This window comes from Mustelus asterias, unplaced genomic scaffold (genome assembly GCF_964213995.1).
Source record: "Mustelus asterias unplaced genomic scaffold, sMusAst1.hap1.1 HAP1_SCAFFOLD_900, whole genome shotgun sequence".
Lineage (NCBI taxonomy): Eukaryota > Metazoa > Chordata > Chondrichthyes > Carcharhiniformes > Triakidae > Mustelus > Mustelus asterias.
In genome coordinates, this window is record NW_027590846.1 from 313 (window position 1) to 144,491 (window position 144,179).

At 42.2% G+C, this 144,179-nt stretch overlaps 1 protein-coding gene and 1 long non-coding RNA gene across 3 annotated transcripts; one reads left to right on the forward strand and one right to left on the reverse strand.

Annotated features, from left to right (window-relative positions):
* Nucleotides 1-4,983: 4,983 nt before the first annotated feature.
* Nucleotides 4,984-71,998, reverse strand: LOC144487586 (uncharacterized). 2 transcript variants are annotated; one of them, XR_013496436.1, is made up of 4 exons: nt 71,836-71,998; nt 20,984-21,057; nt 6,070-6,109; nt 5,006-5,110 (listed from the first exon to the last, which is right to left on the reverse strand). It is a non-coding gene; the product is annotated as an uncharacterized LOC144487586 (long non-coding RNA). The 2 variants fall into 2 exon arrangements; XR_013496435.1 differs by lacking the exon at nt 6,070-6,109 and having other exon boundaries at nt 4,984-5,110.
* Nucleotides 71,999-72,290: 292 nt separating this feature from the next.
* Nucleotides 72,291-93,862, forward strand: mrpl53 (mitochondrial ribosomal protein L53). Its single transcript, XM_078205671.1, has 3 exons — nt 72,291-72,434; nt 87,601-87,713; nt 91,493-93,862. The coding sequence occupies exons 1-3, from the start codon at nt 72,343-72,345 to the stop codon at nt 91,618-91,620; spliced, it is 333 nt and encodes a 110-aa protein (XP_078061797.1). The 5' UTR covers nt 72,291-72,342; the 3' UTR covers nt 91,621-93,862.
* The last annotated feature ends 50,317 nt before the right edge of the window (nt 93,863-144,179 follow it).

A 144,179-nucleotide genomic window follows, 5' to 3' on the forward strand; every position in this document is an offset into this window, starting at 1 on the left:
GATGGGTAGTTATGCTGAAAGAGTTAACATATTTCTTTTATATTTTGAAATTTATTATACTTTAAAAGTTATTTCATGCAAGAATATAGGAATTTAGAAATGTACAGTATTTGAACAAAATATGTTTTAATTTTTGTCAAATGGGAAAGATCTTACTGAACACGACTAAAGCGTTTACATTGATTGTAATGGGAAATTCTGATTTACTAAATTATTTTCTTTAAGGTGCCACTTTTCAAGAATGCAACTACAACTTTAAGTGACTTACTGTAATCCACCACAAAATCATAGCCATTACCAAAATTCCCTCTCTTTGAATGAAAATGAGATACAGTGCACCAGTTAAAATATACTTTACCAAGGAGGCTAGTGATTATATAGAATACCTTGTGCAATGGACTGCTGACTGTACTCAGACACCATGCTCAGTATTATCCTCTGGGACCTAAAGAGGTTTCTTGTTCAAGTCACTTCTCTTTAATTAGTCAAACTGTGTCCACCAAGTGGTGCCCTTTTAGCTGTCAATATATTGATAAACCAGAGTTTCTTTGACAACAGAATGGTGGTGATTAATTTACCAATACAGATGATTAATAATCCCGTGGTTCCAATTTTCAGCTTTGCATTCTTTTGGCTGCATTTTTTAATGATTGGATGAGTTTTGTTGTTTTAGCGCAATGACTTTAAAATCTTTATGAGGGGAGCTGACAATATTAACAATACTGATGCACTCCCAGGGACCACATGTTAATTTCTGAAAGACCATCAGTTTCCCAAAGGAAAACGGTGACAGTCTGAATCATCGACTTACTTTGTTAGTTTGTAACACAATCTCTGTAAAACCTGATAACTTTTAAAAAGAAATGCAAGCTTTCAGTTAATAGCTGTAGCAGACTACAGCTATTTCTTTGTAGGAAATTTTTTTAATGCAATATAACACAATACCCACTCATTTTTAGCTCAACCAAAAATGCACACTTCACAGATCTACTTAACATTGACATTTATGTAGACATTGAATTTTCCCAGAATCAATCCAAAGTGATCCTTAGTACCTGAGGGTTTATTCCTGTTCTGTCTGTAACTTGCAATCTGTTTCATGGCCAGGTTCTCTTTTCCCAGAGACTTTCATTGTGGCCCAACGTGGACAACTCTCCCAGCCTCATTTTAACTCCCCCCAAAATTTGATCTTTTCCACCCAAGTTCCTGTGTGGCAAACCATAGCCAAAGAGATCGCTTTGGCTTCAGGCTGCTCTCTCTCTCTCCTGGATCCAGGCAGATGAAAAAACATTTTGTGATATTCAATGATATTCCAGAAAAGTTTATAACCTTATCTTTACAATGGCTTTCTCTGCATCCTTCCCCTTGGCAAAGTGAATGACAATGGCCTTGTATCCAGGTGAAAATGTTAATCATTCTTGAGAGTCCAACCCTCGCTCTCATCTTGAAACTTAGCAGGCAGTTTAAAGCACAACTCTTTACAAGCTGATATCCAACACCTTTTGGACCTTTGGAGACTCTTAGCCTCCATCATTAACACACAATTATCTCCAAACATAAATACCTTTCAGCTTTTTCCCCAGTAAGACAATTTAAATCTTCCTTTGACAATCAAACCATCCACGCTTAGATTTCAGAACAGGTCACATGGCCCACTTCATTTTACATTAAATTTAATGATACGATTCCAAAATCTTACAAACCTCATAACTGTAACAGTTTGCAACAGAAATAATGCTCTCAAGCCAAATACAGAAAATATCAAATTTGATGGCAGATTTCATGATCTCTCTGTGGTCCAGGTCTCCTGGTTGAAAATATACGCTTTAAGTTTTAAGGTATCATTGTACTAATTCTTCTTCAGGATTTATAATGAGAAAAATATATACAAAAAGCAGTCTCCTTCAGGATTCCAAATCTTCTAATTCATTTCATACAAAATGTTGTTTTCGAGTCTGCATAGAACAATACACATAACAGGATATATATCTTCACCAGCAGTAACCTGTGCAATGAGATCCCATTCTATGAAGACCACAGTGACCATAATTATTGGTCAGAGATTGAACACAAAGGGGGGCAGTTTTTCCGTCCCACCTGTCACAGGAATCGGGACGGGCCGGAGGGCAGATCATGCAAAGGTCCGTTAACCTCGGGCGGCATTTTCTGGTTTTAGGGCGAGCACGGCCAGAAAATCCCATCCCTTAAAATCTTTCAATTCTGCACCCGTTAACTGACCGCTGTCCTGAACAGATGGGCCAACATGACGCACAGTTATGAACTGCTAATTTTTTTTTCTCTCGGCATACAAGAGTTTGAATATACCACAGCCATATAATTCCCCCCCCCCCCCCCCCCCCCCCCCCCCCCCCAACCCCAACACACAGTCACTACTTAGTCTCAAACCACACAAAGGACTCTTTGTAATTTGCAAAGATCCATTTTTAAGTCGGGTGTACAGATGTGTTGCACATTAATAACTGTAATCAGACAAACACATCACACAATTCTTAGGCAGAAAAACCACAACATGTCGTTTCACCCAACACACAAATTAATCAGTTGGTTTTATTTGGACATCAATATCCAGATGACTATTCAGTACCATCACTTTTCTATCTACCTGTTTGGTAAACATTGACCATGAAACCCTTATATGCAGTATGAATGAATATAATTGCCGGACTTTTACCACCCCGTCCGCCACAGGAACCGGAGCAGGTGAGGGATGGACCATGGAAAGGTCCGTTGACCTCTGGCGGGATTTTACAGTTTCAGGACGAGCAAGGCTGTAAAATCCCACCCGATGCCTCTGGCTCATCCAGCTGCATAATAACATTAAACAAATAGGATTATAGAATGTAATGAACTGAAACTAATGAGATTTTCTATACCATAATTGTCATTGAAGGAAGCAAGCTGTTTCCCTCGAGATTCCTTGGAACAGTTCAAACAGTCAACTGAAGCACAGTATAGCAGTTTTCAACCATCACTGCACAAGGATTCTCTCAAGTAATATGTTTGCATACTGGCTATGAACTGTCTCTTCCCCACTCCATGAATTTCTAAATACAGTATTTGCTTAATCATTTTCCAAGCAACTGCACATGCAAGAGTTGGAAAACAAAAGGTCTTTTGGATAGACAGTAATTATGATACACTTTTAAGCTTTTTCGTAAAGATTCAAGCAGTAATTAGCGATTGCTCATTATCAGATTTAAGTGCCTTTGACTTCTTCATGAACTCTTCTTTCCACACAAGTAAATTTCTGAACCTTCCACAGACCATTAAGAAAACATTCCCAATTATCGCAAAATGAAGAGAGAGTCAGTTTTGATAAATGCCAAATACAGCGAATGCTGGAATCTGAAAAAAACCCAGAAAAAAAAAAGCAGGAAAATCTCAACGCTCCTGCCTGGTGATTGTATCCTTCGTCGTCCAATACTTCCCCGGAGTGGAGAAGCTACGACATCTTCTCCGGAGCCTTCAACATGTCATTGATGAAGACAAACGTCTCGCCAAGGCCATCCCCACACCCCCACTCTTGCCTTCAAACAACCGCACAACCTCAAACAGACCATTGTCCGCAGCAAATTACCCAGCCTTCAGGAGAACAGTGACCACGACACCACACAACCCTGCCACAGCAACCTCTGCAAGACGTGCCGGATCATCGACACGGATGCCATCATCTCACGTGTAAACACCATCCACCAGGTACATGGTACATACTCTTGCAACTCGACCAACGTTGTTTACCTGATACGCTGCAGGAAAGGATGTCCCGAGGCATGGTACATTGGGGAAACCATGCAGACGCTACGACAATGGATGAATAGACACCGCTCGACAATCACCAGGCATGAGTGTTCTCTTTCTGTTGGGGAACACTTCAGCGGTCATGGGCATTCAACCTCTGATCTTCGGGTAAGCGTTCTCTAAGCGTTCTCCAAGCGTTCTTCACGACACACGACAACGCAGAATCGCTGAGCCGAAACTGATAGCCAAGTTCCGTACACATGAGGACGGCCTCAACCGGGATCTTGGGTTCATGTCACACTATCTGTAACCCCCACGACTTGCCTGGGCTTGCAAAATCTCACGAACTGTCCTAGCTGGAGACAATACACATCTCTTTAACCTGTGCTTAACCCTATCTCCACTCACATTGTCTTTTGACTTTAAGACTTGATTACCTGTAAAGACTCGCATTCCAACTATTATCTTGTAAATTGAGTTTGTGTCTATATATACCCTGTTTGTGAACACAAGTCCTCACTCACCTGAAGGAGTGACACTCCGAAAGCTTGTGCTACCAAATAAACCTGTTGCACTTTAACCTGGTGTTGTGAGACTTCTTACTGTAAGTCAAGGCTGACAGAGTACAAAAACTCCCAGCAACTTAGCGAACTGATCTTCCAAACAACATTGCCCACATGTGGCTAGCACGTATATGATACAGTGTTTCAACTTGTACATTGTTTCCTCCATGTGGGAAACGCCCAAATGAATTTAACTCCAGCTTCAACATCGATTCTTGTGGGAACCCTTGATTCACTTAAAGTTATTTCAGTTAAAGTCATGATTTTCAAGAATGCAACCAAAACTTGTAAGTGAAGACTTGCTGTGCAGCATAGGAATATAAACCGGACAAATTTAATTGCATTTACAAAATCAAGTTAAATAAAGTCCAATTTCTCCTCCAGCATCCCCCCACCCCCCAACCTAACACAACGTAGGCATCATCTGAAAATTTCATTTTAAGTTTTTATTGTAATTGAAATGTGTCATGAGTTTTATTTTTCTTCAGAGTTGATAGTTTGAAGAAGCTGTCAAGTACCAAGTCTATATAGCTTACTGGCAACTAATGAGCAAGTTTGAAATAAAATCTAAAGCAACAAAAAACGTTTTTGCTTTAAAATCGGTTTCTCCACAATCCAGGAATACTACCGCATGGTCTGCATAAATTAAGGATGTATACTGTACCAGGATCAGGCTTCAGTCACTGGGAATCCACGAAAATAGAATTCTGGTCGCTCTCACTGCATTGACACTGAAGTCTGATTGGGGTCGAGTGAGTACCAGAGGAAAATAAATTAACAGTCACATCCTGCAAGAGCAGAAACAATGACAACAGTAAACAAAAGCATGACACAAAAGAAAAGATTGACGGAGAACGAATAAGAAATGATTAGGTAAAGTAGGCTTTTGATCTTGCCAGTCCATGATCCTAATCCATCCACAAAATAGTATTAATTCAACTGTCCACTCTGGTAATTGTTGCACACTTACTGCGCCAGTTTCAAATTCTGACTGGCAAAGTTTCTTGGGATGACAGGAACATTTTGGGAACCACCCAAAGAGATTGCAGTGTTTTTCCCAGTCTTGTTCTTTATTTTCTCACATGGTTGGATTGTATAGACAATGGTTGACAAGTTGATGGGAAAATAATGGCAAGTTCATAACTTACTAGCAATTTGTGGTGAGGAAGAGATATGCCATCAGTCGCAATTGCCAGGAATTTGCACATTCTACTGTCAATCTCGAAGAATGGAAGCTCACTGTCAATTTCCTCACGAGGCTCAATAAATTGCTAGATTTTAGCATAAATACACATTAATTTTGTCATAGCTACGGTGGCTGCTTTTCCTCCTCACAAGGCCCGATTAATCATTTACGGTCTTGATTTGAAATTCATCCATGGGAGCGCCAGGAGGGCGCAATTGAAGCTGTGGCGTTTCACTCCTACGGGTAATAAGTTGTTCCCAGAGGCTTATTTAAATAGAAATGTTATTTTTATTTATGTCTTTCCTTTTTGTCCACTCTCAATCCATGTTCCTTTCCCCCTGCATTCTTCTTTCTTTATCTAACTTGACACATATTCACCCAATTACCCTCTCTACTTGTTTTTTCATTTGCCAACCTTAAATATCATTGGATAAGCCATTGGACCAGATATACGAGGTTCCATATGCACTGTTAATATCACCCTGCCATAATTCACATTTCCAGCAATTCTTGGCACAAAAGTACATTGGAAGTGGGTAGCAAAAAATGTAATCACCCTACTAAAGAGATTTATTACTCCAGCAATTTCTGGGCTATTGATCTGGTGTGAAAACAAAATAAAAATACATGAACCATTGCTTATAGGAGTAGAGAGAAGAATATAATGGGGAGTAGGGTTGGAATCAAAGAGTGAAAATAAACTTGTGATAACCAAGAAAAACCAAGATCTTATTTATTTACTCTTTCCATTTGATTCTGAAGGAGATAGAAAATAGAATGCAAAACATAAGCATATTTGAACATTTATGGTAAATGAGTCAACAATCCCATTATTGGTCTGCAAGCCCCAAACAATCCTTTCAGACAAAAATGATTATTTGTACCTTTTCCAATTTAGTATACTGTAACCACTGAAGTCTCCTCAGACCAACCACAGTTTCAGTCACTATCTTGTGGAACATCTCTGTTCAGTTCCCAAGTGTGACTCAGAGCTTCAAATCATGTGTCATTCTCTGCCCCACTCCCATCTCTCTGTCCTTGGTTGCCTACACTGTTCCAATGAAACTCAAGCTCGAGGAACAGCACCTAATCTTTTGATTAGACACCTTATAACCTTCTGGACTCAAAGTAAATTCAACAATTCCGGTTTTTTTTATTATTCATTCGTGGGACATGGGTGCTGCTGGCTGGTCAGCATTTGGTGCCCATCCTTTGTTGCCCTTGAGAAGGTGGTGGTGAGCTGCTTTCTTAAATCGCTGGGTTGACCCGCATTAGCAGTTACAACTCTGCTTCCACTGCTTTTTGAGGAAGTGTTCCACAGACTCGCACCTTTTGCAGAAGAGAGTTCCACAGACACTCTACCCTCAGAAATAATTTCTCCTTGTCTGTCTTAAATGGGCAGCACCTTATTTTTAAACAGTGATCCTTAGTTCATTCATTCTCCCAAAAGAAGAAACATTCTTTCCACATCAACCCTGTCAAGACAGGATCTCATGTTTCAATCAAGTCACTTCTTACTCTTTTAAACTCCAGCAGAGACGAGCTTAGCCTGTCCAACCTTTTGTCATAAGATAACCCACCCATTCCAGGGGAATCCACTAAATGGGGATGCAGTTTATAATATTCATATAATCCTTGCAGTGCAGAAGGAGGCCATTCGGCCATCGAGTCTGCACCAACTCGCCAAAGAACATTTTACACATGCCCTCCCCCCCTGCCCTAACCTCTTAACTCCACGCATTTACCATGGCTAGCCCTCCCCTCTGCCCATCCCATAACCCCACACATTTAAGGTTGCTAATCCACCTAACCTACACATCCTTGGACATTAAGGGGCAATGCTTCATTCCACTGCCTAACCCACCATCAAATTAGTTTAATCCGTCATTAGCTAATCTCCTGAAAAAGCACTTGTACCATTCCTGTTGAAGCACATCCTATCTGTCCTGCAAAGATCTCTAACCGCCTCAGAACTGGTTCCAATCAAGTCCCTAGGATTCTGAAATTCTTCTTCCTACACCATTTCTCCAGTCACAATATTTTACAATCTCATCTCATTGCTCTTATACTCACTAGCATGTAGCAATAGGATTAATCCAAAGATTAGTGCCTTTGAGATCCCCTCTTTCTCCCAGCCTTGAAATGGTTTGTGGAACTTCAACTCTTTTCCTACCCATATCATTAGTTCCAATCTGGACTACGACTTTTGGTTATTCCTTTCCGCCACATAATATTCTGCATTCATTCAGCAATTCTGGCAGTAACACAACATGCCACTGCACTGAACTCAAAACCTTGTGGATACAACCATTTTCACAACTTGTAGATTTGGAGCTGAATCATGGAACATTTCAAATACTGCAAGCATATTTTTCTCACAATATATGGCAGAATTTGTAGAATGCAATACAGTTATCCATTGTGTGTTAAGCTTGGCACAGTTCCTATATATTTGCATTTAAGGGTAGGCAGTGATGTTTTGGTATTATCACTGTCCTAGTAATCCAGGGTAATGCTCTGGGGATAACAGCAAATGGTGAAATTTGAAATCAATAAAAATCTGGAATTAAAGTCTGATGATGACCACGAAACCGTTATCTACTGTCATTAAAAAAATTATCCATTTGGTTCACTCAATGTCCTTTGGGGAAGGAAATCAGCCACTCTTACCCGGTCTGGCCGACATTTGACTCCACACTCAGCAATATGGTTGACACTTAACTGGCCGCCTCAGTTCAAGTGCAATTAGGGATGTGCGATAAATGCTGGCCTAGCTAGCGACACACATCCCATAAATTAATTTTTAAAATGTGCTACTCCAGGTACACCCATGCTACAGATGTAAACAGTCTTTAAAGAAATCCAGTTATTGACAGAAACCCTTAATATTAATCAATCTGCTCATCTGCAAGCTTCCTTCCCTAATGGGCAATTAGATTCTGATTCACCTGTTCTCACCACAAATTAAATTTTAAACCTTTAACGGAAGTAGCTTAATTTAAGAAAGAAAGTAATGGCTTTTTGTGGTTTAATGACCCTATCTTTGCAAATCAATGCAACGTGTCTTAGCTGTGAGCTAAAAACAGATCTGCCACTTAAAACTTTTCTTTCAAAAGGCAACATGAAAGATGTAGGTGCAGATAATTGCAAAACAAAATGGTGTGACTACCCATGTAGGACGGGGATGTGGTAAAGAACAAAATTTTTGTAGGAGGGGATCCTTCACAAATTGTCATTTTCTAGGAGAATGTACCATATGTCACAGAACACCACCACAGTTATTTTATCAAATTACATTGCGTGCTATAGAAATAGGCTCTTTATCTTGAAATGGCTTTGTTTATTTTCTGGCTTTTCAATCCAGCTAACAGTCATACCCAATAAATCTCATAAATGACACACATATTTAAGGCATTCTTTTGTGAAATTGTGATTTATTTGTGGCTTCAATTGACTGATACAGCCTTATGGTTCTGATATCCACGCTTAATCACATAACTCTGCTAAGGTATGGCAAAATAAAGGAAACCATGAAATATGGCTTCATATTTAGATTTATTTTACTGTGGATCAAAAAGAATTGAGGTAAACAGAAAAGACGCATAAGTATGAATATTTTACATAGGCAGCCATTTTGAATTCAAACCAAAATTTGAATATGCACAAACAAATGTCCACATAAATTTATTTTAATCATTTGATAGGATTTGACTCTAGAAATAACAGCAGAGCTATTTTGTTTCCTTTAACCAGGATGCTGCCTGGTTTGGAGGGTAGGTCTTATGAGGAAAGGTTGCTAATATTTGGAGATGCCTGTACAACAAAAGATTAAAGTGCTAAGATATACAAATGGTTAAATTGTGGATCGAAATGTAAAAGGCATTAAAGATATATTTTTAAACTGAATGGAGGATATTAACTATTTGATAATTCATAAATAAATTACTCTATTCAAATTGGAGGAAAAGAAAACTTGATCTATGGTCACCAAGTTTAATACAATTATCAATAAGGGACAATTTCCTGGAATCCAAAATTGGGATAAAATTAGTGAACTTTAAAATGAGATGGATTAATCAAACCCAATCAGCATGAATATCATTAGGGAAAATAATTTTTGAAGAAATGTTCAATTAGATACAAGAGAAGTTTATTTATTAGTGTAACAAGTAGGCTTACATTAACACTGCAATGAAGTTACTGTGAATGAAGCAGATGTAGCATATATGAATTTTTGGAAAGCATATAAAGCTTCAAGAAGGGAGTTTGTTCCAAATTTCAGATTTATGGTATGAAAAAAATGTAACTGTATGGATACAAAGGTCTAAAAACAGAAAATGCCAGAAACACTCAGCAGGTTAAGCAGCATCTGGGGAGAGATGCAGTGTTAATGGGTGCAATTTTACCAACTTCCAGCTGGCTAGACTGGGGGAAAGAGGATTGGTAAAATGATGATGAGCCACTGAGGGATGGCTCCGCTTGCAGTCTCAGTGCCAGGAGATTTCCCAGTGGTGGGAATAGTGGCGGCTCAGCTGCCAAATAAATGGAGACGAGCAGCCAATCTGAATGATTAATGGCCTAATTAAGTGTGATTTTTGCCAGTGGCAGATTGGCCCTTTGCCACATCAGAGGGGAGGTGATGGCCGAGTGGCTAATCGACTATTAATCCAGAAACCAGATAATGTTCTGGGGACCTGGGTTCGAATCCCGCCACGGAAGATGGTGGAATTTGAATTCAATAAAAAATATCTGGAATTAAGAATCTACTGATGACCATGAAAACCATTGTCGATTGTCAGAAAAACCCATCTGGTTCACTAATGCCCTTTAGGGAAGGAAATCTGCCGTCCTTATCTGGTCTGGCCTATATGCAACTCCAGAGCCACAGCAATTTGGTTGACTCTCAACTGCCCTCTGAAATAGCCTAGCAAGCCACTCAGTTGTAACAGTCACTACAAAGTCTCAGCAAAGAAATGAAACTAGACGGATCACCTGACATTAACCTAGGCACTGGAAAAGAATGGCAAAACAAACAGCCCTGTCGACCCTGCAAAGTCCTCCTTACTAACATCTGGGGGCTAGTGCCAAAATTGGGAGAGCTGTCTCACAGACGAGTCAAGCAACAGCCTGACAGTCATTCTCATCGAATCATACCTTACAGATAACACCCCAGACACCACCATTACCATCCCTGGATATGTCCTGTCCCACCGACAGGACAGACTGAGCAGAGTGGTGGCACAGTGATATACAGTCAGGAGGCAGTTGCCTTGGGAGTACTTAACATCGACTCTCATAGCTTCAGGTGAAACATGGGCAAGGAAACCCCTTACGGGTTACAACGTACCGTCCTCCTTTGGCTGATGAATCAGTATTCCTCCATGTTGAACAACACTTGGAGGGAATACGGAGGGTGGCAAGAGCACAAAATGTACTGTGGACGGGGGATTTCAATGTCCACCACCAAGAGTGGCTTGGCAGCAGCGCTACTGATCAAGCTAGTCGGGTCCTAAAGGATATAACTGCTAGACTGAGTCTGCAGCAGGTGGTGAAGGAACCACCAAGAGGAAATAACATGTGACCTCATCCTTACCAATCTGCCGGCTACTGATGCATCTGTCCATGACAGTATCGGTAAGAGTGACCACTGCACAATCCTTGTGGAGACGAAGTCCAGCCTTCACATTGAGAATAACCTCCATCATGTTGTGTGGCACTGTCACCATGCTAAATGGGACAGACTTTGAACAGATCTAGCAACTCAAGACTGGGCATCCATGAGGCACTGTAGGCCATCAACAGCAGCAGAATTTTACTCCAGCACAATCTGCAACCTCATGGCCTGGCATATCTCCCACTCAACCATTACCATCAAGCCAGGGATCAACCCTGGTTCAATGGAGAGAGTAGAAGGGCATGCCAGGAGCAGCATCAGGTATTCATAAAAATGAGGTGTCAATCTGGTGAAGCTACCAAACAGGATTACTTGCATGCCAAATGGCAAAAACAGCAAGTGATAGAGCTAAGCGATTCCCCAACCAATGGATCAGATCTAAGCGCTGCAGTCCTTCCACATCCAGTCGAGAAAGGTGGTGGACAATTAAGCAACTCACTGGAGGAACAGGTTTCACAAATATCCCCATCCTCAATGATGGAGGAGCCCAGCACATTAGTGCGAAAGATAATGCTGAAGTATTCGCAGCAATCTTCAGCCAGAAGTGCCGAGTGGATGATACATCTCAGCCTCCTCCAGTGGTCTCCAGCATCTCAGATGCCAGTCTCCAGCCAATTTGATTCACTCCAAGTGATATCAAGAAACGGTTGGAGGCACTGGATACTGCAAAGGAAATGGGCCCTGATAATATTCTGGCAATAGTACTGAAGACTTGAGCCCCAGAACTTGCTGCTCCCCTAGCCAAGCTCTTCCAGCACTGTTACAACATTGGCATCTACTCGACAATGTGGAAAATTGCCCAGGTATGTCCTGTACACAACAAGCAGGACAAATCCAACCCGGCCAATTACCGCCCAGTCTACTCTCGATCATCAGTAAGGTGATGGAAGGGGTCATCAACAGTGCTATCAAGCAGCACAAGCTCAGCAATAACCTGCTCAGTGACGCTCAGTTTGGGTTTCGCTAGGGTCACTTAGCTTCTGACCTCATTACAACCTTGGTTCAAACATGGACAAAAGAGCTGAATTCCAGAGGCGAGGTGAGAGTGACAGCCCTTGACTTCAAGGCCGCATTCAACCAAGTGTGGCATCAAGGAGTCCTGGCGAAACTGGAATCAATGGGTATCGGAGGCAAACTCTCCGCTGGTTGGAGTCATACCTGGTACATAGGGAGATGGTTGTGGTTGTGGAGGGTCAGTCATCTCAGCTCCAGGATATCTCTGCAGGAGTCTCTCAGGGTAGTGTCCTAGGCCCAATAATCTTCAGCTGCTTCATCAATGACCTTCCCTCCGTCATAAGGTCAGAAGTGGGGATGTTCGCCGATGATTGCACAATGTTCAGCACCATTCATGACTCCTCAGATACTGAAACAGTCCATGCTCAAATGCAACACGATCTGGACAATATCCAGGCTTGGGCTGACACGTGGCAAGTAACGGTTGTGCAACGACCATCACCAATAAGAGACACTCTAGCCACCGCCCCTTGACATTCAATGATGTAACCATCACTGAATCCCTCACTGTCAACATCCTTGGGGTTACCATTGGCCAGAAACTCAACTGGACTCGCCACAAACAGTGGCTACAAGAGCAGGTCAGAGGCTAGGAATACTGCGGTGAGTAACTCACCTCCTGACTCCCTAAAGCCTATCCACCATCTACAAAGCACAAGTCAGAAGTGTGATGGAATACTCCCCACTTGCCTGGATGGGTGCAGCTCCAACAACATTCAAGAAGCGTGACATCATCCAGGACAAAGCAGCCTGCTTGATTAACACCACATCTATAAACATTTAATCCCTCCACCACCGATGCTCAGGAGCAGCAGTGTGTACTATCTACAAGATGCACTGCAGCAATTCACCAAAGATCCTTAGACAGCATCTTCCAAATCCATGACCACTTCCATCTAGCAGGACAAGGGCAGCAGATAAATGGGAATACCACCACCTGCAAGTCCCCCTCCAACCCACTCACCATCCTGACTTGGAAATATATCACCATTCTTTCTCAGTCACTGGATCAAAATCCTGGAATTTCCTCCTTAACGGCATTGTGGGTCAACCCACAGAACATGGACTGCAGCAATTCAAGAAAGCAGCTCACCAGCATCTTCTCAAGGCAACTAGGGATGGGCAATAAATGCTGACCAGCCATGTCCCACAAATGAATTTTTTAAAAATCAGCAGGCTGCCACCTGCATGGGTGCAGCAGCAGCAGTCCCTCCCCAACCAGCATCTACCGATGATTTGGACTTGAGAACTGAAACACAATATTGAAATGTGCTGAGACGTTCAAGATACATGTCTCAAGTTCAGGTTTAACTCAGTTGTATCACTCTCAACTGCATCAGAAGGTTGTGGGTGAAAACTTCACTTCAAAAATTTGAGCTCATACAACACTGAAATTACAATGACCATACTTGAAAAAAACTTAATTAGTTGTAAAACACCTTGGCATCCCCTAAGTTTGTGCAGGATGCTTTATAATTACAAGCCTTTCTTTTCTTTAATCGAGGCTGATTACAGTTCAGCTCACTGATGGAGTCCCATCTTTCAGATGAGACATTAAACATTGGCTAGCTTTCTCATTTCAGATTGACATAAAAAGGATCCCATAGCAGAAGTCAAAGAAGAGCTGAAAAGTTTCCTTGGTGGCTTGACCAGCAATTATTTCTGAAGCTTTATCAATAAGCTACTTAACTTGTCATTTATCTTATTGCGCCTTATGGAACTTTTCCGCCCACAAATTAGCTGCTGCATTTCCCCACATCAGTATTTAAAAATACTTCACTGCTTGTAAACCACTTTCAAATATGCTGAGACACGATATAGATGCAAGTCATCTCGCTTACACTTGGACTTACGCCACTAGAGCATAGAAAAGCAAGGGAAGATTTAATAGAGATTTCTAAAACTTCAACATTTTTAAGGCGATTATTTCCTCTGATTATAGTGTCAGTTACAAGTGTGAGATATGATGTGGAGATGCCGGCGTTGGACTGGGTGGACTGAGCGTGAGATATTATGAGATGTTCTGTTTTAAATGTCTCCTTTAATTTTAGGGTAACAGCGTGTCCTGGATAGGGGGCCAAAGGTGAGATCACACAAATTCTTCCCGGAGATATGCCCATGTAATCTGTAACTGAAACCAATAGAAAAATTAAGTTTTCACACCTTGACACAAAAGAGAGGCAGGTGGTTTTCTGGCTGACAAGGAGTCTTCCACATAACTTACAAAAAGACAGGCATAACTTTCAAGTAGAATCCCTACAGTGTAGAAAGAGGCCATTCGGCCCATCGAGCCTGCATCGACAGCAATCCCACCCAGGCCCTATCCCCGTAAACCCACATATTTACTCTGCTAATCCCCCTGACACTAAGGGGCAATTTAGCCTGGCCAATCAACCTAACCCGCACATCTTTGGACTGTGGGAGGAAACTGGAGCACCCGGAGGAAACCCACGCAGACACGGGAAGAACATGCAAACACCGCTCAGAAAGTCATCCGAGGCCGGAATTGAACCCAAGTCCCTGGCGCTGTGAGGCAGCAGTGCTAGCCACTGCGCCACCATACCATTCAGTACACTGGAAGACTTATTCTGCTGTAACAGGGAGAAGGGAGGCTACTGAAAAAGCTGGAACTTAATCTTCAAGGCTTCATATCTACTGGGAGCATAGCATAAAGTAAACATGTATTGGAAAGTAATTTAGTTGCATCAGTTAATGGAGAGGTGCCTTTCCTTTAGTTTGGTATATTAATTGCTTGTTAAGTTGTGTTTAGAGTCAGAGTCTTACAATACAGGAGAGGTCCTTTGGCCCATCAAATCTGCCCCGACAAAACTACATTAAATCTATACTAATGCCACTTTCCAACACTTGGCCCATAGCCTTGAATGTTATGACATTTCAAGTGCCCATCCATGTACTTTCTGAAAGTTGTGAGGTTTCTTGCTGCTATTATCCTCCGAGGCAGTGCATTCTGGACTCCCACCACCCTCCTGCCCCTCACCTTAAAATTATGCCCCTTCATTATTGACCCCAAGGGGAACAGTGGCTTCCTATCCATCCTGTCCATACCCCTCAATCTTATACATCTCAATCAGGTCCCCCCTCAGTCTTTTCTGCTCCAAGAAAACATGGCTATGTTTGGTTTACTTTTCCTTTGGCTCATCTGTGACAATAGAACTCTTAAAATGTGAAATATTGTCCTGTGGTTCTCTCTGTTGCTCGCTGCATAATTCATTTTAAGTTATCCATCTCTACAGGGATTGTAACATAAGGATTAATTTAAAAATTGACGCCAAGGGCAGAATTTTTTTCAGGCAAAGGGAGGTGGGTGTGGTGCACGCACGGTGTTACTTACATCCCCTGAAATTTTTGATGGGTCAAGATCCTAACATCATCCCACCCTCTTCAGCATTTCTGCAGGGTGGGATTAAAGGTGGAGGGGGAATCCTTGAATCTGTCCGGTGAGTTAAGTTGTTACTTCAGTTGCCAATTAAGAACAGTTTTAACCCTCAATTCAGGGTTTAGCAGCCAGGGCACCTTTCTCCCCCCAGACTGTCAGCAATGTGACAGGGCCATCGAGGAGAGTGCTCAGTGATAAGAACTTCTTCAGACAGACAGGCTGGGAGGCCTTTAATCAGTGAAACGCAAGAATGCAGCCATGACAATTGAGAGGCTGCTGTTTAAAGCACTTCTCATCACATTAATACAGAATAGAACAACAAATGCATGGAAACCTCAAAAGTAAAGCACAGAAGGCCATTCAGCCCATCATGTCTACACCGGCCATACAGTCACGTTTCCAAATATTGTATTGTCTGCAAATATTGAAATTGTGCCCTATATACCAAGGTCTGCATAATTAATCTATATCCGGAAAAGCAACACTGACCCCTGAGGAACACTATAAACCTTCCTCCAGCCTGAAAAATGTCTATTAACCACTGCTCACTGTTTCCTGTCACTCATCCAATTTTGTATCCATGTTATTGCTGCCCATTTTAATCCACAAATTCTAACTTTGCTCACACATCTGTTGTTCAGCACTGTATTAAATGCCTTTTAGTTGTCCATGTACACAATATCAACTCCCTCATCAATCCTCTCCATTACCTCTTCAAAAAGCTCCAGAAAATTAGTTAAACATGATATTCCCTTAAGAAAGCCATGTTGGCTTTCCTTAATTAACATTCATTTGTCTGCATGACTATGAATTTTGTCCTGAATTATTGTTTCTGGAAGTTTCCCCACTGATGAAATTAAACTGACAGGTCTTTCCTTATACCTTCTTTTGAACAACTGCATAATGTTTGCCATTCTCCAGTCCTCTGGCACCATACCAGAGTATCCTTGAATGCATCTTATTCTGTCCCGATGACTCTTCAACTTTTAAGTACCGACAGCCTATCCAATACCTTTTCCTTATCAATTTTAAACCCTTCTAGTGACTGAATTTCCTCCTCTTTTACCATGACCTGGGTATAATTGTCTTCCTTGTTAAAGACAGATGCAAAGTGTTTATTCAATAGTTCAGCCAAGTGTCCCCTGCCTCCATATGTAAATCCTGTGTTTTGTCCCTAATCAGTTCTCCTCCTCATTTTACCATAATGCATATGTGCATCCTTATACAATGGCACAGGCAGCCAGTCTTCAAACTATCCAGTGATCTACGATGCTCAAATTTCAAATAAGGTGCCATTGTCTACTTTACCTCCAATTATTATTAATGTAATCAGAGTTAATGAACTTAATGCTTGATAAGCTGTGGGTTGTCTAATGGAAAAGTACCAAAAGAACCCATTAGCTAAGAATGACAAAATGAAACATTTGTGCCTCTGTTAGATTATCTTTTAGTTCCATCACTATTGACAATATACGCACAAGATCACAATCAATTATTGCTCACTGCTTTCTACAAACTGGATGGAATTCTCTCATCAGTCTGGTTATTATTGGCACCTTGTTATGTACAGTCTGATTGATATCTGTACTGGTATAATACATCCAAACTAGCCGATATTGCAAATTATTGAACACAGATCATCCATAATACATGATGGTTTCCCTGCCACTAGCTGCTATACAGAAAATGTGCTGAGGTTTTTTGTCCTTCTGCATCAAATAGCAATATTCAATTATCAATCACCTAATGACTACTGTTAATGTCAAAGCACACTTTTACAATTCAGTTGCAGACTGATCGCCAAATGCTAATTTTGTAGCTACTCTTTTAATTATTTCTTCTTTTATTATTGCGACCATTTGAAAAGTAGCTCTAGGAACAAATCAGATTTTAATTGTGTATTGATCAGCAGCTTAACTTAAAGTTCACAACCAATGAAATTAAGTTAGAACTAGACTAAATAGGATACTGGCTGGCTGCATTTACAGTATAAAATGAAACATACCATTTGTCTTTATATGAAACCTTTGGTAGGATTCATTTAGAATAATGTGCCCAATTTCAATCTACTCAAGTGAAAGATGATGAGAGCCTCTGGAAAAGGTTTAGAGTAGGGTGACAAATTGCTTTGTTTACAGCACCTTAATCCATATAGGATTACAAGACCGAGGTTGTTTATTTTAGAACCATACAAGCTGCCAGATGTAGTAGTAGAGGCGACTACAATTTTGTCTTTTAAAAAGCATTTAGACAGTTACATGGGTAAAATGGGTATAGAAGGATATGGGCCAAACGCGGGCAATTGGGACTAGCTTAGTGGTTTAAAAAAAAGAGTGGCATGACCAAGTTGGGCCAAAGGGCCTGTTTCCATGCTGTAAACGTCTGTGATTATATAGACTCAGGGCGATTTGATTGAAATTTATGAAATAATGAAGGAGTAAGATTATATCCATATTCACAAATTATTTCAATTAAATTAGTTGGGGAGGACCAATGCATTGTAATATGTTACACAAGGTTAGAACACATTAAATATTAGGCATCCTTCTCTTTTCAGAGAATTGTTGAACTTTGGAGTCGGTCATTAAATCGTGTGGTAAGAGTTTATTTGCTAGACCCATTCCTGCCTGCAGCACAGATATACAAGAGATAGGTGCCAAGTAATACAAGTTATGATCAAAGCAATCATAGAATCGTAGAACCATACAGCGCAGAAGAGGCCCTTTGGCCCATCGAGTCTGCACCGACACATTAGAAAACCTGAACTCCCACCTAATCCCATCTGCCAGCACTTGGCCCGTAGCCCTGAATGTTATGTGCCAAGTGTTCATCCAGATACTTTTTAAAAGGATGTAAAGCAATCTCCTTACTTAGTTTCAATTACGAGGGGAACTTGAGAGGAATTTCCATTGTCAAGATAAATGAACCAACACAATTATCCCAAAGTATAATTTCAATAGTAACATCTGAAAAGAATCACAATGGACCTACAATAATGATCTTTTAACAATTCTGTAGCAGCTACTGAGTCATTGAACATATAAAATGCCCGAAAGTTGGTTAATCCAACTGTGGAGTACTCAAAGATAGGAAGTAATAAGTTATCAGAAGAGAACCTATCAACTTACCAATCAGACTGCACAAATTCTAATGAACTCAGTATTGTGCAGTATATTTTTGTGCTGACAGCTGGGTGGGGGGGGGGGGGGGGGGGGGGGGGGTGGAGTTGCACAGTGAGTGACCCCCAAACATACATAGCTAGAGGCAACTAAGAACATGACAAAAAAAACTCTATCCTTGACAAATATTAGACTCAAGCAAGGAAGAAATTTCACAGCTTCAGGAAGAATGCAAAAGGTAAGGCACATATGCTGCTGTATAGTGGCAGCGCAGAACACAAACATATAATGGAAGGTAAGGAAAGTTTTGTGCATAAATCAGCTATATTCAGAGAAATATTAGCAAGAGTTTAGTGAGAAATGTATTTGAAGTGAAAATGATAGGTATTACAAATTGCATTATACATGCCATGTTGAGGAGAGAATGCACAGCAGGAAGCACGTTTAATCGGCCTAATCAGCCATCACTGCTGTCATGAAAGACAAAGCTTGTACATAACAGAAAAGAATAATGTGAAACAGGTGATGGATCCTGAAAATATTATAAGCCACTGGAGTCACTACAGGCAAATTATTGTCTGTTTGAGAGGAAAAGCTTAAAGGCCATAGCATGCCACTCACATTCTGGCTGCATGATGTGTTACATTAACACACCCTAACACAATCTTCTAAAAAATCCATTCTCAGGATGTGGGCTTTGCTGTCTAGATTTGTTGCCATTCCCTGGTTGCTCAGATGTGGAGCTTTTTGAATTACTGTAGGCCATGTGGCACTTTAGGTATGGAGTTCCAGAAATTTGACTCTGACAATAAAGGAGTAGCGATATAGGTCCAAGGATTTGTGCAACTTAGAGGAAAACTTTAAGGTAATAAGTGCTGCCTTGTACCAGTTTTTCCAGATGGTTTGAGGGCTGTTGTCAAGGAAGTTGTTTTGACTTGTGACAGTACATCCTGTAGGTAGTACACAATATGAGCAAACTACACTGGTGGTGATGGTGGATGTGATACCAATCAAGCAGGCTGCTTTGCGCTGGATGATTTTGCACTTCTGGAGCATTGTTGAAGCTGCACCAGCCAAGTCGAGAGAGTATCCCATCACACTCCTGATTTGTGCCTTACAAGTGATAGTGGATATTTGGCGAGATAGGAGGTAAGCCGCTTGTGACACAACGTACAGTCTTTAACCTGCTCTGGTAACTGCACATTAGTATATTATTCACAAAAAGCAGACCAAATCCAAATATACCAATTATCACCCTTATCAGCAGAAAAGTGACAACAGGAAACAATAAAAACTGCACATGACTCACCTCTGACACTACTGTACTTCTGGAGTTTACTGACTCCAAGTCTAAAGCATAATATCTTTACTGTGCAGCTGTAGAGTGCTGCACATTATTCTCATTAATGACCCAAATTAGTTATTTTTAAAAAGTCCTTCTTCCAGGCACTTTTCATAAATGTCAATTTTCAAAGAAATGTTCAGAACTAAACTGTTCTAAACAGATAAATACCCTTTAGCATTTGCTACCTACATTTTATTTTTATAAACTCTTGCTTTTTTTAAAAAAGTAAATATATAATTATAAAAGTCAAAAATTTCTGCACCATAGTTGATACAAAGGAAAATATTAAAAAAGGAAGCAATTAGAAGGTGACACTGGGCTTTTTTGTATTTTCTTCAACAGCTTCAATGTATTTAGTGGCCATGACTTCTGCATAGATAACAACAGTTTCATCTGCTCAACAGCGTTCGTTATAACCACCAGTCCAAACAAAAAGAGATCAGATAAAAGGTAAAATGAATCCCACAGCTTCTCACGTTTTAGCTGTCGGACATGGATCCTAATCAATTTCAATGTTTGAATATTTGCTGTTCACCTCAAGCGAAAATATTATTTCAAGAAAATTAACAAATTTAAAATTGAATGAGCACTCAACCAAAATTTTGGTCATTAATGACTAGAAAGAGTAGTTAAAATTGCATCTAGCCCAGGATTGTGTAATTGAAGTATATTGTTATTTTGATGCAAATGTGTGCACATACATTTTCAAAATATAAAGTAAAAAGAGTGTAAGGAAATCCACGTCTCATTCCTCAGTAATAGGACTGATGGGTAAAATAAATTAAAACGCCAATTCTTGTATCAGAGTCAAAAGAGTTGGTAAAATAATTTTGTCATGCAGCCTAAATTGTAATCTTGCTCTACATTACCAAATAATAGAGAGTACAAAATGGCAATATAATTTTATATTATATAATAAGACTTACCTCGTGTTTCTGTTAACAGTACGGTAGCAATAGTCTTTCCCCCTGATGCAAAGCCATGCCTTCCTGTTCACCCTCTGCAGGTTTAAAAGATACCACAATGATTCATCTCCTCTATCCCCAACACTATCAGTTTAAATGGTTTTACAGCTGCAGGTTTCAATCAGCAGGAGCTGAACAAACACTAGCCTTACTTGAAAGGATTGGATCAATTGCACTGGATTTTCTGACAGCCCAAAATTGCCTTGCCTGATGTTCATCCACTGACAGCTTTAATAATTGCAACTCAAATATGTTGCTGAAATGCCAATAGAGCAGCACGGCAATGAATCAAAGACAAGCAGCTGCCCTTCTCAATTTTCATCAATGAATGAATGATTAAATTTGTATTTATAGAGGGCATAATATATAGCAAATAAATCATGTTTCTAAGCAATAACAGAATTAATAATGCATGCATGTGTGCACTCATACAGACGTATATTCTAATAATCTATAATTTAGCTCTTTAAAACACCAAATGAACATGCAATTATCAAATGTTATAACTCAGACACCGACTCGACAAATCTGTGTGGGTTTTTCTTCCATGAGACACCAAGTTTAAGCTCACTTTTCTTGATCCCAGGATCCTTTAATGTACCTCTTTTAAAAAAGATCATGTAGTTGCTTAAAAATGATAGGAACTCAGCATCAAAAATATGGGGGGGGGGGGCGTGGTTTCCACCTTATATACACTATTGTTCACAGCATTACCCACAGCCACATGTGGCTAATTGAAGTTTGAGCTAAAAATAATGAGTAATGAACATCATTGTAGGGAGTATGATCTCAAATACCCATACACACACTGCAGGTATTTTGATTTTTTTTCTTTGTTTGTCAGTAAAATGGCAAGATGAAAAACAGTGTGCAAGTGTTTTTTGATCATTGTGCAAGCTTTACTTTCTTGATCACACTTACATGTATAGATGAGGGCAGTGCTGGTGATGTAGTCTACATGGACTTCAGTAAGGTTTTTGATAAGACTGATCAAGAAGGTAAGAGCCCATGGGATCAGGGCAATTTGGCAAATTGGATCCAAAGTTACCGCTTGGATTGTTGCTGGGTCCCTTGCTGTTTGCAGTGTACATTAATGATCTAGATTTGAATTGGGGGATATGATCAGTAAGTCCGCAGATGACATGAAAATTGATGGTATGGTATAGCGAAGAGGAAAGCCTTAGATTACAGGATGATATAGACAGACTGGTCAGATGGACAGAATAGTGGCAAATGGAATTTAACCCTGAAAAGTGTGAAGTGATGCATTTTGGGAGGACTAACATGGCAATTTCAAACAAAATTGTAATATTTGTATTTTTGGTAAGATTAATATTGTATAGTACAAGTGTACAGGAAACAGGAGCACAAATACATGTGCACGGAATAGCAGAGCTAAGGTTTACTGAGCTCTTGATCTCAGCGATGTAGAGCCCACAAAGGAAGGAAAGAGAAAAAAACTAAAGACAGAATAATTGCTAGACATCTATCATGCACAGGGTTTAAAGTAAATTCCTCAGGAGTGGTGGTTGGAAACATGTTCTGCTGGTGTGAGAACTGCAGGAATATCAGTCCACCAGGCCAGATAAAAGGAAAGGGTGGTTTAAAAAAAAATAAGAGCATAACATTTCAACAAATGGCAATATATTCAACTTTGGATCTCTTACTGTGCTTAGTCTGCTTTTACATGAACGTAGGTCAGGAGGCACACTCCATGCTCCTTCTAGCTCCACATTCAGGAGAGTATACTATAAAGTCATACATTGTTTCTGCAATCTAACAGACTGAACTGAATTTTCTGTACGCAACTGGTGCTGGACACCTCGGTGCAAACAAATTTTGCAGAGGAGTTCCCAATCAGGAATCAGTACTCGCATTAACATAGAACATAGAACATTACAGCACAGAACAGGCCCTTCGGCCCACGATGTTGTGCCGACCTTCATCTGAAACCAAGATCAAGCTATCCCACTCCCTACCATCCTGGTGTGCTCCATGTGCCTATCCAATAACCGCTTAAATGTTCCTAAAGTGTCTGACTCCACTATCACTGCAGGCAGTCCATTCCACACCCCAACCACTCTCTGCGTGAAGAACCTACCTCTGATATCCTTCCTATATCTCCCACCATGAACCCTATAGTTATGCCCCCTTGTAATAGCTCCATCCACCCGAGGAAATAGTCTTTGAACGTTCACTCGATCTATCCCCTTCATCATTTTATAAACCTCTATTAAGTCTCCCCTCAATCTCCTCCGCTCCAGAGAGAACAGCCCCAGCTCCCTCAACCTTTCCTCATAAGACCGACACTCCAAACCAGGCAGCATCCTGGTAAATCTCCTCTGCACTCTTTCCAGCGCTTCCACATCCTTCTTATAGTGAGGTGACCAGAACTGCACGCAATATTCCAAATGCGGTCTCACCAAGGTCCTGTACAGTTGCAGCATAACCCCACGGCTCTTAAACTCCAACCCCCTGTTAATAAAAGCTAACACACTATATGCCTTCTTCACAGCTCTATCCACTTGAGTGGCAACCTTTAGAGATCTGTGGATATGGACCCCAAGATCTCTCTGTTCCTCCACAGTCTTCAGAACCCTACCTTTGACCCTGTAATCCACATTTAAATTAGTCCTACCAAAATGAATCACCTCACATTTATCAGGGTTAAACTCCATTTGCCATTTTTCAGCCCAGCTTTGCATCCTATCTATGTCTCTTCGCAGCCTACAACAGCCCTCCACCTCATCCACTACTCCACCAATCTTGGTGTCATCAGCAAATTTACTGATCCACCCTTCAGCCCCCTCCTCTAAGTCATTAATAAAAATCACAAAGAGCAGAGGACCAAGCACCGATCCCTGCGGCACTCCGCTAGCAACCTGCCTCCAGTCCGAAAATTTTCCATCCACCACCACCCTCTGTCTTCGATCAGATAGCCAGTTACCTATCCAATCGGCCAACTTTCCCTCTATCCCACACCTCCTTACTTTCATCATAAGCCGACCATGGGGGACCTTATCAAACGCCTTACTAAAATCCATGTATATGACATCAACCGCCCTACCTTCATCAACACACCTAGTTACCTCCTCAGAAAATTCTATCAAATTTGTGAGGCACGATTTGCCCTTCACAAATCCATGCTGACTATCCCGGATTAATCCGCATCTTTCTAAATGGTCGTAAATCCCATCCCTAAGGACCTTTTCCATCAATTTACCAACCACCGAAGTCAGACTAACCGGTCTATAATTACCAAGGTCATTTCTATTCCCTTTCTTAAACAGAGGAACAACATTTGCCACTCTCCAGTCCTCTGGCACCATCCCCGTGGACAGCGAGGACCCAAAGATCAAAGCCAAAGGCTCTGCAATCTCATCCCTCGCCTCCCAAAGAATCCTAGGATACATTTCATCAGGCCCAGGGGACTTATCGACCTTCAGTTTATTCAAAACTGCCAATACATCCTCCCTCCGAACATCTATTTCCTCCAGCCTATTAGCCTGTAACACCTTCTCTTCCTGAAAAACATGGCCCCTCTCCTTGGTGAACACTGAAGAAAAGTATTCATTCATCACCTCGCCTATCTCTACTGATTCCATACACAAGTTCCCACCACTGTCCTTGACCGGCCCTAACCTCACCCTGGTCATTCTTTTATTCCTCACATAAGAGTAAAAAGAGTAACAAGTACAAAGAGACTAATACCTGTTTTGTGCATCGACACACATGATTTTTTTTGGTCTTTTCCAGGAGTGTGGTGGGCAGCCTGTAAGAAGCTTTTGTTTCCTGCTTGTTATGTTAGCCAATTATTTAGCACATCAATGTCAAGATCCAGGTTTTTACTCAAAGATTGGAATAAAACAAACGATTCAAACTGTAAATCTTTTCTCAATTTAGTACCATCATATTTACACTTCATTGTTATTTTGCTTGGTGGATTCCACAGTTACCAGTTTGGTTCAATTATTTGTTTAACAAAATTGCAGCCAAAATAGAGACAAAGGCTCATTTTAACTCCTACTTCACCAGATGTGAACACAGCATGCACAGAGTTCAAATCATGCCAGCATGAAAGTAAAGCTAGAATGCAAAAGAATGGAGAATAGCAAAGGAAAGAAGTCACTGGAGAGAGTAGTTTATACACCCACTAATAGTGGCTACACTGTGCTATGGAATCCCTACAGTGCAGGAGGTCTTTCAGCCCATTGAATCTGTGCCGACTCTCCATCTTACTCATGTCCTATTCCCGTAACCCCAGATAATAACCACACTAATTCCCCTAACCTATAAATCTTTGGACACTAAGGGACAAGTGACCACAGCCAATCCACCTAACTTGCACATCTTTGGACTGTGGGAGGAAACCGGAGCACCTGGAGGAAACCCACGCACACATGGGGAGAATGTGCATACTCCACACAGTCACCCAAGACCAAAGTGAACCTGGGCCTCTGGCACTGTGAGGCAGCAGTGCTAACCACTATGCTACCATGCCGCCCAAGTACAGAGTATACATCACAAAATAATGAGGATTTGAGAGAGAGGAACTTGAATAATCATGGGTGATTTTAGTCTTCATATAGACTTTACAAATCAAATTGGTAAAGGTAGCCTTAAGGAGAAATCTATAGCAGGTATTCAGGGCAGTTTTTTAGATTAGTATGATCTGAAACAAATCAAGGAACATGCTTTCTACACATGATAATGAGTAATGAGACAGAACTAATTAATTATCTCATTGTAAAAGATACCCTAGGCAAAAGTGATCAAATCATGATAAAATTTGACATTCAGTTTGAAGGTGAGAAACTTGGATCCGAAACTAATGTCTTAAACTTAAATAAAGACAATTCCAAAGGTATGAAGACAAAATTGACTAAAGTGGACTCGGAAAATAGGTTATAACACAAGACAACAGAGAAGCAGTAGCAGATATCTAAGGAGATATTTCCAAACTCTCAACAAAGTTATATTCTATCAAGGAAGAAAGACTCAACGGTAAGGATGCACCATCATTTAAGAATGAGATCAAGGAATATAAAAGCAGATAGTAAGAGCTTTTACAAGTATATAAAAAGGAAGAGAGTAGTTAAAGTAAAAGTTGGTCCCTTAGAGGATAAGACTAGGGAATTAACAATGGTAAACAAAGAAATTACAGACACTTCCAACAAATATTTTATATTTGTCATCACTGTCGAAGATACAAGAAGCATCCCACGAATAATAGAAGAAAATCAAGGGGCAAAAGGAAGGGGGGGGGGGGGGAAACTTAAAACAATTACCATTCTGGGAGAAAAGAAACTTTAGTTTGCCTAGTACTAAAAGCTGACAAATCCCTTGGAACTGAGATCCTGCATCCTTGAGTCTTAAAATAAATGACTGCTGAGGTGCATTAATTGTAGTCTTCCAAAATTCCCTTGATCATGGCAAGGTCCAGCAGATTGGCAAACTGTAAATGTAACACTCATTGTCAAGAAAGGAGGGAGGCAGAAAGCAGAAATCTATAGGTTAGGTAGCCAAATATCCATCATTGGGAAAATGCTGGAATCCATTATTGAGGAAGTAGTAGCAGCACATGGAGAAAATCATAATGCAATCAAGCAGAATCAACACGTATATATGAAAGGGAAATAGTGTTTGACAAATTTATTAGAGTTATTTGAGGATAAGCTGGATGGATAAAGGGGAACCAATAGATCAAATTTATTTGGATTTTCAAAAGGTTACTACTATGAGAAGAGAGCTTATGGTGTTGAGGTAATATATTCACATGGATAGGGGATTGGTTAACTAACAGGAAACAGAGTCAAGATAAATAGATCATTTCAGGTTGACAAATTATAACTAGCAGGTTGTCACAGCGATCGGTGCTGGGGCCTCAACTATTTATGATTTATATCAATTACGTGGATGAAGGGATCAAGTGTATTGCAGGCAAATTTGCTGATGGCACCACAAAAAATAGGAAGCGAGCTACAAGGAGGGTGCAAACTATATGTGAAGGAGTAGGCACAATTTTAACAGAGGGGGTATAATGTGAGGTCGTTCACTTTGGTAGGAAGAATAGAAGGACAGAATGTTATTTAAATGGAGAGACTGCAGAATATTGTAGTACAGAGGGATTCAGGTGTCTTCATATATGAATCACAAAAAGTTAGCACGTAGATACAGCAAGTAATTAAGAAGGCAGACGGAATGTTGGCCTTTATTGCAAGGGAGATGAAGTAGAAAGTAGGAAAGTAGGAAAGTCTTTTGACAACTACGGAGGGGATTAATGAGAGCACAACTAGAGTGCTATTTACAGGAGGGATATACTTGCTTTGGAGGAAGTTCAGAGAAGGTTCACTAGGCTGATTCCTGGAATTAAGGGGCTATCTTATGACGTAGGGTTGAGATTTAGAAGAATAAGAGGTAATCTTATTAAAACACAAGAGTCTGAGGGGGTCTTGACAGGGTAAATGTTGAGAAAAGGTTTCCCTTCATGAAGAAAATCTAGAAAAAAGGAATGCAATTTCAAAATAAGAATGTCCCATTTCAGGCAGAGATGAAGAGGAATTTCTTCCCTCAGAGTGTCATTAGATCGTTGAAACGCACTACCCCAGAGAGATCAGACCAGACTGGGTCATTGAATATATTCAAGGCCAAGTTAGATTTTTGATCTACAAGGAAGTCAATGGTGATGAGTGTAGGTGAAGACAGAAAAGTGGAGTTATGGCAGATGAGTGACATCCGCCATGTTCCTATTTCTAATGTTCCTCTGTTCTTATGTAATTCAGACTCAAGGGATCGTAATCTCAATGCCTGCCTCCACCATGTTTTACTGACTCCTTGTACAGAACTCCTGTATTGAAAGGATCAACACGAGCTATCCTATGGCGTTAGGATACCAGCAATGCTATGATAATTCATGGAGTTGCAATTTATCATTCTTGAACCTCAACTGTGAGTCACAGCTGACCCCAGTTCAGTCTGACCTAATGCTAAGCACGAGTTTTCCAGCAGAATACATTGACACAGCACATGTTGCTCAGTTTTTATCATAGAACAACAATCCCAATTGTAGTGATCTTGCTGAGATGAGCTAATTCAGACACACATCTGGGATACCTGTGATCTGCCCGGTTTCAGTACCACATGTTGTGGTGCATTTATCCAGACATTCAATTTATTAGAATATACAAAATTAACATTTTTCTTGTTATTTCAACATAAAACAGACTTGCCAGACTTACTCAGAATGGATCTGAAGTATCCGGAATGTCCACTATTATATGATTTGTTAACGATCCCATACCATATAAATTGCATCAGTTGAAGTGAAGGTTGCGCAGCAAGGTACGGCTGTCTGATCAAAGATAATGCTTCTTTTCCAGGTCAATCTAACCTCAGTTTGCCTTTTATGCCAAATAGAAATTAGCTCATGTAAAGCCAGAGCTTTATTGAAGAGCAGCCCAATTACTTCCAAGATGTGGCAGAGATATAATCAATCAAAATCTAAAGTCCAAAAAAGAATGAGGTGATATGAGTGGTGGAAGGTGTTTGGGTCAAAGACTGGTTTTATAAATGGTGTTAAAAGGCAGAGATGGAGATATAAGTAGAGGCCTTAAATTGTGGTTTTGGAGGTTGGATCGGCATTTGCTTAAAGCATTGTAGCAGAGCAAAGAGAGGGTGGGTGCATATGTGGCCAGAGTCAGAGCGATGGAAAATTTGATGGGCGATGGGTTGCAGGGCTGGAGGAGGTTACAGAGATAAATGGAAGATAGGCAAGAGGAATTCAACATGAGGGAAGAAGAGATGAACTGAAGGCTGTGGGCTCCAAGACATTGGGGTCAATGGAAACTTTCAGAAGCTTGAGGATAGGGGCTCAAAGTGATTACTTGGAACTATTGATTCGCAAGGTGATAAATGTATGCATGACACACACCCACCCAAACCCACCCCCACCCCGACACACACACCCCAACAAGACTTCTGCCAGTGCCGCACTTAGGTACAGAGGTTGTGGGATAATAATCTAGGGCGATTTACCTATTAGTTCTTCTTGCATCGATATGAATAGGAATCAGTGTTAGAGAAAGCTGAATATGCATATACACTAGGAAAACACTAAGAATACGCAGCCACACCCTTTATGGTACCACTGCTCTGACAAATGAATTTTATGAAGCTTTTATATATTTTTGTAAATTCACATATCATATGAAGCAATTGTATGATTATGAAGTGTAAATAATCATACAATTGTACAGCATAGGCTATTTGACCCATAGTTGGTCTCACCTCTTCAAGGTTCCTTTCTGAAAGTTACTACTGAACCTACAACAATGGCATCTGATGATAATAATATGATATTTATTCAAGAAACACATTTTTAGCCCGAAGGCTGAATTGCAGTGTAAGTTGCATAAAAAATGGAGGCAATGTTAGCTCATCCAGCATTGGATAATGGACACAAGTAGCCTGACACAAGGGCAGTGGATGGGTCGAAGGAGGTGGTGAGATAGAGTTCAGTGTTATCAGTGTAGATGTGGAACCTAAAAAACAAAAACAAATAGGAAGGGCCACAGCTAGATCTTTCAGTGCCTCCAGAGCTTAGTTGGATTAGGAGGAAAAGCTGTCAGAGATTATTTTGATTGGACCAGGCAAGTGCAGTCCCATTCAACTGGATTTGAATTTAGTCATGAGCTCAGGCTCACAATGGCAAGCTGTGAAACTATCTTCAATAAATCTGATCATTTATAATTTGGCACTAGAACAAAACTAGCCAAGAAAACTGCTGCATTGTTCTGAAAATCCCACAAGTTCATGTCCTTCATTCAAAGGAACTTGACACAGCTATCTGTTTTCGTTTAAATATTATTCAAGTGCCACTCAACATGGATTATTGTTAGTTCCCTCAAGATAATACTTGTTAGAATGTAACCAGTAACAACTTGTATTGGATGTAATGTGACCAATGGGATCAAGATGTAAGGGTCAGCTGACCCAGTAAACTATGGAACCAATTACAAGTGATGTAACAGTCAGCTGACCAGCTGACTCACTATAAATAAGGAACTATGTAGAATTGTGGGTAGTTTGGAGTGGCCCAGGGTGAGGCCCCAAGTTTGGAGTAATGATGTTTCTTTATTAAACCCTTTCTTTGATTTATAAGTTGGAGTAAGTTTTGTTGTATTTTCATTAGCTGCATTTTGAAGAGTTTCTTCTGGAGAAACATTGGTAGCAGAGGAAAACCCAGCGTAATTTGGTGTTTGTTTTTGAAGAAGTGTTACAACCAGTGGGATGTAAGCAAACCGGTGGGATTGGATTGTCCCGCTGTCTTTTCTGATGCTGGGCCATATTGGCAATGGAAGGCAGAGGTGGAAATGTGAACCCTTGTCACCACAATACCAAACAAAAGCAAGGTATGGCATTAGCTTTGTCGCTTCCAATTAGGAGCAAGAAGCAAAGTATCTTCTGATTGGACAGCAGATGCCCTAAATAAAGGAAGACTACAGCTCCTGATACAATACTTCATAAGTTTTACCAGAAAGATGAGTTCTTGGAGAATTATGAAGGATGGGTGATGTTCGACAGGATTAGGGGAGACACCCAGTCCATGGAAGAGTACATCATGGACTTTGATAGGGGTTGTAACAGGCTAGTGAAACTTAATTTGGAGATTCCAGATGCAGTATTGGCCTTTTAAGTTGTTGGACTGTGCACGTCTGTCGCATATGGATACTCTTTTAAGAATGACTGGAATACAATTAAGGGAAACAAAGCCCCTCTTTGATCAAATGGCAGCATCATTAAAATTTTTCAGAAACAATCCTTCCCCACCACCTTTGGTCAACACAGACTGGAATGCCATAGCACCTAGAACAGAGGAGTCAATGGTGACTCAACCGTGTGCCGAACCAAATGGTATACTGAGGCCTTTTAAACAGAGACAGTTACTTAATAACGGACCTAGTGTCAAACCGTTATAACCGATTTGAAAATGGGGAAAGATGAATATGGGATACTGATAAAAGACATTTTAAATCAAAGGAATGCTAGAGGGATTGTGAATAGCTGTTTCCAATGTGATTTCCACATACCACTACATTGTAAACCGTCCAAAAGGAAGAAATCGGGTCTTTGAAACCACATGTGACACAGAATATGTGGAAACCGACAGTGACGAGGATAAGGACCAGGAAGGCATTGTTTTGGTGGCAGAAAAGTTGAGTCCCATAATGAGCATCCTGATAGACTCATTCAACTGTGCTGTTTTAGATAGTGGATGCACATCCACTGTCTGTGGCCAAGATTGGCTAGATTGTTGTTTAGGGTCTCTTGATCATAAAGACCGAAAGTAAGTAAAAACAGTTAACACTTTAACATCCTCAAAGACTGTTACTTCCCTGTAAGATTGCAGGAATCGGGTTATTTATAACTACAGGTGTAGTTTCCAGTGATATACCTTTGTTGTTAAGCAGGTCTGCAATGAAGAAAGCTCAGATGACCATTGATTTGAAACAGGATAAAGCTATGGTATTTGGGGAAAACTGGACCTACGTTTTACAAGATCTGGCCATTATTGTCTTCCTTTTTTAAGTGAACTGAAATGATCAGACCAAAGGATTCACGAGGCATTAGTGTCGCTAACAGACAACAGCATGATGGACAAAAAATATTATTCTGAAACTCCAAGCAGTTTGGTCATCCAGTACCACAGAGCACTGCTGCAGGTGTACTAGACAAAGGATATAATCTCAAAACAAATATCAGCCCAGTGTGAAATTTGCATCAAATATAGAAGGATGGTTTCCACCCCTCCCCCCCCACCACCCCACCCCACCCCACCCCACCCATGAATCTACCACTAACACGAGTTCAATGTAGTGGCGATGGATCTAAAGATATGGGACAAGGACAAAGGCATCTATCTATTGCACTTTGTGGACATGGTCACCCAGTTTAGCATATCCATGGTGATTTATAGCAACGATAAAAAGCCTATATAGATAAAATTATGGCCCACAGGATTGGGGGCACCGTCTAAATTTTTGATGGACAATGGGGGCGAATTTGCAAATGAGTTAAGATATGTGCAAAAATTTAAATATTGTAATAATGCACACTGCAGCAGAGCCCATTCAGCAATGGCCTCTGAAAGGAATCATGTGGTTATTGATGACATGTTGCATAAAATTTTGGCTGATCAACCAGGCTGTAAATTGCAGGCTGCATTAGCATAGGCAGTGCATGTGAAAAATTTGTTACAAATGGTGGGGGGCAATAGTTCATACCAGTTGGTATACAGGAGGAATCCAAAGTTGCTGTCAGTATTAACAGATGCTTCCCCCAGCGCTAGAAGGGACAAGCATTAGCTCCATGTTTTCTACACACTTAAACGCTATGCATGCAGGAAGAAAGGCCTTCATTAAGGCTGGGGTTTCAGAATGGATAAGAAGGGCCCTAAGGCGTCGCATGAGACCATCAGGGGTATACTTTGAGAAAGGGGATAGGATCTACTATAAAAGAGGGCAAAAGGGCCCAGGAAAGTGATAGGAACAGATGGCAAGGTAGTTATAGTACAACATGGTAACCAGTGTGAGCCCACTCTTAAGAGTAGTGGCACTTGGGTATGAATTTGGAGTATCTGGGCAAGGTGCAGAAGGCACGTACCCTGAGTTATGAGGAGCAGTCAACAATAGAGGAGAGGGAATCTGATGATCAACTAAGTACCAGTGAAGCAGGGGATGAAGCTGCTATGTCAAAGAGTTCAGCTACCCAAAGTAGGCACAGTGGTATCATACATAACCGAAGGGTCAAGTGAGCGGAGTGAGGCCACTATATAATCGGGAAAGGCCTCTGGAAAGTACAAACACTGGCTCAACATACAAGTGAGGGTAAGAAGCCAAAGCTATAGATTGGGGGGGAAAATGGGATGGACAGATGGAAACAAAAAAAGAGACTGGCGTCCTGAGGATGATACCTGATACGCTGCAAGAAAGGATGTCCCGAGGCATGGTACATTGGGGAAACTATGCAGACGCTGCGACAACGGATGAATGAACACCGCTCGACAATCACCAGGCAAGACTGTTCTCTTCCTGTTGGGGAGCACTTCAGCGGTCACGGGTATTCGGCCTCTGATATTCGGGTAAGCGTTCTCCAAGGCGGCCTTCCTGACACACGACGGCGCAGAGTCGCTGAGCAGAAACTGATAGCCACGTTCCGCACACACGAGGACAGCCTCAACCGGGATATTGGGTTCATGTCACACTATCTGTAACCCTCAGAGTTTCACTGGCTGTCTTGTCTGGAGACAATACACATCTTTTTAGCCTGTCTTGATGCTCTCTCCACTCACATTGTTTTGTTTCTTAAAGACTTGATTAGTTGTAAGTATTCGCATTCCAACCATTATTCATGTAAATTGAGTCTGTGTCTTTATATGCTCTGTTTGTGAACAGAATTCCCACTCACCTGAAGAAGGGGCTTGCAGCTCCGAAAGCTTGTGTGGCTTTTGCTACCAAATAAACCTGTTGGACTTAAGCTTCGTCCTGAGGATGAGACAGTAAGCATTTGTGAACCCAGGAAAAAGTCATGAATCTGTGACCAAAGGTGTGTCAGAGAACAGTGGTCTGGGAGTAGCAGCCCTGACAGAAACAGACATGGCCGTAGAGGCCACAGCTTAACAAGGAAGGCTAGGAATCAAACCAATGATAGGAATAGGAGCAGAAGCCCCCATAAGGAAGTATTGATAGCTGCAAACAAAATGGAGCTTGGAAATGAGAGGCCAAACAAAGGGAGCTGGACAGTTGGAAGGAGTTTAAGGTGTACACCAAGATACCAGATGAAGGGCAGCCCGCTTTGTCCCATAGGTGGGTTTGCACAGAGTTTTGCAAGATGGAACGTATAAAGCTAAAGCCAGATTAGTAGCCCGTGGGTATGAGGAACAGTTAGAAGGGAGAGACATTAGGGTTGATTCACCCACAGCAAGGAAAGTGACACTTTTTTTTTGCTGTCCTAGCACCTCATAATTGGATGTGTAATCAATTGATAAAGCAGCATTTCTGCAGGGCGAAACATTTCAAATGTTTTTTTTTAGGCCACCCAAAGAAACAGGTAATACACAGGGATATTTGTGGAAATTGAACAAATGTGTATATGGGCTAAGTGATGCATCAAGGGTTTGGTATTTTTCTGTACAATCTGTATTAAAGAGTGGCTGTATCCAGTTAAAAGCAAATCCAGCAATGTTTTATTGGAAGGCTAAAGGAAAATTAGCTGGAATTTTTATAATGCATATGGATTTTCTATGGGGTGACATAGAATTTGAAAAGGATAATTGAGAAGATGAAAACACAACTTAAAGTAGGGAGTCAAGCAGCTGGTGCTTTGATATCTTGGTCTTGATATCCAACAAAGTACCTCTGGTGTAACGCTGAGTCAACAGGGATATCTAAACAGTTCTGATCCCATTCCCCATCATCAGAGAGGGGTCAATGGAAAAAGAGGAATGGGCCAACAAGAGTTATTGAGGAGTATGATAGGACAACTAAATTGGCTATGCACATAGACAAGACCAGACGGGAGCTATAATGTCCTAGAGCTCAGTAATATGTTGAAGCACGCCACAGTCAGATTTTGCAGGCTAATAAAACATTAAAGTTAAAATTTAGTGTAATTAAATTCCCAGCACTAGGAGAACCAGAATATGAAATTGGTTGTGTTCAGAGATGCTTCACATGCCAATCTACCAGATGGGCATTCAAGTGGTGCTGGATTCATAATATTCCTGGTAGGAAAATGTTGCCCCTAGGCCTGGGAAGCAAAGAAAATAAGCAGGGCAGTCAAAAGCACATTGGCGGCTGAAACCCTGGTGTTGGATATGGGGATACATTTGTCAGACACATTAACAGAATTTTTTTATGGGCACATCAGGTAAGAAAGTACCAACTGAGTGTCATGTGGACAATGTTCACTCAACAAAAAGTGTAGCGGAAAAATTAATTGATTTTGCCAGCATTAAGCAAATGCTGGAAAACCAGGAAGTTTCCCAACTTAGCTGTAGATTAGCACTGACCCAGTTATCCAACTGTTTTACAAAAAGGGGTGCATGTACTAGAAAGGTATTGAGAATACTGGAGGATGGTTGCCTTAAATTTAAGAAAATTAAAGGGAATTTGTTAGAATGTAACCAGTGACAACTTTGTATCGGATGTAATGTGACCAATGGGAAAAGATGTAAGGGTCAGCTGATCCAGTAAAGCATGGAACCAATTGGTGATGTAATAGTCAGCTGACTCCTTATAAATAACTATGTAGAATTGTGGGTAACTTGGAGTGGCCCAGAGCGAAGCCCCAATTTGAGTGATGTTTCTTTATTAAACCCTTTCTTTAATAAGTTGGAGTAAGTTTTGTTGTATTTTCATTAGCAGTATTTGAGTTCCTTCTGAAGGAGCAATACATTCTGCCTTACAACCACTGTCCATTTCCCCAAAAATTAGTATTTGTCCTAGAACGTAATGACTATTTAACAGCAGAGCATGATGATGGCAACTGGGGTGAAACTGGCAGAATTTGGAACACCGGATGCCACCCCTACTGATATGGCATGGAAGGGAGCAGGAGCAAGGTATCACTGACTTTCTTCATGTATAACCTTGGAATGTGTACAGGAACGGTTAGAAACAACAGATTCAAATGTTATCTTAAATTTATATCCACCAGCCCAACACTGTCCTCTTCTCCTCCACCAGATGGTGTAAAAAGCATGATCCTAAACCCCTCTTCACCTCCTGTCTCTATCTGCTGAAAGAACATTCGAGTAACTTGATAACTAGGTAGAGCAGGGGTTCTCAACCTTCTGTCATAGCACACCTCTAGACTGTTAAAGTTTGAGACACACCACCTATTTTCTCTGAACTGTCCTCTAAAATTTAAAAATTAGAGGAGAAAGCTGAAGTGCAGGACAGAAGCCTCAGCATAATGTCGTGTCCAGGCATTAGCCAAACATAACTATAGACACAAGTTATTGGCATGGATTCAATGTTGTGGTTTTCAGAACTGCTGACTCTCAGCGCCAGGGACCTGGGTTCAATTCTGGCCTCGGTGACTGTCTGTGTGGAGTGTGCACATTCACCCTATGTCTGCGTGGGTTTCCTCAGTGCTTCAGTTTCCTCTCTCCGCCCAAAGATGTATGGGTTACGTGGATTTGAAATGCTAGATTGCCCCTTAATGTCCCAAGATGTGTAGGTTAGATGGATTAGCCATGATAAATGTGAGGTTACGGGGATAGGGCAGGGAAGATAGCCTCGGTAAGATACTCTTCTCTGTCAGATAGTCAGTGCAGACCCGATGGGCTGAATGGCCTCCTTCTGCACTGTCAGGATATATAGGATATGCCATTTTTACCTGTCTCTCTCCTCCCAGGGTTTTTGTGCCCTTTTGAGTTTTTGCTTGTACGGGCACAAAACCTTTTGCCTTCAACTCCAATTCCCATTGGTCAGGCCCATGTGTATAACCAATGTAAAAAATGTAAACCACGTGACTCTTTCCAGGCTGACCACTGATCCGAAGATGGCTAGTTTTAGTTTAATTACATTAATTTATCATTTTGAATCTATTTTCACAGCACACTGGTTGGGCACCACTGATGTAGATTTGATCAATTATTTGAAAGGTTTAAATCGAGTATGCAAATAACTGCATTGTGGTCATTCTAAATTAAGACTTGCGTGGATCTGATAGGTTTAACACAAGAGCTAATTAGATGAGCTCAGGGCAGCACAGTGGGTAACACTGCTGCCTCAGTGCCAGGGACCAAGGTTTGATTCCTGGCTTTGGTCACTGTTTGTGTGGAGTTTGCACATTCTCCGTGTCTGTATTCCCTCCAGGTGCTCCGGTTCCCTTCCACAGTCCAAAGATGTGTGGGTTGGGTGGATTGGCCATGCTAAATTGCCCCTTCATGTCAGGGGGACTAGCTAGGGTAAATGCATAGGGTTATTGGGATAGGGCCTGGGTGGGATTGAGGTTGGTGCAGACTTGATGGGCCGAATGGCCTCCTTCTGCACTGTAGGATTCTATGATAGATGCTCAAGATAATTAATATTTAAAAATCCTAAGAGCTTATTAATAAAGTTCACTTTTACTAATAGTAAAATTGAACATTTCTTCTAATGCCAAAGGTAAATATGTAAATAAGTGAAATTGATTTTGTTGACCAGTAAGTAGAAAAATTGAAGCACAAAACATTATACAATTTGCGTTCTGAGGACTTATTTCTTCAAACGATAGTCAGCCATCACACATCACCACAAACTGGAGCTGAGCCATTTGTCCAAAAAAATGCAGCAATCTACAGCTTTAAAAAATGCTACATGTTCTTTGGGCAGCAGTTGATGTGACCAGCTCCTGCCTTGTATAATACTCCAGTAAAGGACAGCATTTGATGTGATTGGAACTATTCACTCACATCCAGGGTAAACAAGAACAAAAAGCTGGATCTACAGGGAGACTCCAGGACGTTTTAAAGGGACAGATGCAACCCCAATCCACAAGTCATGCCTCCGTTTTTCACAGATCCCATTTTTGCCATCAAGGGAAAGGGGGCAGGACATGACTCATGAGGGAAACACAAATTCATCAGGGCCATTTGAACTGAGTTCAAACAGATCCTGTTTTCCCTGTAGCAAGAGCCTAATGACACAATGTGGCAGCCACAAACTCATGGGGAGATGTAACTGCTCATGAAGGGCGGATAGGTACATAGAAATGTCAAATTTAAATTTCTAACCCTTTAGAAAGTTGAAAAAGTCTACCTGTTTGAGTTGAAAATAATCTGATTTAGCAATTACAATTGCTGTTTGTTGACATTACTCCAAGGGCTATCATTATTGCTTTCCACTACTAATAATTAGCCCAGCAGGGGATTTGTAAATTCATAGTTTGATTGCCGTGTCAAAGGATTTGTTGTTTTTGTGGGGTTACGAATACAAGTTTATTTGTTTGGATAAGGGATTAAGTACTTGGAGCTTTTAAAATTTTGAATAGGAGCATTTCCCATAGATCTTTGTTTTATTTAATCTGTATATGGTTCCTGAGGTCTGCCTATGGTGGATACCGCAGCATGGAGGGTGTAATCGTGGGTAGGATCATAAGTTTAATTGGCATGGAGGCTAGAAAGGGTTGAGAGGTGGGTTTGAGGCACTAGTTGATGCGGATGATGCATGGAGAATGGGGGGTTGGCACGAAGGGTTAAGGGCTTAATAGTTAACTCTCTGGGACATTTGTCCTGGTTGTTTTGTTGAGATGGGCTCTTTGAACAGCCCATCTTGGCATTCAGCAGCCCCTCCAGCTACCGCTGATCTACATTTGGGGTGGTGGGCCTAAATTCATCCAGCAACTTACTGTCTACTGCCCTCTGAGTAAAAAGTATAAGTGTGTTAAACCAGGAAAGCTTTCTAACAGAACATATAACATTACAGCGCAGTACAGGCCCTTTGGCCCTCAATGTTGCGCTGACCAGTGAAACCAATCTAAAGCCCATCTAACCTACACTATTCCAATATCATCCATATGTTTATCCAATGACCATTTAAATGCCCTTAATGTTGGTGAGTCCACTACTGCTGCAGGCAGGGCATTCCACACCCTTACTACTAATTGCTGTTTGCTCATTTCTAATCAAGCTATTTGCCTAGAGTGAAAATGTGGACAATGGTTTCTAGAAGACTTATGATAGAAGTCTTAGTTTTGATGTCTTTTCTACCTCCTTCATCCTTCTGAAGATCTATCATTCTTGGTTTTAGACTCATCACAAAGATGCAATGGTCATTGGTCTCTCTATGAACTGGACTGCACCAGGGGCCTTCAACTGAATATTTATCAAATGCACAACAGTTGCATGTATCAAATGATAAACACACCCAAAACCAAATTGTTCATGTGGTAATCAGACCCAGCTCTGATTATTTGAGTCTTAATTTTGTAGCATAAAACAATATTCCCAAAAATTATAATGAATAATGATGCAGTATACATGAATGAGTTAGCATGATAATAGCAGAAGCATAAGAATATTCAGTTTTAAGAGGAGAGAGATTTGGAGTACAAGAATAAAATCTGTTAAAAATACTTTATATATGAATGAACAAACATTTACATAAGCTGCCTTAATATCTTCAGGACGCCCCAAGGCACCTCCAACATTGAGATGCAAAAGTACTTTTGGTTGTATAAGTAACTGAGCAGCAAATTTATACAAAATAAGATCACACAATACAGATAAATAACCAGTTAACATGGTTTTAGTGATGTTGGATCAAGGACAAATGGCCAGTAAACTGAAGAAATTGCCAGCTCTTTTTGAATGGTGCTGTGGAATCTCCTTTTCTATCCACAAGGACAAGCAGATGGGGCCTTGGTTTAATATCTCATCCAAGGGAAAAAACATTCCCTCAGAATTACACTGAAGTGGCAGCCTAAATTATGTACCATGTTCCCAGATTGTAACTTAAACCCACAGCTTTCTGATTTAGAGGTGAGACACTCGCATTGTACACAAGCCTTCATTTGGATAAACATGGGTAACATTGTTATGGTTTATGTAAATAGGTGCAATAAGGGTACTGTCTTCAAATTACACAAATAATGTCATCTAATAATAAGTGGATGTGAACATTTGTAACAAACGTTGGCCAGTGAACTGGAGAAATCCTCAGCTTTTTTTGAACAGTGCTGTGGAATTTCATTTTCTGCCAATGAGATTATGCCTGATCCTCTATTCCAATACCATGTTCTGACACTATCCCTTGATGTTTTTAATATGTAGAAATCTATTTATCTCACTCCTGAACACTTCAATGAATGAGCCTCCACGGCCGTCTGGGGCAGAGAATACCAACTGTTCACCACCCTCGAGTGAAGAAATTCTTCTTTGGCTCCATCCCAATGGGCTAGCTCTTATTCTAAGGCTTTGTTCCCGAGTTCTAGACTCCTCCAGCTAGGGAAAACATCCTTCCTCTATCTACCCTGTCCAGCCCTGAAAGAATTTCGTAATGTGATCACTCATTTTTCTAAACTCGAGAATAAATGCCTGGTCTACTTACTTGTTTCTCATGGGGACAATCCCTCCATCCCAGCAATTAGTTTGGTGAATCTCTGTCACACCTTCTATAGCAAGTATATCTTTCCTTGAGTAAAGAAACCAAAACTCCATACAACACTCCAGGTGTGGTCACCAACACTCTACTTAATTGCAGTAAGACATATTTATTCCTATACTCAATTCCTCTTGTAATAAAGGTTAACATACAATTTGCCACCTTAATTGCTTGCTGTACCTGCATATTAGCTTTCAGTGACTCATGAACAAGGACACACGAGTCCCTTTGAAGTTCACTACTTTCCAGTCTCTCTCCACTTAAGAAATATTCTGTTTTTCCTTCTAAAGTGGATAACCCCTCATTTCTCTTATATTCCATCTGCCAAATTTAGCCTCTCCAGGACCCTTGAAGCACCTTTGCCACCTCCTTGCAACTCTCTCCTAGTTTTGCATCACCTGCAAATTTAGAAATGTTACACTTAATTCCCACATCCAAATCATTGATATAGATCGTGAATAACTGGGGTTCATGCACTGATCCATGTGGTACCCCACTAGTCACAGCCTGCCAACCTGAAAGTGACCCATTTATTCCTACTGTTTTGTCTGTTAACCTGTTTTCAATCCATGCCAGTATATTACTTATTATCCCATGTGCTCTAATTTTGTTTATTAACCTCTTGTGAGACTTAATGAAAAGCTTTCTGAAAATCTAAATACATCACATTGACCAGTTCCCCCATTGTCTATTCTGCTTGTTACATCCTCAAAAAAAACTACAGCAGATTTGTTAAACACGTTTCCCCCTTCCTAAATCCATCTCGACCCTGGGTAATCCCACCATTGTTTTCAAAGTGTCAGGTTATCACATCCTTTATTATAGACTCTAGTATTTTCCATATGACAAGCTAACAGGTCCATGGTTTCCCATTTTCTCTCTCATAGTGGGGTTACATTTGCCACCTCTGAATCTGCAGGAACCATTCCAGAGATTTTGAAAGATGACTGCCAAGGAAGTGCATTTGATCATGCAGGATGATTTTGGGACCACTTCCCAATGTCATTGTGCACCTGGACAATTTTGAAGTCGGCAGGTGCATGCACAACTTGTCAGTGAGCACCTATCCAAAGCCATTAAAAGGGCCAACTGACAGCAGTTTTACGCTGCCCATGTGATTATCACGTCACGTGGACAAAACAGGTGGGCACCCATTACATTTTTTTTCCATTTCTTCCAAGGGCAGAAAGGTCCCTGGAGCAACAGCAGTTTCTCTGTGATAGAGTTTGCAGCTGTGTGAGGATAGAGCTTAGCTTGAGTTTCCTAGTTATTGATTAGCATTTGAAACATGACTTTCAGCATTTCAGGATTTACCTGGATGGCTTTCCAGAGGATTGGAGGACAGTGTTCCACCATTTGCAAGGCATGCATTCTCTGCATCTACTACAGTAGGGAAGGACTACTCTGCTGGTGGAACCTCCTCTGAAGAGGGAAAGAGGCAGGAGAGCAGAGACCCGTAAGAGGAAAGGCATGGGCTTGTGGCATTTCTTTGTTATGACAGGTCCTGAAATTGCCAACTGTCTGGTGGATCACCCCATGCCATGAGCACTGAAGGCCTCAACTTCTATGCCTTTAGTTCATTTCAGGATTCAGTGGGGGAATCTGTGTGGCATCTGTCAGTTGCGCACAGGTGTCATGCTAGTGACAAATGCCATCTTCAGACACACAACTATCAGACAGACAAGGGCAACCAGGAGGAGACAGTACAAGAGTTTGTGGTGATGGCTGAGTTTACCAGCAACCAGGGTTCTATAGACAGCATGAATGTGGCCATATGGACAGCAGCAGGAGAGCCAGAAGCTTACCACTCAATGTGCAGTTTGACTTCAAGGCGGACAATAGGAACATTCAGTGGCAGGGATGCATTGATCCAGCCAAACTTCAGCTAGGCATCAAAGCATAGAGGCCAACTCAATCCAATAGCAGTGTCTCATTTGCAATAAAACTTTCCTTTAGAGCCCAACACAAATGGCCCTCAATTTACAAGCCTGTGCAATATCTAGTCAACGTTCAAAGCACAGAGCCAACATAGTCCATTGAATTGAAGGAAATGTTTATTTAACTTCATATTAACATAAAAATGCAAGTGTACCAAACAGAAACCTCAAAGTAATAAACAGTCACCTGTGATACACCCATGTTGTGTTCAGGATGTCTTCAACTTGCATCTGTGGATGCTGCATCTTGGTGACACTCCTTCCACCCTTTGCTGGCAATGGCACTGGAGGCAGCCTGCTGACTTTGCTGCTGTGGTAGCTGTGATGACCTTGGCAGTTGTCCTCTGGCCAGTGGAGCCTGAGTTGGCTCCAGCTGGGAAGGAGCATTTAGGCTCATCGCTGGACACTCCTCAGTCATCATGGCATCGACAGATGCAGCAGCCACTGGCAGGGGGTGTGGAGGAGCTGCTGCCCTCATCCATAGTGCCCTTAGAGCCACAGAGATGACAGGCAGCTCTTACTCCAGCATGAGATGCGTTTGCACCTCCCTGCTCACCACTGTCTTCTGACAGGGGCAATAGAATAGCCTCATTAGGATTCCATCTTCCTGGAGGTCCATTCCAGATGTCCCCTCCACAGACATTTAATGTGCCATTTCACTGTGGCATACCCACCCTGCCAATATACTGGACTATTTGTGCTGGCAGTCTTCAATGCCAGTGGGATTAAACATTTGGATCCCTGAGCACCCAGGGGAACAGACACCTGACTACATCTCTCCGCACAGGTCCATGCCATCACCACACTTACCCTTGCCTACTGCAGAAAATCATTGGACTTTTTGTGGCATGAAGTCAGGTGCGGAGCACAAGGTCATGCCACTGACCGGGCGGCTACCTCAGTCCAAGCCACCTTAGTCAGGTGGGGTAGACTTCTCTAGTCCCTAGGCATCAGAATGCTGCTCCTGGCACTGACCTCCTGCACTAGGACAGGTAGGCACTCATTCATCAGAGAAAAGGGCTGACACCTACCCACCTGACTTGCCCTCCCACCTTCCAAGGTCTCCTGGCATTGATGACATTGCTCAACAGTAGTATAGTTATTGGTCTTAAGCCACAGTGCCCTCAACCTCCCTTGCAATTCCTGGTAGCATTTAGGGAGCTGTCTCCTCTGGTTTTAATCCCCCTACTGTGTCCTCATTGGATCCAGTGCCCAATGTGTTCCTGCCCTCGTGCACACAGACTCAACTGGCAGATATGTTACACCCTGGGTGCGCCTCAATTGGCCACCCAGTATAACATCACATTAACAATGCATTCTCAGGCAAGAATAGGATTCACATCTGCTCCCACCCACGACGACGCGCACCCCAAGGATAAAATTTAGGCCAAAATATTTGTTTAGTTTCTCTGCCATTCCCTTATTCCCCATAATAAATTTTCCTGACACTGCTTTATGGACCCACATTTGTTTCTGTTAGTCTTTTCCTTTTTGCACACGTATAGAAGCTTATACAGTCACTCAGTGCAAAACTTAAAGGAACTAAACCAGAAACGTTTAATAAAGAAACAGCAAGTCAATTGGCAGATGTGGCGAGAACACAAATAACATTTTGGGTGTAACCTATAATCATAACACAAAATAAATGAAAAAGAAACAAGCATTTAAATAGAATCACAATGCATATGAAAAGAAACATCAGTGGAATGATAAAATCTGCTTCTAAGAAAATAATATAGTGCAAATGATCTTAATAGCAGACAATGAAGAAAAAAATCCAAGAGAAACAAGGATTATGTGAATAAAACTGAGGCAGTGGCATATAATCAAATGAGAAGCTAGGGTCTGATACCCCAAGGTATAGGGGAGGCTCTGCTGCCAAAGCACTCTAACAAGTCTCTACCCCACACATCAAGCTCCCTCTGACAGACCCATCCCACACAGTTCAAAAATACAAAGATTAAGCTGTGCCAGATCACTTCTGAAAACCTAAGTATTCTGGCCATGAATCAGCATTAGCAAATGCCAGAGAGTTGCCTTCCAGAATAACCTTCAAAATATGCCTCTGTGATGAGTGTAGGTATGATGGAAGACCAGAAGAATAGGGAGAGTTAAGTAAATGCATTTAATCAGAAGCTTACCCACTCCTTCAGTCATCTACCCACGCTTCTGCTGATGCAAGTTATTTTCCTGTGCTGAAACAGTTCCTCCCAACCCGTTGTCAGCATATCTCTTTTTTTAAAAAAAAGGATGTCAATTATTTTTAACTTTTTATATGGATAGGAACACTTGCTCTTTGAATACGCATCTCTCTGTTTGATTCTATTACTTGCACTCCATTTGAAGACCAAGGGTTAAACTGACAGAACACGGAATATTATGTTGATTAGGTAGTTTTACATTTATCCCTCTTGGATTTAATTTCAAAACGGTTGTTCCTGGTTAGATCGCTATTTGAATATAGAGTTCTGCAGTTACAATAGGCTGATATATTGTGAAGTACTGTAAACAGTTGAGCACATATTCCCAGTTGCACATTAACCACAGGAACTTAGTGGTGAGCATGCATGTTTCTACTTATAGACATTTAGTCTTAAAAGGACATAAATACCAACATTTATTTTTTCAACTGAAATGAAAAACTGAGTTAAGTATTACAAAATCTTCCCATTGCGAGAAAATGTGGGCTTTTCTGTTCCCGTCATACTGGCAGTGACAGAAATTCAGCATGGTTTTTATGGTATTATATCTCGAGTACACAGTTGCTCCTTGATGCAATAGCTTTGGTACTTTAGTTTTGTCTGGCTCTTAAATACGGCCCAGCTACAGAACTTCATGGAGATAGGTTTTCCACTCCGAGGCAAGACAAGTCAGCAAATTTACCCAAAAACAAAACATTTTCTGTGCATCACCATAGTGAATGGTAAAGTGACTAAAGCACTCATCGCTACTGGTAAAACTTTCCAGGTCCAATTGATTGGCAGAAGTTTCTTTGTTCTCGGTAAATATGCTGAAGTTAATGATCAGGTGATTCTGGGTCCTTCGATCAACATAGCTAAAGCCCGTTCAACATCTTATGTTCTGTATTGTTTCTTTTATCTGGGACACACATGTTCCCACTTCACCCTCATGTTCAGCAGATTTCCACCAGCTGCTTAGCGAATTGCATTTCACAGGGTATGTTGAGCAAACTTGTTTTCTAAGCTTTGCATTCTCAAATGCCCGCATCAAGTTTACCCTTATTCAGCCTTGGTGACCATTTAAATTAAATTGCTATGGACATTCGCAACATAGTGTCTTTATAGGCCTAATAAACATATGACCACTCTTGTGTCACATGTAAAGATAAAGGCCCGTCAACAATCATTACAAAAGGCCTTTAACAGCATGACAGGCTTTAAAAAATGGTCAATATTGATATACTAGCTAGACTTATTATTAGAATGAGAAGGGACTAGGATTTCACTTTTTTTTGTTGCTTATAATGACAATGGTCCGTAACACCCAAGGTCTGGGGTATTGTAACTTGCGGGTACCTCAGAAATACACTGGGGAACCTTTCCCCAAAATCCCCAGGTAAGGATTGCACAGCAATTGCCCAGAAACTGATAGAAGTCTACAAGATTATGAGGGGCATGGATAGGCAGAAACTTTTTCCCAGGGTCGAAGAGTCAATTACTAGGGGGCACAGGTTTAAGATGCAAGGGGCAAGATTTAAAGGAGATGTACGAGGCAGATTTTTTACACAGGGTGGTGGGTGCCTAGAACTTGTTGCCAGGGGAGGTAGTGGAAGCGGATTCAGTAGTGACTTTTAAGGGGCGTCTTGACAAATACATGAATAGGATGGGAATAGAGGGATATGGTCCCCAGAAGGGTAGGGGGTTTTAGTTAGGTCAGGCAGCATGGTCGGTGCAGACTTGAAGGGCCGAAGGGACTGTTCCTGTGCTGTAATTTTCTTTGTTCAAACTTCATTTAGGCAATTGCCCTGAAATTAACCATGCAAAAGTACTGTATAAATCGCAAACTTCAGGTGAATCCAACTGTCTTGCATGAATAGTTACCCAAGAAAAGTTAGAAAAATTAAAACAACTTCTAACTCCTGAATAACTATAGCACTGACCGCCACCAATGGAACTCATCCCATTACCTGACTGCACCACCCCCCCGACTCACCCATGGGACTCCGACTACCACCTACTCTCCCCCTATCCATCCATATCCAAAACGTACTCCCCTGACCCCTGATGTAATGATGCACACTACAGACTGTCAGGGACAAAGAGGGCATTTATTAATGAGGAAAGACTATATAGAGGCCAGCAGCCACTGGCTGCTCCAGTCCCTACATGTCTACCACAAGCCTTCTACCCAACGTAGGACACCACCCCCCCGGGATGGTTACCCACTCAGTCCCCATTGGCCCCTCAAGCCACATGTCACGTTTCTGCTGTGTTGTCCTTAAAGGGACAATCACCATACCTGGTCGCCTGATCCCAAGTACCTGACAACCCTCTCACCACCTCCCCGATTCCCCTTCACCCCTACCTCCACCCTCCAGTTCTGATCGCTTAACCTACCTCACCTCCACCTGACACCAGTGCTAATCACCTGACAATTCCCACCCATTCTATCTCCCAACTCCTCTTCCCCCAATTCCCCTACAACCTCCAGCCCCAGTCCCCATCACCTGACACACACGATCGCCCAACACCCCAACTCCATGCCCATCACCCGCACCCCTGCCAATCACGTGACCCCCCTGCACCCCAAATCTCCCAACTCCCCACCCCAAAATCTTCTGATTTTTTCCCCCCCGATGTCCTGACACATCCACCCCTCCCACAGACCTGATTTCAGAGGCTGGAACTGTAAACATGTCTGCTTTATGACAGCTTGTGCTATAAAAAAGGGGCCATGGTTTCCTCACCTTCAACTCTGCTGCTATTCACACAAGGCCTCAGGAACCCACTGCACTAGACAGTTCTCACTCAGCCTGAGTCGGAAAGGCCAGGTGAAAATCAAGGTCAGAAATTAGGAACAGTCATTCCATGGGAGTTTAGAGCTTACAAATGAGATAAGTGGATATGATGGTATATGGATCTAGCAAATGATTGAGCATAATATCAAAAACAAAATCAACTTCTCAAATTTTGTTGTGCATTTTCATTTCAAACTGTGGTAGCTATAAACCCCATGCTATATCTCCCTTGAAACGAAATACAAGTCATGGTTGAAATAAAATTATTTAATATATTTTAAATAGTTCTTGTTTGAAGTTTAAAAGAAAATGGAATGGAGATGCATGAAGTCATAAATAAACTTTAAGCAGAAAGGGGAAAATTGAAGAAGGTTAACGCATTGCGAACAATCACTGAGGGCCTTAACTTTTCCTTGTAAGCCACCAGTTTGTTCTGCCAGTTTATTCCAAGCAGATCACTGGCAGTTTAAAGCTGTGTGGAGACACAAAGCAGAAAGTAATCTCATGCAAACAGTGCCCAGTGCATAAAAGGAGCTAACTCAGTCGAATAAAATGAACACAGTAGCTGCTTTGTGACTTTTCTAAGTGAATGGACTAGTAATAAAATATACAACACATGCAAAACAGAACTCCAAGGCTTTTACACAAACGGGTTTCAACAATAACTCCGATAGGCTAACTGCAATACATAGATGTGGAGAGAAACTACACAAAGATTAAATAAGATCAAGGTTTAAAGAGGTCACAGCTGCTACAGAATATATGTTTTTAGATCAATGAATATCTTCAAGTATGAGAGCTGAAGATGTATTGCTTTCATTAGAAACTTCTACACAAGCTGTTGAATCGCAAAGGACAGATTTATAAATGGCCGGAAAGTGGTTAAAAGGCAATAATTCAATCAAGAAGATTGAGTGTTTGCAGTTTGCATAATCCGAATCCCAAAATAAAATTTTCTTTATCCAACTTCCTGGTGCAGTTGGTTCTCTATTTATCATTGGCTTAAAGGGCTGCTATCTCTTCTGTGAAGTGTACTATCGATTCGGTCATGTTTACAGCCTGGGCCAAAGTTTTCAGTCTATGGTTCACAAGCCTTGTTGATCTGTACAGATGCCAATTTATGGTTCAATGTGAATGCATTGATGTCTCAGTTCCTATTAGCTGTGGGTTAGAAATGGGTAATTGGTCACTTCTAGCTATATTGACACTTTGCTGTTTCCCAGTGATAAATGGAATTCCAAATACAAGAGAACCCACTGCACCAGGAAGTTGGATAAAGAAAATAATTTTATTTTGGGATTCTGATCACGTGAACTGCAAACACTCAATCTGCTTCATTGAATTATTGCCTTTTAACCACTTTCCGGGCATATAAGAATCTGTCCTTTGCGATTCAACAGCTTGTGTAGAAGTTTCTAATAAAAGCAATACACAGCGGCATGGTAGCAGTGGTTACCACTGCTGCCTCACAGCTCCAGAGACCCGGGTTCGATTCCGGCCTTGGGTCACTGTGCGGAGTTTGCACATTCTCCCCGTGTCTGTGTGGGTTTCCTCCAGGTGCTCCGGTTTCCCCCCTCAGTCCAAAGATGTGCAGGTTAGGTGCATTGGCCATGCTAAATTGCCCCAAAGTGTCAGGGGGGGCTAGCTAGGGTAAATGTGGTGTTACAGGGATAGGGCCTGGGTGGGATTGTGGTCAGTGCAGACTTGATGGGCCGAATGGTCTCCTTCTGCACTGTAGGGATTCTAGGATCTTCAGCCATCATACTTGGAAGATGTGCATTGATCTAAAAGCATGTATTATGTATCTTTTGTGAACTCTTTCAAAGAATGATCTCATTGTCATGTGTATTGAAACTGAACACCTCTAAATCATGGAAATTGAGAATCAAACCACTGTCATGCATTGAACAATTACTTGTATAGTTTATAATAGGTGATAATGATATGCATTGATTTGAGGAGCAAATTTCATTGCTTATTCAGCAAAAAGTAATGAAAAGTAAGTTCTCAGATACTCACTATTGTTGGACTATTCAATTACAAGTGGCACAGTGGTTAGCATAGCTGCCTCAGTGGCAGGGTTCAATTCCAGCCTTGGGTGACTTGTGTGGCGTTTGCACATTCTCCCGGTGTCTGTGTGGGTTTCCTCCAGGTGCTCCAGTTTCCTCCTACAGTCCAAATATGTGCTAAATGTCTCTTAGTGTCTTAAAATGTGTAGGTTAGGTGGACTTGTCATGGTAAATACATGGGGGGGGGCGCTGGAATTTTATAGTTCTACGGAATTCTAAGTGAATTTGCAACATTTTTCATCGTAAATGGCAAGTATACAAATTAATTGTACACCAAGCAGTTTACTTCAATGCCAAAGTATGTAATGTCATGTTTGCTATTGACAGAAGGTTTTTGGTTTAGGTTCACGTTTTCTGCTGCTGCTTCAGAAAGAGAAATTGCCCCACCTCCCCAATGTTTTAGAAACACTTCTCTCCAATTTTCACTTTTAGTTATTCTTAGTTCAACCTGGTTTTCATTTCTACCTCCAAACTATTTAAAATACCCCTCTTATTCCAATCTCCTTTTACAAATTTATTCTCTTCCTCCCCATCACCTCTGATATTGAGACTAATATAAGACGCACAAGGTCAGTGGTAGTAAACTAACTGGAACAGTTTATTCACACACCTTTACCCTAGCACAGTCAGCATTAGATTGGCCAGGCAAGCTCCACCCAAGGTGAGGTGGAGTGCTGGGTCACCCGACCCATTCCCTTAAAGGGGCATGAATCCAACATACATTACCAGTAACACTGTCCTTCCACCCCCAGCTTCTCATACTCCTGCAAGGGCAACATTCAGATGCTGCCCCTTTCCTTCTTCCCTTCAATACCATTCATTTCCTATTCCCTCTATTACTATCTAATTATTCCCTCCTTAGTGACAACCATTTATTCCCCCCCCCCACCCATCCATAACATTTCAATCAATTCCCCCCCTTTCTTTTTGCCATCTATTTACCTTCTTTTTGCAAATTCCCTCTCCTTGTAAACCATTCCCCCCCCCGCCCCCACCTCAGTCTACCACTTACTCAGACAACCCCTTGTTCACTCCAATCCAAGTCCAATGGCTTATTCAACATAGGTTATCCATCTTTCCTTTAAGTTTTTTAAAAAACAGTTGACAACAAATATTAAAATTCATTTTTAAGTTTATCCTTGTAATTCAGAAAGGCCTTATTCCTCCATTCAGTGCACTCCTGGTGCTCATGGCTGGGACTGTCATCTGTGAATATTCTAGGCAGGAAACCTACTTAATAGTACCAATCTCAAGGTAGACAGGCAGCAACCTTGGCTATTAGTGCAGGTGGCACGCTGAAAGAAGCAGGGTCTGTCTAGTGTATGACTCGGATGGAACCAAACTAAAGATTGGGGAGCAAAAAAAAAGGGATCCAGTAGCACAGAGTTGTTCCAGCAAATGCTGACCAGGCTCCTAGGATACTGACTGTCAGGAGAAAAGGAATTATTTCAAGAGATACCTAATGAATCAGATCTCTCTGCGATGACACAAGAACCTAGACAAGGAGGACATAAAAATCAGCCAAACAACTTCACGTAGTTCTGTAATTTATTAAACTATCAAACGCTTCATGTTCAATACTGGCTTGCCCCTCACCATTGTCTTTACAGGGAATTGTCAATTTAGCTGCTTTTTAGGAGAGGATTTAGGGTAAATATATGAATTTCTGTATTGGTAAATGCAGTTCAATGTAGAGATGCAAAATGGTAAGTTTATGAATGTGTGAAAAGTATGGAGAGGATTCAGAAATGGAGGTCTCAGACCACTAGGTGAACAGAGGGCAAATATGATGGTTCATTTATGCAAAAAGTTACTTAAAATGAATATTGCTGCAATAACCACTTGAAGAAATTACAGAACATAATTTAAAAGGGATGCGATAGGTATTTGAAAAAGAACAAAGGATTGACAAATGGATGACTTCAGTTAAAGAGCTAACATCAGATACACCAGCTGAATAGCTCCATCTATTACCATGGGGGCAATTTTCCCATCCTGCCTGCATGGGAATTCATAGTGGGCCGGAGGCAGACCATGCAAAGGTCCATTGACCTCGGGCAGGATTTTCTGGTTTTGGGCTAAAAATCCCACCCAAATTTTTCCAATTGTAGGATGACCAAAACACACTTATTCCTCACATTCATTTCAATTAGCATCTCCATTATTACTAGTTTGTGTGGGCTAACCATGCAACATTCATATATCAGACAGTGGCAACAATTTAGAGGTGCACATTCATAACTGCAATCAAGTGAACATATTTGAGCAACCTGTTTACTTTACAGAATGGTTTTGTCTCTAGCTACACAGCAAGATCAATTTGGAGATTAAATCCCCTGATAACACATTTTTAAAGCTGTGGTTATTTATATCCTGATAAAACAAGTGCATCCTGCATGCACACTTTAAGAAAGCAGAACATGGCTTTGAAAGGTGTTCCTAACACTGAACTTGCCATCAGTAAAGCATTTTCTGAATGATATTCTCTGAAAACATTTCTCTTAACTTCCTTCTAATCCTTCCAATTATTAATTCTTCTACCAATTATTTTAATCTGTACCCACCCCAGATAATGACCTCTATGCTGAGGAAAGTAATACGAATGATCCAAGTCCATCAACTGAACTTTCCTTCAGCCTCTTCAGGTCCAAAGAAACTAACTCCAGCCTATCCAACCTTTCCTCCTAGCTAAAAGTTTCCTGACCTGCATCATGAATAAAATGTATTTGCTTTCTGACTGCCCATAATCAGTATGTTTTGTATGGAAAGAGGTTTGCCTTTTCTTAACCTTGGAGTATGCGTTCCAATTAAAATAATTCAGCAGCAAGCTTTCATGAGTTTTTACAGATAAAGATAGTAGATTTTTACACATCACAGTTAATTCCATCTCGGATTGACAATTCCTGGTCTCCCACATGTTAAGCTTGTGGTTTCTTGAATGGATTCAATGATTTAAAGTTGGAATGAGGATCCTGTAAAATGAAGGATTCACAGCAGGTTGCAAGGTTTCTTGTAGTCAAATATCTAGGAGGTTGGTTCTCATGTGAACTTTGAAACTGGAACAGTGTTTTGGCTGCTTGGTGTCTGCCAGCTAGTCGAGTCTGGTTCTCAGACTGGCTGATGACTGGTTCTTAAAAAGCAAATACCACACAGCCATACTCTATAGTGTTGTCTTGTCAGCGTTCTTCTTCCATCTAACCAGATCTCTTCAGGGTTGTGGGATAATAAACAATCTCAGTTTCAGACACATGGTCAATGGCCTTCATCCACACTGAATGGCTTAAAGCTAAAAGGCCATTGATATACATTAGGAAATAGATTGAGATCACATTTAACTGATGGATAATTGGTCTCATCAGCTTTCTTTCATTAAATTGCAAACCTAGAGACGAGTCTAGGCCTCCATTGATTTGATTTGGGTAAGCTTCAAAATAATGGAAGGTGTGAATTCTACAAATAACATTCATCTTTGTTTGTCCCTTCCAGGCAGAGACCCCGACCCATGGTTATTCAATTCTGAGCCTCTCGGAAGTCTAGTCTGCTTGAATAAGTAAGGGTCAACTGACCCTTTGACAACCATCTTAATAGTTCACCGGTGTTCATTTTAATTAAAAGACAACTTTCATACAAGCACAGTCTTTTTCATATGACATGCCTTTATTGGGCATGATACCTGGCATCATCCTTGTAATTCTTCTGTTACCCTCACTAGTTCAATCACACACATCCTATGTTGTGGAACAGAACCGTACTCTGGCCGTGCTCTAACATGCATAACCTCTGTTCTTTTTTACTAACAACCTTATCTACCTGTTTCTGTACTCCAAGGTCCCTCAATTCCTCTACACTTCTCAATATCCTACCATTTATTATATATTCTCTTGCCTTGTTTATCCTCCCCAATAGTGTTACCTCATACTTCTCCAGATGGAACTTCATTTGCCCCTTTTCTGCTCCCCGGTCAGAAGATTAGCATCTTCCTGTAGTCTAAAGCTTTCCGACTCACTATTAAAGATAACCAATTTTTGCAACATTAGCAAACTTCTTAATCATATCCCCTACATTTAAGTCAAAATCGCTGATATATATACTGCAAAAACAAGGGACCTAGTACTGAGCTTTGTGGAACCCCATCAGAATCAGCCTTCCTGTCACAAAAAGCCCATACTGACCATAACCCTTTCTTTCCTTCAACTGAGCCTTCAATTTGCCTGCTACTGAGGTTAGGCCAAGTGGCCTGTAATTACTCTGCCTATCCCTTTTAAAACAACGGTCTAAAATAGCAGCATAACCATGGCCAGAGAGGTTGGAAAATAGTCAGTGCTTTGGCTAGTCCCTCCCTTGCTTCTCTTAGCGACTTGGAATACATTTCACGTGGATTTAGCAATTTACCTGTTTCAAAGATACTAAACCCCTTAATTTCTTTCTCACTATGTTTATTCAACATTTCAAACGCTTGCTCCTGAACTACGATTTCTGCATTGTCCCATCCTTTTGTGGAGATAGATGCAAAACACTCATTAAGAACCAGGCCCACATCTTCCACCTCTACACAAAGGTTCTATTTTTGGTCTTCAGCTGGCCCTACTTAAGTTATCCTTTTGCTCCGTGTGTTTATAAATGATCTTTGGGTTTTGGACTTGCCAATATTTTCATGCTTTCTTTGCTTTCCTAATTTCCTTTTTTAGTTTCACCTCTACACTTCTTATATTCCTCTAGTCTTTCTGCAGTGTTGAGTTCACAGAATTGACATAAAATTTTCCTTTTGTCCTCATGTACCCTCTATGTTCCTTGACATCCAGGGGTTTCCCAATTTGGGAGTTTCACCCTTTTTTCTTTGTGGAACATACTTGTTTTTACCCCTCACTCTCATTTCCTCGAATGCCTCCCACTCTTTTGAAAATGATTTACTTTCAAGTAATTGTTTCCTGTCCATTTTTGTTAAATCCCACCTTAGCTAGTGAAACTGGTCTTTTCCCAATTGAAAACTTACCCTGGTCAATCCTTTCCCATGACTATGTCAGATCTAACGGAATTAGAATAACGACCACTAAAGTCCTTTCCCACTGATACCCCTTCCCACTGATGCCCCTTTCTCTTGGGCTTGTTATATACCGGTAATAGCGAGAAAATGATCTCCTGAATGTATTTAAGAATTTGCTGCACACACTATACCTTGTTAGATTGATCCTATCCCAGTTATTACAGGTTAATTGAAAACTAACCTATTGGTCCTGCACTTCCCAGAAATCTATTTACATGATTCTTCCTCTATCTCCCTCTGGCTCCTAGAGGATTTAAAATACAGTCCATTCTGTTCTTCAGTTGAACCTACAGGACCTAATTTGATGATTTTTCTCACATTCCATCCCTCCTCACAGCTATAATTGCTTCTTTAATCCGTATTATTATTTTTCATCTCATCTCATTTGAAAACACTGCAGCCAAGAATGTTGGGCTGCATTCTTGTCCTCCTTTAAACCATGTGTGAGGGACTAAGACTTCATACTGTTTACGTATTTATAGAGGTATCCTCATGGCTATTTCTAAAATTTTTAAAATTGAACAAAGATTCTGAAAATGTCCAAATCTTTCTGTCTGTGGCTGCTGAACAAAAGGAGCTTCGCAGCAGTATTGGAGAAAATTGCACATCATCCCTGGAGAGCCACTAATGGCCCCCCGGGGGATGCACAAACCAAATTCAAAGAAAGCCATCTGCATTCCAGAATCCAGGCTGGTCAACAGGTGTCTGCTCATCTGCTAAGACAAAAGGGACAGCAATCTTTGCTTCAATTCTTAATGGTCGAGACAATTTGGGGACCCAGACAAGGGATACACATCTTTGTCAGAGATGGTGTGGAGAGGTGGGACTCACATAACATGGCCTCTGGCTTGTGGAATCAGAAATAAACTTAACTTTGATGCAGGTGATAGGCACTTCATACTTTATCACAGAGCATGTCTTTATTGCAAAACTCAGTGCTAACTTGCTCCTCCACCTAGATATACCTCTCCATCCCATACTATGTCACATACACCCTCTGCCCTTTTCTAAATTTCTATTCTTCTGTTATGTAGCTCTTGGGTTGAGCACAAGATCCATCAACCTGCTGTGTTCATGCCAACTCCAGAACAGCATGGTGGCACAATGGTTAGAGCTGCTGTCTCACAGCTCCAGGGACAGGTTCAATTCCAGCCTTGGGTGCACATTCTCCCCATGTCTGTATGGTTTTCCTTGGTGCTCTGGTTTCCTCCCACAATCCAAAGATGTGCAGGTTAGGTGGATTGACCATGTTAAGTTGCCCTTTAGTGTCCCAAGATGTCTGGTTAGATGGATTAGTCATGCTAAATGTGTGGGGTTACAGGGATAGGGATTGTGGGGAAGAGGGCCTGGGTAAAATACTCTGTCAGAGTCGTTGCAGATGTGATGGGCCAAATGGCTTCTTCTGCACCATAGGCATACTATTCTATAATCTCACTTCATCACTCTCCTCAAATTCTGTCGTCTTCTGCCTCAAAAGTTTGACTATTCTTTGCATTTCTTCAAGATACAATAGTCTGTGCCCTGACAAGTCACTACAGCAACATGTTCCATCTTCTAGCAATTTGTTGACTGAAGGTTTTTTCTTTGCCTTCTGTTTTTAAAAAGGTGAATCTGCATCAATAATTTCCCCCACCATCAAGTCCTTTCATAGCTTTTAAAATTTCCATTAAATGTCAATTCGGACTTTTCTGCTCCAGTGGGATTGGTCCCATCCATAACTACTTATTTATTTGTAAGATCTTCCACCATCATCCTATAGAAGATTCATTGATGATAAATAATGATGATCCATTTAATGCTCCATAAGGAGTGTTTTATTATTCAGATAATTTGCATTACTTTATAGATTAAAAAGTAGTCAGGTGTTCAGGTGTCAAAATTCTATAAACAAATAAAATGAATTTTATTTTTAAAGTTGTTCCCATGTGGTGACACTATTTCTGAATCTGTTATGTTTTTAAATTTATGGCCAATAACTTCCTTGTACTCAGTGCCAAAGACTACTCGTGCAGGCATATCCCTGATCCCCAGGAGGAGGATAGGCCTTTCGTATCTGCACAATTGTAATTAGTCCTGTGGTTGAACAAAACTCTTTTGTCACTACAATTTACAGGCTACATCACATGCTCACACATGATCTAAACAACTTTGAAAAGTGGAAGCACAAAATCCATTGGTTTGAAGCTTAGGCTATAAAACCTAGAACAGATTTCTAAGGAGAGGAAAATAAGTAGCATTGAGGAACAGCAAGTTTATTATATAGCAGCTCATTTAAATGCTCTACAAAAACCCAATGATCGTACAGAAAATAAGTCTTAAAACTTGACATGAAACAAGTTACCCAATAATAACTTTATAACTGTTCTGAAATTCAGCAAAACACTGCTGTTCATATCCTAACTGGAACAAATTCCTGCTCAACCATTGCCTCTCTCCACTGAATGTAGTCCCCCAATGCCTCCAATTCAAAAGTCTCAAGCTATCATTCAAATCTTTTCATGGCCACTGACCAATATTGTCTTTCCTCCACCACACTCTAGTAACTCCTGATTTTTTTTGCAGGGCATAAGTTATCTAGAGTTGTAATATTCAGTTTTTCAGATATCGGAGCAGCAAAACAGATTGCTGCTGACCTGAGTCTACCAAAATTCTTCCATTCTGGCAGATGCTAAAATCACAGGATATGCCAGTAAACAACAATGTTCATTCACCTGGAAAACTGAGCGCACAAACTTGAAACAGGTGTCTGCATTGGCCATGCAGTTTGATAATGCTGTGTAAAACACTGGAAATTGGTCTTCTTGGTCCGAATCTGACCTCCACCATTGGCATCCGATATGGCTCCAGCCACGCTCAATGCAGGCATCAGAAACATAATTTCCTCTTTCCCCTGGACACTACCGTCCTCTGATTTAAACAGTATAACTGCAGACCTTAGCTACATCTCATCATATTCGAGCCATTCAAGTCAGACAGCTTCGGTGAGTTACAATTCAGGCTTTTTAGTGAGCATTAACAATATTTATGACATTTCTCTTCAGGAATTAGGAAGTAATATCAAACCTTCAACTATTCATCATTCTCTAAACACTTGCTTTTTCAGGCTATTCTATTTGAATCATGAACGCAATTTTCCCAGAAACCCAAGTACATTTCTTCAACAATTTGCAATTAAATTCAATGAGGCAAAACTGATAAATGATTAGTACAGTTCTTGCAACTAAACCACTGGAGAACAATTAACCTTTTTTGTATCCTCAATATTAACACACTCAGCAATGTAAATGTGCATACGGGTGGTAATGCTCACCAAAATACTGATTGTAAACTTTAGGTGAAATATAGGTTGGACTATAGCGACATGTTACTTAATTAACACCACAGATGGAGTTGAGATGGTAGATACTTTATATCAATATTTAAGAGGCAATAAAATCAGATTTCTGTGTTTATATGCATTAAAAATTACATGGCATACACCTCGTCCATAAACTTTATTTCAAAAGTCATGCCTTTATAATTTCAATATGCTACCAAAGCATTAACTGTTCATTATTGCATTCTGTCGTCTCTCAAAAAATTGATCATGACCCGCATGGGTTACATAACCAATGGCAATAGATAGAACTAACCTTTAATTTGGGTTCATGCTTCACGATAACTTGGGCAAGCTTTTGCCGTTTGTTGCATCTCCAGAAACAGCTTGTTCGTCATAAAGGTTTAATTTTATTCTGCCTGCTTCACCATCAGTAGCCCTAAGGTTAAGTTCTGGAAAGAGGTCGCAAGGACAAAGGAAGAGGGAGGGTATTTATTTATGGTAGTACAATTGCATGCTGACAAACAGGGTAGGGAGAGAAATCCTGGGCTTCTCGTGTTCCTGGGCCCTCGGGTGCATCTGCACAACAGAGCTTTTATGAGGCCAGAGAATAAAGACTGAATGGTTTACAGTTGTATCTATTTTGTGATCATGTCTAAAGACGCTGGTGATAGCTGTTTCTCATTGCAATCTATTTTCAATATCTACTACGCAACATAACTTTATAACAATGTTTCAATATCTCAAAACTCATAAATAGCACCAAGTTAGAGTGGGATAAAAGTTAAGTATCATAGAATAGAATCATAGGATCCCTACAGTGCAGAAGGAGGCCATTCGGCCCATCGAGTCTGCACCGACCACAATCCCACCCAGGCCCTACTCCCACATATTTACCCGCTAATCTCTCTAACCTACGCATCTCAGGACTCTAAGGGGCAATTTTTAAGCTGGCCAATCAACCTAACCCGCACATCTTTGGACTGTGGGAGGAAACCGGAGCACCCGGAGGAAACCCACGTAGACACGAGGAGAATGTGCAAACTCCACACAGACAGTGACCCGAGCCGGGAATCGAACCCGGGACCCTGGAGCTGTGAAGCAGCAGTGCTAACCACTGCGCTACCGTGCCGCCCAAACTAAAAGGACAAGATGAAGTCAATGGAAACGACTCTTGAGCATCATGTGCAGCCTAAACTGATTCAATATGAGCTCATTACACACTCCTGTCCTACTAATATCACCCCATAAAGCCTTTTTATTTTCATTAGCAAAGAAAAACTGAACACCGCCTCTGTTCGCAAGATAATTATGGATGATAAAGGCCATCTAACTCAATTGATCTCATCCATCCCAGAATAACATAAACATACATACTAGGAGCAGGAGTCGCCATTCAGCACTCATCTGCCATTTGATAACATTGCCTACATTATACCAATGACGACAACTCAAGTACCGATTTTTGGTTGTAAAGCGATTTGGGACAATGCTGCATAAGTGCAGGTTTCATCTCTTTCATTACACCTGCACACAATGGCCAGAGTGGCAGAAGCAGTGGTGAAATTGGAGACCCAATGCTGATTCTCTAAAAATAATTAATCACAGAACAGTCAACTGATGTCAGGAAATTGGCTACAAAGAAATCACTATATTGATAAAACAATTCAAGTCTGTAGCTAATTGAGTTCCAAGGCTCCCCTCTAACCTCCCCAACCCCCACTCCAAACTTCTCTCCTCAACTCCCAGACCCTCGCCTCACAACCCCAACGCAAAACCCCCAATGCCCATATCCCCCCATAAACCTGACCTCCTATTGCACATTCTGTAACTAAATTTTTGTATGTCAGAAATTTTAATAAGATTCAAAAAATAAGATAATTAACCAAAATGATTCATGTCCCAATTGTGTCTTTTAAAAATGTTTAAAATGCTTTAATTCACCACTTCAGTCTAGCTCAAAAGCTTAGACTTTTACTCTATATTTTTACCCCTCATCCACAAGACCAAGATTTCAAGCACACCTCTGCATTCTGAATAATGTTGATTTCAGAACTTTTTACTGTGTAATCTGTGCACCAGTATGACCTGAATGGTAGAACAGATCCTTCATCCTGGGACAGACTTTTTACATTATCAAATAAGTTTAAGATTGAAACTTTGGAATAAGAGTAGGCCATTCGGCCCTTTAAACCTATTCCACCTTTCAACTCTACCATGACTGATCTACATCTTAAATTTCACTTATCCACCTTTTTCCAGATCCCCCTCAGAACCCAGAAAAGGCTCACATAGATTCATCTCCGGTATGGGAGGAATTTTCTTATGAGGGCAGTTTGAATAGGTTAGGTTTGTACTCACTGGAATTTAGACGAATAAGAGGTGATCTTATTGAGACATATAGAATTCTCAGGGGGCTTGATCGGGTAACTGCTAAGAGGTTATTTCCCCTTGTAAGACAGTATAGGACTAGAGGACATAATGTCAGAGTAAGGGATCTCCCATTTAAGACAGTGATGAGGAGGAATTTCTTCTGAGGGTGTGAACATGTGGAATTCTTCAACCCAGAGGGCTGGAGAGGTTGGGTTTTTAAGTATGTTCAAGAATGAGATAGACAGATTTTAGATCAGTAAGGGAATCGAGGGTTATGGGGATAACCCTTGACACAAAGATGGGTGGGAGGGTGAGCTGTGAGGAGGATGCAGAGATCCTGCAGTGTGATTTGGGCAAATGATTGGCAGGCTCAGTATAATTTGGATAAAGGTGAGGTTATCCACTTTGATAGCAAAAAAGGAAGGCAGATTACTATCTGAATAGCCATGAATTAGGAGAGGAGAATGTGCAATGAGATCTGGGTGTTCTCGTACAACAGTCAGTGAAGGTAAGCAGCAGGCAGTAAAGCAAGCAAATGGTATGTTGGCCTTCATAGCAAGAGGATTAGAGTACAGTGGCAGGGATGTCTTGATGCAATTGTATAGGGCCTTGGTGAGGCCATTTCCGGAATAGTGTGTGCAGCTTTGGTCTCCCTATCTGAAGGATGTTCTTGCTCTAGAGGGAGTGCAGAGATTTACCAGACAGATCTATGGGATGGTGGGATTGACATGAGGAGAGATTGAGTCGGTTGGGATTGTATTCACTAGAGCTCAGAAGATTGAGGGGGAATCTCATAGTAACTTTTAAACTTCTAACAAGACTATTCAGGGTAGATACAAGAATGATATTTCCGATGGTAGGGGTGTCGAGAACCAGGGGTCACATTTGAGGATACAGGGTAGACTATTTAGGACAGATGAGGAGAAAGACCCAGAGTGGTCAGCCTTTGGAATTCGCTACCACAGCTGAGGCCAAAACACTGAATGTTTTCAAGAAGCAATTAGATCGAGCACTTGAGGCAAAGGGAGTCAAAGGATACGGGGAGAGAAGGCAGGGTCAGGCTATTGAGTTGAATGATCAGCCATGATCATAATGAATGGTGGAGTGGGCTCGAAGGGTTGAATGGCTTCCTCCTGCTCCTATTTTCTATGTTTCTATAAGGCAGGAAAGTAGAGTTGAGGATTATCACATCAGATCATTAGTGTTCTCACTAAATAGTGAAGCAGACTTGATGAGCAGAATGGCTGACTTCTGCTCCTATATCTTATGGCCTTATATCATTTTTTTTCTCCCTTAAATGCTCATTTCCCTCCCCTTTATTTTATCAATGCTATTCACCTCAATGATTCCTAGTGGTGGGGGATTCCACATTTTTACCTATCTCAGAAAATAATCTTTTCCTGAATTAATTGAAGATTATCATATTCCACGGTCCCACCACCCCACTCCTGACTGCTGCCCCATTACCCTATACCTTCTCCACAACTGGAAACATCTTCTCTCGTGCACGGTAGCACAGTGGTCAGCACTGCTGCCTCACAGCACCAGGGACCTGGATTTGCTTCCCGACTTAGGCCACCGTCTGTGGAGTTTGCACGTTCTCCCCGTGTCTGCACGGGTTTCCTCCCACAGTCTGAAAGATGTGCGGGTTAGGTGCATTGACCTGAACAGGTGCCAGAATGTGGCGACCAGGGGATTTTCACAGTAACTTCATTGCTGTGTTAATGTAAGCCTTACTTGTAACTAATAAATTAACTTTAACATTTAACCCATCAAATCCCTTCAGAATTTTAAAGGTCTTTATTTACTTATTCCCCGTCCTCTATTTTTAAGCACATCAGACATTGCTAGTAAACGAAACCTCAGTATTCTGGCATCATAATTGCACATCTTTTTTGCACCTCCTCCAATGCCTTTATATTCCCTTTCTCATACAGAAACCAGAACTGCGTGTAACCAAGGCTTGATATCACTTTTAACGTAACTTCTGATTTATCCTTCTAGCAATGAATCCCAATACTTGGTCTGCTTTTAATGGCCATTTAACTGCCTTTAGTGACTTAGTAAGAAGTCTCACAACACCAGGTTAAAGTCCAACAGGTTCATTTGGTAGCAAAGGCCACTAGCTTTCGGAGCGCTGCCCCGTGTGCAGGATATTCTGGAGGGTCTGAAAATAGATAAATCCCCTGGTCCGGATGGGATTTATCCAAGGATTCTCTGGGAGGCAAGAGAAGTGATTGCAGAGCCTCTGGCTCTGATCTTCAGGTCGTCGTTGGCCTCTGGTATAGTACCAGAAGATTGGAGGTTAGCGAATGTTGTCCCATTGTTTAAGAAGGGGAACAGAGACTTCCCCGGGAATTATAGACCGGTGAGTCTCACTTCTGTTGTCGGCAAGATGTTGGAAAAAATTATAAGGGATAGGATTTATAGTTATTTGGAGAGTAATGAATTGATAGGTGATAGTCAGCATGGTTTTGTGGCAGGTAGGTCGTGCCTTACTAACCTTATTGAGTTTTTTGAGAAAGTGACCAAGGAGGTGGATGGGGTCAAGGCAGTGGACGTGGTATATATGGATTTTAGTAAGGCGTTTGATAAGGTTCACCATGGTAGGCTTCTGCAGAAAATGCAGATGTATGGGATTGGGGGTGATCTAGGAAATTGGATCAGGAATTGGCTAGCGGATAGGAAACAGAGGGTGGTGGTTGATAGTAAATATTCATCATGGAGTGCGGTTACAAGTGGTGTACCTCAGGGATCTGTTTTGGGGCCACTGCTGTTTGTAATATTTATTAATGATCTGGATGAGGGTATAGTTGGGTGGATTAGCAAATTTGCTGATGACACCAAAGTCGGTGGTGTGGTAGACAGTGAGGAAGGGTGTCGTAGTTTGCAGGAAGACTTAGACAGGTTGCAAAGTTGGGCCGAGAGGTGGCGGATGGAGTTTAATGCGGAGAAGTGTGAGGTAATTCACTTTGGTAGGAATAACAGATGTGTTGAGTATAGGGCTAACGGGAGGACTTTGAATAGTGTGGAGGAGCAGAGGGATCTAGGTGTATGTGTGCATAGATCCCTGAAAGTTGGGAATCAAGTAGATAAGGTTGTTAAGAAGGCATATGGTGTCTTGGCATTTATTGGTAGGGGGATTGAATTTAGGAGTCGTAGCGTTATGTTGCAACTGTACACAACTCTGGTGCGGCCGCACTTGGAGTACTGTGTGCAGTTCTGGTCCCCACATTACAGGAAGGATGTGGAGGCTTTGGAGAGGGTGCAGAGGAGGTTTACCAGGATGTTGCCTGGTATGGAGGGGAGATCCTATGAGGAGAGGCTGAGGGATTTGGGATTGTTTTCGCTGGAAAGGCGGCGGCTAAGAGGGGATCTTATTGAAACATATAAGATGATTAGAGGTTTAGATAGGGTGGATAGTGATAGCCTTTTTCCTCTGATGGAGAAATCCAGCACGAGGGGGCATGGCTTTAAATTGAGGGGGGGTAGTTATAGAACCGATGTCAGGGGTAGGTTCTTTACCCAGAGGGTGGTGAGGGATTGGAATGCCCTGCCAGCATCAGTAGTAAATGCGCCTAGTTTGGGGGCGTTTAAGAGATCCGTAGATAGGTTCATGGACGAAAAGAAATTGGTTTAGGTTGGAGGGTCACAGTTTTTTTTTAACTGGTCGGTGCAACATCGTGGGCCGAAGGGCCTGTTCTGCGCTGTAATGTTCTATGTTCTATGTTCTATGTTCGTCAGGTGAGTGGGAGTTGTATTCACAAACAGGGCATATGAAGACACAATCTCAATTTACAAAATAATGGTTGGAATGTGAGTCTTTACAGGTAATCAAGTCTTAAAGGTACAGACAATGCGAGTGGAGAGAGCGTTAAGCACAGGTTAAAGAGATGTGTATTGTCTCCAGACAGGACAGTTAGTGAGATTTTGCAAGCCCAGGCAAGTAGTGGGGATTACAGATAGTGTGACATGAACCCAAGATCCTGGTTGAGGCCATCCTTGTGTGTGGAACTTGGCTATCAGTCTCTGCTCAGCAACTCTGCGTTGTCGTGTGTCGTGAAGGCCGCCTTGGGGAACGCTTACCCGAAGATCAGAGGCCGAATGCCCGTGACCGCTGAAGTTTTCCCCAACAGAAAGAGAACACTCTTGCCTGGTGATTGTCGAGCGGTGTTCATTCATTGGTTGTCGTAGCGTCTGCATGGTCTCCCCAATGTACCATGCCCCAGGACATCCTTTCCTGCAGCGTATCAGGTAGACAACGTTGGCCAAGTTGCAAGAGTATGTACCGTGTACCTGGTGGATGGTGTTCTCACGTGAGATGATGGCATCCGTGTCGATGATCCGGCACGTCTTGCAGAGGTTGCTGTGGCAGGGTTGTGTGGTGTCATGGTCACTGTTCTCCTGAAGGCTGGGTAGTTTGCTGCAGACAATGGTCTGTTTGAGGTTGTGCGGTTGTTTGAAGGCAAGAAGTGGGGGTGTGGGGATGGCCTTGGCGAGATGTTCGTCTTCATCAATGACATGTTGAAGGCTCTGGAGAAAATGTCGTAGCTTCTCCGCTCCGGGGAAGTACTGGACGATGCTGTGACGCGTCAGAACTGTCACGCCACAGCAAACCCGCACCGACCTCCTCTGAAGACAAACACGGGACATGGTGGACAGAGCACCCTTCGTCATCCAGTACTTCCCCGGAGCGGAGAAGCTACGACATCTTCTCTGGAGCCTTCAACATGTCATTGATGAAGACGAACATCTCGCCAAGGACATTCCCCACAACCCCACTTCTTGCCTTCAAACAACCGCACAACCTCAAACAGACCATTGTCCGCAGCAAACTACCCAGCCTTCAGGAGAACAGTGACCATGACACCACACAACCCTGCCACAGCAACCTCTGCAAGACGTGCCGGATCATTGACACAGATGCCATCATCTCGCGTGAGAACACCATCCACCAGGTACACGGTACATACTCTTGCAACTTGGCCAACGTTGTCTACCTGATACGCTGCAGGAAAGGATGTCCCGAGGCATGGTACATTGGGGAAACTATGCAGACCATGGGAGACCATGCAAACATGGGAGACCATGCAGACGCTATGACAACCAATGAATGAACACCGCTCGACAATCGCCAGGCAAGAGTGTTCTCTTCCTGTTGGGGAACACTTCAGCGGTCACGGGCATTCGGCCTCTGATCTTCGGGTAAGCCTTCTCCAAGGCGGCTTTCACGACACATGACAACGCAGAGTCGCTGAGCAGAGACTGATAGCCAAGTTCCGCACACGAGGACGGCCTCAACCAGGATCTTGGGTTCATGTCACACTATCTGTAACCCCCATTACTTGCCTGGGCTTGCAAAATCTCACTAACTGTCCTGTCTGGAGACAATACACATCTCTTTAACCTGTGCTTAACGCTCTCTCTGCTCACATTGTCTGTACCTTTTAAGACTTGATTACCTGTAAAGACTCGCATTCCAACCATTATTTTGTAAATTGAGTTTGTGTCTTTATATGCCCTGTTTGTGAACAGAACTCCCACTTACCTGATGAAGGGGCAGTGCTCCGAAAGCTAGTGGGCTTTGCTACCAAATAAACCTGTTGGACTTCTTACTGTGTTTACCCGAGTCCAACGCCAGCATCTCCACATCATGACTTTAGTGACCCATGCATCTGTACCTCAGAGCCCTTTACTCCTCGAACTCATTTTGACCCTTATTTTCCAAGAATCTCCCTTATTCACAGTAACTTAATTGCAGTGATAATGTAAGCCTACTTGTGACACTAATAAATAAAAGCTTTATTCTTACTACCAAAATGTAACACCCTGCTTATATCTATATAGAAATAATTTGTCAATTATATGCCAGTTAATTAATACCCTCTTGTACTTCACCACAGTCTCTGTATTAACCATGCTCGCAATTTGGTGTTATCCAGAAATGTTGAAATTATACTTCTGGTGCGAGAGCTCAAATCATTTATGTAAATTGTGAAAAGTGGCCTCAACACCAGTTATGATGAAACAACACTCCACCTTTTACTAGCTCTGAGTAGCTATTCTTAACTCCAACTATTTTTTCTTTTCTGTCACCAGCTTGCTATCCATTCTCCTACAGTTCCCCTGGCTCTACATGATCTGACCTTGTGGCCATCACTCATTCTGTTCAGCTGAAACAGGTGCAAAGAATTCAGCTGAGCAAAATAAGTGATAGCCATTAGCTGATTCATTCCTTAGGGCAATACCTTGTCCAGAGTCAAGCTGCCTGGTTTAAACTTTCAAAAAAATGCTTGGCAGTTAATTGCCAGTCATCATTAACTGGTGCATTCTCCACAGCAACACTTCTATCAATCAGAATCTTGCCTCTTTGGATTCTGCCAATGTTTTGTTCTCTGCATCTACCTCCAGAATGTACAATGGCAGAGAGTGGTGTAATGGTAATGTCACTGAACTCATAATCCATAAATTTGAATTCAAATTAATAAAAATCCAGGCTTGAAAGCTAGTCTCAATGATGACCAGGAAACCATCATTGATTGTAATAGAAACGCTTCTAGATGACTAATATCCTTGAGGGTACCTGATCTGGCCTACACGTGACTCCAGAACTACAGTAATGTGGTTGATTATTCAATGGTCTCTGATATAGCCCAGCAAATCACTCAGTCCACTGACAACTAGGGATGGGCAACAAATGCTGGCCTTGCCGGTGATGCCCACATTGCATAAAGATTTTTTAAAACTTTTCAACAAAACAGTTCATTAAACTTATTGTGAATAATTAATAGTGACCTTGACAGAGACATGGCAGAAAGGTGATGAGATCTTTTCCCTCAAGGAAGCTCCCCTCCTTGCTATATTTTTCACTCCTTGGCCCACTCAGAGCATCAAGGGTGGTGCTACTTTATCCCTAAATTATGTTAGGTCTTATTCTTCTGGCAATTTCTCCTCCTTTTGAGTACCTCACCTTATTCCATATCTCATTCAAAATCCCTGTTCTTTGCTCCCCAACCAAGTATCACATCAAGTTTCACTCATATTTTCTCCACCTTCTTCCTTCAGCCTCTGAGTAATTTCCCCTTCCCAGTGATTTCATCACCATCTCAACTCCTCTTGTTCTCTCGAGCCTCTGAGATCATTGCTCAGCTTTCTCCCTAAATCTCACACTACCAGTTACTCGTATTCACAATCATTGTCATGAACACTTCAATTACAGAAAATGTTTTATCCTCAAGGTCTAAAAATATTCTGAACAACTTGTGTTTTAAAAGACACTGTTGCTGAAAGGGTTAATGCAAGAACCTCTGATTATTTTTCTTAACGAGACATCCATTTATAAGAACAGGCAATTAAGCAGTTTTACACTGGAAAACTCTTGATCCTGGTGGACCATGTACAAAAGGGATCACATGGTTAGCGCATGGCTCTGAAAAGAATAAGGACCAACTGCTTGTGAAAAGAAGACCGCAACCTTCTTGCAGTTTAGAGTTGGTTCATATCCAGAAGTGAATATAAGCTACTAAGATCAGCACTGAGAGAAGAATCACAAACTGGACAATGTTTCAAGGACTACATTATCTTTCTTTTCCCTTGAACCATTGATTTGTATCCTTTGGCAGAATGTCTCTAGCTTTATTTTGTTAATTTTAGTGTGTGGGACAGAATTCATCCATCTTTATTTTATTATTCTTTTTGGTGTGTGTATAAAGACTTGGGGTATCTCAAAAGGGTAATTGCATACTTTCATATTTCATGCCGGGGTGGTATAGTGGCAAACACTGCTGCTTCACAGCGCCAGGGAGCTGGGTTCAATTCCCAGCTTGGGTCACTGTCTATGTGGAGTTTACACTTTGTCCCCGTGTCTGCGTGGGTTTCCTCCCACAGCCCAAAGATGTGTGGGTTAGGTGGATTGGCCATGCTAAATTGCCCCTTAATGTCAGAGGGACTAGCTACGGTAAATACACTGGGTTATGGCCTCTTAAGGTCTACACGGGGTTATGGGGATAGGGCCTGGGTGGGATTGTGATTGATGCAGACTCGATGGGTCGAATGGTCTCCTTCTGCACTGTGATACTGTATTTTTATAAACTTTGCTTTTCTATTTGACAAGACTGATTTTATTAATTAATAAGTTTGTTGTTTATTGAAAGAAGCCTGATTAAATCTTTTTTATTCTGGAGAGCAGTAAAGAAGGTAAACAATTGGTCATTTTGGTGAGTGAATCAAACTTTTAATGTAATGGTGTGACCTGTGGGATGAGTCCTGTCCCGGTTGTCGTCGTCTGCTCGATCTTTCCATCTCACGTGGCCTTGCTACTCCCATTGCAATCACTGATAACTTTCTTGTATCACTCTCCACCCATTTTCTTCTTTCCACTCCCAACCTACTACTTCCTATGTCCTTCCCTGGAAAATCTCTCCTTCAAGTCACTTACCGCTACAATTACTAATTCCCAATTAACTAGACTTTGGATCACAATTCTTTATAACATTTCTGGTGCTAGACCAAAAAGCATTCCTGCTCACTACCGCTGGTTAACACATCATCTAGGAATGCACAAATAATCCTGACCTCTCTTCTGCACCACAAACAGTCTTCTCAGGCCATCCTCAACTCAGTAAGTGTGGGGAACAATGGACTTATTTGTCACAAAGATCAAGCCCAACTGCATGTGTTGCTTTCCCCCTTTTCCCTAATCTAATTGGCCAGATTTCCATTATTTGCTATTGTTATGGTCCTGAACGCATGCCTTTCTCTAGTTACAATCCCATCTTCTATTTTGCTCTTTCCAAGCTTATCCTGTCCAGGAAATCTATCTCCTATTCCCTTGATCCTATTCCAACAAACTGCTGATCATCCAACTTCCCTTCCTGTGCCCAAGGTTAGTTGATATTAATAAGAACATAAGAAATAGGAGCAGGAATAGGCCATCTAGCCCCTCAAGCCTGCCCCGCCATTCAATGAGATCATGGCTGATCTGAAGTGAATCAGTTCCACTTACCCGCCTGATCCCTATAACCCCTAATTCCCTTACCGATCAGGAATCCATCTATCCGTGATTTAAACATATTCAACGAGGTAGCCTCCACCACTTCAGTGGGCAGAGAATTCCAGAGATTCACCACCCTCTGAGAGAAGAAGTTCCTCCTCAACTCTGTCCTAAACTGACCCCCCTTTATTTTGAGGCTGTGCCCTCTAGTTCTAGCTTCCTTTCTAAGTGGAACGAATCTCTCCACCTCTACCCTATCCAGCCCCTTCATTATCTTATAGGTCTCTATAAGATTCCCCCCTCAGCCTTCTAAATTCCAACGAGTACAAACCCAATCTGCTCAGTCTCTCCTCATAATCAACACCCCGCATCTCTGGCATCAACCTGGTGAACCTTCTCTGCACTCCCTCCAAGGCCAATATATCCTTCCGCAAATAAGGGGACCAATACTGCACACAGTATTCCAGCTGTGGCCTCACCAATGCCCTGTACAGATGCAGCAAGACATCTCTGCTTTTATATTCTATCCCCCTTGCGATATAGGCCAACATCCCATTTGCCGCCTTGATCACCTGTTGCACCTGCAGACTGGGTTTTTGCGTCTCATGCACAAGGACCCCCAGGTCCCTTTGCACAGTAGCATGTTGTAATTTTTTTCCATTTAGATAATAATCCAATTTGCTATTATTTCCTCAAGTGAATAACCTCGCATTTGTCAACGTTATACTCCATCTGCCAGATCCTTGCCCACTCACTCAGCCTGTCCAAATCTCTCTGCAGACCTTCTACACCCTCCACACGATTCACTTTTCCACTTATCTTTGTGTCGTCTGCAAACTTTGTTACCCTACATTCAGTCCCCTCCTCCAGATCGTCTATATAAATGGTAAATAATTGAGGCCCCAGTACCGATCCCTGTGGCACGCCACTAGTTACCATCTGCCAACCAGAAAAGCACCCATTTATTCCGACTCTCTGCTTCCTGTCGGATAGCCAATCCCCAATCCATGCTAACACCCTACCCCCAACTCCGTGAGACCCAATCTTCAGCAACCTTTTGTGAGGCACCTTATCAAAACGCCTTTTGGAAATCCAAAAACACCGCTGTAAAGATACAATTCATGTTTTAAAATAATATTTTGAAATATCCTAGTTAAACAGCAAAAAATACATTAATGTGGCAAACAGGATTGTAGGTGTGATTGGAAGATAAATATTCCTCTTCAGTATTAGCTAAATGAGCTGAAAAAGTTATTGCACCACTACTGGTGAGTAGATGTTTGCAATTTTCACCCACAAGTTGCATTTACACAGTGCTTTCAACACAGAAGCATTGTAAGATATTTCATGGAGCTATAATCAGACAGAAATGGACATCATAGCATGGATCAAATTATTAGGAAGCTTAGTCAAATGACTTGACTATATGGAGGGTCTTAGAGTAGGAGAAGGAACAAGTCTTAGGGAGCCAAGTTAAGAAGGCTGAAGGCATCAAAGTCAAAAGTGGGGCTACAGGAGAGGAAAAACAAAGGGAAGAGGGTAGCAATATTAATGAGCCAGTATCATTGCATTAAAGCACAAGGATTTAAACAGAGAAATACTCAATCTTTTTGGATTGATCTGAGGAATAGCTGTAATATTGGAAATATAAAGGAAATGGAGAATAAATTCAACAAATTAGGAAGGTATATATTAACAATTGAATTATAATTCAATTTTAATTATCTGGAGAAAACATTTGCAATCTCTTACCCTGACAGTTCAGGAAGCATCATTTATGAGTCATGTTACCGTATGACAATGAGTAACATGACTCAAATGAAATGAACCTTGCATGTGTGCATGTAATGCAATAGGCATTTTGTCATATCATAACTTGAGAAAGCATGCAATATTTTTCTGTTTAGAAGTACTGTAATGCATCCAGCTGGAAACGCTTAGATGGAACCTGCAAACAATTTCACCAAAAACCACAGAACCGCTTTGAAGGGAAAAATGCATTCAGAAGTTTTTGTTGACAGTGGAAAGAATTTCCAAACTGTACCACATAATTTCACTACATTAAACCCAGCTTAATTTAATGACAAGATATTTACAATCAATTGCCATTAAGTCCCTGGAAGATCAGCTGAACATGCAATTCCAACCAAACGTTTGGTTTTGTCACTCAACATACTGAAATAAAATCAGTTCAACATATAATAAGCATCTATCATATAATTATCGAGATGATCCCAGTTTTTCCTACACTACGTGATTCCGTGATATTCAACAGTCACTTAAGAGTGCTTCATAAATGCAAGAATGACAAACGTTTTATATTTAGCTACACAAGTATACAAAAAAACAGGTATCTATTCAAAGTGTGGCAAAAAAAAACTGGTGAAGGATGAATTACATGTTAAAATGTTAATTAATTGATGTTCGAAAACACCTCTTCAGAACTCCCCGGGTGCATATAAACTAAATGATTGTGCACTTATGCAACATTCAACACTACGCAAACTGCAGATTTGAACCCAAGTCACATAGACAACTGTGATGGTTTCTAATGAAAAACCTACAAGACTTAAAGATAATCGTGTGAACTGCGAAATGCTTTTATCCCGTTAAAGACGAATAATTGTTTTTTTTAAAAACTGTATTAAGTTGAAAATACACTAAAATACTCTGCAGAACTATGCATGTTCATTTCATATTTGAAATGTCCAGTTTATTAGCCTTGGGATGTTCCACAAATGTCAGTTTTTCATTGTGCTGTTGCCTAGACTAGTACAAAGTATTACACTGCCTGTATGGACGTCTTCAGTGTGAAGAGTACTATCACCAGCCAAACCATGAGACTTTCTACAGACTACTTCTTAGATGTTATGTGCCGAATAAATAATTTGCATATTTCACAAATCTGGCTGCGAAACTAAACATTTACATAGGATGTATTTTTTTAAGATCTTACCATGAAAAACGACGAAAGAAGCCGCTAATTCGCGCAGCTGCTTCACACTCAAGTTGATGGGGCTCAAGTGCTGCACAAACATCAGCTAAAGCAGTAAATTGTAACGTGCTGCATTAAGAATAGTGATCGCGCTTTCTGTGTGCTGCAATAATTAGGACCTCACCAGCTCTGAGAAGCAGCGAGACTGCTGCGTTCCTTGGCTCTTGCCGCTGGCTCCGCTCCTCCCACAGACACAGTAGCGAGGGACAAGCTGCTGCAAACAGCTGGGGCAGAGCCAGGGCGCGCATGCGCGGCCCCGAGAGCCGCACGCAGCAGCAGCACCACCAGCCGGCAGGGGGAGTTACGTCGTCACGTAAGATGACGCAGTGACGCCTCCAGCGCGGTGCCCTCATCACATTGCCTCAGCTCAGGTGGCGGGAGGAACTACAATTCCCAGCGTGCACGGCGGCACAAACCACCCGATTCCACCCCCACAACTGCAGACGGCGCGAAGGCCGGTGAAGTAAGATGGCGGCGGGTAAGGGGAGAGTGATCTTGAAGTCAGTCAAAGAAGTCATCGTGCAGTTCTGCCCTTTCGAGTCTAATGTGCGCGGTGCCAGGTAGGCAAGGCCTTCAGAATGAAACTCCATCTCCCACTCGCTTCTCTGGTGATTTTGGGCTTTAGTCCGAAGTGCTTTCTGGGAAAGAAATAACTTCAGAAATGCTGGGAATAAAATTCTTAAGCGATATAAAGACAAGCAGTCACGATAAAGGAGTGGTGCAATACTGACATGTCATTTATATTGAATCACAGAATTGATACAGCACAGAAGGTGGCCATTTGGCCCATTGTGTCTATACTGACCCTCTGAGCAACCAAAAGAGAACTTTTTTCACCAGCTCCAGCGTGAGGCCACCACCAAACAAATCTTCCCTTCACTCCCTCTGTCAGCGTTCCACAGAGACTGTTTCCTCCGGGATAATCTAGTCCACTCCTCCACTATACCCAACACCTCTCATGGCACCTTCCCATGCAATCGCAGAAGGTGTAACACCTGTCCCTTTACCTCTTCCATGCTTACCGTCCAAGGTCCAAAACATTCATTCCAGATAAAGCAGCGTTTCACTTGCACCTCTCTCAATTTGGTGTATTGCATTCGCTGCTCCCAATGCGGTCTGCTCTATATCGGAGAGACCAAGTGTAGACTAGGTGATCACTTTGCTGAGCACCTTCGGTCTGTGTGCAATCAGGACCCTGACCTTCCTGTTGCTTGCCATTTTAACACACGATCCTGCTCCCATGCCCATATGTCTGTCCTTGGCTTGCTGCAATGTTCCAGTGAAGCTCAATGCAAACTGGAGGAACAGCATCTCATCTTCCGGCTAGGCATTTTACAGCCTTCTGATCTCAACATCGAATTCAACAACTTTAGATGATTTGCTCTACCCCACCTCAACCCCTTTGTTTTCATTCTATTTTATTTAATTTTTTACTGTTCTCTACCTTTTATTTCTTTATTGTCTTTCTTCATTTTTCTCCCCCCCACCCCCCACCCCCCACTCTTTCCCCCTACTTTATCCCCTTCCCTTACCTTTGCTTCCCCTTTTCTAAATTTTACCTCTGTCCCATCCATCTCCCCCCACATCACAGCTTAGCCTCTCATTTTAGCTTCTCTGCTGTTTGGCCAATCACACCCTTTATTCTCTGTGGAAAACCATTAGTCTTTTCCCCTGGTTTATGTGGCTGTGACTCATCTTTGATTTCCTCACCCTGTAGTATAAATATCTCCCACTTTTGATGCCTTTTAGCTTTGACAAAGGGTTTTCTGGACTCAAAACGTCAGCTGTTTTCTCTCCTTACAGATGCTGCCAGACCTGCTGAGATTTTCCAGTATTTTCTCTTTTGGTTTCAGATTCCAGCATCCGCATTAATTTGCTCTGAATGAGCAATTCACCTAGTGCAGGAATTGTCCAACCTTTTCACTTTGGTGGCCACAATACATTTTACTCAAAGAGCTAATTAGCAAATTTTGGAAAGTTATGATTTGCCACAATATTAAATGAAATTTGAATAATGCGTTGTGCTATTAAGAAAATAAACAAATGCTGAGCAAAAATAAAGCAATGTGAAAACGATTAAGTTTTTTAAAAAAGCAAATAAAAATGGTGAGGGCATGAGGGTCAGGGTGTGTGTGCCCAGGCTCACAGTTAGCCGCAGGGTGCTCACTCATCCACTGTATGAGTGGGTGTGAGCATGTAGTGGGAGAATGAATGAGAAACCTGAGACTGGAAGTAAGGCAGACACACTCACTCACTAGCTCCTGCGCATTCTCTCCCAAGCACACTCAATCCCATGCCATCCTCTTTTCTCACCCCTTCCATTCCCAGGCCCTGGTTGCCAGCCTTCCCTTCTGGGGCTCTGGGGACCAGCCTCTCCTTTCCTGGGTCCCAGCAACAACCTCTACTTTCCAGGGACCTGCCAGCCTCTCCTTTCTGGGGTGATACAGTGATTAGCACTGCTGCCTCACAACTCCACGGACCCAGGTTCGATTCCAGTTTAGGGTGACTGGGTGGAATTTGCATGTTCTCCCAGTGTCTGTGGGTTTCCTCTGGGTGCTCCGGTTGCCACCACAGTCCAAAGATGTCAAAGTTAGGTGGATAGGCCATGGTAAATGAACGGGGATAAGGCAGAGGGGAGGATTCTATGTATGTCTCTCTGGTTGGGACCATGAATTGAATTCCGTTTGAATTTGAATTGTTTTTTGGAGCAAGCAAGTAGATGGATTAAGGGCTTGCCTGGTCTACACCGCGCATTGGCTTTGTAGCTTTATGAATGGAGTAGAATTTTTTAAAAGGCTGCAATCAGTATGATGTGGGTGCAATCATGTAGGAGCAATTTAGCTAGTCACACTCCTATCTTTTTCTCATATCCCTCAAATATTTTCTCATCAGATGCTTTTACAATTCATATCGGAAAGCCACAATTTCATCTGCCTCCACCACCTTCTCAGGCAGTACATTCCAGATTGCAACTACTCACTGTGTAAAAATAACTTCCTGCATGCCGTCTGGTTCTTTTGCCAGTAATTTTGAATCTGTCCTTGGGTTCTTGACCCTTCCACCAATGGGAACAGTTTCTATGTGGTATGTCCAGACACCTCATGATTTTGAAAACCATCCTGAAAATGACCCATTTATCCTGAGTTTCTCTTTCCTGTTCATGAGCCAGTTCCCTGTCTATGTTAGTGCAATTAATGCCCCAACACCATAAGCCCGGCGTTATGGGTAATGTATTAGCATGGATAGAGAATTGGTTAACTAACAGAAAGCAAGGAGTGGGGATAAATGGATGTTTTTCTAATTGGCGATCAGTGATTAGTGGTATGCCTCAGGGATCAGTGTTGGACTGCAATTGTTTACAATTTACAGAGATGATTTGGAGTTGGAGACCAAGTGTAGTGTGTCAAAGTTTGCAGATTACACTACGATGAATGGTAGAGCAAAGTGCAGAGGACACTCTGTCTGCAAAGGAGTATAGATAATTTAAGGCAATGGTCTGGCAGATGGAATACAATGTTAGTAAATGTGAGGTCATCCATTTTGGTAGGAATAATAGCAAAATGGACTATTATTTAAATGGTAAAATATTGCAGCATGCTGCTGTGCAGAGGGACCAGGGTGTCCTTGTGCATGAATCACAGAGTTGGTTTGCAGGTGCAGCAGGTAATTAAGAAGGCAAATGGAATTTTGCCTATCATTGCTAGAGGGATGGAGTTTAAAAACAAGGTTATGTTGCAGCTGTATAAAGTGCAGGTGAGGCCACACCTGAAGTACAGTATACAGTTTTGGTCTCCTTACTTGAGAAAGGATATAGTGGCACTGGAGGGGGTGCAGAGGAGATTCACTAGGTTGATTCTGAAGTTGAGAGGGTTGGCTTATAGAAACATAGAAGAAGCAGGAGGAAGCCATTCTGCCCTTCGAGCCTGCTCCACCATTCATCACGATCATGGCTGATCATCCAACTCAATAGCCTAATCCTGCTTTCTCCCCATTACCTTTGATCCCATTTGCCCCAAGTGCTATATCTAGCCACCGCTTGAATACATTCAATGTTTTGACATCAACTACTTCCTGTGGTAATGAATTCCACAGGCTCACCACTCTTTGGGTGAAGAAATGTTTCCTCATCTCCGTCCAAAATGGACTACCCTGTCTCCTCAGACTGTGACCCTGGTTCTGGACACCCCCACCATCGGGAACATCTTTCCTGCATCTACCCTGTCTAGTCTTGTTAGAATTTTATAATTCTCTGAGATACCCCCTCATTCGTCTGAACGCCAGTGAAAATAATCCTAACCTAGTCAATCTCTCCTCATACATCAGTCCTGCCATCCCCAGAATCAGCCTGGTAAACGTTCGCTGCACTCCCTCGAGAGTAAGAACATCCTTTCTCAGGAAAGAAGACCAAAACCGCGCACAATATTCTAGGTGTGGCCTCACTAAGGCTCTGTATAATTGCAACAACACATCCCTGCTCCTGTACTCAAAACGTCTCGCAATAAAGGCCAACATACCATTTGCCACCTTTATCGCCGGCTGCACCTACGCACTTACCTTCAGCGACTGGTGCACAAAGACACCGCTTAACATTCCCACTCCCAATTTACAGCCATTCAGGTGGTAATCTGCAGCCTTGTTTTTGCTCCCAAAGTGAATAACCTCACACTTATCCAAATTATACTGCATCTACCATTGATTTGCCCACTCACCCAACCTGCCCAGATCATGCTGAAGGGAGGAGAGACTGAGTAGACTGGGACTATACTCATTGGCATTTAGAAGAATGAAGGGGGATCTTATAGAAACATATAAAATTATGAAGGGAATAGATAAGATAGAAGCAGAGAGGTTGTTTCCACTGGCAGCTGAAACCAGAACTAGAGGGCATAGTCTGAAAATAAGGCGGAGCAGATTTAGGACTGAGCTGAGGAGGAACATCTTCACCCAAAGGGTTGTGAATCTGTGGAATTCCCTGCCCAGTGAAGCAGTTGAGACTGCCTTGTTGAATGTCCTTAAGGCAAAGATAGATTTTTGAACAGTAAAGGAATTAAGGGTTATGCTGAGTGGGCGGGTAAGTGGAGCTAAATCCACAAAAAGATCAGCCATGATCTTATTGAATGGCAGAGCAGGCTTGAGGGGCCAAATGGCCAACTCCTGCTGCTAGTTGTTATGTTCTTACTGCATGCTGCAGAGATTGCTTCATTATTTGAGGATTTGCGAATGGAATTGAACATCAGCAAATATCCCCATTTCTGACCTTATGATAAATGAATGGTTATTGATGAAGCAGCTGCAGGTGGTTGCGTCTTGACAATGCCCGATAACATTGTCCTGAGGAGGAAATGATTAGCCTCGAACAACCACAACTATCTTCATTTGTGCAAGTTATGACATTAGCCAGTGGGACGTTTTTCCTGATTCCCATTTATTTCAATTTTACTAGGGCTCCTTGATACCACTTTTAACAAGTCACTCTCACCTCGCCTCTGAAATTCGGTTCTTTTACTCGGACCAAGGCCGAAATGAGGTCTGGAGCCAAATAATTCTGAAGGAACCCAATCTGGGGATCAGTGAGGGGGGCAGGTTATTGCTGACTTAAGTGTTCCTTGATAGCACCATCCATCAATTTGCTGATGATTGAGAGTATTCAATTGTGGCAATAATTAGCCTGCTTTTTGATGAAAAGATTAGCTGACAATATGAAAACTTGTCCAGCTAGATGCCGATATTGGAGCTGCACTGAAATAGCTTGCTGAGAGGCTTGGCTAATTCTGAAACGCAGGTCTACAGACCACAGCCATGATGCTATCAGGGCCCATAGCCATTGCTGTATGGATGAAAACTGATGACTGTGAAGATGGAGACTTCAAAAGGAAGCTCCCTGGATTATCCACTCAGCACACCCACCTGAAAATGGTTTCACAGACTTAAACCTTTTATTTTTCACTTTTTGTTGGACTTTGCCATTTTTGAGAATGGGAATGTTTTTGGGTTTCCCCTCCTTTTGTTTAATTAATCACCATTCTTTGATTTGATTTATTATTGTCACATGTATTAGTTTCTAGTGTTGTTTCTTGCATGCTATACAGACAAAGCATATCGTACATAGAAAGGGAAAGGAGGGAGTGCAGAATGTAGTGTTACAGTCATAGCTAGGGTGTAGAGAAAGATCAACATAATGCAAGGTAGGTCCATTTAAAAGTCTGATGGCAGCAGGGAAGAAGCTGTTCTTGAGTTGGTTGGTATGTGTCCTCAGACTTTTTCATCTTTTTCCCGACGGAAGAAGGTGGAAGAGAGTATGTCCAGGGTGTGTGGGGTCTTTAATTATGCTGGCTGCTTTTCCGAGGCAGCGGGAAGTGTAGACAGTGTCAGTGGGTGGGAAGCTGGTTTGAGTGATGGACTGGGCTTTGTTCACGACCCTTTGTAGTTTCTTGCGATCATGGGCAGAGCAGGAGCCATACCAAGCTATGATACAACCAGAAAGTATCCTTTCCATGGTGCATCTGTAAAGATTGGTGAGAGTCACAGCGCAGCGGACATGCCAAATTTCCTTAGTCTTCTGAGAAAGTAGAGGTGTTGGTGGGCCTTCTTAAGAATATAAGAACATAAGAAATAGGAGCAGGAGTAGGCCATCTAGCCCCTCGAGCCTGCCCCGCCATTCAATAAGATCATGGCTGATCTGAAGTGGATCAGTTCCACTTACCCGCCTGATCCCTATAACCCCTAATTCTCTTACCGATCAGGAATCCATCTATCCGTGATTTAAACATATTCAACGAGGTAGCCTCCACCACTTCAGTGGGCAGAGAATTCCAGAGATTCACCACCCTCTGAGAGGAGAAGTTCCTCCTCAACTCTGTCCTAAACCGACCCCCTTTTATTTTGAGGCTGTGCCCTCTAGTTCTAGTTTCCTTTCTAAGTGGAAAGAATCTCTCCACCTCTACCCTATCCAGCCCCTTCATTATCTTATAGGTCTCTATAAGATCCACCCTCAGCCTTCTAAATTCCAACGAATACAAACCCAATCTGCTCAGTCTCTCCTCATAATCAACACCCCTCATCTCTGGTATCAACCTGGTGAACCTTCTCTGCACTCCCTCCAAGGCCAATATATCCTTCCGCAAATAAGGGGACCAATACTGCACACAGTATTCCAGCTGCGGCCTCACCAATGCCCTGTACAGATGCAGCAAGACATCTCTGCTTTTATATTCTATCCCCCTTGCGATATAGGCCAACATCCCATTTGCCTTCTTGATCACATGTTGCACCTGCAGACTGGGTTATAACTATAGCGTCGGCATGGAGGGACCAGGACAGGTTGTTGGTGAATTGGATACCTAAAAATTTGAAGATTTCGACCATTTCTATTTTCTTCCCATTGATGTAGACAGGGGCATGTCCTCCACTATGCTTCCTGAAATCGATGACCATCTCCTTCATTTTGTTGACATTAAGGGAGAGATTATTGTTGTCGCACCAGTTCACCAGATTCTGTATCTCATTCCTGTACTCCGTCTCATCATTGTTTGAGATCCAACCCACCTTGGTGGTGTAATCAGCAAACTTGAAAATCGAGTTGGAGGAGAGTTTTGGCCACACAGTCATAGGTGTATAAGGAGTATAGTGAGGGGCTGAGGACACAGCCTTGTGGGGCACCGGTGTTGAGGATGATCGTGGAGGAGGTGTTGTTGCCTATCCTTATTGATTGCGATCTGTGGGTTAGGAAGTCCAGGATCCAGTTGCAGAGGGAGGGGCCGAGCCCCAGGCCACAGAGTTTGGAGATGGGTTTCGCAGGAATAATGGCATTGAAGGCTGAGCTGCAGTCGATAAATAGGAATCTGACATAGGTGTTTTTGTTATCTAGATGTTCCAGGGTTGGGTGCAGGACCAGGGAGATGGCGTCTGCTGTGGACCTGTTGTGGCAGTAGGCCAACTGTAGTGGATCTAGGCAACCTGGGATCCGGAATTGATTTGTGCCATGGTCCTTTCGAAGCACTTCATAATGATGGATGTCAGAGCCACCAAATGATAGTCATTAAGGCACGCTGCCTGGCTTTTCTTTGGTACCGGCATAATGGTCGTCGTCTTGAAGCAAATAGGGACCTCAGATTGGTGTAAAGAGAGGTTGAAGATATCTGCGAATATCCCTGCCAGTTGATCCGTGCAGGATATGAGTGCTCATCCAGAATAGTCGCTTTCTGCGGGACCTTCGAGAAGGCTGCTCTGACGTCTGCAATGGTGACCCCAGATACAGGTTCGTCCGAAGCTTCGGGGTGGAGGTCATGCTCTCGCTGACCTCTTGCTCAAAACGAGCATGGGGTGCATTGGTGCCAACAATTTTACATGCCTTCATCTTGTAGCCATTTATGTCTTGCAGACCTTGTGGGAGTCTGTGTGGCTAGCCTGGAACTCCAGCTTGGTCCGGTACTGTCTTTCGGCATCTTTGTTGGATCTCCATAGATCATATCTGGTTTTCATGTATAGGTCAAGGTCACCTGACTTGAACGCCTCAGACCTGGATTTCAGCAAGCAGTGGATATCCCTGTTCATCCATGGTTTCCGGTTGGGAAACACACAGATTTGCTTCTTTGGCACATAGTCTTCTATATACTTAGTAATGAAGTCAGTTACTGTAGTGGTGTACTCGTTCAAGCTGGTTGCAGAGTTTTTAAATACTGACCAGTCTACTGACTCTAAGCAGGAGATCCTCAGACCAACATTGCACAACTTTCTTTAACAGGTTCTCCAGTTTCAGTTTTTGCTTGTAAGCCGGGAACAGGAGCACAGCCTTGTAGTCTGAATTGCCAAAGTGTGGACGGGTGATAGAGCAGTAGGTATGTTTGATACTTGTGTAGCAGTGGTCTAGGATGTTTGGGCCTCTGGTGGAACAGGAGATGTGTTGGTGGTACCTTGGTAGGACGCTCTTGAGCTTGGCCTGATTGAAGTCCCCGGGCATGATATATAAGGCCTAGGGATGTTTCGTCTTGGCTACTTGTGATGGTGTATATTTTGGCCAGCACGGTCTTCACGTCCGCGTGGGATGGGATGTAAGATAACAGAGGTAAACTCCCGCGGAAGGTAGTGTCAGGTATTCTAGGTCTGGGGAGCAGGAACTTGCCAGTGTTGCTACATCTAGACACCACAAGGTGTTGATTAGGAGGCAGACCCCACCTCCTATATCCTAGCGTTAACTGAGGCCACAGTAGGGCTCATTTGGTGGATTGAGAAGCCCTCTAGTTGTAGGGCACAGTCCGGTGAAGCAGGAGTGAGCAATGTCTCCATGAAACAGTACACAGCAGTCCTTCAGTTCTCTTTGAAAAGTGAATCTGGCTTTAAGTTCGTCTAGCTTGTGTTCCAGAGATTGGATATTTGCTAGGAGTAAGCTGGGAAGGGGGGCCTTGGGACTGCATTGTTTCATTCTCGCCTGCACGTTTTCCATGCTCCCTGGAATGGCTGCCTCTTTTTGGGCCTGGGAGACGATGGGAGTAGTATGCGATGTTAAGGGTATAGGTGTGTTCAATGAGGTTCTTCACTTTGGTCGGTGTGTGGATGGAAGATTTGTTGCCTTGTTTGTTTCTTAACTGGATATGGTAAAACTGAACAGCTTTCTGTTGATCTGTTGATAATGGCGTTTTTTCATGAAGCTTTCACTGTTTACCATGCATGTAGTCCTGTGTCATAGCTTCACCTGGATAGCATCCCATTTTTAGATATTCCTGACATTACTCTTGGCTTGCCCTCCTGCACTCCTGATTGAACTAGGGCTGGTCCAGTAACTTGATGATAAGGTAGACTGATGAATATGCCATGCCATGAGAGTACGCACTGTGGTGGAATATGAATTCTTCTGCTGAAAATGTCCACAGCACCTCATAAACGCCCACTTTCAAGCTGGTATATCTGTTCTGAATCTATCCCATTTGTGCCACACAATACAAGGTGCCTTCGATGTGAAAATGACACATCCTCTCCTCAAGGAATGTGCAGCATTCAGTCTTGCCAATGTTGTCACAAACAGCTGCATCTGCAACAGGTCGATTGGTGAGGACAAGGTCAATAAGCTTATCCTTCATATTAACCCTCTCACCACATATAATAGACCTTGTGGCAACTATGTCCTTTAGCACTTGGTCAGTAGTGGTGCTACTGAGACATTGAAAACCCCCAATAGAGTATATTCTGTATCCTTGTTATCTTCAGTCTTTCTTCTCAGTGATGTTCATTTAACATAGAGGAGTACTGATTCATCAGCTGAGGGAGGGCAATAGGTGGTAATCAGCAGGCGGTTTCCTTGCCCATGTTTGGCCTGATGCCACAAGACTTCATGGGTCTGGGAGTCAGTGTTAAGGCTTCCCAGGTGCAGTCCCTCTTGACCCCATATCACTATGCTGCCGTATCTAGGGTCTTCCTGCGGTGGGACCGCACATACCCAGGGACGGTGATGAGGGAACCCAGGACATTGGATGAAAGGTATGATTCTTTGTGCATGACTATGTCAGGGTTGTTGCTTGACCAGTCTGTGGGCCAAGTCTCCCAATTTTGGCACAATTCCCCAGTTGTTAGCGAGAAGAATTTTGTAGGGTAATTGAACTAGGCGTGCCTTTGTCATGTCCAGTGCCTAGGCTGATGCCAAGTGGTTTTATTTTTATTAAACTTTTTTGAAGCAGTTTGATACAACTTGTGTGGCTTGCAAGACCACTTTCAGAGAACAGTGAGCCAGATTACTGGCATCACATGTAGCTCAGACCAGGTGAGGACAACAGATTTCCTTCTCTAAAGGACATAAATGCAGATGGGTTTTTATTAAAAGAATCTAGAACTACAGGTCATTGTTTAAAAATAAGGGGTCACACATTTAAAACGGAAATGAGGTGAAATTCTTTTCTCTTAAGGGTTGAGAGTCTTCGCAACTTTTCCTGAAAAGGTGGAAGAAGCAGAGTCTTTGAATCTAAGGCAGAGGTGGATAGATTCTTGGTAAGCAAGGGGGTGATAGGTAATGGGGGTAGGCAGAATGCAGATTGAAGATTACTATCAGATCAGCCATGATCTTTTTAAAAGAGCAGGCTTGAGGGGCTGAATGGCCTACTCATGGTCATTGTTCATATGTTTGTATAAAAGTTCAGTAATTTCATGATCACCATCACTGAGACTTGTTGTTGTGTTTCAGATTTATTTAATTAACTGAATTTAATTTCCCAGCTGCCGCAGTTAGATTTCACTTGACTCTAGGGATAATTAGTCCAGCCTGGATTATTAATTCAGTAACATCACCACTATGCTACCGTGCTCCTGGGCACATAGCATACTCCCTCTCCAAGGCCACCCAAGTGTAGACAAGACCACAGTGTGAGGCAGGAAGCCAGAGTGAAACACTCCCGCAAGTTGCGTCCAACCACAACCTGTAAATGGTTCTGCACTGATGCTGCCTAATCTGAGTATTTGCAGTATGTTCTGTTTTTATTTCAAATGTTGCAGAAGTAAGACCAAATGATGGTGAAATACAAGGAGGAGTTCCTGCTAAGTGAATGTCAAGTTCTGGTAAATTATAAAGCACAGCCTCAAGGGTACCAATCACCCGAATACCTAGGCCATATCCTGATAGCTATACGGAAAAACAGAACAAGAAATTGAATGTTTGGTTGCAAGAATGTCGTAGGAAGGGGGAATTTAGTTCAAAATCACTGTGACAGAATTCAGTTATACCGCTGGGACCAAGATCCAAGCAGAAAGGATAAGGAGGATTTTACAAAGAACATTAAAATAGTAAAGGGGGAAACTTGAGGTGGATATAAATGGTGAATATAATGTGAAGATAAAAGAAGGATGCAAGCAAGGGTGAGTACAAATGGATAACAGCTCACAGCTTCAGTGAGGTCATTGTTCCAGGCTTGGCTACCAGATGCCCTTTTATTGCTACTTTAATGGGGTTGTTTGTTTTTATTGTGGGTTTTTTATGACTCTGCGTTGTTAGGAGAGGAAAAATACTGGTTAGCACTTCAGGTGACAAGGTTTTTTTTTTCATTTTTCGATTTTGAGCTACATGTCTCAGTTTTAGTTCAGAAGGAGTGGACATCAGACTGAAAGCAGTCTCTCTTTCTCTCTCTGGTTTTGGGAAATTTTGCTATTTGGCTGAAAGCCTTCCTGAAGTAGAAAACCCGTTGTTGGGGGCTGGAGCAGAGTCACTCTGGTGCTTTGGAAAGCTGTCTTGTCTTCAGACTGTTCTGAATCTCAAGAGCATTGGACTGCAGAATTCAACTAATGGCCGAGATCCCAGTATCAAGTGAGCATTAATCTGTGCTGTGTTAAACCTGTGAGAAGGGTTTTTTGTTGTCTATGGGCTTTGGTTTTGATTGGAACACATTAGAGATATTCATTTAAGGGTGATACATTATGGTAGTTGTTTCATTTCTTGTTTGTAATTGATGAAAGATTTTGCTAATTTTCTTAATATACACGTTGACTATATAAATGACTATGTTATTCTATGTAAACTTTGTTTGATAAAAGCTCACTAGTCGGTCACTTGAATCAGACTGAAGTGAAACATTCCATGCCTATCCTAGCTAAATTCAAGATGCAAAACTTATGATTCAGGCAAGCTTCATAAAACACTTTGGAGTTTCTGATCTTAACCATAACAAAGCAAACACTTGATTAAAGTTATTATAAACACCAAAGTTGTAGACTGGAGAAAGGCCAACTATGAGGGAAAGAGAATTTAACTAAGGTAGTAAATGGGGGAAAATGATTGACAAATAAATTGAACAGCTGTGGACAGTAGTTAAATAAAGCCCAGGGAAAAAAATCCACTCAAAAACAAGACAAAATTAGCAAATAATGCAAAACCACAAATAAATACAAATTGAGAATAAAATTGAATCTCCAGAAAAGCATATACAAAATACATACACAATAAAGGAAATTATAGAAATGGGAATATGATGAGCTTAGGAAAGGGTTTGAAAGGCAAAGGGGAAATATAAAATTAAAATATCAAAAAATATAAAAATAGTGATGAATTCTACACACAATTAAGTAACAATATGAGAATTAAAAGAGGGCTGGGGTTACTAAGGGATGATTTAAGATAAGCTTACGAGATAATACTAAAGTAGGTGGATACTGATTTGATGATTGCCTCAGTTTTCAGTGAAGAGACCAATCCAGTGGAAATAAAAACAGTATAAATCAAGAAGGATATTGGCCTGAGTTTTGTCGTAATAATAATAGTGAGGCTATCACTGTTATTACAGGCTAAGTCTGATAGCAATTTCTGGTGGCTGCATTTGTACAGTTTAACATGGAAATCTGAAAGTTGCTGCCAGAGATACTCTGCTCCTCCACAAAGTGCTTTAATCATGGTAGTGATTTGTGGTTTCCTAATAGTTACACAACATGATTAAAGCAGCACCAATCTGTTTGTTCATATATCACACTACTAATTACAAGTTAACTCACAAATTTACCATGGATTACTGTTGAGAAGTTAACGTACAACTGTTATGACTCACAAAAGACTGCTGTGATTAAAGCAGCAATCAATCCACAATGAAAGCACAAGAACTGATTTCTAGCAACGCTACCAAGAATTAGCATTGAAGTTACGGATTAAAGCAGCAGTTTTACAGCACTACAAATTACTGTTGAGGTTAATTACATTGCAAAGCACACCACATAAGCAGCATGCAACTTCGGAGACCAGCACAACTATAGCATATAAGCAAGTGTAGGCCATCCATTTTGATCCATGACTGATCGTCGAATTCAATATCCTGATCCCCCTTCCACCCCATACCTCTTGATCCCTTTAGCCCCAAGCGCTATATCTAATTTCTTCTGGAAATCCGACAATGTTTTGGTCTCAACTACTTTGCAGCTTCAGGTAAGGCAGGCTGCAAGCAAGTTAAAGTCTCCATATTTGAAGCTTCAGGCAAAATATGGCAGAGAGTTTCAAGCTCTAGGCTTCAGCAAGACAAAGTGCTTTGCAGACCGCACTTCAAATGTCCTCTCCAGTATGCTGTCCAGAGTCCAGGCACATGTGTGAGTGCAACTGATGGAGTGCGAATATGCAGTTCCAGAGCAGCTTTCATGCTCCCTGATACAAGTGCTCCTGAACAGAAGGGCTAATATGTCTTGCAAATAATAACTAATTAATATCTGTGTCATGGCATGCATGTGTGTTACTTACCCACTAGCTGCACATTTTAAGATGGATGTAAAAATTAGGGCTACTCAATTTATAATCAAGTGATAATTACTGTCAAACAATCTCTGTCATCCTGAAAAAGTAATTTCAGAACTATGGAGTCTCATTCCCTCAGAAGAATATTAATGTTGCATATTTATTTTGAAGTTTGTTTTGTCAAGAAACAACCAGTCTCTTTGTTCTCAGTTGTATTATCAACCTGACATCTATCATGCACACCCTTTATCTGTTTCATCTTATCTGCATCTCTTTGGTCGCCCAGGGAGCTTAGGTTGCTCTACTCTTCCTCCCATGTAAGGATGTATACCTGAATCATCTCTTTAAAGGCAGCCCAGTGTTCCATTATAATTTTGCTTATCAATCTTCGATTCCAATTTACCTGCATTGGAACCTCCTTCAATTAAGTATTTTCACTCTATATTGTTCCTCCTTAAGAACTAGCCTATATTTTATAATGGCATAATCACCGTTCCTTAAATGTTCCCCAGTATCACTGATGCACTTAACCCACCTCATTCCCCAGAACCAAATCCAAGAATGCCTCTTTCGACTTTAGGCTAGAAATGCACTGATTAAGAAAATTCTCCTTAACACATTTCATGAACTCCTCCTCCCTGCCTTTTACTCTATTGCTATCCTAATCTGTAAAAAGATAATTGAAGTCCCCCATTATCACTACACCATCTTCTTGCTTCTCTGTCTTTCCCTCTAGATGATGGCCTATAGAATTCACCCAGTAATATAATGGCACATCTATCATTTTTAATGCTGACCAAATGGATTCTGTCCATAAATCCTTTAGACTGTTCTCTACACCATTTTCCTTGCCAACCCTCCTTTTGTTCCTCTCCCATCTTTTTGAGCACCTTGTACCCCAAGCAGACCTTTCCACTTTGTTGGGTACATTCCAGTATAGTAGCTGTACAAGAACAGCTTGGCCATAAGTGCAGCTATTTCTGATGCACCCAAGTCTTCAACATTACAGCTGGCATGTTGTCTGGGGCCATAAACTTTATTGTAACAAGGGCACTCAGTTGTTTCTTGATGCCTTATGGAATAAGGTGATTTGACTGAAGATTGTCATCTTTGAAGATGGAGACCTTGGGAGGAGACCAAGACGGATCATCGTTAGGTACTTCTGGTTATAGCAGCATACAAATCCAACCGTTTTTAAATATGTTATTAAAAGACATGCAGGAGGGATTTTGGCAGTTAAATTCCTGATTTTATAATACTGAGTTGGCTATTATTTGTATAAGCACCTGAATTTGTGTGTTTCAGAGTTCAGTCATTTGAATTCAAGTAAAACTAGGTTTTGCTAGTCGCCAAATAAATACTTGAGACCATTTCTTTAAAAAAAAATGAAATGTCCCTCAAAGAGGGCATATGTACCTGTATGATTATAACTATTTCTGATAATGTACATCTCACCTGAATAGAGAAAAGCATGAAAAGATTGATTTTTCATTTATATTAGCAGTTTGTCCATTTACATTTCCTTTCCAACTTTTTTGTAGAGAGTTTCTTGCTGCAATAGGAACAGAGAAGGCACGTCTGACAAACTCCAACTGTCGGATTGTAGCTGATGTAAAGCACGATGAGACGGAGCCTGTTATAGCCGTCACATTCAGTAAGTTTTGCCCATCTTTTAGCCCATTAAATGTATAAGTATAAAAAAGTGGTCAGAGGAAACCAACATTTCATTCCCCAGAAGTCCAGAGGGGTGTCAGTGTAAACACAGTAAGTAAATAAATGATTGTAACAGTCCCAGATTCAATAGAAATTTGATCATGGGCAACTTGCTTGGACATGCAAGTTTTGGTATTTATGTGCAACTTTCAAGGAGACACTGTATTTTTTTTGTCCAACCTTTATTTCACTATCTGGGGATTGATGTCTTTTATATCATTTTCCCATAACTGATTGTCAGCCTGAGCTGCTGACTAATGTCTGCTATTAAAATTGCTTTTTTGGATACATGGTTATCCTCTAAATATCTTTGAGCCAGACCAGCACAAAGTTGGACGGTTGAGGATGAAGCCTGAAGGTTTATACATAGTGTTAAAACCTGACTAAACACGTTTATGCAGAACTGAGCATTTTCTTCTCATTTTATATGAAATAATAGTTCTGTTCTAGTTCCCAAATGAGCATGAAGCATTATGGAGTTGGACTTGTCTGAAATAATTTGGAAGAGTTGTTTTTTGGGCTAATTACTGGTCAACCAATTTGAAAGTAAAATTGATGTCTGCCGCCTTTAATTTGAATATGTTGGTTCATTGTGAAAGAGGCTGACCACGAATCAACAAATCATTTCATTTTTAATGAAATATCCAATCTAGAATACTGTTGTCCCGTGAGCCACATATGTTTTCTACCCTTGTGTTAAAATAAAGTATGTAACTTTCTAGATAGACTCCAATTACAAACTAGCTGTCTTTAGGCTAGCTGATGCCTAGATTTCCCTGCTTTGATCTACTCGTGTTCATATCGAAGCCTGGAATCTCTCAATCACAGAATAGAATCATAGGATGATAAAGCACAGACAGCTCATTCATGCCAGTGCTGACTCTTTGAAATAACTGTCCAATTATTCCCACATCCTTGTCCTTTCCCCATAGCCCCTGCAGATTTTTTTTCCTTTAAGTTTTTAATCCAATTTCCTTTTGAAAGTTATTATTGAATCTGCTTCCTTCCACCACTGCTTCTGGCAGTACATTCTAGATCATAACATGCTGAGTAAAATAATTCTCCTCTAATCTCAAGTTCTCCCGCTAGTAAAGTATATCACTTTGACTAGAGAACAAGGTACTTCTATGCTCTACAACCCTCTGAGAGCTCTACATTGCTCCCCGCTCTGAACTACTACACATCCCCCACTCCCTTTGCCCTACTTTTGACATCTGAGTCTTCAACCAGCTAGGACCTAAACTCTAGAATTCATTCTCTAAATTCCTATTCAGCTCCAACTCTCTCTTATCCTTTGATCCTTAAAATCTTACTCTTTTTGAGTAATCTTTCAGTATGAGAGCAAGGTGGAGAATTAAAGTGACAGGCCACCGGAAGTTCAGGGTTGCGATCTGAATGGAGGTGTTTGGCAAAGCAGTTACCCAATCTGCATATGGACTCACCAATGTGGAGAAAACCACATTATGAGATGTGAGTATTGTATACAAGTTAAAAGATGTACATATAAACCATTGCTTCACCTGGAAGGAGTGTTTGGGGCCTTGGACAATGAGAAGAGAGGAGGTGTTACATCCCCTGCGTTTGCATGGAGAGGTGCTGTGGGAAGGGGCAGGGTGTTCAGAATGAGGGAGGAATGGATCAGGGTGTTGCAGAGGGAATGGTCAATTCAGAATGTTGAAAGGGGTGGAGAAAATGTTATTAGTTATTGCATTACGCTGGAGCTGGTGGAAATGGCAGAGGATGTTCCATTGAATGTTGAGGCTGAGATGTTAAGGACAAGGAGAACCTATCGTCCAGATAAACGCAAATTACTGCGGGTTCTTGAATTTGAAACCAAGGAGAAAATGCTGGAAAATCTCAGCAGGTCTGGCAGCATCTGTAAGAGAGAAAAGAGCTGACGCTTCGAGTCCAGATGGCCCTTTGTCAAAGCTTACAGATGCTGCCAGACCTGCTGAGATTTTCCAGCATTTTCTCTTTTCGTTTCAGAACCTATCGTCCGTCTGTGTGAAGGAGGAGAAGGAATGAGAACTGTAAGTGTGGGAACTGGGTTGGATACGGTTGAGAGCCATGTCATGATGGGGGAGGGAATCCTTAGTTGAAGAAAAAGGAAGACATATCACAAGTGCTGGTACGGAAGGTTTCATAATCAAAACAGATACGGTGGAGATAGAGAGATTGGGAGAATAAAATGGAATCCTAACAGAGTGCAGTGTGAGCTCCTTGCTTCAGCTCAGCAGTAGCACGTTGTGACACGTGAAAAATGAATTATAATTGCATTTCTATTCTTTGTGAGAAATAGTGACTGGAGTTTCTTGTTTGCAAGTGAAAGTTCATTTTTCGTTTGGAAGTGGGGTAGTATGGTACATTTGTTTTTATACATTACTATATGTAACACCTCATTCATTACACATTCTAATATACGGCCTGCACTTTACATCTCTAGTGACTGTTATAAATAGAATATCATTAGCACAAAATGTTAAAATATTTGGAGATATATGAAAAGTTCTCAAACTCAAAAGGCAATTTGTTTTTATTGAGGATAAATAGACTACCATCTCCTTCCTAGCATTCGGCTGTCCCTTCTAGGCTGCACAGTTCTTTAGGTGAGAAGGGCAGGGTACTTCAATTCTTGTCACATTCACTGCTGCTCTTAGCTGGCCATTATGTAAGTGTGCAGGAATGTACCAGTGAAAAGTTTCGATCCAATTTTCACTTGTTTTTTGATTGTATTTTGACTCGAACAATTACTCAACATGTACAGTTTACCTCCTTACTGATTGACAGTTGCAGAAAAAAACGTGATATTCTGCACAATCCAATACTATGCAGAATGTCATGGACAGACCCGTACCAGAACTCATTCTCTTTAACATTGTTGCAATAAGCACTTAGTTCTCTACATATCTGTGAATTTAGCAGCATGACATGAGATATTGGCATTTAAATCAGTCTTCCATGTTTATAGTTCCATGGCAAATCAAAAAGCCTGCACAAAATATAACGAACCTTTGGAATTTTTTGCTGAATTGGACTTGGCACCCCCAACTCAATCTAGAATGCAGAAATTTAAATTTAAAGTTATTGGTCACTTGCTGAAACTTTATCCAATTGATTTTGAAGAATAAGCTTTTTGTGTGCTGTGGCTCATGAGACCCCAATTGAGAAACAGTGGTCTTTTATTGTGCATCCTGCTATGCCATCTATTGCAGAAAAATAAATTACTTAAAAGAAGCAGTATCATCTTGGTACAAAACCATGGAATTTCAGAGAAACAGAATATTGGATTTTCTTAAAACCTATCTTCTCTACCTTAAGGGTACAATCTAAAACAAATCTGTATTCATACATTTTGTGTTTCACTTTGCAGCAGATATCATTTCAAAAGTTATGTTTTGAATATGTATAAAATATTCTCCTTTTTCCACAGATTTAAAGCATATTGTGAAAATGAAACTCCAAGATTGCATACTCCAAGATTGCATTTAATGAAGTAAATTATGCAAATGCTAAGTTTTTCTGAAAGAATGTTGGCCTCAAATGATCACAGTTTGGCACACTTGTGAAACTGAAACTCCAAGATTGCAATTAATGAAGTAACTTGTATGAGTGCTCAGTTTTCATGAAAAAATGTTGGCCTCAATGATCAGAGTTTGTTTTGTTTATTTTAAAGTAGTTACTATAAGCCTTTAACTTAAAAACTGTTTTCTTTCTCTACAGACGATGGAGAAAGATTGGAAATGAAGGCAGCAAACTTGACAAGCAGGGAGATGCTGTTGTTTTTTAATGAGAGATGCTTTGCAAAGGACCCCCAGGCACAAGAAAAGGCATCAAAGAAAAGCCACTAACATTAAATTGAACATTCCTGTTATGTATTCATGTGCATGCTCGCAATTCAAACCCGGTCAAGTACTGAATGACACTTGGCCAGTTCAGTTTAAAAATAGCAAGTAGCATTCTTGCAGAGCATGGAACTGATCAATATGTTTAAACACCTTTTCAGTTCATCATTCAGCTGGATTCTCAGCCATCATTTTAAAAGTAGTTCCTTTCCAGGGTATGGCCAAAAAAGGATTCATTCACCAGTAATATAGAGAATTGCAGTGTCCCAGCAATTATTAAATACTTGACTGAATAATAATTTATTGCACATTGTACTTGCATTAGCCAACAATTAAAGTTTTGTCTAGGTAAGAATATTGTCATACTTTATATTAATAAGTTTGACATCCTTTTGTGATTTTGTGGTTAGGTGCATTTACCCGAACAGGCGCCAAATGTGGCGACTAGGGGAATTTCACAGTAGATTCATTGCAGTGTTAATGTAAGCCTTATTTGTGACTAATAAATAAATAAACTTTAAATCAATGATTCTGAAATAAAACTGAGCACAACGGGAAGATATCTGCAGTGAAAAGGGGTTAAAAGCCAACTGCAGCCCTGGTCTCTGAGTGCTCGTCTGGTTCTAGTTTCACTATGCTAATGCTATGAAGGTTACAGCTGAAGAACATCACTAGTCTGATTGCTGGAAGCAAGTCGCAAGTTAGCAGGTCCACAGTCAAAAAGGAAACAGAATAACTCTTTTCAGCTAACCTGTAGAACAAAGAATCTCCAAACCAACTGCTCAACTGCCAAAGTCAGCACTACCAGGATCACCCAACTTAATGGCTGCAATGTTTCACCATCTATTCCTCCCAAACAAGCCAAAGACTGATTTGTATATCTTATTTAACTTGTTTCTTGGACTCACTTCTCATTTCTAACATGGGTGGGTGTTGTGTTTTTATTTTTTCTTGCATTTTAGCAGCTAATAAACTCACTTTCTTTAACTCAAGGAAGCCTTGCTAAATTGGCTCCTTTTAAACATGAATACGTTTGTATTGGGAATAGGTTTCCACAAGAGAAGGGATCCTTTGTAAATTAACCTTGTTCCATCCAACAGAGGGGGTTGAATAAAGAAGGGGAGCCAATTCATCGCTCCTCACCTGGGAGCATAACAATTTGGGGGTATCTTGCCTGGAATCGTATCAAATTGGGGGATCAGTCATAACACCAACATCACCCAACTTTTCCCAATCCCTATAAGGAGCCACTGTTAGATGCAAGCTGTCGTTACTCAATTATCAGGATTTGTACATGTGGCTGGAATGAGACAATCAACATTTATTGAGTCTCTTGGAGGTTTCCACTGCAATTGGATTACTTCAAAGATGCTTGGTATGGCAATAATATCACATCAATCGTTTTGTTTTTTTGGTGCATCTGGGAATTTCAGTGTACTTTCACATGATTTCCTACCAAATCAGCTGATTTCATTTTACTGTAATGTCCACAGCGGCCCATGTTAGGGAGGGGAGAATCTCTCAATATTTTGGGGGATCCAATGAAAGGTCGTTGACCTAAAATGTCGATCCTGTTTCTGTCTCCACAGATGCTGCCAGAGTGGATGAATAATTCTAGCATTTTCTGTTTTTCAGATTTACAGGTTATGCAATATTTTGTCTTTGTACTAGGTGTGTGTTTGAATTGAATTTCTTCAGTATCATATTGTCATCAAGTTTTCTCTAGAACACTTACTGTGAAAATTTGAAATTCATTGTTTCTTGTATGGGTTTCGAACTTCTCGTTTGAAGTATGAAAAACTGCCAAACTAACTTTTTATACATTATTGCTGTAATTTGACAATTTTCACCAGCAGTGCAACTATTTCGTAAACTTCAATGGTTGGTTGATTGGTGTGCTGCAAAGTAGTATTTTGGAAAATGGAGTGGCACCTTTGAAGCTAATATGCTACAAAGCAGAATATTTCTGATGCAATGAGGTTTTTCTCTTTATTCTTTTTGGTGGTGGAAATGTTGCTGTTGGGAACCATGGGTTATTAAAGGGTTAAGTAGAGAATCTGGATATGTGATTTGAGGCTGCATCAATCTCCCCTGGCTTTTGATGCCAGTCACGGTACTAATTCCTTTTTTGTTTAACTATGCCTTGAGTGTAATGGATTGATAATCAAAGTGTTTTGGAACATGAAAACCAGACATTCAATAAAAATGGCTACGGGTCAAATGAATGACCTTGCACATATTGAATTGTAATTAGTCAAGTTTGGAATTCTTTATGCTTTTAAATGAGGCTTGTCATCCAATTCAGGATCTTTGAAGAGGCAAAGTACTATTAGGAAACCTAAAAACTTAGCTTTAGATCGACAAACTCCACTTTCCATCACTTCTCGCGCTTATAGCGTCGGCCAGATGATTCAAGCAATTGGCCGGAGAGGGGGGCAAGAAAGAGAGTGAGAATGGAGGAGTGGAAAAATGGAAGTGAGAAAGAAGGATGATAAAAATAGATGAATGAAAAGAAGAAATAGAAAGATAAAATAAATGGAAATGGGGTGAAGGTGGAGGGGAGAGTTCATTCTCTGAAGTTGTTGAACTCAATGATCAGTCTAGAAGGCTGTAAAGTGCTCAATTGGAAGACAAGGTGCTGTTCCTCCAATTTCTGTTGGGGTTCACTAGAACATTGCACGAAGGACATGTGAACAAGGAAGGACGTGGACAGGAGAGCAGGGTGGTGTGTTGAAATGGCAAGCGACAGGAAGGTCTGGGCCTTGCTTGTGGACAGACCCAGCAAAGCGGTCACCCGGTCTAATTTTGGTCTCCCTGATGTAGAGTAGATCGCATTGGGAGCAGCGAATGCAATAGACCAAATTTGCTCCACCTTCACCCCATTTCCATTGATTTATTTCATTCTGTTTCTCCTTTTCATCCATTTTTAATCGCCCTTCTTTCTGACTTCCATTTTTCCACTTCTCCATTCCTGCTCTCCTTGCCACCCACTGCCCCCGCGTCCCCCCCCCCCCCGCCCACACTTTCAGGCCAACCATACCTCTGTTCTGCCATTCACACAATCTGATCACTTAATGGACACTTTTAGCACCTCTCTCTGCCTTTATCCTCATTTACATTTGCTTTGTCCTATTACATCCTCCCAATCTCAGTATAAATCTTTTCTAATTTTCTTAGCTCTGACGAAGGGTCATCCAGATTCGAAACGTTGGATCTATTCTCTCTCCACAAATGCTGTCAGACCTGTTGAGATTTTCCAGCATTTTCTGTCTTCAGATGTGGAACTTGGAAACCCTTGTGAGAAAGGCAGAGTTTCAATGAGACCTGTTGACTCATGGTGTGACAAGCATTCTGATGGATTGTTGAGAAACTTCTTTGGTCACTTCTGTCATTTAATTTGGAGTGTGGTGTGCCTGACCATAGTTTGCCAGTTGGTTCACATGTACGGTGCATTTACCCTGAATATTAGAGTATAAGACAGATGTAATTTTTTTTCCTTTCCAAACGTGTATGTGTCTGTAAAAATATGGCTGGAGTTAAGGGAGGTTGAATATTTGAATGATTTTCTTGTGTTTGTTTGAAGTCTTTGCAATCTTTTTGTCTGGTGCAATATAGTTCATGTTTTTCATTTAATAAATGTTTTATTCTTTGTGTTGATCATGTAAATTTGTTCATTAAGATCTATCAAGCAAGGTTCCCCTCTGGAATCTGATTTGTTCAGTGGTATCATCAGCTGAGATTGTAACAATGGATTATGATATAGTTTGGAGTCTAGGAACTAGCCAAGTGACGTTACACCACATAAATAAAACCAATAGCAAATGGGAAATTAGTTGCTGTAGAAAGCAATTTTGTGATTTAAGGATTTTTTTCCATTTTTTTGCCTCAAGATTCAAACAATGATCCAATGTTGGCTACACAAAAGGCCAGAATTGGAGGAACAGAGTTCTCAAAGGGTTATAAGTCAGGAAGAGGTTACAGAGATGGGAAGAAGCAAGACAGCGGAGGGATTTGTACACAATTTAAGATTTTTAAAAAACTTAGTGCATAGTTGAACTGCTGGAATATGTTTAGCAAGTTCTGCTCAGTTTTTCAAACAAATTAGGAACAGATAGAGGACAATTTTCAAATGCAATTTTGCAGTAGTCTTTTTAAACACAGAATTTGCATGTGAGGCAGAATGAGAGGACAGGAATGACAAAATTCACTCATTTACACAATTTTGCTTCAGATTCTATAAACTTCAGGAAATACTTTAAGCCCAGGGACATTGCGTATTCTCCAAATTTGAGTTCATTTTTCAAAATGCATCAATATATCAATATTAAAATATATCAGTGAAGGAGTCTAATCATCTTGCCCTTGTTTAGTTCACAGTTGGAAAACAAACTAACTGTTGATAACAGAAAGTGTATTCCATCATTCCAACTTCAGTTTCTTTAAAGTTGAATGTTCAATGCCAAACCACTTTCAAAACCTTGTGCAAAATGGATGATAGGTGAGAAGAAGGTAAATAGACTGAGGGTGAAGAGACTTCTGACATCTAACAACGTGTCCTTGGGGATATGAGTGGAGAAGTAGATGGACATTGGCCTTCAGTGCGAGAGGTTTCGAGTACAGGAGCAGGGATGTATTGCAATTATATAGGGCCTTGGGGAGGCCATACCTAGAATATTGTGGGAAGTTCTGGTCTCCTTTTCTGAGGAATGCTCTTGCTGTTGAGGGGGTGCAGCTAAGGTTTACCAGGCTGATTCTGGAGATGGCAGGACTGCTGTATGAGGGGAGATTGACTAGGTTAAGGTTGTTTTCACTGGAGTTCAGACGAATGAGGGGGCATCTCAGAGATTTACAAAATTCTAACAGAACTAGACTGGGTAGCTGCAGGGAGGATGTTCCCGATGGTGGGGGAATCCAGAACCAGGAGTCACAGTCTGAGGATTCAGGATGGACCATTTAGGATGGAGATGAGACATTTCTTCACCCAAAGAGTGGTGAGCCTGTGGAATTCATTACCACAGGAAGTAGTTGGTGCCAAAATATTGAATATATGCAAGAAGCTGCCAGATATAGGACTTGGGCAAATGGGATCAAAGGCTATGGGGAGAAAGCAGGATTAGTCTATTGAGTTGGATGATCAGCCATGATCGTGTTGAATGGCGGAGCATGCTCGAAGGGCCAAATGGCTGCCGCCTGCTCCTACCTTCTATATCTCTATGCTTAGGGTGAGGCAAGTAATGGGAGTAAAGAGGAAGGAAGGATCCAGGTAATTCAAAGGAGATATGAATGAGTAGATGTAATGAGATTGGAAAGGTGATAGGAAGCAAATTGCTTACAAGGCCAAGGAGCAGGGAATGTGATGAAGCAAGTGGACTGAGGAAGATTAGGTTTTGGAGGAAGTATTAGGAAGGTAACTGTTGAAGACTGCAGGTCATCTTTGCCTCACAATTGCTTCAGCTGGAAACTTCCTGTAGCCTTCAGTAGCTACAGTCCCAATCACATCATAATCACCTTCCATTTGAAAAGAAAAATGACAAAATTGGACATACAAAGCAAAAGAGTTTGCACTTTAAGGTGATTTGGCAATTGGTTGTAAGTATTTCATCTAACCATATGTGGCCATTATTTCCCCCTACTGAGTTAGAATTCTGAACTACATTCTGATAAGGTTGCTCTGTTGAGGAAATCTTTATGTATTTAGAACTCATGTGGAGTTGTGAGTGAGAATCTCTAAGCCCTTTAACTTTGCTGCACAGTACATTTGCAAGCTACTGCACAAATACATTGTGTCACTAGTCCCATTCTCTAGTTGTTGAATTACTGGAAAACAACTTCATACATATGTGAAAAAATAAAGATTAGCAAGTTTTAAATTTGTGATGACTTGTCTGTCAATAATTAAAACTGATAAGCCTATCCTTTCATTCAATTGGCAGTAGGTCAGACTCGCTGCATTCAAAACTGCTGTTAGAAAATAAGTTCATTTTGTATGCTGCACGTGTTTTATATGGATGGCACATTGCCCTGACAACCCATGCAGCCAACTGGCGTAAGTGACTCTCAAGATGAACAAGCTAAGATGGGCTAAATGGCCTTGTTTATTCTATTCAGTTCATAGCTCGGAAGGTGCATAATAGGAGAACGGGGGAGAATAGCATTGGAAAAAAACATTATAAATGTCTGGCAGGCAAACATTGCTGAAAAGTCTTGATAGTGATATGAGGAATTAATTAGGTGGCCTATACACTGCAACAGAGTAAAAACCAATTAGAAGAATGTATTAATGCAAAATTCATATAACCACCTAGATAAAGTGTACTCAAACTATGGAGATCCAAGCAGATCATTTTAATCATTGTGCGGTACTTCTTGTGGCAGGCAGAAGGAAGGAATTTTATAATTTGTTCTTGGGATGCAAATGGCATTGCTGAGGCTCACCCCTGTTTATCCTGAAGGTCAACCAAGGAGGACCAGACTAGCAAATGGAATCATGAACGATGGCAGGTTCCCTTTCCTAAAGGACATTAGTGAACTAGGTGTCTTCATGGACTTTTCCTGGAGGAAGCCCATAAATTCCGAGTAATAAACTATTAGAATATGAAATCTAAGGGACAAGAACCACATAAAATTTGCCAGCTATTGAGAGTCTGACTGTTTTTCTTAACGTGTCATTGCACTGTAACTGCAACTCCAGAAATGGAAGGGGAACTTCCCTCCTTTATAATTTCTTTCCAGAAAATAAAACATCTGCTCCCAGACTATATTCTGAAATGGACCACTGGAAATAAGAGTAGCCTGGTATAATGTTCTCTATCTCATTTGTTGCTTTACTGACCTCTGCTTGTTTTTGCTTCTCAGTGACACTTTATCAAGAACTCAATATGGCAAGGACTGTGGAAAATTACATGTTGTGTCATGGATTATATTCCTGTAATGTTGAATCTGGGACATTGCATGCCCATTGTTCCTTTTCAATATTTTTGCTTTATCTCTATAATACAGCATGATATATCATAGATCATTATTTCCAAATGGGAATAAGAGTGTACGCGAGATGACTATATGGTGTAAAGAACCACAGTTAGGGGAAAATGCACAGTGCCTTTCTTCAGCCAATCACTGGGTGATATGTAAGAAGAATCTGCTTCATGAAATGGATCATCTCTACTTATAGGGGCCCACCATGGCTTCATTCAGCATTACTCCATGGTAGCAGAGATAAGGTTATGTAGTGGATGAGGCTTTGGTATACCTACCTGTAAGTGGCAGTTGTTGAGTTATGTTGTTTAAGTTTATTAATTTGTGAGTATTTGCCTACAGATTAGTCAAAGAATGATTTATGTGACATTATTTATTTGGAGAATGCTGAATGTCAACATATATAGTGGCAAATTTCAGTCTTGGATAATATCATTGGGTTTTACTGACGCTTCCTATCCACCACCCCCACCTCCACTGCCCCAATCCCATTAGTTTTTAACACCATAGTGGGAACATGAATACCTTTTCATACCCATGAACTAATAACATTGCTCAAGCTGCTGAAACCTAGTGCAGGTGGGTTCTGGATACTGGAGTACCAACAAGATGCTCTCCAACTCTTCAGCCTGTGGTTGGAGATAAGGAAGAGAGAAGATACTACCACAATCTTGATGTGCCCTCTCAGCAACTTTAAAAGTGTTGAAATAAAAATTGCTACAGCTGCCGGTCCACCATTATGGGGTTGAAAGTTCTCTACCAGGCAGCCTGTAGCTGCAGTTATAGCCAAGCAGGTGAGGGGACTTCTAAAGCATCCTGGAGCACTGGCTTTCTGGTCTGTCGCTGGGAGGCCATCTCCCAGGAGGCTGCAGATGAACTGAAAAATTCCAGGTGGCCTCCGAATATTAGTTCAGACCAGTATTTTTATTTCCCTGTTTTACTGGTGTTCCATGTTAAAGTATACAAGATCTTTTCAGACCAGTATTCTTACTTTCCCATTTTACTGTTACTTTCCCTATTATCTTAACAAGATACCTGCCACTTATTGGCATGTTCAATCATTCTGCCCCCACTACAGTACCAAGGAAAAGGCTTGAAGGTGGGATGGTGCCAGAAAACTGGCACCATCCCATCTCTACTCCCACCCCATATCAGCACAGGAACCCTGCCCTGGATCTCGGATTGGAGCCTGAGTGATTGAACATCACAATGTGACCTTTTGGGTAACATTTGTGCAAGTGAAGATCTGGTTGGTCTGGTGAAAAATAAAGGCCACTTTGAATCTCTTGCCAGAAATGAAACCAAAAGTGGGGAAGTACGGGAAAGTACAACCACAACCTATTTTTAACAGAGTAAGTCAATTCACAGGGTTGAGAATGGATGCCTATTAATAATGAGTGTGAGATCCTTTTACTCTCCACACAGACTGGTCTTGGATGCCACTGATAACTGTAGGTGTCTCACTCCTGCCGGTGTTCAACTCACAACCCGAAACTGTCAGGCTGGGACAGCTCCGCAAGAGAGAGGGAGAAAGACTCACAGTTTATTCCTGACCAGTGAGCTCACCCTTATGCCACACGAGTTACCGTGGCTGCCACCTACGACCGCGTGCCTCTCTTTCTTTTAGGTAGTAAAATACAACCCTGAAGTGCCACACTGGGACAGCGTCACAAGAGAGAGAGAGGGACCACTGTTTATTCCTGACCAGTAGACATCCTTGAGTGAGCAGTTTCGAAGTGCTCGGCCCCTTTACGGTTCTGTATCTTGGAATTATGTTCTGGCTTTTTAGTGATTCACCAAGATGGACGATAAGAGAGAGAGAGACCAGTCAAAGATAATTAAAAAATAATTTATTCAGGAATAACTCCAACCAAACTCAGTCAATAAAACACAGACACTACAATACTATGCTATGGAAAGAAAACGCTAACGGCACAACGTAAATTCTTAGCATTACACAATGTACGCAATTTACACAAAAACAAGAAGAATCCTAAACCCCTCCTCAACCTTTACCTAATTGGGGAATTTCTGAAGGCTGAGAGAATATACTCACCACTCCTCGGATCGTTTTAAAAACAAAAGGTCCTTGCTGCTGCTGAGAAAATAGAGATGTCTTGTCTTGCTGCTGGATCTTCCTTGTTCTTTCCTCTGCCACAAAGTAGTTTTCTGGCTGGACACCTGAATTCACTCCTTCCCAACTCTCCTGCACTGTTCTTCACAGAACTCCTTGCCGAGTTAACTACTGAAAGGTCAACCACCTCTCCTCCTTTGTGCCCTCTTGGCCAGAGTTCGCTATTTTTTAAAAGGCAGTTTCCTTAATCGAATTGGCTGACTCGTCCCATCGGTCAGGTTTAATATAATGTCTGTGTATCCTACGGAGTTCATCCAAATGATGGATTTGCTGCATATTACAGATGCCCCTTTGATACAATCAGATCTCGATCAGACTATCATGCAAAATGGTGAGCAGCTCCATCAGCCTCAGAAATGACCCCTTACTTCTAATCGAAAATGATAATCAAACAGAATAACAGTTCTTTCTTTACACAATAAATATATACAGGTAGGGCAGGTTTCATTATGGGGTAATGTCCGCGAGTTACGTTGGTAAATGGATGTTGTAGACTGGCATTGTCCACACACGAGAATTTGACAATGTTTATTTAAAGCGGTTTCAATCATATAGACTGAGCTTTCTGTGTGGCTCGGTTAAAGATTTTCTGAAGTTTCGCTGCCTTCCTCAGCCGTTGGAATCTGCAATTTGCTATCAACAAATATATTGCAATTAACAATTGGCAGGCAACTAACAAATGGGAGGCGATTCGGATCCAGGCTGGGATTACCACCCACGTTTCCAAGTCCCACCAGTCTGGTGTCTTAATATTTTCTATATCCTTTGCTATGTCTATGTCTTTTTGTTCCAGTGTGTAGAAATGTTTCTGTGACAGCTCGACTGCAGCCAACAGTTCCGTGAGCTTTTCCTTTAAGGGGGAATGTCATACCCAAAGTGAGTGACGTACTCTTGTAAATTGGTGAAATTGTCACGTGCCGTAATGTGAATTGAAGAAGGTTCTGGGATGGGTCCTATTCGTTGGTGTGCCACATGAACTTCTGCCCTGGGTTTAAAACAGAAACTGCTGTGCGGTATCGGGCACCAATGCTGTGGTCCGTGCTGATACCGCTGGGCACTGGTGGTGACACAGTAGGTCCCACCCCCTATGTATGCAACATGTGGGGGGACGGGGCTGGTGGCCATTGCCTCCACTGTGCAATTTATAGGCTCTGTCCCAGCAGTCCTGAACCCGCACTGAGGTATTGCATAGGCATTCATGTGCTAGGGACACAGCATCACTTGTGCTCCCCTGCTCTGACAACCGGAGAGGTCGGTGCCTGTCACAGTGTGCTCCCACAATATGACATATGGCCTTTCTGTAACGAACATGTACGCCTCCACGAATGACTCCCACATTCTCAATGCAGTATAGGGGTGCTAGCTATGTTGATGTTCCCATCACCGTCATTCTTACGACTACCCCCAGTGTAGTTGTGTAGTTGGACTTCCCACAATCAACTGGCACTGGGTATGCCTCTGAGGCCACATGAAGCTGGCAGGAACTCAATGTGTTGTTGTAAGGGTGTAATGCCACTAGGTGCTGGTTGCTGATCCATGAGGGGACCTGCCCCTGTCTCATATCTTCCAGATTGTTGCATCCCTCCCGCAGCAACCAAGCCCCATATAGCCCATACACCTTATTCTGGGCAGCTTGATCGGATGCATTCCGATCCTCTCTAATCAGTTCATTTATCGCTTTAGCATGGGTCTCCAATTGTGCTATGATTTCTTTTAGATGTAGAGTCACGACTACCTCTTCATGTAACCCCAACCCCACCACAGTGTTTTCATCCCCCAACACCTTTCTGAGCTAGCTTTTTAATCCATTAATCTGTAGAGCCAGTTCAACATCATCCATGCTGTTTATCATGGATGTAAGAAGTTTAACAACACCAGGTTAAAGTCCAACAGGTTTATTTGGTAGCAAAAGCCACACAAGCTTTCGAGGCTCTGAGCCCCTTCTTCAGGTGAGTGGGAATTCTGTTCACAAACAGAACTTATAAGACACAGACTCAATTTACATGAATAATGGTTGGAATGCGAATACTTACAACTAATCCAGTCTTTAAGAAACAAAACAATGGGAGTGGAGAGAGCATCAAGACAGGCTAAAAAGATGTGTATTGTCTCCAGACAAGACAGCCAGTGAAACTCTGCAGGTCCACGCAACTGTGGGAGTTACAAATAGTGTGACATAAATTCTGATTCTAGGATCGCATGATAAAGACTCAGGAGGAAAAAAGCAGAAATATTTATGTGAAATAGTGTGACATAAACCCAATATCCCGGTTGAGGCCGTCCTTGTGTGTGCGGAACCTGGCTATCAGTTTCTGCTCCGCGACTCTGCGCTGTCGTGTGTCGCGAAGGCCGCCTTGGAGAACGCTTACCCGAATATCAGAGGCCGAATGCCCGTGACCGCTGAAGTGCTCCCCAACAGGAAGAGAACAGTCTTGCCTGGTGATTGTCGAGCGGTGTTCATTCATCCGTTGTCGCAGCGTCTGCATAGTTTCCCCAATGTACCATGCCTCGGGACATCCTTTCTTGCAGCGTATCAGGTAGACAACGTTGGCCGAGTTGCAAGAGTATGTACCGTGTACCTGGTGGATGGTGTTCTCACGTGAGATGATGGCATCTGTGTCGATGATCCGGCACGTCTTGCAGAGGTTGCTGTGGCAGGGTTGTGTGGTGTCTTGGTCACTGTTCTCCTGAAGGCTGGGTAGTTTGCTGCGGACAATGGTCTGTTTGAGGTTGTGCGGTTGTTTGAAGGCAAGAAGTGGGGGTGTGGGGATGGCCTTGGCGAGATGTTCGTCTTCATCAATGACATGTTGAAGGCTCCGGAGGAGATGCCGTAGCTTCTCCGCTCCGGGGAAGTACTGGACAACGAAGGGTACTCTGTCCACTGTGTCCCGTGTTTGTCTTCTGAGGAGGTCGGTGCGGTTTTTCGCTGTGGCGCGTCGGAACTGTTGATCAATGAGTCTAGCGCCATATCCTGTTCTTATGAGGGCATCTTTCAGCGTCTGGAGGTGTCTGTTGCGATCCTCCTCATCCGAGCAGATCCTGTGTATACGGAGGGCTTGTCCGTAGGGGATGGCTTCCGCATCTTTCACGCAATTCGCTTTCCCACTCATCTTTGTGTCATCCGCAAACTTTGTCACCCTACTCTTGGTCCCCTCCTCCAGATGGTCTATGTATATGGTAAACAGTTGAGGCCCCAGCACCGATCCCTGCGGCATGCCACTAGTCACCAACTGCCAACCAGAAAAGGGGATGACCTGCAGAGTTTCACTGGCTGTCTTGTCTGGAGACAATACACATCTTTTTAGCCTGTCTTGATGCTCTCCCCACTCCCATTGTTTTGTTTCTTAAAGACTGGATTAGTTGTAAGTATTCGCATTCCAACCATTATTCATGTAAATTGAGTCTGTGTCTTATAAGTTCTGTTTGTGAACAGAATTCCCACTCACCTGAAGAAGGGGCTCAGAGCCTCGAAAGCTTGTGTGGCTTTTGCTACCAAATAAACCTGTTGGACTTTAACCTGGTGTTGTTAAACTTCTTACTGTGTTTACCCCAGTCCAACGCCGGCATCTCCACATCATATCATGGATGTGCCAGTGTTAAAAGCCGTGAACCCGTCGTTAACAACCCCTCGCCACTGCCTCCCTGGTCCCTCGGCAAAATCATACTTAAATTTATACAAAATCACTGACATTAATATCACCAAAATCTAAATTGTAGAATTTATGGAACATTTCTCTCAATGATGTTTGATACAACAATTCTGTTTTACGAGGACACCATGCAGATAGCCGTACCGTGGGAAATTGCTGGAATCCATCATTAAAGAAGAAATAGCAGGACACCTGGAAAAAAATGGTTCGATCAAGCAGACGCAGCATGGATTCATGAAGGGAAAGTCGTGTTTGACAAATTTACTGGATTTTTATGAAGATGTAATGAGTGCAGATGACAGAGGGGAACTGGTCGATGTGGTGTTTTTGGATTTCCAGAAGGCGTTTGATAAGGTGCCTCACAAAAGGTTGCTGCAGAAGATTAAAGTACACGGAGTTGAGGGTAAAGTGTAAGCGTGGATTGAGGATTGGCTATCTAACAGGAAGCAGAGAGTTGGAATAAATGGGTGCTTTTCTGGTTGGCAGTTGGTGACTAGTGGCATGCCGCAGGGATCGGTGCTGGGGCCTCAACTGTTTACCATATACATAGACCATCTGGAGGAGGGGACCAAGAGTAGGGTGACAAAGTTTGCGGATGACACAAAGATGAGTGGGAAAGCGAATTGCGTGAAAGATGCGGAAGTCTGCAGAGAGATTTGGATAGGCTAAGTGAGTGGGCGAGGATCTGGCAGATGGAGTATAACGTTGACAAGTGTGAGGTTATCCACTTTGGAAGGAATAATAGTAAAATGGACTATTATTTAAATGGTGAAAAATTACAACATGCTACTGTGCAGAGGGACCTGGGGGTCCTTGTGCATGAATCGCAAAAACTCAGTTTGCAGGTGCAGCAGGTGATCAAGAAGGCAAATGGAATGATGGCCTTTATCGCGAAGGGAATGGAGTATAAAAGCAGAGAGGACTTGCTGCAATTGTACAAGGTACTGGTGAGGTCGCAACTAGAGTACTATATGCAATTTTGGTCCCCTTATTTGCGAAAGGATATATTGGCCTTGGAGGGAGTACAGAGAAGGTTCACCAGGTTGATACTGGAGATGAGGGGGTTAGCTTATGAGGAGAGATTGAGTAGATTGGAGTTCAGAAGGCTGAGGGGAGATCTTATAGAGACATGTAAAATAATGAAGGGGCTAGACAGGGTAGAGGCAGAGAGATTCTTTCCACTTAGAAAGGAAACAAGAACTAGAAGACACAGCCTCAGAATAAGGGGGAGTCAGTTTAGAACAGAGTTGAGGAGGAACTTCTTCTCTCAGAGGGTAGTGAATCTCTGGAATTCTCTGCCCATTGAAGCAGTGGAGGCTACCTCGTTAAATATGTTTAAGTCACAGGTAGATAGATTTCTGATCAATAAGGGAATTAAGGGTTATGGGGAGCGGAACTAAACCACTATCAAATCAGCCATGATCTTATTGAATGGCGGGGCAGGCTCGAGGGGCTAGATGGCCTACTCCTGCTCCTATTTCTTATGTTCTTATGTACCTCCGTTAAGTTTAAAACTACTAAGGCCACCGCGTAATGCACCCCCTGGTACAATAGCTTCTTAGTCGGGACTAATACCAACCCATTCCCGGGTCCCCTAGAGGTGATCGGACAGTTGTGAGGGTTGATCGGTTGGGCTGTGGGTAGGTGCTTCTTCACCTGAACCAGCAGTTCGGTGGCTTTTCCTGACATTCCTGACTGGGGGGCTACACATGCTTCCCCACTATTATCCCAATCTATACCATCCCCGGGGTCCTGTCACCACTGTACGAATGTAATCAACGCCCCTTTGGGGGGGTCTGTCAAGGTTTGTCCCAAAGACAAATACAGCCCCTGGTCATACGCCCACCATTTCTCCCAACATACCGTGACCCCTCCTGGTGACCGTGATGGTCCGGTAAGTGTCATTGTCTAATCGTACCCAGTCTGAGGACCAGTCCCTCATGTCTGGGCTCAGCTTCCTGAGCCACCACCATCTCCCAAAGGGTACATCCCCTTTACAAGTCAAACACACCTTCCTGCCCTCAGTCACCCTAACCCTGTCAGTCACCACTTTGATTTCGGAACAGCGAACTGATGCTTCTCCATGAGTGGCTGGAGAATCTGGTGGAATTCAATCTCAGCCGTCCAGGCCATCTCCCCTCATGGACGTAACTGGCCTGGCTGTCCGCGATTGTGTTCCCCTGTCCAGTCGTCACAAGGAGTGACCTGCCCCCAGAGCACTGGTACCAGGGACAATCAACCAGGGACGATCAACCAGGGACTCCTCAGTGTCCCTGCGGTGTCCGGTGCAGATTTCCAGATAGGCTGCCAGGATCACCCACATTGTCAGGTTTCCCAGCTCCATCCTGAAAAACAGACAAAAACAACCTTGCCTTCCAAATTCTATCTACCCTCTATCCCAACACACACCTACACGTTATTTAAAGAATATACTGAAACCATTCCCTCCAGGGGGAATACTATGTACAATGCCACCCATCTCCGAATGAGCAGTTTAAATCCTGTTTTCACTCAGGCGAGGCCAGCCGTCTGGCTTGCCGTGCCCTGCTGGCCAGGATTCTCCTTTCTGTGGGGTCTGATTGCTCCTTTCCCCATCTTCCATTATAAGTTCTTGGGATCCCCATGTGTCCCACTACAGGCTGGGGCCTCCCCTTCGGCACCATATGGTACCCTGACTGTTTCATTTCCTGCGTTACCCCTGTCATGCCTTGGTCTTTTGGGTCTGGTCCCAGCTCCTGGTGTCAGAAACACTGGGGACCACACTACTCTCGGTTTTATTACCCTACTGCTCCTTCTTCTAGCTGGGGGTTCCCACACCAGGGGTGACACTTCTGGTTCCCCTAATCCCTCAATGTATGTTGTACCTGTTTCCCGATGGCAGTTCACCCTGCCTGCTCGTGGGAGGCTGGGGTCAGTCTTATTTCAAGAGCTTGCAGCCGGTACTAATACTTCTTTAAAATCTCCATCTAGCCCTTGGACTGTCTTACAGTGGCAACAAGCCATCTTGGGCTGTAGGACGGCAGGGTTGGCTGCCTCATCTATGGTCTCCACATCCACAGGCGCCTCCTCACTACCCTGCTCCTGTGTCCGTACCTCTCGTTTACTTTTACCTGCCCTCTTTGGGTCAAACCATTTACACTGGTTGATGTGGAACCACTTTACCCTGCAGGGAAGTTGCATCGCAGGGACCATTGGACTGGCTTTGTCCACTATGCTGCATGGACTGGCAAACAAAGGTTCAAAAGGTCCTACTTGGGCATAACTCCTAATCATGACCTGATCACCCACTGCCCACTCGTGATGGGTGCGGGGCTCTAGTAACAGTTTATTTCTGCGGTGTTGGACTCCCATATTACTGGCAGCCTGCCAGTGGATTCATCTGAATCTCTCAAACAGTCTTTTAGCAAACCGGTCCTGATTTACTTGTCTGAGCTGTCCTTCTGTCAGGTCTGTGGGATACGACAAGCGAGGGGGAGAGGGAAATGATGATCATAGAAGGAGTGCCGAGAAGGGGGGCTCTGTGTACTGTGAAACTGAAGGACTGTTATGAACTAGAGTCCCTGGATAATAAGAGTATGTACCGTGTACCTGGTGGATGGTGTTCTCACGTGAGATGATGGCATCTGTGTCGATGATACGGATCTCCTGCAGGCTCTCCCGGCCCGATCAGGCAGATCCATCCCTTCGCCTGGGGCAGAGCTTCCTCTAGCGCATTAATCTTCAGCTGGCAAGATCCATGGTCACTCCCACCCAACTCACTACAGGCCACCCTGTAAGCTGCCTGTATGTCTTTGAATTTCCCTTCCAATTCTTTATACATTTGGGTCCCCGTGAGTAAAGCTCCTGAAAGGTCTTTTCCCTCTCCTTTGCCTCTGTTACCTGGTACTGGAGGTATTCTTGTGTATTTCTATTGGATTTGTTTATCTGTAGTATAAGCTGCCTGGCTTCAGTTAATTCTTCATAAAACCTTTCCTCATTTCTGGCAGCAGAATCACTCTCTGCTTCCCTGAGCTGGCTCTCCAACTTGTTAATTCATTTCTCCATTTTTGCCACTTGTTGAGAAAAACAAACTAACCAGACTTCCTTTTCTTTGTTCTTATCATGATTCTTGCTCTCTGTTCACTCAGCTGCAGCTACTGCTGGCTCAGTCTCAGTAAGTGCTAAAACCCAAGATTTGGTTAAGTTTATTTTCTTGGATAAATGAGGAAATCCTCACTTCCATTTTGGATCTCTCTCTCACTCCTTCTGATAAGTCGCCTATGCCAGACCACCAAGCTCCTGGCATGGTCGCCATTTGTAAAGGTCCTTTTACTCTCCACACAGACGGGCTTCGGATGCCACTGATCACTGTGGGCGTCTCTCTTCTGCTGGTGTTCAACTCACAACTGGAAGTGTCACACTGGGACAGCTTCGCAAGAGAGAGGGAGAAAGACACACTGTTTATTCCTGATCAGTGAGCTCACCCTTATGCCACACAAGTTACCGATCCTGTCCTTCCCTGGACACTCCGTACCGAGGGTGCTCTCCTGACCCTCCCTGAACCTGTCCTTCCCTGGACACTCCATACCCCACCTGACGGCCCTGGACACACTACCGGCGCCTCAGGTGGCAGCCGAACTCCCCTTGCCCCTGGATTATCATTCACTCTGCCACCTATGACCGTGTGTCTCTCTTTCTTGTAGGTAGTAAAATACAACCCTGAAGTGCCACACTGGGACAGCGTCACAGGAGAGAGAGAGAGAGGGACCACTGTTTATTCCTGACCAGCAGACACCCTTGAGTGAGCAGTTTCGAAGTGCTCAGCCCCTTTATGGTTCTGTATCCCGGAATTAGGTTCTGGCATTTTAGTGACTCACCAAGATAGACGATGAGAGAGAGAGAGAGACAGAATAGTCAAAGTTAATTTTAAAATAATTTATTCAGGAATAACTCCAACCAAACTCAGTCAATAAAACACAGACACTACAATACTATGCTATGGAAAGAAAACTGTAACAGCACAACGTAAATTCTTAGCATTACATGATTTATACAATTTACACAAAGACAAGAAGAATCCTAAACCCCTCCTCAACCTTTACCTAATTGGGGAATTTCTGAAGGCTGAGAGAATATACTCACCACTCCTTGGATCGTTTTAAAAACAAAAGGTCCTTGCTGCTGCTGAGAAAATAGTTGATGTCTTGCCTTGCTGCTGGATCTTCCTTGTTCTTTTCTCTGCCATGAAGTAGTTTTCTGGTTGGACACCTGAATTCACTCCTTCCCAACTTCACAACTCTCCTGCACTGTTCTTCACAGAACTCCTTGCCGAGTTAACTGCTGAAAGGTCAACCACCTCTCCTCCTTTGTGTCCTCTTGGCCAGAGTTCGATAATTGTTAAAAGGCAGTTTCATTAATTGAATTGGCTGACTCCTCCCATCGGTCAGTTTCAAAACAATGGGGTGCAAAATGCTTACAGGATGAAACTGATTTGATTAGTTTCAATGACAAAGAGCCCAAACTGTTTTACGAGGTATCTGATGGGCTGCTAAGTGTCCCAAGGTGGTTTCCTGGAACTGCTAAATGTTTTCCCATTAGTGGAGGCATTATTCTACATTACTGGGGTAAAACTCGTCACTGTTTCCATTGTTTCTCCTGTAGTTGGTCAGGGCTATCGACACCTGTGGTGAACCATCGTTGGTTACCACTGTGGGGTTATTCCAATGTTACTGTTGGGTTAGGGTGTTGCCACTGTGGGGGTTGTTATAATGTTGTTGGGTTAGGGTGTTTACACTGTGGGATTAATATACCTGTGGTGGATGTTGTTATGGCACATCCCGGTCGGGCCCCGCCTCCTGGGGAGAGGTATAAGACCCTCTGCTCAGGCGGGACCCCTCCAGTCTGGATTGGTGTACTCGTGTTAGATAGTTCCATTGTTTGTCAATAAAAGCCTTCAATCGCTGAAGCCTTGTACCTCGTGCTTGATTGTCGCGCATCAATTTTATTGACAAACACAAAACTCTCGACAGTAAAGAGAGTATGGAGCAAATGCTGAAACCAGAGCGTCTGACGCTGGACCCACGTGCGGTCGGTGCCTCTAACACCTTCGACCACTGGTTGAAGTGTTTCGAGGACTACCTGGCAGCCTCTGCAGCAGTTACTACGGACGACGACAAACTCCAGGTCCTCCACGCGAGGGTAAGCGACACGGTCTATCTCGCGATTCGTGCGGCCACCACTTACCCGAGGGCCATCGAGCTCTTGAAGAAACGATACACGAGACCACCCAACGAGATTCACGCTCGTTACCTCCTCGCTACACGACGTCGGCAGTCGGGCGAAACCATGGAGGACTACGCCAATGAGCTCTTGCAGCTTGCCAGGGGCTGCGACTGCAAAGATGTGTCGGCTGAGCAATATATGTACGACCTCGCCCGAGATGCGTTTGTAGCAGGGGTAGGGTCCTCGTACATCCGGCTTGGGCTATTGGAGAAAGGGAACCTCAACTTGACCCAAGCGATGAAGATGGCTGAGATGCTGGAGGCAGCGTCGAAAAGCTTGGCTCTGTACCCCGAAGACCACGCGGAGACAACGTGGCAGGAGCAAGCACAAGTCCCTCCTCGCCCCACGGGCTCGCGCTCCCATATCGACCCGACGACGGCGGCAGCTCCAGGCGGCCAGCGATGCTATTTTTGCGGAGGAGCCAAGCATCCACGGCAACAGTGTCCAGCAAAAACGGCGATCTGCAGTCAGTGCGGTAAAAAGGGGCACTATGCTAAAGTTTGCAGGTCGAAGCCCAAGAACGGCAGTGCAGCCTGTGACCCTCCAGAGCGGAGACAATCTCCTTCGACGTCGCAGTACCCGCGAGGCCCGACCACGTGCGAATCCAGGACGGCGCCATCGTGGCTGACGGAGGAAGAGGATGACCACCAGGAGTCGCTACGCTTGGCGCCCTCACCCACGTGCGATTCATGGGGGCGGCCGTCATGGTCGATGACGACCAGGAGCGACCAGCAGGGGTCCTCAGTATCAACCTCGGCTGCATGCAGTGACGCCCGGGGGCCAACGGTGGCGTCGATCTCTCTGGACCAGACAAAGCATCACAGGCTTGACAGTTCGATGATGAACATCAAGGTAAATGGTCGTACTGTGTATTGTCTGTTTGACAGTGGGAGCACCGAGAGTTTTATTCACCCTGACACTGCAAAAAGGTGTGGACTCCGGGTTCTACCTGCCAAATAGACAATTTCTATGGCATCACGGTCCCGGTCTGTACCGATCCAAGGACGTTGTATGGTAACCCTAGAGGTGCAGGGCACAATTTACGAGCGATACAGGCTCCTTGTGTTGCCGCACCTTTGCGCGCCAATTCTCCTCGGACTAAACTTTATGGTCCACATGAAGAGTGTGATCCTACAGTACGGTGGGCCACTCCCTTCACTGGCAGTAGGGAATCAGCCGCAGCCTCCAAATTGCCCAAAGCGCCCCGCATGCAATCTTTCCACACTGAAGATCACCACACCTTCTTTATTTAAGAATCTGGTACCAGGCTGCAAGCCCATCGCTACTAAAAGTAGGCGTTACAGCGCTGAAGACCGGATCTTTATCAGATCTGAGGTTCAGCGGCTCCTCAAAGAAGGGATCATACAGCCAAGTGCTAGTCCGTGGAGAGCGCAGGTCGTGGTGGTTAAAAGCGGGAACAAACCCCGGATGGTCATCGACTACAGTCAGACCATTAACCGTTATACGCAGCTGGATGCGTATCCTCTCCCGCGCATATCTGATATGGTCAATCAGATTGCGCAGTACCGGGTGTTCTCCACCATAGACCTTAAGTCCGCCTACCACCAACTCCCCATCCGCCCAGAGGACCGACAATACACGGCTTTTGAGGCGGATGGTCGTCTATATCAGTTTCTTAGGGTTCCATTTGGTGTCACCAATGGGGTCTCGGTCTTCCAGCGTGCTATGGACCGAATGGTGGACCAGAACGGGTTGCGGGCTACCTTCCCGTACCTGGATAACGTCACCATCTGCGGCCATGACCAGCAGGACCATGACACGAATCTCCAAAACTTTCTGCGCACTGCATCTCGCCTGAATCTGACCTATAACAGGGAGAAGTGCGTATTCCGTACGCGCAGGTTAGCTATCCTTGGATACGTGGTGGAAAACGGGGTCATCGGCCCTGATCCAGACCGTATGCGCCCCCTTACTGAACTTCCCTTGCCCGCTAGCACAAAAGCACTGAGGAGATGCCTCGGCTTCTTTTCTTATTATGCGCAGTGGGTCCCCAACTACGCGGACAAAGCCCGTCCGCTCATCAAGTCCACGACCTTCCCACTCACGCCGGAGGCCCAATTGGCCTTCAAGGCTTTGAAAAGCGACATTGCGAAAGCCACGATGCACGCGGTGGATGAATCCATCCCTTTTCAGGTGGAAAGTGATGCATCGGATTTCGCCCTGGCCGCCACACTAAACCAGGCAGGCAGGCCCATCGCGTTTTTTTCCCGCACCCTTCAAGGTCCCGAAATTCGGCATTCAGCGGTGGAGAAGGAGGCTCAGGCCATTGTGGAGGCCATCAGACACTGGCGCCATTACCTGGCGGAGAAGCGGTTCACTCTGATCACGGATCAACGATCCGTGGCGTTTATGTTCAGTAATACGCAGAGGGACAAGATCAAGAATGATAAGATCTTGCGGTGGAGAATTGAGCTCTCCACCTATAATTACGATATTATGTATCGTCCAGGGAAGCTCAATGAGCCCTCGGATGCCCTCTCGCGCGGAACATGCGCTATCATGCAGGAGGACCGCTTGAAGGCCCTCCACAATGACCTGTGCCATCCTGGAGTCACTCGACTCTACCACTTCATAAAAGCCCGCAACCTGCCCTACTCGGTGGAGGATGTCAGGTCAGTAACGAGAAGCTGTCGGATTTGCGCGGAATGCAAACCGCACTTTTATCGACCGGACCGGGCACAATTGGTCAAGGCCACTCGCCCCTTCGAGAGGCTGAGTGTGGATTTTAAGGGCCCCCTTCCCTCAACGGACCGGAATGTCTATTTTCTCAATATCATAGATGAATACTCCCGGTTCCCGTTTGTTGTCCCCTGTGCGGACACGTCGACTGCCACAGTGATTAAGGCATTCAGTGATCTTTTTACCCTGTTCGGGTACCCCTGCTACATACATAGTGACAGGGGCTCGTCGTTCATGAGTAACGACTTGAGGCAATTCCTGCTCTCATACGGGATTGCCTCTAGTAGAACCACGAGCTACAACCCTAGGGGTAACGGACAGGTGGAGAGGGAGAATGCTACAGTCTGGAAGGCTGTCCTATTGGCGCTGAAGTCCAGGGGCCTTCCAGTCTCCCGTTGGCAGGAGGTCCTTCCAAATGCGCTTCATTCCATTCGCTCCCTCCTGTGTACGGCAACCAATGCTACTCCCCACGAGAGGATGTTCTCATTCCCTCGGAAGTCGTCCTCGGGGATCTCCTTACCAGCCTGGTTGACGTACCCAGGACCCGTCCTTCTGCGGCGACATGTGAGGGCCCGCAAGTCCGACCCCTTGGTCGAACCGGTCCAATTCCTCCACGCCAACCCTCAGTATGCCTATGTGGCATATCCTGACGGGCGAGAGGACACGGTCTCGATTCGAGACCTGGCGCCCGCAGGGGACGTTGCAACTCCTGTCGCTCCTATACCCCCTGTCACGAACCCCCTTTCACTTCTTTCTTCCCCAGACGTGGCGCGGTCAGCACCGGGACCAGTGCATAACAGTTATACTCCCATGTACAGCTTGCCTGAGACTCGGAGATCGGCGCCACCACAGAAGGTTCCAGGATCCCCTGCACCACCGCCTCACCAGGGTCAACCGGCCTGGGAGTCCTCGAGGGGACAGCCGGACGCTGTTTTGGAGAGAACGCCACCGCAAGCACCTGCTCCGGTGTCGCAACCGATGTTGAGGAGATCACAGCGACGGTGCGGTCCTCCAGACCGTCTGGACTTGTGAATTTTGTATATATGTGACCTGTTTTCGCACCCCGCCGGCCTTTGTTTTTAAAGGAGGGGTGAATGTGGTGAACCATCGTTGGTTACCACTGTGGGGTTATTCCAATGTTACTGTTGGGTTAGGGTGTTGCCACTGTGGGGGTTGTTATAATGTTGTTGGGTTAGGGTGTTTACACTGTGGGATTAATATACCTGTGGTGGATGTTGTTATGGCACATCCCGGTCGGGCCCCGCCTCCTGGGGAGAGGTATAAGACCCTCTGCTCAGGCGGGACCCCTCCAGTCTGGATTGGTGTACTCGTGTTAGATAGTTCCATTGTTTGTCAATAAAAGCCTTCAATCGCTGAAGCCTTGTACCTCGTGCTTGATTGTCGCGCATCAACACCCCAGTGCATAATCTTGTCAGATAGCTTTGCCACGATTCATGGCCCCCTTTGTTCACTCCTTGAATGGTCTGGTAGTGTTGTATATTCCGATGTCTGGTTTGCAGCCATTTTGTTTGAATGTAACATTTTAAAATAATACTGTCTTTAAAATGTCCGTTGTTCCACTTGAAATTGGCCATGTTGTATCAGGTTTAATATAATGTCTGTGTATCCGAATGGAGTTCATCCAAATGATCGATTTGCTGTATCTTGCAGAAAGAAAGATTAGGAGGTGCCTGATGAAATTATCAAAGATATAGACGGCATGGTGGTACTGCTGTCTTACAGCACCAGAGACCTGGGTTCATTTCCAGCCTTGGGTGACTGTCTGTATGAGTCCTAATTGGCCTTCCAGAAGGAAAAAAAAGGTTCAGTCCAGTTTGCACATTCTCTCCGTGTCTGTGTGGGTTTCCTTGGGTGCTCCGGTTTCCTCCCACAGTCCGAAGATCTGCAGGTTAGGTGGATTGGCCATGCGAAATTGCCCCTTAGGTTTCAAAGATGTGTAAGTTAAATGGATTAGCCATGGTAAATGTGTGGGGATAGGGGATAGGGAAGAGGGGATAGGGCTTGGGTGGGATGTTCTTATGGAGAGTTAGTGTGGATTTGATGGGTCAGATGGCCTCTTTTTGCACAGTAGTGCTTCTATAGTTCCATATATGTTTTAGAGTCATAGAGTCATTGAGGCTTAGAGCATGGAAACAGGCTCTTGTCCATGCTGCCTTTTTTTAAACGACTAAGCTAGTCCCAATTGCCCGCACTTGGCCCATATCCCTCGATGGCCATCCTTTGAAGGCATGCCTGTAATGACAATAGGTCTTTGAAGAGGCGATGAGGTTCACAGCAATGGAAATATTTGTAATGTGAATCAGGATTTTGAATTTAACGCAGTGGAACACAGAAAGCTAATGGATGTTGATAAGAACAGGAACAATTGGAGAATGGGTACTGTGGGATGGAATACAAACAGGCAGGGGGGAACGGGTGGGCCTTTGGAATCAATGGATAACAGATTACGGCTGGGAAGTAATAATAATCCAGAATAAGGATAAGAGTTGGAGCCTGGAAGACCTGTAAGTTTGGCCTTTTATTCATCCCATACATACATGTGAAAGGAGATGTTAGCATCTGAGACCTCTTTATTGGTTAGATGGAGCACGCTGGAGAGTGGGACTGGAAGCACAGTGGGGAGTGCTAAGGTTTAGCAGAAGTCAAAAGTAGGACTGGGGGAAACACATAAAATGATCTCATGAGTTAACAACTGTGTATTAATAGACACCAGACTGTTTCAGTTCAGCTATTTGAAGCAGGAATGTAATTTTCAAATTTCACATGCACTGCTTCCTGACCCCATCAGCAGATTGTAGCCCATGTTTTGGGCCCACCCATAACTTCAGATATCTCCAATATTTAGTGTCCCTCAATCCACAGCTGTTACTGCATCCTGAGATCCATGTGTGATGCTATGCATTGCCATGTTCACTCTCTTGACCCCTTTCTTCAAGGGCACTGATTTACTCCATCTCAAAGTTGTCCTGGTCTGCAGTCTGATTTCACTCTTTGCCTCATGCAGCACTTTAACAACAACCATTTTTCTTCTTTTCAAGTGTGTGCAGACTTCAACAACTTTGAAAACCAATGCTTCTCTTCCTTCACTTTATTCTGACCCCACCCCTCCTTCCAAACCCCCCCCCCCTTTGCTCTACTTTAACTATCCCCTCTGACCTTTCCCCTCTCTGACCCCACATTATCAGTGCTTGGCAAAGACTTCAGTTTCATTTCAGACATACCCACCTCAGTGAATTTTGATCTTGGCATGGTGCTGAGCTCTTCTTCTAACACTATTGCCTCTGCATCCATTTCTTTGACCTGAAGAACTTTCCTTTCACAATGGACCCTTGACCTGTGTTCACAGTTCTTGGTCCACCTAGACTCGGACCCTCTGTAGATGTTTATATTGGGAATACCATTGGTCACATTTTTCTACTCTAATCATTCACTCTAATCCAACTCGCTCTGAAATTTAGCACTCTGTGCCCTTGGGGAATCTGAACACTAACTCACTGGCAGCTCTTCCTCCCCCTACTTGGCCCATGATCCCACCATCATACATCAAATCATCATTTCTCAGATGTTGCTGGCCGCATCTCCTCTGGAGATCTTCCTCCATTTGGACTTCAAGGTCATAATCCTGCACAGTCCACTTCTACCTCCTTTTGAAGATCCATGAAAATCCATTGTTTCGGCCTGATCTTGCCTTACAGATCTAAACTCTTCCTATTTTGAATATCTTTTCCCTCTTTGTCCAATATTTTCACCTCCATCTGCAATTCTTCGAACACTGTCCAACGCGTCAATAGTTTCTAGATTCCTGGCCCTAAATGTTTCAGTATGGACATCATATCCCTCTACACCTCCAAGCATTAAGTCTGAAGGTGAATTCCACAGCTTCACAACACTGTGTGAGAAGTCTGTTTCAAATCTGTTACATTTAATCTTCTATCTATGGCCCTTGTTCTAGACTGCTAACATAGAAACATAGAAGATAGGAACAGGTGGAGGCCATTTGGCCCTTCGAGCATGCCCCGTCATTCATTACGATCATGGCTGATAGTCCAACTTGATAGCCTAATCCTGCTTTCTCCCCATAACCTTTGATCCCATTCGCCCAAGTGCTATATCTAGTTGCCTCTTGAATACATTCAGTGTTTTGGCATCAACTATTTCCTGTGGTAATGAATTCCAGGCTCACCACTCTTTGGGTGAAGAAATGTCTCCTCACCTCCATCCTAAATGGTCTACCCTGAACCCTCAGACTGTGACACCTGGTTCTGGGCTCCCCCCACCTTCGGGAACATCCTCCCTGCATCTATCCTGTATAGACCTGTTTCGAATTTTCTGACTCTCTATGAAATCCCCCCTCATTCGTCTGAACTCCAGAGAAAGCAATCCTAACCTAGTCCATCTCTCCTCATACATCAGTCCTGCCATCCCCGGAAACAGCCTGGTAAACCTAAAAGTAAACCTAAGAATAAACATAAATAAGTTAATGAGAACATTGATTTAACAAACTTAAGGACAAAAAAGAATAAGAAAGCTAAGCATGAGTAGGCCTATTCTATTCAATAAGAACATGGCCAATCTGACCTTGGCCTCAACTCTACTTCCCCCATATTTCTCTTAACCCTTGATTTCCTTATAATTCAGGAATCTTCCAAGACTGCCTTAAATATAACCAATGACTCAGCTTCCATGGTCATCTGGGTAGAGAAGAAATTTCTCCTTGTCTCCACCTTAAATGGGTGAATCCTTATTCTGAAACTTAAACTCAAAGGGGGAAAGTGAGGTAAAGAGGCAAAGAGATGTAGAAAGGGAATTCCTGAGCTTTTGGCCTAGTCAACTGAAGACATGAGCACCAAAGGTGGAGCAACTACAGTACTTACCCACTTATGCCAAAAAAAAGGATACCAAGATTAAATGGAATGAGGCTAGGTTGATTGGTTTGGAAATCAGTTAAATATTAATTATTTTCTATTATGGGTAAAGAATTGTCAGGTCTTTAGCCACATAAGTGTATACCATGTACATGTTTGTGATATTTTTGATTTGATTTGATTTATTATTGTCACATGTATTAACATACAGTGAAAAGTATTGTTTCTTGCGCGCTATACAGACAAAGCACACTGTTCATAGAGAAGGAAACGAGAGAGTGCAGAATGTAGTGTTACAGTCATAGCTAGGGTGTAGAGAAAGATCAACTTAATGCAAGGTAAGTCCATTCAAAAGTCTGACAGCAGCAGGGAAGAAGCTGTTCTTGAGTTGGTTGGTATGTGATCTCAGACTTTTGTATCTTTTTCCCCGACATAAACCTTTTCCTGATATAAACTTCTCTGAAAAACCTTTTCATCCAAAAATCCGTTGGCATATCAGATTCAATAAGAGATATTCTCTAAAATGGGAGATTTACTAGCAGCCCATGAGACAAAGACTGTAGTGCCCAATGGATCACAGAGGTGAGAGCTGTACTGTCCGCTGTTATCGAGGAACTCGGGCAATTTTCATGATCAGACCTTATTTACTCACCATCACACATGTTGAACAGTTGATTGTAAAGGGATTAAAAATCTAATGGCTCCAACACAGATTGCAGCTGCTGCAGGTACGTGAAGGACATTGGGATTGAGGTACTGCTAGGATTGATCTTTGAGGGACAGAAGGAGTATTAATTCTGGTGACCACTCAATATTCAATTATTGACCTGACTACAACCTGTTATTTGAGTGGTCTGTGCTATTGGGACCAGGTCTCTGTTGATTTATTAATTTACCTATATCATCTAAATGCCATGTTGGCTGGATCTATAATGTTCATCTGGCATTTTCTACTTTTGTCACCATGAATGTAAATAGCCTCAAACAAGTGCCAGGAACACTTCTTGTTGTAAATTTAATGCCCCCATTTGATTCCATTTATTTTTAATCTTTGTGTTCCAATAATGCTTGTTTCTGTTCTCCAGCCGCTCCATTCACACTGGAGGATGGGGTAGGCAACAGTTGAAAAGCTCCACCATTGTATTTGCCCATGAAGAATTCAGGGAAAGGAAGAACTTAGATTTTGTCCTGAGGTTTTTTCTTCATGTGGATGTCTCAAGGTTTCATGGTTTGGTCAAAATTTTTCTGTAAGCAAACGAAACAGCTAATTTATGCACCGCAACGATTCCAAACAACAAATGATCGGTCAAATGACTGGTGTTGGTGCTGACAGAAGGATATGCATTAGCCAGAACTAGCCTTTGTGAAGTGGCAGTCTACCTGAACAGGGTGACATTTTAATTTCTTATCCAAAAGACAACATCATTAAGAAAGGCCAGATGCAGGGTAAGGTTTTGCATGGTGCTTGCAAGCCCTATAGAATTAGACTGATATTTCTCAAACATTTTTCATAAACAACATTAACAAGAAATTATATTCATATAATGCCTTTAACATAAAGAAATGTCGCACGGTGCTTCACAGGAACATTACAAAACAAAGTATGACATTGAGCCACATATATATTATATATTAGATCAGATAGCCAAAAGCTTGGTCAATGAGGTCGGTTTAAAGAAGTGTCTTCAAAAAGGAAAGTGAGGCAAAGAAGCAGAGGGATGTGGAGAGGGTATTCCAGAGCTTAGGGTCTAGACAACTGAAGCCATGGCCATCAAAGGTGGAGTGACTACATTTGGAGATGTCAATTGGGTAATGTCAACTTATACAATGTGAAGCTTGGATCAATGCTCTGACTCAGAAATAAGAGTGATATCAGTGAGCCAAAACAGTATTACATTAAACAGAATGACATATCCATCTTTAACTTTGTAATACAATAAACTAAACTGAAGGGCAAAATGAGTTGATCCATCTCCAACACCTTGATTCAATTTAGCCCAGGCCATGGGATAAATGTTGACTGTCTGTTGGCTGCAGAAGTCCTTTACCAGACTCTAAAGGTCTCATTCTTGTTTTCAAATCCCTCTGTGGAATTACCCCTCCCTAACCCCACAACTCTCCAAGATATCTACGCACCTTTTAATTCTGACCTCTTGCGCATTCCGAAATGTAGTCACTCCACCTTTGTTGGCCATGGCTTCAGTTGTCTAGGCCCTAAGCTCTGGAATACCTTCTCCACATCCCTCCACCTCTTTACCTCACTTTCCTTTTTTTTAATATACTTTTCCAATTCAATCAAATCAAGTCCAATTCAGAGTCTCAACAAGTTGAGACATTTCCGATCCAAGCTGACAAGACAGGGCATGCAATCCTCTACCCTGTCTTGGGCCTGATCGACATGAGCCAAGCTGATTGGAGTAAGCAGATGTCTCCGCCCCCAAGGCTTGATCTCATTTGCATCTTAGCCAAAAAGCCGAGATGTCGCTTTTAAAAATTGCTTCATGTGAAAATAAAGCTTAAATGCAACCTAATGACCTCAACCAAGTGCAGCATCAGCAGACCACACTTTTTTAAAATACTTTTTCAATTCAATCAAATCAAATCCAATTCAGATTCTCAACAAGTTGAGACATTTCAGATCCAGGCTGACAAGACAGGGCGAGCGACCAAACCACCCTGTCCTGGGCCTGATCTACATGAGCCAAGCTGATTGGAGAAGGGGGAGGTTCCTCCTCCAAGACTTGAGCTCATTTGCATCTTAGCCAAAAGGCCAAGATACCGCTTTAAAAAATTGCTTCATATGAAGCTTCAGTGTAACCTAATGACCTCAACCAAGTGCGGCTGACCATGGGCTGCCGACCATACTACACTTGATCTTAGCCAAAAGGCCGGCTTCAGCAGACCACACTTGATCTTAGCCAAAAGGCCGAGAATATAATTTGTTGTTAATGTTGTTTACAAAATATCAGCCTAGTTCTATAGGGCTTGCAAGCACCTTGCAAAACTTTACCCTGCACCTGGCCTTCCTTCATGATATTGGATGGTTAAATGAAAAATTGTTCCACTCACCAGCACTAACATCCCTTAGCTTAGCACATCACCTAATTTATACATTGGAAACGTTATCCATTTCTTAGGTTGAAGTCGCCTATCTAGTTAATGTTAGTGCAACTATTGATGTGTTCATGAGAATTCCTGCCTCTTCGATCTTCAACTATTAACTCATTTGAAATGTATGAGTTAGTAACATTAACACAGACAGGAAATTGCATGAATGTGTCAATTAATGCGCTAAAAATAAAAAGCAGAAGTGTTGAACATACCACAATTGAAATAGAACGGCAAAAGTAAAGCATAATTATAGAAGGTTCAATTTAGATCAAAAACATCAGCACCACCTGCTGGCTGAGATTGTTTTCAGTTCAGAATGTTTTATTTCAGAATAATTGTCACAAATACAACTGTTTAAGCTGAAATAGTTTGACAGTCAATTCAGTATTTCTCAGGTACAACATGAGGAATTGGAGAGACAAAGTATCTGACAATCTGGAAAGGCTTGTTAATAGTTTTCGCATTTAGATTTTCTTTCTCTTTACGCCCCCTGCTGTCTGTTCACAGCTGTGCTCCTTCCTTTGCCAACCAGGAGAGTGTTTGGCTCACAAACCTTTCTTGGCCATCTGTATAGTGAGGGGGCACTTATTCTGCTAACTTACTTTCTCATTGGAGCGCTCCTTTATGATGGCATTTTCTAAATGGTAGCCCACTTGAGCATTCAATGTTTAACCTAAGAACTGATAATTTTGACAAGATCAGAGAAGGGGCTTTCTGGAGATATCGGGTTGCTCAGATGCTCCTTTTCCTTAACATTCGTATGAGATGGGACCAAGCATTGGCAGAAGTCTTTATTTCATCAAAATACCAGCAAAACTCACAGGTCTGTAAACTCTCCATCCCATTGCCAGCTTGTAACTGGAGGCCTCCCACCATTTCCCACAGCTCTTGAGGGTTGTATATCTTACTTCCCCTTCTGTCTGCCGAGGAGCCTGCTGCTGGCCAATCCAGAGCTGGTCCTTGCCTCTGCTTGGGCAGATGTTTCTCCATGGGGGGAATTCAATGTTTCAATGTGTTTCCCCCCAGATGTTAGCAGATATTCCTTTGTGAACATGTTGGTGTGACAGTGGGATGTTGAGTTATGCTTTCAGCAGCAACCCGACATCGGCCTTGGCTAGTCTGTTGACAGTTTTAAAATCTTCCCAGCACCAAGTTGCTAATCATGGAATAGTGAAGTTAGTACTATCCCACGCTGGGTACCAGCACCATTACTGTACTCATCCTTCACCAGGATTGTAATTCCCTGGGTGCCAAAGAGCCTCTACGCTTTGGCCCTGTTCGCTGATGAAATGTATTAGATCAATGTTAAACTGTTGTTATAATTTTCATTCTCTCAGTTCTCTCTCTTATTTTATTTTCAATCATGGGACATGGTGTCACTGGCTATGTAAGCATTTATTGCCTATCCCTAATTGTTCTTGAGAAAGTGGGGTTGAACTGCCTTCTTGACCCTCCAACACTTCAGCATTTGAACAGCTGCGGCCTGGCCTGGATTTCCCTCCTTCCTGGCTTTAACCTGGTGTTGTGAGACTTCTTACTGTGCTTACCCCAGTCCAACGCCGGCATCTCCACATCGTGAGGACACAGGCAGATGTGGGCTTCCCACTGGAATTCTCAGCGTGCCGGTCCTGAAAGGTGTGATAGCATGAGCAGGTAGAAGCCTCATCCTTTCATTCAAAAACACCGTCAGGGCAATCGCTCAATTATGCTTCATTTTGGCCTAGTTGACAAAGCACCTATCAGTGATACTGCAATGGCAGAGCCAACACCCAACTGCCACCTCCAGCAGGCAAAACGCTCCGATTGTCAATGCATAAAATGCCATACAAACTCTTAAGCCGATTCCAATTCCCTTGTCCAGGGAAATAATAACCCAGTTATCCAAAAGTATGTCTGAAATGCGACCAGTGTGTTAATGCCACGAAAGGATCTGAAACTAAAAGTCTAATGCTAACATTGAAAACATTATTGATTGTTACTAAAAACACATCTAGTTCCCTTTAGGGAAGGAAGCCTGCTGCTCTGGCTGGCATGTGACTCCAGACCCACACAGCAAGCTGGTGGACTTTTAAATAGCACAGCAAGCCACTCAGTTCCATAGAATGCATAGAATCCCTACAGTGCAGAAGGAGGCAATTCAGCCTATCTAGTCTGCACTGACTCTCTGAAAGAACATCATACCCAGGCTCACCTCCCCGCCCTATCCCCATAACCCTGTGCATTTATCATGGCCAATCCACCTAACCTGTACATCTTTGGACTGTGGGAAGAAACAGGAGAACCTAGAGGAAACCCACGTAGACATGGAGAGAACATGCAAACTCCACACATCCCCTGAGACCGGAATTGAACTCGGGTCTCTGGCTGTGAGGCAGCAGTGCTAACCACTGTGCTAATGTGCCCCAAAGGGCAATTAGGAATAGGCATTAATGCTGGTTCAGTCAACAAAGCCCATATCCTATGAATGAATTTTTAAAAAGCAGAATGAGGTCATTCTGCTGCAACGGGAAACTTTTAACCTTCCCAGCGACATGATTAAGCTACCTATCTGAGCTTGCCCGGTGAACTCCAGTCTGCACACATTTCCACTGTTTTCTTTTGACTTCCTGCCCAAACAGGTGGGAAGTTGGTCAAAGGAATTCAAAGTAAGTGTTAAAATACCTGTGGTGTCTGATTAGTTGACTTATAACTTAATAACAAAACTCACCCACCAGAATTAGTTTGCAGTTAAAATTGGGGCGCCTGGTGTACCACAGTAAGGTATTTGTCTGGATTTATGACTCATAATGGGAATAAGAGAAAAGCACAGACAACCTTTGCTCAGAAAAGGAAATCTAGAGTCATAGAGCCATAGAAGGTTTACAACATGGAAACAGGCCCTTCGGCCCAATTTGTCCATGCCGCCCTTTTTTTAAACCCCGAAGCTAGTCCCAATTGCCCGCATTTGGGCCATATCCCTCTATACCCATCTTACCCATGTCACTGTCTAAATGCTTTTTAAAAGACAAAATAGTACACGCCTCTACTACTACCTCTGGCTGCTTGTTCCAGACACTCATCACCCTCTGTGTGAAAAAATTGCCCCTCTGGACACTTTTGTATCTCTCCCCTCTCACCTTAAACCTATGCCCCCTAGTTTTAGACTCCCCTACCTTTGGGAAAAGATATTGACTATCTAGCTGATCTATGCCCATCATTATTTTATAGACCTCTATAAGATCACCCGTCAGCCTTCTACGTTCCAGAGAAAAAGTCCCAGTCTACCCATCCTCTCCTTATAACTCAAACCATCAAGTCCCGGTAGCATCCTAGTAAATCTTTTCTGCACTCTTTCTAGTTTAATAATGTCCTTTCTATAATAGGGTGACCAGAATTGTACACAGTATTCCAAGTGTGGCCTCACCAATGTCTTGTACAACTTCAACAAGACGTCCCAACTCCTGTATTCAATGTTCTGACCGATGAAACCAAGCATGCTGAATGCCTTCTTCACCATTCTGTCCACCTGTGACTCCACTATCAAGGAACTATGAACATGTACCCCTAGATCTCTTTGTCCTGTAACTCTCCCCAACGTCCTACCATTGACTGAGTAAGTCCTGCCCTGGTTCAATCTATCAAAATGCATCACCTCGCATTTACCTAAATTAAACTCCATCTGCCATTTGTCAGCCCACTGGTCCAATTGATCAAGATCCCGTTGCAATCCGAGATAACTTTCTTCACTGTCCACTATCTTGGTGTCATCTGTAAACTTACTAACCATGCCTCCTATATTCTCATCCAAATCATTACAAATATGACAAATAACAGTGGGCCCAGCACTGATCCCTGAGGCACACCGCTGGTCACAAGCCTCCAGTTTGAAAAACAACCCTCTTCAACCATCCTCTGGCTTCTGCCATCATGCCAATTTTGTATTGATTTAGCTACCTCACCCTGGATACCATGAGATTTAACCTTGTAGATGCAACAACCTACCATGCGGTACCTAGTCAAAGGCCTTGCTGAAGTCCATGTAGACAACATCAACTGCACTACCCTCATCTATCTTCTTGGTTACCCCTTCAAAAAAACTCAATCAAATTTGTGAGACATGATTTTCCACTCACAAAGCCATGCTGACTGTCCCTAATCAGTCCTTGCGTCTCTAAATGCCTGTAGATCCTGTCTCTCAAAATACTTTCCAATAACTTACCCACCACAGATGTGAGGCTCACTGGCCTATAGTTCCCAGACTTTTCCCTGCACACTTTTTAAACAAAGGCACAACATTTGCCACCCTCCAATCTTCAGGCACCTCACCTGTGTCTATTGATGATTCAAATACCTCTGCTAGGGGACCCCCAATTTCCTCCTTAGCCTCCCACAATGTCCTGGGATACACTTCATCAGATCCCGGGGATTTATCTACCTTGATGCGCTATATTTTGACTAGTGTTCAGATTCCACATTTAGATGCACTACGCTGTTCCAAAGATATTTTCAAGTATCTCATAGGATACAGTGATAAACAAGAACATCCTATACTCTCCTGGGAGATCTTAAGTTAAAAAATATGTTTTTTACATATTTTCGAAGAAGCAAAAATAAGAAATCAAGTTAAATTGTGACAAAATTTCAGTTACGATTAATGTCTCAGCTAGTGTATGGTTTTAAAATATCAATACCTTTGCAAGTCACTGCTATATAGTTCTCTAGATTCTGTAAACTATGTAAATCCGGTTGCATCTAAACCGTGATTTTTCTAACAATATCAAGCGTTCTGTTATACTACATTGTCCAAAGGACAGTTTTGGTTTTTTGTTGTGTTAACCTCAGCCTAAATTATTTCAGTAAAATATTATACCTTTTCTATTTTATTACTAGAGATGGCTGGTTAGAATATCTTAAGATTTTGCAGCCATATACATGTTGCCAATTCATCCAACTATCTATTATACATATTTACTGGGGCCTCCAGCAGCACGTGGCGATGTTGGGAGAAGCGGCAAGAGCCCCACCTCCCATGGCGGAAGCCTGCCGTTTCATGTGGCAGTCATATGGCCCGTGATAGGTCTTTCCCAGGATCATGGGGGTAGATAACGTGGCTAATCAGAGGATGGCACCCCCTCACTGCTTTCAGTGGAGAGGGAGAAGCAACAAGGGTGGGCTTTGCTTGCTGGAGGAAGGAGAGTTGAAGGAAAGTGCAGAGAGGTGGCTCTCTGCGGGCACCCCCATTCCCCATGCTGGGTCCTTTAATCAGGCACTGAAGGCCTGACAACAAGGCACCCTCACTGTCTTGGTAGCCTGCAAGCAAGCATAACAGGATTTTCATTTGGGCTTCCTTTGTGGCGACTACCTTGCCTGCCACTGGTTGAAGGCCAGCACAAGAGGGCATTAATTGTTGTAGCCATTTAAGAGGTGTTTCCCTGAAAGGGTCAGATGGCCCATTGGTCCAATTGGGTCACTACGTCCAGGAAGGTCATTCACGAGCCTTCCCACCACAGACTTAATTGGGTGTAGTGTCGCGAAGTAAGGCTCAAACTCTGGTCAGTGAACTAACAAAGGTTTAGTAACAGAATAACTCTACACATTGCAGAGCAAGGAAATAGGTCTTAAACTTCACAGGCCCAATACATCGATACCTGGAAGAAGCCTGGGCAAGTCTGAGTGAGTTCCCAACCTGGACTCCGATTGGACCAGTGGGTCACCTGACCCTTTCAGGGAAAAACCTCTTAAAGGGCTACGACACCACATCCCTCCCCCTTTAAGTTTTGAACTATATACACAACAACAGATACGTAACTATTTACAAAAATAGCCCAACAGTGGTAGGGCATCAAATACAGTCCATTGCAGGTCCAGTCTGTCTGGTGATTTCAGAACTCACTGGGACCAACAAAATTCCTGGGCAGGCCCCTCTCTTGCTGGAGCAATGTCTTCCCGCTCCCTGCTGGGTGGACTTCCCACCAGTGACTAACTGCTTGGGCCAGTGCCCTGTTCACTTGCCGCAGGTCATTTCTCATGCTGGGGAACGCACTTCACCCCCTCACATCAGATGGCACCACCGTTACTGGCGCAACAATATGTGACCGCTCCTCTGGAGCAACACTCGTATGTCTGTCACTTACATGATCCACATGTCTCCACACTCTTATCTCCTTGAACGTCAATAATGTACAACACCGGTCCAGTCTTTTCCACAGCTTTTACAAACTAGTGAATTAAATAGTTGGGACATACAGATGGGATTAAGATAGAAACTAGAATATCATAAACAAGCTTGAAAAAACAAAAATGTGTTTTTTGCCATAATGGAGATATTCAACATTCTGGGGAAGCTCAACACTGCCCTCTATGGAGTTTCACTGTCATTGTTTCCAAAAGATCTGGACCAATGGGTGGAATTTTACAGCCCCTGCCACCAGTGAGATTTTTCAGTCCCACCAAAGTCAATGGAATTTTGAACAGATTGTTGCATTTTACGCCCCCAACCCCAACAGAATGGAGCTGTAATATTCCGACCAATGTTTCCCTTTAGTCTCTAACAATTTCTACTTTATTGTTTTTCAAAATTGTGTCGAATTACATTGAACCGGCAGCACAGAGACAGGTTTTTCAGCCCAACTGATCTGTTTGGTGTTTATAGTTCACATGAGTCTCCTCCATTCCTAAATATTTCTTCACACCCTGGTTCCATATCCTTTGACATCTTTCCTCCTCATGGAAGCATTAAGCTTTCCCTTTAATACATCTGTGCTAATTGCTTCGACCACCTCATGTTGCAAGATGTTCCACCTTTTCACCAGCCCCTCAGGGAAAGAAAATCCTCCTACATTCTTGATTAGATCTGTTGGTGATTTAATCTTATATTAATGTCCCCTTGTTCAGGATTCTTTGACAATGAAAACAATTACTCTGCATTCAACTTCTTCAGAAGTTTTGCTTCACGAGCAACAATATCCACTCTAATTTTTATGTTATTTTCACTAAACTCCTTCCTGGCCTTCATGTTTGCCAATATTGTAAACTTCTCTCTCTTCAGATGGTGTCCCTCTCTCCTTTAAATCTGTCATCATTACACCTCTTCACAAAAAAATTAATTCTTAATCTCACCTCTTGTAAATGATCATCTCAAATTCAACCTCCCCTTTCTTTCCGGTCTGTGAGTGTGTTTGTAGCCTCCCTATTTGTTCCTATCTTTCCCAGAACTCCATGTGTTATAAGTGTTTGTGATTTTTAATTTAGAATATGGTCAGAACTTCTTGAACCATGATTTGGATACTTGCATGAAATCGATCAAAGGAAAGTTCACATTTTGGGCCATGGAGTTTATCATTAGTATTCTTTTGCCTTGCTTACTTCATTTACAATTCTCATATTTAACTGTTCTGTATATTTCAATTGTTATCGTTCAGGTCAGAAGCTCTAAAGTGTTCTATGGAGCCTGCCTGGATCATAAGTTTTCCATCTTGTATTTGGCTAGGGTAAGCATGATATGTTTCATTTCAGGTATGATTCAAATGATGCACTAAGGAGCTTTTACCAAACAAAGTTTATTTAAGAATATAGTTAACATGTATAGTAAGAAAATTAGCAAGAACTTTTATCAATTACAAACAAGAAACAAAACAACCACCTTAATAACCCTTAACAAATATATCTAAAGTGTTCCAATCGAACTAATCCCATAGACAAAAGATCCTTTTCACAGGTTTAATACAGCAAAGACTAATGTTCACATGATTCTGGAATTGAGTCCTTTGGATGAAGTCTGCCGTTCTCTGGATAGAGTCTAAACAGTTTGAAGTCAGAACAGCTTCCCAAAATGCTCTAAGACTCTAGGCAAGCCACCAACAGTAGACCCTCCCCCCACCCCCGAGAAAGGCAAGACTTTGCTTTCAGCTAACCAGCAGAATTTTCAAAACCAGGGAGAGAGAGAAAGACTTGTTTTCAGCTTGTTGTCCCTTCTAAAACGCAACTAAACAGCTCTGAACTGAAAATGAAAGAGCTTCTGTCATCTGACCTGCCAACCAGTTTTCCTCCTAACAATGCGGAGTCACAAACATCCCAGTAAAGATAAACAAACCCCCTTTAAGCAGCAATAAAAGGACATCTCCAGACAAGTCAGCAGCAAATGACATTAGCTGAGGCTGTGAGCTCAGTAAACACTGAAACTGTGAGAGCTGCAAAAATACTTTCTTACAAGTACACAAATGTCACATAATAAAGCATTGTATAATTTCATATCTAAATGCTTGTTTGATTTCAATAAGCAGAATTTTGTGGCTTAATGGAAAATATTTATTCACAAAAATAATGTTATAAATACAAAATTTTGATACCATGTTAACATTTAACTAAACATTTTACTTCAGCAGCTGCACTGACATGTTAAATTGCCTTGTCTTTCCAAGTTTCTTATAAAATATTGTTATAGTTCAGGTTAGAAACTCCAAAGTGTTTTATAAAGCCCACCTGAACCATATGTTTTGCATCCCAAATTTGGTTAGGATAAGCATAATATGTCCCACTTCAGGTATGATTCAAAAGACCCATTAGGGAGCTATTATCAAACAAAGTTTATTTAAGAATATAGTTAACATGTATGGAAAGAATATTAGCAATAACTTCTAAAAATTGCAAACAAAAACAAAACAACCACTATAATGTATAACCCTTAACAAAGATATCTAACATGTTCCAATCAAGCCAAAACCCTTGCCACAGATCATAGAACCATAGAAAATTACAGCTCAGAAACAGGCCTTTTGGCCCTTCTTGTCTGTGCCGAACCATTTTTTGCCTAGTCCCACTGACCTGCACTTGGACCATATCCCTCCACACCCCTCTCATCCATGAACCCGTCCAAGTTTTTCTTAAATGTTAAAAGTGACCCCGCATTTACCACTTTATCCGGCAGCTCATTCCACACTCCCACCACTCTCTGCGTGAAGAAGCCCTCCCTAATATTCCCTTTAAACTTTTCTCCTTTCACTCTTAACCCATGCCCTCTGGTTTTTTTCTCCCCTAGCCTCAGCGGAAAAAGCCTGCTTGCATTCACTCTATCTATACCCATCAAAATCTTATACACCTCTATCAAATCTCCCCTCATTCTTCTACGCTCCAGGGAATAAAGTCCCAACCTATTCAATCTCTCTCTGTAACTCAGCTTCTCAAGTCCCGGCAACATCCTTGCGAACCTTCTCTGCACTCTTCCAACCTTATTTACATCCTTCCTGTAACTAGGTGACCAAAACTGTACACAATACTCTCAATTCGGCTTCACCAATGCCTTATATAACCTTGATGTGGAGATGCCGGCGTTGGACTGGGGTAAACACAGTAAGAAGTTTAACAACACCAGGTTAAAGTCCAACAGGTTTATTTGGTAGCAAAAGCCACACAAGCTTTCGAGGCTCTGAGCCCCTTCTTCAGGTGAGTGGGAATTCTGTTCACAAACAGAACTTATAAGACACAGACTCAATTTACATGAATAATGGTTGGAATGCGAATACTTACAACTAATCCAGTCTTTAAGAAACAAAACAATGGGAGTGGGGAGAGCATCAAGACAGGCTAAAAAGATGTGTATTGTCTCCAATGGAGACAATACACATCTTTTTAGCCTGTCTTGATGCTCTCCCCACTCCCATTGTTTTGTTTCTTAAAGACTGGATTAGTTGTAAGTATTCGCATTCCAACCATTATTCATGTAAATTGAGTCTGTGTCTTATAAGTTCTGTTTGTGAACAGAATTCCCACTCACCTGAAGAAGGGGCTCAGAGCCTCGAAAGCTTGTGTGGCTTTTGCTACCAAATAAACCTGTTGGACTTTAACCTGGTGTTGTTAAACGTCTTATTATATAACCTTACCATAACACTCCAACTTTTATACTTGATATTCCGATTTATAAAGGCCAATGTACCAAAGGCACTCTTTATGACCCTATCCACCTGTGACGTCACTTTTAGGGAATTCTGTACCTGTATTCCCAGACAAAACTCTTTAAACATGTTCAATACAGCAAAGTCTACTACTCACGTGATAATGGAAATTGAGTCCTTAGATTTAAGTCAGCAGTTCTCTGGATTCGCTCCAAACAGCTTGAAGACAAGGCAACTTCCCAAAACACCAGAGAGGCTCCGGTCCAGCCCCCAACAACAGCAGATTTTCACCCTTCAGGAAAACAACATCTTGTTTTCAGCGAACCAACAGAATTTTCAAAACAACAGGGAGAGAGGGAACACACTTCTTTTTAGCTTGTTGCCCCTTCTAAAACTAAAAACTCAAACCTGCAGCTCCAAACTGAAAATGAAAAAAAAACTGTCCAAAACCACATGTCCTCCTAACAATGCAGGATCGTAAAACTAATCCCAAAGTAAACACAAACAATTCAATTTAAGCCATTTAAGTAGCAATATAAGGACATTTCCAGTCAAGCTGGCAACAATGACATCATTGAAGCTATGAGAGCTGCAGATATCATGTTTAAAAAAAACTTTCTTAAAGGTACATTAACATCACAATATATTTCTCTAACCATAATCAGTAAAATATCTATTGTTAATACAACAATTCTGTTGACGCTAAACAGGGAAATGAGGGATGGGTATGAGGAGGGGAAGGAGGAGAAAGGAGGGGGAAGGAGGGGAGGGGGAAAAGTGGGGCGAGGGAAAGGATGGGGGAAAGAGGGAGGGGGATTGGGGGAATGGGGAAAGGGAAGGTTTGGATTTTACATGTAGCGTGACTCTTCCATGCCTACATCAAAGTCTCAAAAAGAACTTCAGTTAAGAATCAAGTGAAAGACCAATGTTCCAGCGGTGGTAGAACATGACTCCAGATTTTCACGCTGCACTGGATCCTGTAATACCGAGTTCACATCAGCTTACAGGAGACTTGCATATCTCACCTTAAGTGATTGGCTTTCCTAAAGCATTTGAACTAACCAAGTTGCATAAGAATCAATGTTGCATCAGGAAGACTCTTAAAATTGGGATAAACATTACAGGAGACTTGCATGTGTCACCTTAAGGGGTACATTTTCCTAAAGCGTTTAAATTAGCCGAGTTACATAAAGATCAATGTTGCATCAGGGAGACTCTTAAAATAGGGTTAAAAACTGCTTAAAATATATTGCAAACTCCAAATGCTGAAATTCATTCCAGACTCTGACATCCATTTTATTATATATGAACAAAACTTTTTAATGGAATTAGTTGTCATGACGAAGTTGTAAAAAAAAATTTTAAATCATTCTTTCACTTTCTGTGCTTTACTTAAATGTTAAACAACTTTTTAAAACATGTACAAGAAAAATAACCAACCCAAAGAATGTCTGCTGCCTCTACATGCAGCTAGACCAAAAAATAAAAGTGCAAATCAATAAGGGCAAAAACACACCTAACAACTGTGCAAACAGCGGAGGATTCAGCACAATTGTAACTCAGCGCTTCAGGAGCAGCAGCTTTCAGAACCTCGACTGGAGGTTCAAAATTGGTGCTCTTTCAGTGCATATGCACATACGCCAGGACTTCCGTGATGTCCCACGTGCATGTCCGGCGCTTAATCAACTTAACCCGACATTTCAGGCTGGAAGTTACAGGCCGATGTTTTTCCTCAAGTGTGAATCCAGAACTAGTGGGCACAGTATAAAAGTAAAGGGTCTCTCATTTAAGACTGAGATGAGGTTTCAAAGGTCATTAGTCTACGTAATGCTCTACCACTAAGATCAGCTGAGACTGGGTCATTGAATATTCAAGACTGAGTTAGATAGGTCTGTGATTGACAAAGAAGTCAAAGGTTCTGAGGGACAGGCAGGAAATTGGAGTTAAGCGAAATCAGATCATCCATGAACTTTTCAATGGTGGAGCAGACTCGATAGGCCAAATGGACTATTGTTGTTTGCAATTCTTATGATCTTATGGCCTAGCTCCCTGTACTTATGCCTGGCGAGACACCATATGTGGACACCTCCTCTAACATTTGTGTGGTGCGGATATTTGAGCTCGTGATTGTGAGAGTCAAACTGAGTACTGGTGCAAATGGGACTTCCACATTCACAGCAGCTGAAATGAAAAATAGATAAGGGTTGTTTGATGGTTTGAAAGAAGAACAGGAAAAGAGAAGTGGATGGTGAGAGTATCTGTACCTTGCAATGTCATGTATGTCAGCTGAGAGCATTAACAGAAGAATTAGAAAGAGGATTGGGTGTGAGCTATCTCCTCCAGCAGTGCCAGTCACCGTAGCCTCAACTTCGCATCTGCCATGAGAGAAAGTGTACTTTTTCAAGTGTCGGAAAAGGTGTTTATGTAGCAGTCCAGAGCTGTGTGCTTCCTTTTTCTGCAGGAAAGAATGTAGTGTGGAAGGGAGAATTCTGTGAGTTTTTATTTGAAGAATATGCCTTTTATAGGAGAATGGATAATAGTCAGTATGTGTGGATAATTGAGGATTCTAGAGTGTGAGTATGAGAGCAGGGGTTTTAGTGAAGTATGGTGCGGTGATTGTAGGGAATTGGATGCTACTGGCTTTCACATGCTCTATAATTTCTTCCCATTGTTGATAGTGCAGATATCTGAAGGGCTTCCTGGCCGCTGGAGAAGGGTGGGGGGTGATTGTCCCTCTTCCTGTCCAGTGCCTGTAGCAGATTCCCCCAGAGAATATCTGAGGACGTTAATGCCCTCTCACTGGTTGCTACAGCCATTACTTTACTGAGAACAGACTGCAGTCAGAATGCACCTCCCCTTTGAGAGATGCACAATATCCAACCTGTCCTACAGGTATGTAGCCAATGAGTAGCGCTGGTCTCATATCTGCATGATGATTACGGCCAGGCAGCATGAATATTATGTGTCATCTGAGTCATTTGCAACAGGTGTATAGCATATTTCCTATCCCGAGTGTTCAGGTTCTAGGCCATGGTATTTGTGGTCATCACTGTATCCATTCATGCACACACTTTCTTTTATTTGGCTGAGTGAAGGTAATCGGTGCGGATAAAATAATCAAACTAAATCAGTAGGAAGCTTGCACCCTTTTGATGAGTTGAATAGCTTCTTGTGGCTTCCTATGGTCACACACTGCAATTAACAGATGCCTTTCTCCCACAGAAGCCAAATGCACAGCTGCTGATACATGAAAAACATATCTACCTCCTTGCTATTGTATCAATTTTTAAAAAGTTAAGTTTTACTTCTTAATTGTCTAATTTACTTATAATCGATATGTGATGATTTAAGATTATGTGGCCTCAAAGGGATTCTTAAATTATAATATGTAAATTATATTATATTTTTAATATGAAGTTAGATTCAGGATTCTAAGGATTGATTCCCAGATGAAATTGGCAGAGCAAAATAGCTGGAGGAATTGAGGGAAAAAAATCAGGATTGGGATGTGAATGAACTCTCCCAAAATGAGATAGATCAGTCATTCAACTTGCTACCACATCTATTTGGATCAAAAGGGAGATCTTTAACAAATCCAATAGTTCCCAGAATGTACACATATGGCATGTTGCAATGGCTATATTAGTGTGAGACCAGCTTGGTTGGCTGCCATAAATCTACTCTAAGGAATTAAGCAGCTCAACTGGCTAATCTCACCACAGAGTGATGGGACATGGTCAGAGGTTAATCTGTTGCCTTTTTCTCCAACAAAGGAAACAGAAAAACACACTGTGCAGATAGAGTCTGAGAACTGGTAAGAAGGTCAAGCCCAGAGGGAAAACTGTCTTCACACGCATTGCAAACTAGATTCAGGGAGAATGCTACTCTGAAAATAATGTTTTGCTGACAATTAGGGTAATGCAATGCGCTTTATTATTTTCTGTTGCTAGAAGCATTAGAAAATAAGTAGAAATTCACTGTATCGTTAATTTGTCATTTCACATATTACATAAAAATAAATTAGCTTGCTGATTAGATTTAGTAGAGTACTCATCACTCCAACTTCCATCTTTTCAAAAAATGAAAGTACCTAATTACAAAACCTTGGGCTGGATTAAATGCCCCCCTTTGCTGAGTTTGAAGATGGGGGTGCACAATAAAACCAGCGGCAATGAGCCTATTGCCTACCCATCTTTTACCCACAAAGGGTGGGAGTTCATTGAGTGGCTCACTTGAGTTGTTGAGGCCCTTTGAGGATTATCTGTTCCACCCAGATTCTTTGCCTGTAAATAGTTTGTGTTGTTTTATAATCTGGTTCATGTACCATATTACGCTCTGTCCTAGATTTTCTTGTACTTGCAATGGTACTTTTCTACACCTGCTTTGTGAAGGTGCACAGAAGGGTAGAGAATCTGCATGTAACAAGACAAATAAAGTCTTATAATTATAAAGAGAATTTGAGTGAGTGTGTTGAGCATCTTCTTACCAATTTAATTTTTAAAAAAACATTTCCATTCAACTGATAATCCAAGGGACACGTGTGAGAAGGATTTAACATCTTTGGGGCTAATTATTTCTAATTTGATCGAGAACATCCCTAAGTTAATGAGACATGAATTCCTCGGCATGTCAAGTTGCATCTTCAGTCCCTTCAACTTTCAATGTTTTTTAATAAGGGGCACTGACACCAAGAAATTTCCCAGAGCAAAATCCTTAATGCTGCTCTCGTATCATTGAAAATGAATGTGCTATTTACATAAAGCTTCCATGTGATCTTTATTAGCTTCAAGTTCTCAGAATTCACTTTAACTATCAATTCTTTTCTCGGACACCTTTCAGCTGAAATTTCATTGGGGACCTCCAGGATTTCCTGAAAGCACAGACAGTTTCAGAGGGGCGATGGCAATGAACACTGACGTTTTATCGTCAATACCCTCAGCAAAATCCAGGCCAAATGATTTCCCCATATCAGTCAAGACAACTGTAGTGAGGCACCAAGTGAATATGGTGTTACCAGTACTGCTGTTTTACATCTGCTGGAAACTGATACAAAGCAATAGAGGTTAGAGTCAAAGAATAGGATACACATCCATTCCCTTGATATTCGCTTGACTAAAAATAACATACCAAATAATAGGGAACAAAGAGATCAAGGAACCTGAAATGTGAATTTTGTCGGCAAAAAGGATCATGTTGGGAATTTGTTGTACTATCATTGAAGGATCACTAGAATTTAGGTGCTCTCTCAGAGTGGAGTCCAATGTTAACAAAGCCCAATGAAACTAATAAACTAACTTTACAGGGCTTTCCAGTGCAATAATCCTTCAATGCCACTCAGCATATTCAGGGTGTATTTGAAGAACTAGGATTGCAGCAACATAAAAGAGGCGCATATATTGAGGTTTGATGAGTATTTCAATATGTATAAAGGATATGAACCTGCAATGGTAAATTACAGCAGTTCTTTTACAAGTAGTATAACCAGTATTCATCAATAGAAATGAGTTGTAAGCCAGAGACACTGCAGACATATGAGTTATGGTTATGATCCCCTCTCACATGAGTAAATGATTGCTTGGCACCTAATTCTGTTGGCAAGATATTTTGCTTACTCAATGACTGTGCCTTAAGGCTATCCTAAAATGAATTTTGGAACATATAAATGTACGGATTAGGAGCTGCAACAGGCCATTCGGGCCCTTGAGGTGACTCTGCCTTGCAGTAAGATCATGGGCAGATCAGGTTGTGGCCTAAACTCCACATTTACACCTATCCCGATAACCTTTGACTCCCTTGTTAGTCAAGAATTCTTCTGCTTTACAGATATTCAATGATCCTGCCTCCACTGCTCTCTGGGGAAAAGAGTCCCAAAGAATCATGATCCTCTAAGAGAAAAAAAAATTCTCATCTCCACCTGAAATGGAAGACTCCTTATTTTTAAACTGTTCTTCTTGGTTCTAGTCTCTCCCTCAAGATGAAACATCTTTTAAGAATTCATCCTTTCAGGACGAATTCCCCTCAGGATCACATCTGTTTCAGTAAGTATAACTCTTATTCTTCTAAACTGTAATGGATACAGGTGCAACCCATCCAATGTTTCCCCATAAGATAATGCCTCCCCCCCGCACCATCCCACATAGGTTGAGTGAACCTTCTCTGAACTGCTTCTGATCTATTTAGATCCTTTCTTAAATAAAGAGATCAAAACTGTACACAAAACACCAGACAAGTTGGTGTCACCAACACTCTTTACAACCATAGCAAAATACCCCTATTTTTATATTCCACTCCCCTTGCAATAAACAACATTTCATTTGCCTTTCTAATCACTTTCTATACCTGCATGCTGACTTTTCCTAATTTATGTATCCGGACACCCAAAACCCTCTGTTTCTCAGAATTCTGTCATCACTTTCCATTTAAATACTATGCTGCTTTTCTATTCTTCCTGCCCAAGTGGACACTATGCTCGTTTTCCCATATTATACTCCATCTGCCAGTTTTTTTCCCCCATTCACTTAACCTATCTATATCGCTTTGCAGATTCCTTACATCCACTTCACAATTTACTTTCTTACCTCTCTTTGTATCATCAGCAAATTTAGCAATCATACATTCAATCCCTTCAACCAACCCATTAATATTAATTTGTAAATCATTGAATGCTCTGCGGCACTTCACTTGTCACATTTTGCCAACTTTATGCTGACTCTCTGTTTTCTATTAGCTAAGCGATCCTCCATCCATGCTAATACGTTACGAGTGGCACATAGCATACAGACACGAACCACTAAATACTATGCATAAAATTCAAGTGAGATGAGATAACGAAAGAACAAGTGTTTTTTTTCACTATTCCAGGCAACCTTCATTTTAGGATGAAATATAACAGAATTATTTTGTGATACCGCAAAGGGATCCTATCTTCATGAAAAAAAAATTTCAAATCCTTTTGCTATAGTAAAAAGCCAGAAAAGCTGTGCATCAATTTCATCAAAATAACATTGTTTACAAGTGACACAAAGATACAACATCTTTACTGAGACTTGTGTTGCCACATTTTGTGTTAATAACAAATAAAGATTTGATACATAGACTCAAAATTTTACCCCTTTAACCAAGTTTACGTATCAGTTCCATATTCTCTGTTCAAAATGTAAAAGTGCTCTTCTTCTCAGGAGTTGAGGTAGATGATCAGCCATGATCCTTTTGAATGGTAGAGTAGGGTCGATGGACTGAATGGTCAACTCCTGCTCCTCTTTCTTCTGTTTTGATTTGCAGCTGATTAAAACTGGGTTAATCCTGGTTTAGATTGGTAGCCAACATCCTCAAAGAAATTTGCTTCTGGGTGGTCAGAGCACTCTCCTGTTACAGATGATAGGCTGTCCTAAAGTGTAATTCAAGGACTTAAGACATACATAAGAGTCTAGTTGCAATTCTGGCTAAAACATACCCTGGACATTATGCCAAGTTTTATAACAGAAGAAGCACCAAAAAGTTAAGTTTAAAATGATTTTTGTATGGTCATGAGAAACAGGAGTATTTTTACCTTCCCATCCCTTCCCCATCCTGTTAACATGGATTAAGGTTCTGATGGCACCTCTCTTGACCATCCACTCTCTCTGTGCTGTCAACCTGCTTACCTAACATCCACTCCTGGTCGCTATCCCTTGCCACAGACTCTTAGCATTTCAATCAGTTCAGTCCCCCTCCCCAGATGTTGCCTTGGGTTTAAACTGACTTCGCAACCTCAACATCCTATTTGATCCTGAGCTAAGCTTCTAATTCCATGTTCTTCTTAACCTCCTCTCCTTTGTCTTCCCCACCCTCGCCTCCAATGACAAATTTGAGGAGCTCATGGATTTATCACCAATCCAATCCAATGCATCTGTCATTTCCCTCCCTTTCCCAGGAACCAGGTCATATTTCCCCTAAGGCACTCCCCTGCCCTATCCCTGATCTTGTTTCTTTCTCCTATTTGACTTCCTATCATGTCCTCTCCAAGCTCATCTTGTCCATCACGCCCACTGCTTGGTACTATTCCCAATAAACTACTGACTGCCCAACTTCTCTTTCTGGCCCTCATGTTCGGTGATAATGTTAATCTTCCATCTCCAACCTCCCTTTCCTCTCCAAACTTCTTGATTGTGTTGTTGCCTCTCAAGCATGTGCCCATCTTACCTGGTACTCCACGTGGTAAATTTTACAGGGCAGGGGTAGCAATGTGTGTGTTGTTCTCCACCCCCATTAGAAAAGTCTTTCGCGCCAACTGACCGACTTTAGAAAAGGTTGTCCATAAAGGAAATATGTTACATGAGGGCTTAATAAGCTCGGCATAGGACTTTCATCCCTCAGTGTGAGCAAGTCCTGAAGAGTGGGATTGACTGGTAGCCCCTGCAGCACCAGAATTCAGTAGTGGACACTGCTGGAATTAAAAACAGTCCCTCAAAAAAGGCAACATGACACCAGACCAAGGTAAGTCTGGCATTTTAGGGCAGGGAGAAATTGAATACCCCACCTTAAAAAAGGGTAGGGGTCAGATTTTGGAGGCCGGAGAGAGGCACAAACCATTGTTTGGGATTCCATCTTCGAGGGGGTGGGGGTTGGGATGGGGTGCCGGCAATCCGCATGGGACACTCCCCAAAAGAGGTATCCCCTCTCCTTCCTGCTTTTGTTTACCCAAGTTGGTGAAAAATCAGTCTGCCCACTCTCATCCACCAACCGTATTATGGCAGTGGAGGCAGAATTAAGCCCTTATTTGCTCAATTAAGGGGCAATTAAGGACCTCAACAGGCCTAAGAGTGAGCCAGCAGGCATCTTACCCACCCATCCGCGGTATTATGGGGAATGGGCACGGTGGGCGGGAAGGCAGTGGGCAAGCCACCCATCATATTTTACATGCCAACCCATGCCAAAAACATGCCTAGCAGAGGGCCATAAAATTTAGCCCCATTCTTAAAACTCTTCAAAGAGGTTTCTAGTTTTGCCTCACTACCAAAATGGCTTACAAAAGATACAAATTACATCCTACGTATCTGTGACAAAGGTAAACAAATCTCTTCTTATCCTTCTCAACTTGTCTGCAGCCTTTTACACAGTTCATCACCTATTTTCCTCAAACTCCTTCCCACCATTATCCAGCTGGTAGGGACCCCACTCACCTCATTCCATTTTTATCTAAGAGTAGCCAACTCATGTCCATCAATGGCTTCAGTTCCTTCTGCATAGTTACCTCTGGTGTGCCTGAAAGTTCTATCATTGAACCCTTCCTATTTTTCATCTACACCATTCCCTTTGACAACTTCATCCAAAACAGACCAGCTCTACGTCACCACTTTCTCTCTACCCTCCATCTTTAAATTGTCAGACCACTTATTGACACTATTGGACAAACAGAAATTTCCTCCAATTAAATGTTGGGAAAACTGAAGCTATTGTTTTTGGTCCCTGCCACCACTTCTGTTGCCTTGCCATGGATTCCATCTCTCTCCTGGAAAATGTATGAGGCTGAACCACACTTTTCACAACCTCGGTGTCATATGTGACCCTGAGCTAAGTTTTAAAACATATATCTGTTTGGTCATTAAGATTTCCAATCCCCTGCTTCAGTGCTTTTGCCTTTCAACACTCACACATGAGATTGTTACCTCCAGACTTGATGACTCTAATGCCCTCCTGGACAGCCTTCTACATTCTACCCTCTATTAATTTGAGGTCATTCAGAACATTTCTGCCCATGTCCTAATTCGTATCAAATACCATTCACCTAGCACCTCTGTGTTCGCTGACCTACATTGGCTCCCAGTTAAACTATGCCACCATTTTAAAATTCCCATCCTTGTTTCCAAATTCCTCTATGGTTTACCTCTTTACCTCTGTAATCTCCTCCAGCCCTACAATCCTCTGAGATACCTGCGTCTGCTAATTCCAACCTCTTGAGCATATCTGATTTTAGTCACTCCACTCTTTTAGGCCATGCATTCAGTTGCCTAGGCCTAAGCTCTGGAATTCCTTCAGTAAATTTCTCTACATCCTTGCCTCTTTTTCCTCCTTGTTACCACTGCTTAAAATCTACCAATTTGACCAAGCTTTTGGTAATCTGCACTGATGTCTCTTTTATGGCTTGGTGTCATAATTTGTTCTAAAATTCCTTTGTGAAACTCCATGCAATAGTTTATTATGTTAAATATGCTATATAAATGCAAGTTGTTGCTGTTGATATTCTCGCCATCAGAAAGACTGCTTATATCCATCTCTCTAGCTTTACCTGATTCTGCCCCACCTCAGTTCATCTGCTGCCATAAGTCTTATTCATGCCTTTGTTACCTCCAGAACAGAGTATTCCAACACTATTCTGGCTGCACTCTAATTATCCACCCTCACAAACTTCAGCAACTTTCACATATTTTTAAAAAATATTCTGTTTTCCATTCCTACAACCAAAGTGAATAATTTCTTCCCCACATTATACTTCAGGAACCACCCTGTTGCTCACTCACATAACTTGTCCGATGTGGGAAATTTCTAACCCGTTAATAGGGTTTTTAGACAGTAAACCTTAAGGCACTGACAGAATTACTAGCAAAGAGTTAAATTATTCTTAAAACAAGATTGGAAGTTAAGAGAATAGGTTACACACATGTGAATGCAGTAAGAAAATTAAACAAGTAATTATGATTTAAAACATATATGCTGATATTTTAAATATATTTTAAGAATTGTCTGAATCATTGTTCACTTTAGCCGAAGGCAAGTTACCGCAAGCTGTGATGGTAAAGGTGAATAGTTCAGAACCAAAACCCGGGAACCCTATAGTTAGCAAAATTCATATCAGGAAGTTTCTTATGCGGGAAGACACATTGCAACTTTATAAATAGGTGTATTCATTGTCTAGACTTAGAATGGAAGCATGCCTTGATGCAGGATCACGTGTCTATCCAGTTTGGCAATGATCCAGTGAGATTATTCATTTTGACCCCTATAGTGAGCGTCTAGGGTAACCTGGCAACAAGGAAGTGACTTTAGCCAAGGTGGGAGTTAGCATCTGGAGTTCATGGACAAATGAGATATCATTATGCTGGATGGTGAAATGCAATTGGCTGAGGTGCATGACAGGGAATATTATTGATATGTGTATATGAAAGATGATTTATTTTAAGCTAATGTAAGTTGGGAATGATTGATAAGAAAACCCCTAATTGTAAAGGTCAGATCTACTTGGAGAGGTGCACTCCACCCGAAAGCTGACTCGATCTTCTGATGATCTCCTAGAAGCTGTTGGTTTAATAAAGTTACGTCTTTGGTTCAGAAACATTGGCTTTGTGAGTCTTGTATTGTCTTTGAGTTTTCCTGACAGTATTGGTCACCTCGGGTACCCCAACTACACTGTCAATGCCTCTTTGTAGCCTGTTTGTGTTCTCCTCACAGCTTGCATTCCCACCTAGCTTTGTACTGTCAACAAACCTCTTTGAATTACTCACAGTCTCTTCATCTAAGTTACATATATTGTAATTAGCTCAGGCCCAGCTCTGATCCTTGTAGCATTCTAGTAGTCACATCCTGCCAATTTGAAAATGCCCTGTTTATCCCTCTCTGCTTTATGTCTGTTAACCATTATCTATGCTAATATATCACCTCCACTCCATGAGCCCTAATAATTTGTATTGTTGGGAAAACCATATCTTCAAGAAGTGTATTTTGCTTTTAACCTTTGGAAGGATATTTCATTATTTTGACACTTGGATTTTTTTTAAGGCCTGGGACTGGGTGCAAGCAAGCAGCTTCCATTAAATCACCTGAGCGGCATTGTACTTGAAGAGGGGAGCTGTGTGTTTATTTGAACAGTATTTACTTTAATGGCTGAAAGAAAAAAACTACTTTAAAGGCAAAGGCCCTGGAAATTTATTGAAAATCACCTGACGAAGTTGATCTATAACTTTTGAACTTTTTAAAAATTCAGTTGGGAATGAACTGAGAAGGGAAAGAGCTGCCCAGCTTATACTATCTTTGCCTTGCCTGAATAAAATGTGGCTATCAGTGTCCAGCTAAGAATTCTCATCTCAGTGGAACTTACTTGTATTTGGAAACCCGAGAAGCTGAGTTAAGAGCAATTGACCTAGCTCTACTCTCCTCCACACTGAAGTCATTGCTTAAAACATCCAGGCATTTACAGTGACTAGCAACCTGTCTTCACATGAGAGACCTCCAGATCAACAGCTTTGAAACCCTGTGAATTTTATCCTTTTCTTTCATCAAGTCTATTTTTCTCCTGCTAATCTCTGCAGAGATCCTATTTATTTGTCCTTTGTATGTGTGTGTGTGTGTGTGTGTTTATGCTGGGGTATTTTTAAAAGGGTAGGTAGTTACACTTCCAGATTACAAATGGGATATCAATCAGTTTTAGAAGCTTGTTTTAAAAAGAAGTTTTGTTTTATAATGAATCAATCATTCTGAGTTTATTGAAAGAAACATAGTTAAAGTTTCTGCTTTTCTGTGACTGACAGCAGTGAAAGTAAATAATTTGCCATTTTGGTGAGTGAATTAAACATTTACACTCATATTTCGACCTATGGAGTAGTGGGGCTCAATCAACTGTGTACTCCACCTATTAAGAGTTTTAACAACACCAGGTTAAAGTCCAACAGGTTTATTTGGTAGCTTTCGGAGCGCTGCTCCTTCGTCACCCATCCCAGTCGTAACAATATTAACCAATTCTGTGGCAACTTATTGAATGTCTTTTGGGAATCCAAGTATACTACACCTACTGGTTTCCCTTTATTTACCTTGCTACTTACATTCACAAAAAGCTCTAATAAATTTGTCAAACAATATTTCCTTCTCAGAAAACCATGTTGACTTGTTCTAGTCATATCACATTTTTCTAAGCGCATTGTTCCTTAATAATAGATAACTGATATCAGGCTAACTGGCCTGTAATTCCCTGCTTTCCCTTCTTTTTTAAAGAGCAGTGTTAGATCAG

What these genes read in the sequence shown, in the direction of transcription:
- mrpl53 (XM_078205671.1), top strand. Translation starts at nt 72,343, where the DNA reads ATGGCGGCGGGTAAGGGGAGAGTGATCTTGAAGTCAGTCAAAGAAGTC. An exon ending in TCTAATGTGCGCGGTGCCAG is followed by an intron (nt 72,435 to 87,600) that starts GTAGGCAAGGCC and finishes ACTTTTTTGTAG; the next exon opens with AGAGTTTCTTGCTGCAATAG. An exon ending in TGTTATAGCCGTCACATTCA is followed by an intron (nt 87,714 to 91,492) that starts GTAAGTTTTGCC and finishes CTTTCTCTACAG; the next exon opens with ACGATGGAGAAAGATTGGAA.